Genomic DNA, 109355 nt, shown 5'->3' on the forward strand with positions numbered 1-109355 from the left:
ATCTGGATAAGGTGGTGAACCTCCTGCTCTCCCTCTCGGGACGCCTGGCCCGCGTGGAGAACGTCCTGAGCAGCCTGGGGGACAACGCCAACAGCGAGGAGCGGGTAGGTATGGGCACAGCCCCGGCCTGCTGGGGCCTGGGGCAGCAGCCACTGCCGCCACCACGGCATTACAGCGACCTCCAGGGGCTACCAGGAGGGCAGCACGGGGCTCTCGGTGCTCCCGTACCAGCAGTTGCTCAGGCATTGTCCCTGGGAGTCTTAATCCCCCTGTGTATAAATGGCTGGGATCCTGCAGCTCTTGTCTGGATGCAAAGCAGCTGTGTTGGGCACAGCCACATTTTAACATTTTTGGGGCGGCTTTGAAACCAGATTTTCCTGGTAGTTGTCGCTTTCAGGCGAGGTTTCCTGACTTTATTGCAGCACTTTATGCCTCCCATTGGCAAGGATGTTCAGAGTCCAGTACAGTGGGGGTCACGGTCACTCCGTGATGAGGAATTCATCCTCCTCTCCAAGGCTTTTAACTGTGCTCTGGGAGCTCTGCAGCCATCTGCAGAGGTGGTTTTGGGAGGCAGGAAGGGCTCAGGGGGTGTGGTGCTGCTGGTACTGAAGGGCTCTCTCTCTGCAGAGTTCCCTGAACGAGAAGCGGAAGCTGCTGGCTGGCCAGCACGAAGACGCCCGGGAGCTCAAGGAAAACCTCGACCGTCGGGAACGGCTGGTCTTGGACATCCTGGGCAACTACCTCTCGGAGGAGCAGCTCCAGGACTACCAGCACTTTGTCAAGATGAAGTCTGCGCTCCTCATAGAGCAGCGGGAGCTCGACGACAAAATCAAACTGGGCCAGGAGCAGCTCAAGTGCCTGATGGAAAGTCTCCCCACAGACTTCACACCCAGGGATGCAGCAGCAGCAGCTGCCCTGGCTGCAGCACTTGCTACCTCCTCCAGGGCCAGTGGTAAAACACCTCCAGCAGCCTCTTCCTCGCTCTAACCTGGCCCAGGTGGAGCTGGGGTGCAGCCCTGCCCGAGTCCCTTTAGTCCCTTACTTGGCAGGTGGTCCTCTTCAAAGGCCATGGACGGAGACAGGTCTAAACCAAGATTTTAATGAAGGAAAAAAGAATAGCAATAATAGAGGTTTTATTTTCCTTTCCTTCCACCTCTACTTCCTGGAAACTTAAATCATTGTGGAGGGAAATCTCCTCCTGCCCGAGATGAGGAAGAATCTCACAGGAACTAAACACATGACCTTTAATAAAAAACATGACCTCCTCTCTTCCCTCCCTTTTCTGCCTACCTGACACCTCATTAAATAATGAAGGATCTAAGAATGAAGCCTTAAAAATAAAACCAACCCATTTTACTGAACATTGTTGATATTTATATTTTTTAAAGAACAAGACTGAATGTGTAAGTTTTTGTACATACTCTAATCAGTTACTTGATTCTACTTTGTTCTGTATGTAGAAAAGACATTTAATTTTGTATTTTGTGAAGACCTTAACAAAAAGAGGGAACCCCAAAGATAGTCATGCAGTAGCTTGAAACATCTCATCGTGGTTTTGTTGCTGTTGTTGTGGTTGTTTTTTAATATAATAAAGGGCTACCAGAAGCAGCTTCACCCTGTTTCAACGCATGCTAAAGATACCATTAAGTGGCCTTACAAAGGAGATTTTGGCCACAAAAATAACAATTTTTTCCTCTTCTTGATCCTGTGATCCTCTGAGTCTGGAGTTCAAACTTCTTTTATGGCAAGCTACGTGTCAGGAGTCCAAGCTAGCACTTGGCAAGGAAGCAAAGAATTCCCTGCAGGAACATGGGGGAAATTCTGTCTTTATTTTGAATACTCATAGCTGTGGCCTGTGTTTCTGTTGAAGCCTGAAAGATTTCCCTGAGGTGTGACAGGGATCTCTGCTGATGTGATTTATAGGCCCTGCTTTGAGCAGAGTTTCAGGGAAACAGCGGGGGGAGCTGTTTCAATCCAATCAACGCGTTTCATTTGCCCTAAAAAAAATCCTACACACTGCTGCAGTTTAATTTATTAGATTTAAAAGCACTTTAAATCCAGATTACTTTTTTTTTTTTTTTTCAGCCACCCTTCCATCTTATACTTAACAAAACAACTCACAAAGACATGGTAGATCTGGGAGGTGTTTGTGTGTTTTCCATTTAGCAAGTTCTTTCCTGAAAAATACAAGTCCTGCACTTTGTCCCCAGGTCAGGAAGAGGCTCCATCCAAACAGGATCTGCCTGTTTGCTCCAGGAACCCACATGGCTTCAGGGGGAGCACCTCCAGCAAGTTTGGGGTGGACAAGGCAAGTCCTGTGTGTGTTCCCACAGTACAGAGAAATATCAGCTAATGAGGCAAGTGATAGTCACTGATATTTTTATAACAGCTTATATTTTCAAGTGAGAAATGAGTTAAAGCCACAATTTTTGTTCTAAGTGCATAAAAACTCTTTGCACAGTTTTGTTCAAAAATCACCTTCCTAACTGCAAAGTTTACTGAGTTTTGTCGAAGTACACCTTGATATAAATTTAAAGGTACTTACACGTCAGGCAAGCCTGAAGATTTACTTCTCAGCCAAAAATATTTACTTCTTTTACTTCTGAAAAAAAGTGGAGTGTGTTTATTGCTCTTTATCCCACCTTGCTTTTCTGTTGTGGCTATGAAACTGGAGGATAAAGGAAACACAGAGTTTTCTGGACTGATTTTGTGGGACAGGAATACCAGGGATAAAATTTTACATTTACTGTCCAGTCCTGGTAAATTTACCGATACAAATCTGCATTTTGGGTCTGGCTACATGAGATTTTTAATACTGAACCTGTATTGAAGTGGCTGCAGTGAGGAAAGCCAGTACACTAGATACAGTGAGCACAATCTGCTGTGCTACTCCTTCCCCAAAATGCACGTCAGGGAAGGGGTTCTCAGCAGCCTGGCAATTTTTGCTAGAAATGAACTTTATAACAGAAACATCTGGTTTGGATATTGCTCTGGAATGCCCAACATCCCACCCTGCCCCAGGGGTGACAGCCTGGCCTGTTTGCCAGCCTGGGGGGCTCTGTTTGTAGGTAACAATGGGTGGGACTCCTTCCCAAGTCAGTCTGTGGTACCTGGGTCAAGCACCTTCTCCAGAGCTGTCTCCAGGTAAGTCATGGACTGCTCAAGGATTGTGTGACAGCCACCTTCAGCTGGCCACAGGCCCAGTGGGAAAGCAGGATCTCCCTTGGGTGACTTGAGGAAAACCCTAGTAAGGACAGAGCAGTTAGACTGCTACACATGGTGCCAGCTCCAAGTAAAATCTCCTTGTGCAAAACCAACACCGTTATGTTAGATTTGCACATTAGTTAGGAACAGCCTCTCTCCTGGGTCAGCATCGCTGAAATTATTATCTCCACTCAAAGCAGGCCAGCTCTTAGTGAGGCCTCCCGTGCTTTTAGCAACATGCATGTGATAGAAGCCAGGAAAATCTACTCATCCAACTTCAAATTGGCCTTTTTTTATCAGAGCCCTTGGGCGACTGGCGGTCACAAGGAATTCACATCAGATGCTTCCTTCAAGACTAAATCTAGTAAAGAGTGTTTACATACCAGGGTCTGTTGGTTGTAGGTTTACACACAAACTCTTTTGTGAAGGTTACCTATAAAACTGGTCCAACCCAGAGCACAACAGTTTATCCGTCATCTTTACAACTCAGCTGCTGTCCTGATTGTTTAGGCTGGTAATTAAGAAAGTAAAGCAGACTGGATAACACTCCATACCCACTCCACATAAATCCTGTCCTTTGCAGAACAGAAAACAGAGCTTTTCATCGAAGAGTCCCTGCTTTAAATCAGTGTGAGGCACACCTAGAGACCCCATCCCAAGCTTCTCTGTGCCTCATTCACTCACCCTGCAATGCAGTGTTTCCATAAGAGCTGCTTATCCCTTTACACCCCTCAGAGGGGACGTGTCCTGACTGTGGCACAGTGTTACGGCTTGGCTGTGTTCCCACAGGAGTGCTGCTCATGCCTTTGCACACCAACCAAGTGTCCTGCAGCTCTGCTGTGTGAGGGGGTTTTTCTATCCCTGTGTGACTGAACAATCAGCCCTTGTGTTGTGCAACTGGCTGTGTGTCTGTGGCCAGCCTTTGTGCAGCTTGGTGTGCATCGGTGCCAAAACCCATTGCAAAAATCTGCTTTCTTCTTGCCCATTTCAAGATGTTGGGGAGATGGAGCCAGCCAGGCTCAGCACCCTCAGACAAGCTTGAGAGGGGGGTCAGTGTGGCTCTGCCTGCTTTGAGATCAGGAAAAAGGGCTTGTTTTCTCCTCAACCATGTAGGGGACAGGGGACATGTGAGCCAGGCAGCTTTTTCCTCTGTGGTTTGCAGCCTGAGGCCATAGCCTTCTGCTGGGGCTGCACTGAGAAGCAGAGGCACTTCAAATGAGAAAATCCAGCCTTCCTTGTTAAATTCTTCCTTTTAGCACTAAATGAACTTAGAGAACTGAAATGCAAAAGAAAAAAAAAAGAAAAAAACCAAAAAAAAAAAAAAAAAAAAACCAAAAAACAAACCAAAAACGAGGACATAATTCAGCTGGGGAGGATGAGAGCTGGTGAAAGCTTGATGGAGTATGGGGGAAACCACTCATGAGGTGCTTGTGGTTTTACTGAGGTAAAATAAAACTTTGATTAAACAGCAACAACAAAAATAATAAAAAAAAAATACACACAAACCACCAGCTTAGAAAGGATGAAATTGGAATATGAGCAGCTGTGAGGGGAAGAAGTTTAGGGAGAGGAAGGGGGCCCTGAGCAGAAGCTGCTCATGGCTCTTCCCACCAAATTTTTCGGCAGGAAATCTTTTCCCTCAGGGACCCCGGCCGCCATCTTAGGGGGCTGCTGAGGGGAGGGCACCCTGTCCATGAGGGGCTCTGGACACCCAGGCCTCACCAACCTCACCTCCAAAAATCTCAAAAAACTTCCAAAAATGAGAGCAGGGCTCACTGCCTGTCCCTCCTGCTGTGTTTTTATTGCCAACACCTGTGTGGCCATCAGGGCTAATGAGGGACAGCTGGGCTGGGGCCAGCCTGACAGGAGTCCAGTCTGAGGGAGTGCCAGACAATGGACATCTCAGCCTGAAGCCTGCTGAGAAAAGGTGAGTAAAGCTCTATTCTTTATGTATATTTTTACTCTTCATGAGGCAGATTGGCAGCGTGCAGCTGCATTGGAGGTTTAAGGGGAAAAAAAATTGCTGTTTGTTGGAAAGCAGGAGCGTCAGGTGTTTGGTTTCTGAAGGGAGGGAACTTGTTGGCCTGTGGGGATTGCAGGGCACCCACACCATGGGGGTCTCAGCTCCTGCCCACAGCCTGGACAGGACAGTACAGGGTCTGTACCCATCTGACCCCAAGGATATTCCACCCCAGCACCATCCAGGCACATGCCCAGATCTCCATTGCATGCTGGGAAAGGGGAATGGTGTGGTTATGGTTGCCTGTGTGCTGCCCCAGAACAGTTGTGAGGTAACACAGCACAAGGTTTGGGGCTGACTTTGTGAAGTGAGTCCTGAAGTGCCCTTTGGTTTGTACATGTTGGAACTGGGGCTGAGGGAGTGGGAGGTGAGGGCACAAGGGAGGAGGAACAGGAGCCAGCTGGTGTTATGTCGGTTTCTCGGCTGTTTCAAAGACCTGGAAAGGCCCAGAGTGGCCTTGGGCAGCCCGCGCTTCAAAGGACGAGGAGAGACTTCTGATCTTGTTTCGGTCTCAGTGTTTATTAATTGTTTATCTAAAAGATTTTCTTTCAGCCCGACAGAGGTCTGCACAGCAAGTCAGCCATGGGCACACTCCCGCAGCCCCTGGGGCGGTCACTTATCTTTATACCCGAAGTTACGTGTACAATATTTATAATTTTTCCCCAATACCTTCTACTCTTATTAACCGGTGCACTTCTAGTAAAGACCAATCCCAAAGTGCCACCATCACCACAGAAGATGGAGGCCAAGAAGAAGAAGAAGAAGGACAGGACACACCCCAATTCCTCCATCTTACTTCTTTAGACCCCCCTGTACAGAAATCCTAAACCCTGTGTTCTACACCTTAATTAACTTATCCCTTCACCATTCACCCCAGTGAAATCCTCCCAGTCCTCATACAGGTGTCATCTCCTGTGTAGGATCAAAGTCCTGCCACCAGACACTTCTGGCAACATTCCAGGACTCCCGAGCCCCCCAAGGGTGGTCTCGGTCTCTCTGCACCTCAGTCCTGAGGTGCTGAGATCCCAAAGTGTTAGCCTCCTCATTTTGTACACGGGTTGTTGGTCCACTGCCTATGTTTATTGTTCAGAAGAAATTGTCAGGAGACATTTTGGTTGTCAATTCCACGGGAAGTGACCCTGCTGGCTTCTCGTGCCTCACCGAGGGCTGCCCCTCACCTTCCTAGCACCCAGCTCCTGGGTGCCCAGTGTCCTCAGCCTGTCTTTTGAGGCTGTGACAATCAGTGCCACACGCAGGCTCGTGCAGCCACAGTCACTTGGATGGCCTATTTCTGTCGAGTGAAGTTAATGTGAACTGCTCAGGGAGAGGTTATTTTCTGAGAAGACAAAGCTGCTGGTCTGTCTTAGCCCTCACTGCTCTTCTAAGCTGTGCATGAGATTTTAATTCCTGTCCAATCTATTGCTTCCAAACTCACATTCTTTTAGAACTGGTTATTTGTTCTCATCTTTCAAGGTGTGAGGTGAAAGCACCTCTCACTTAATCTGTGTTGATAAAATCATTTAGATTAGAAAAGACCCTTAAAGTCAAGTGCCGCTGTGAACCTAGCACCACTAAATCCACCACTCTGCCCCAAGTGCCACATCTCCACCTTTCCTAAGTACCTGCAGGCATGGTGACTCCACCACTTCCCCGGGCAGCCTGTTCCCCTGAAAAAAATTCTCACACCCAACTCAGTGTCCATGTTATAAGACAGCCTCACAGCTGTTTTGTAGAGGGTTTTGAGGTCCCATTTTCCCTGGCCATGATGCTGTAAGGAAATAAAATGGTGAGTGCCCACTGTGCAGGATTTAAACTCAGCAAAGAAAGAAAATCTGCACCTTTTGGCCATGTTGTGGTGCTTTCTGCTCCTCTCCAGAGCAAGCAGGGCTCAGGGTTCTCCCAGAAATCTTGACATGAGTTCCCTGTGCTTCAGGAGAGCACACTTGGCAGGGACAAATGTCACTTTCCCATTGACTGTGACCCTCTCCTCTGCAACAGGCCACAGAGTTCTGGCTTTCCCGATGGTTCTAGCAGGAGACAAAGCCTGGACAGGAGCCAGCCAGGGCACTCTGCATTTACTGGTGTCCCTTAAAGAGGCAGGATTACTTATAGCTCCTGGACATGGGAGCAAAGACTCAAAGCAGCAGGAAATGCTGGCAAAGGGATGTTTCCTTCCTCCCCTTTCTCCTGTTTTGTGGTCTCCTGAGTGGTAACTGCCGGTGCTCAAAAGCAGGATAAAGGGAATTAATTCTTGTGGGAAGTCCAGGAGGGGGGTGGCCCCAGGAAGGCGCTGTTTGTGCCCTGAGCACCGCAGTCAGGAACACTTGTGGCTAACCTAGCTGGCAATCAGGGCTGCCAGCTTAAGGAAAAAAAAAAGGGATTAGATTTATTCTTGTCAGTTCTGAGGCACACAGACCCCACCTGACCAGGAACAGAGACACTCAGCTCTAAGCTCTCCTGTGCCACTGCTACATCAGGGCTGTTGTACCTTCTCAGTGTCACACACCTGATTGGACTTACCTTCAGCCAGGTTATGTGACAGAGGGAGAAGCAAGGCAAAAAATGCTCTCTCTTCCCCAGCTCCCCACCCCAAATACCCTGCAAAACACAGAAATCCCCAGCCTTACCTGACAGGGCAAAGCACCAGCAGGACTAGTCTTCAGCCTTCCCTAACAAACACACCCAAGCCTCTAAACACGTAGCTTCCTGTGCCATAAATGATGCAGCAGATGCAGGGCAGGAATGAATCCCTCCATTATCTGCACCCTCTCCCCTGGGGGTGCCCAGCTCCAAGCAGCTGCTGCAGTGCAGGGGGGACAGTGCTGCTGGCATGAAGGCAGCCTGTCAGCCTGCCCACAAAGAGCCTGGGATGGCTCAAATGCTCCACAGAGGGCCGTGGCCCTGCCCCGGCTGGTTCAGCTGTTGGTGGAGCAGCTGTGCCTGGATTAGCCAGCAGGGATCACATTCCAGCACGGAGCAGCCTTTGGCTAAGGCAGCCTCACCTGCACAGGCTGTTGCTGACTGAGCCCCACTGGCAGCACAGTCACACAACCACCGAGCCAACCTGCCCAGGCTCCCCATTCCACACAGCGTGCAGCACTTCCTTACTTTCCATGGGTCCTCCAATGCCACAGCAGTCCCAGCTCCAGCCCTGGCTTGGGTCAGCAGGCTGTGGGGAAAGAGCAGCAGCAAACACATTCCAAGGCATTGCACGAGTACAGAGGTTCTAAGCAGAAGAGACTCTTTACCAAGCTTTTTTCCTTCTTTGTCTGCCTAACTGCAGTTAGTTGTGTTCAGTGCACTGAGGATTAAATGCCCCTGGTAACTCTGTTGGATACAGCCCTGTAGCAGGGAAATGTTCCAGACACTGACCCACAGGCTGCCACAGGGTTTGTCACCCATACTTGACGTGTTGCTCAGCCCCTGACTGTGCCTGATCGTCTGTCTCTGGCAGTGTCCACACCTCAAGTCATGAGCACCAGGGACAGCCTGGATTCCCTCAAGTCAGTCCTAAGCTTTCTGCCAGGCTTCACCTTTCATTCCACATCTTGTTCCCAGCCTGCCTACTGTTCACTGCTCCTCAGGTACACCAGTGCCAGCCTGCAATGCACACTACTGGGAAAGCAAAGCTCTTGGCAAGAGCACAAGCCATGCCCCGAGTTCCCTGTCAGTCCCCCATCCCCAGCAGGGAGCATCCCTTCGTGGTCAGGGATGGCACTGTGAACAGCCAACACTCACTTGTTCCTGGCTGGGACTCATCCTACACTGGAGGAACCAGAGAGGGACCACACAGTGGAGCCAGCAGGGTGAACGGAGCAACTCCTGCTAAGGCAGCTTCGCTCAGTCAGGCTTTGCCAGGCTCGTGTCTAGCTCAGTACCAGCTGCAAGGCTGCAGTGTAAGGAGGAAAATGGCTGGATACACATCCCCTCCCTGCCCACCCCCCTGCAGCACACACAGGAGCAAGCAGATTAGAGCAGGGAAGAGCAGAGGAAGCAGCCATTGCAAGTTTTGGTTTATTTCACTACACAGGGGGCAGAAAACAAAACAAACCAAGCTATAGCTGTTAGCTGAACTTAATGGCTTTGACTTTGAAGTCACCCTCCACAGCCAGGTATTCAATTTTCTCCATGCCCAGCCGATTTGGGAACTTGAACTCTGCCTCGGGCAGCTTCACCGTGGCCTCAGCTTCATCGAAGGAGATGCATATCTGTAGAGAGCCATGAGAGAGAAGGAAGGAAGGGAGGGAGGAAGGAAGGAAGGAATGAAGCTGACACATCACAGCTCCCAGGCCTTGCTCACTCCCACTGCCTCCCGTCTGGGCGCAGGAGAGGTGAGGTGCTGCTGCTGCCAAGGCCGTGCTCAGCAGCTCAGCCCCCTCCCTGCCAGCAGAGGCATAGAAGGGAGGGAGCTTCTGCAGCCGTGGGATGAGACAGACCCAGTCTGAGCTCAGTGCTGTTGCTGCTCTGAGGGGCACAGCTCAGCCCAGAGTGGGGCACTGAGCAGCTGGGCTTGACTTGGGCAGTGCAGCTCTAGACACTTCCTTGGCTCTTCCCCTGGGGCTCGTTCCCCTTTCCATGCTGCTCCTTCTGCCCCACACAGGCACAGGGCAGCATAAAAAGCTGTGCCATTGGCCACTCGGTGCCTGGGCCCAGTGCAGCCCCTGGGGCCTCACCTCAATCTTGTCACCATGCTGGAAGGGGAAGTCAGCCTTCCTGTCCTCCTCCCCCCACACGCCATCCTCCTTGGAATTGCACACGATGGTGTTGACATCCCCGTGGCAGTCAAAGCGAGGGTTGAAATGCAGCATGAGGGTGCTGCTGTCCTTCCCCACGTTCACAGCAAACCTGGGCAAACAGAGCTAGTGCAGAAGGTGCCAGTGCAGCAGCTCCAGCTGCCAGTGCTGGCAGGCTGAACACAGCAGGAGCTCTGGCTTCCCCTATCAATCCATTCACCACCTCACTCACCCTTTGGCATCAGACTGGATCTTCCCTTTGACCTTGATGCACTCACCAGGCTCAACATCCAGCTGAGTAACAACCAGTCCCTGCAGGGCCAAACCACAGGAGTTAGTCTACCCCAAGGCAAGGCTTCCAATCCTGCTTGGGCCAGCAGCTCTGGCACACCCAAAGATGAGTTTTGTGCTAGGGGAAGGGCTGAGTCAGGCCTCTGCCTGTCCCAGCAGCCACGGGGGTCTCCCGCTCCCCTAAGCAGCATAAGGTGACAAGGAGGTGGGGTGGGGTGGCCCTGGCTGGATGCCAGGTACCCACTAGAGCCGCTGTCACAACTGCACGGGGGGAGAAAATACAACAAAAAGCCCATGAGTTAAAACAGAGACAGGGAGGGAGAGGTCACTCACTGCTTACTGTCACAGGCAAAACAAAGTCAACTTGGGGAAAATAATTTAATTTATTACCGATGAAAATCAGAGCAGGATAATGAGAAGTAAAACAGGCTTTAAAATGCCTTGCTGCCACTCCTTGCCGGGCTCTACCTCTTCCCCATCAGTGGCACAGGGAGGCAGGGAAGGGGGACGGTGTTTGTGCCCCTGCTCGAGGAGAGGAGTTTTCCCTTGCTCGGTGTGGATCGCTCCCACAGTGCTCCCCTCCAGTGAGTCCTCCCCGTGAGCTACAGCTCTTCACCACTGCTCCGACGTGGGTCCCTTTCCACGGGGTCCCAGCCTTCCTCGGCCATGCCCCTGCTGCAGCACAGCGCGCTCCCTGGGCTGCAAGTGCATTTCTGCCTGCCTGTTGACATCCATGGGCTGCAGAGGGGCAGCTGCCCCCCCACGGCCTTCACCGCAGGCTGCAGGGTGTTATCACAGAGCCACTCCTGCCGTCCCTGATGGGCTCGGCCTTGGCCAGCGCCGTGTCTGTCCTGGAGCTCTGCCGACACGGGGGAGGCTCTGGCAGCTTCTCACAGCAGCCACCCCGGTAGCCCCCTCTGCTACCAAAGCCTGGTCACACAAGCCCCGTACTGAGCTACCTAACCGTGAGCAGGGGCAGGTAGGGGGGCAAAGTGCGAATCAGCCGGCTTGGGCGCTGCCCCCCAGCCCCCTGACGGCACCCTTGCCCTCATGCCTGCTCCCCGCTCTGCCCGCACACAGCCTGCCCAGCTCAGGGTTCCTCGAGTCCCTGCGCCCTTATCCCCGCGGCACGAACTCTGCTCCCGCCTCTGGAATGCGGCCGCTGCGCCCGGGGGGTCTTTCGAGGAAAGGAAAGCGGCGGGAGCAGGGGCGGCTTAGAGTACACTGCCAGCCTGCTTTCCTCTCCTGTTGCATTGAGTTAACCCACTCCTGCACCCAAAAGGCATTTTCCAGAAGAAAAATACTCAGATTAAGGGAAAAAAGTATAAAGAGTCGGGAAACAGTAGAGTTGCAAACGGACCCAAACCTTTAGAGTACTTGAGAATAAAAACATTCCTCAGCTTCCCCACTTAGATAACATGCTAGAGAAGAGAAGAAGTACGGCTGGTCAGCCCTAACTGTTCTTCCCAAAGCCATACATCAGCTTTACATTTCCTCCTCTCCGCCCATCTGTAGCACCACCTCAAACCCCACAGGCAGCCCAGGCGAAATCCCAGTCCTGCTTGGCACAGCAGCCCGGCTCGCAGGCGGCACTCACTTTCTCCATGCTGCGGACACCGGCCCCGGCAGGCAGAGCAGCCCGAGCCCCTCTCCCGGCACGGAGTGACGCAGCGCCCTGCTCCGGCAGCTGATCCCGCGGGCAGGACCATCACATGCTCGGGGGGGGACGAGCAGAGGGGGATTGATAATCGCAGCTGCTGGGCTGGGCCCCGAGCCTCGCAGACATTGACAGGGGGCGGCGGGAGACCTCTGTCGATACCGTTCTTTGCGGGCAGCCTGTGTGTGATACTAAGAACTAGTGATTGCTTGCTTCTGCGTGATCCGTGCTGTAAGCTCTCCTAGCTGCTGTGCAGGATCCCAGGAGCCGGATCCCGGTGCTAGGAGCCAGGTGGCTGCTTTTTGTTCGGCGATCCGTGTCTAAACTCAGGGCTGGGAGTCCCCGTGTTCCTACTGCCAAGGGGTTGCCTCTGTGGATACAGGTGGATGCGCTCTCCCAGCCCAGCCTGGTGGGAGACACCGGTACAAAGCCTCGCTGCTTGCAGTTAAATGAAAGCCGAGGGCTTGGTACAGCCCGTGTCAGCATTTCAGCAGCGCCTAAAAGGTTAAGGTTGGTGGTGTGGGGCTCTTAGGTAGATGTGAGAATTCAGGCTGCGCCTTTTGAAAAGTAGCACGATCTCGCTGGTTCCATTCCAGTTGCAGAAGGCTCCGGAGGGAAAAGAGAAATGCTTTGTTAGGGGAGGAAGAGGCCGGGCAGGGCTGTGTGCAGCCGGCAGGACCGGAGAGGAGGCTGATATCCCCGAGGGTGCCCAGCGCCTGCCATTGCCCGAGCACGACTGCCCCGAGGGGCTGTGCAGGGGCAGCGGCTGCAGTGCTTGGTGGGGCCGTGTCCCTGGATCGGATTGTACCTCTCCATGTGCTTTAGCAGGGTCCTCAGGACTCTGTGCCTCAGTTTCCCTGAGGCCTGAAGTGACGCTAATGACACGCAGCTTCCCGATGCTGCCTGTAAACCCCCAGCGAGAGCTGCTCTATAAGAACAGGGTGCTGCTTGCTGGCTTGAGCCATGACCACTCTTGGGAGGGCTGCACCAGGCACCTCACAACGCAGAGCAGGAGATTGTGGCTGGGTGGAGGTGGGAAACACTCTGCCCTGCAGAGTGGCTGCTGGAACTTCATTAGAGCTGGTACAGGAACAGCATCCTGCCCCAGATATCCCCCACACCCATTTCAGAACATTCCTGTGGCGTTTCAGCAAAGCTGAGCTGCCTTTTTACTAAAAAGTCACAAGCTCGGATTGCAGCCCTGTGAATGGGGTGCATAAAAGAGGACAGAATGCTGACTGAAAGTGCTGTGGTAAAAATCCTGCACATGCCCTCACCTCCAGCTAACTCCCTGGCACACACAAGAGCCATCCAGAAATCAGGAGTTAACTGTGGGAGCAGAGTTCACACAGGTAGCAAATGCCACTGAGAGCAAACCCCCTCCACAGAGAGTTTGGAGAAATCCCAACTAATTCCACCTTAAATTAGCCCCATTCTCCAGCAGTGTTAGCCAGGATCACGTGTTAGAGCCAGGCTTTAGGCCCTGCTCTCTGAACCTGAGTTACTGTTCCCCTGGTCGCTGGCACGGGGGAGGGATTGAGCAAATTCTGTTTGGTCAGTTGGGTTTGTGTATTTGTTTTCCTTTCAGCCCTGTGAAATCCCTGGAGACTTCTCCTTTCAGTGCTGGGCCCTCTGTCTCCCGAAATGCACATTTCATGTGAGTTGCTCTTCTGGCCTGGTTTCCTCCTCTGACCCTTCAGACAGTGAATTACCTTTCTAATAACACCTGGAGACTGCTCTGTTTGTTTTCCTTGAGTGCTCTGCCCTGGCAGCCTGGTTGGTTTAGCAGCAAAGCCTTTGTCTTTAAAGCACTCCCTGTTGTGAGCCCTGTGATATCAGCAGGGTGTGTGTTCTGGGGCTACAATGCTGAGTTGCCTCACTGTCCTGCATCTTTCTTGGGATTAAGTGGGAGAAAAACAGAGGACACAGTGGCCCTTCAGAGGGCAGGCTGCAAAGCAAGGCCACACTGGCCAATCCCACCCATCAGGGAGGATCCTGATGGGAGGCAAAGCACACCTTGCACCTCCCGCAGGGAGGGACTCGGGCCCCATGCACCCACAGCAGGCAGGCAGAGGATTGGGGTGTGTTTCCAAGGCCTGGGGGAGAAGGGGAGAGGCAGGGCCCTGTGCAAGCCCCTCTCATTGCCCTGGTCCAGCAGGGGATGTTCTGAGAAGAAACCCTGGGCAGAAGAGCCCGAGTGAGCCCCACCTGGCTTGTTACAAGGGCCTGCAGTCAGTACAGGCCCTGAGAGAGAGTAGCAGGGCACACGCAGTGCAAGTGTCCCCATTTCAAGCATCACAGCTCTCTGCCTGCTTTGGAAGAAGTGTTGCACCCATCTGGCAGCTCTGGCAGAAGCTGGGAGACAAGAGTCATCTGTCTCCTGCTCATCCAGAGGTGATGCACGGAGGAATTTTTGGCTCTGGAGAAAATGAAGGCTGGCCTCCCGATGCTTGGCTGCGCAGGCTTGCTTGTGGGTACAGTGTCCTGCCCAGCACCAGGTCTCCAGCCCAAACTCTTCATTCCCCTCTTGGTTTGCACAGGCTGAAGGCAGACACCTGGCCAGTCTGATTTCCTTGTAACTCCCTAGAAATGTCCCAGATTTGCTTCGGAAGCGAAGGGTGCAGCATGCTGAGTGTTCCCCTTTTTAATCTGATGTGAGATAATGTACACCCTAGCCATTGGCAAAGTCGTATCCCTGGCTAATCAGTGCTGTCATTAGCGATGGCTTTGCCCCGGTTTGGGAGGTCTGAGGGCACACCCTGCTGCTGGCTACCTCAGGGAGCAGGGTGTGACCCAGGGCCTGCTGGCTCCCCACCGCCCCTCCTGCTTTGTGGCGCACGGGCCCACACACGCTGCCGGCTGCTGGTGGGACACGTCCCGAGGGGCTCAGGGCTGCAGCTGAGAGGGAGCCCCCAGTTGTTGCCGAAAGAGTGAGCAGAAGCTTTCTCCTCCTTCGGGGAAGGCATCCAGCCCCGGAGCCAGTACAGGAGTTCTGTGCATGCACCGCCCTGGGGGGGCACCACTGCTTCAGGCACTGCCCCTCAATCACTGACGCTCACCAATGCAAGGATTGTGCTGCTAAAATAATGACAAGAGAAACCCCTCACCCTTTCCTAGAGTGAGAGAAAGCTTACCGTTTGCTTTAAGCTTCATTTTCTTTGGGGAAGATTTGTTCTTGTCTCTGTGAGTTCACTCTCAGTGCATCAGGCAAGGGCTGCATCTTTTTCTCACGCCGGCTTTAGGGAATATTTGTGTCAATACTGTCTGGATGGGATTCTGTTCTCAGCAATAGCCCCTGGTTACTCTTACAACGTAAATATTATTCTGTTACAGCATAACAGACATACACATTGCATTTCTATATACACTCCCAGGCTGTTTTCTCTCCCTTGGAATATCTGGGGACTTGAACTTAAGCAATCCTCTGCTCCTGCTGTTGAAGTGTCTGGTTCTCTGTTGCTACCACAGCCCATCAGTTTGTCTCATCTGAGAAGTTTCTGTCTTTTGGCTTGGGCAGTGATGACTCCCCTGAAGAGTTTAGTTGCACAGAGTTTCCCTGGCCCCTCTGCGGAGCTGGCTAAAACAATGCTCTCACTGCCACAGTATCTTCCAGCCCTGTGCTATCCTTGGGGGAAACTCTAGGGCTCGGCTGGATACCACAGAGGAGTGGAGCCAGACTCCCAGGAGGAGGCTTTAGCCTGCTCTCAGAAAAGAGAGTGACTCGAGGAGCCCCAGTGCAGTGTGGCAGGAGGGTGAGAGGCGCTCCAGAGCCTGCTGGCACTCAGGTTCCCCAGGCACTGCCTCAGAGGGAAGTTTGTGCCAGGAAGGCCCAGTCTGCCCTGGATACCAGCTGGGCTTGCGTGGCCACACCACAGCATTTTTATTCCTGAGGGCTTCCTGATTTCAGCTTTCCCTACATTCAAAAGGAGGTACCTCTATTCCAGGTTAATTATAAATTAAGTTAATTATAAAGAACTTCTCGCACTGTCACAAAGTGATGAAAGGAGTTTGCTGATTGTGTCACTGGAATTTAAAGTATGTCTCCTCATTTTATTTCCCTCATTAACATTGACCCAAGCTGATAATCTGTGTGTTTCTCTCATCTCTCAGTGGATTAGATTTAACTAGAGCAAATTGTTAACTACCCTGGAGAACTGGGCCTTTGTTTTGTTGGACTCACTTCACTTCAGCACCTCCCTCCTTCACCTTTTAAGTTTGAGGGTGGCAAATGCCTCGCCTCAAGAGTTTACTGCCTCCTCTGAAAGGAGCTGCTTGCATTTACTCCTCACTGGATCTCCCTGCTGTTATGAATAAGAAGCTTGACTAGGCCAATATTCAAGCAGCAATTTATTAATTAATATGGTAAAGTATGAGCAATACAGCGCTGCGTACAGTGGGGGAAGTTTTCCCTCCAACTGCACACCGACAATTGATAGTTACAGGTATTTATAGGGGTACTCATCAGTTTTTTTCAGCAGTTTCTATTTCCAATCTTTTACTCATCAGCAATTTTTATTCCAAATTATTACATGACAGTTCCATACACTGTTGTGATTTTAATTTCTCAGGATGTATCTCAAAGGAGTATCCCCAGGTGGTGACGGTCCAGTTTCCGAAAGAAGAAAGATGAATCCCATCTGGTGGGGTCCAGCTCCCCAGATGTGTGTCCACCTTTTAATTGCAGAGACTATAAATCTCATAACAGTGATGTCCAGCTTCCCTTTGGTTGAAACCATAAATCCTTGAGGTGATGTTCATCTTCCTTTCTCAAGCTGTTTTTCTCTGCTTCAATAAGGCGTGAGATAAGCATATTTCCTTTATATATATTCCAAAGCTATAGTTTCAAGGATACAAGTAATATTCTAAAATTATACTTCAAAAGGTTATCATTGCAGAGCTTTCTATGGATTAAATGCAAGCAAAAAGCAACATCTTTAACACCTTAATTCCAATGCTCCTAAATCAACTAGGGTTAATTGCAAACCAAAGATAGGTTAAAGGCCTTTTTCCATGCTTTATTCTCCTCAGTTATTATTAGAATTCACAGCTCTCCCATTGTCAGGGTCCACACATTTCGCATTCACAAATACACACATCGCCTGTTTGTACCTGACACGAAACACAGCTTTGCATCTCACACTGCTACTCTGAAATTAAGAATCCAGGTCCATCTTTCCCTCCTCCTTGGGGGTCACCATAGCTCTTAGTCAGGCAGCTGTTACAGTGGGAGCTCCATGCAGAACCCATGGATTAGTGACCCTTCAGGTGTTTTCCTCGAGGTCTCTCAACTCACACAGCACTAAGTACTCGTTTTCCTTAGCAGCACAGCTGTTTACTTTACATCTCTGACTGCACTGCAAACTTCTGCAACAGGGAGCAGACCCTGGAACACTTCTCACCAGGATGTCACAGCAGGATAGCAGCACTTCCCAAGCCTTAGATATTCCTGTGGTCTAGCCCCAGGCAATCTGGGTTTGATTGGCACCTCATGATCCTCACCTCCCCTGCAAGGGGACTTGTGTGGTAGCTGAAGATGGGGACCTATGGATTTTCCTATCCCTAACCTGCTGAATAACCTGTACAGCCTTGAAGGGTCCACATGGTGAGGGAAGGTAAAAGGGAGTGCAGCTGCATTGCCCTCCACAGAGTAACTCCAGCAGTAGAGCTGGTTAGCTGGGTCTGGACCCCGTGTGGGTGAAACAAGGTGTCAGTGAAAAAAGGATCATCACTGGAGCAAGCCTTCTCAGCCACTTTCATCTTGAGTGGAGGTGTCTGCACCAGGCTGGGGTTCTAGTCTTTGTTTTGTTCCCTCTTCATAAATCAGCTTTTATCACATCATGCCACATGTAAAGTTAAAGCTCCCAGGGTTTTGCCAAGTAACTGGGAATGCTCTTCTGAAGGATTTGCTGCATTCCAGTCCACAGGAGGACTGCATCTGTGTTGTCATAGTAGATACATCCAGGACACAGTAGACACCTCTGTTGGTCCTTTTATATTATCTCCTTAGCATTATAAGGCTTGATTTTCCTTATGTCACTCTCATTCTGCAAAACCTGTGAGGCCGAGATTTTCCTTGGACTGAAAGACTGTGAAGCAGTTTCTTGTTTTGGGACTCTAATTGTTGGAGGAAAACCCCTCACAGTGACTTTGGACAGGGTGGGACCAGTGTCCACAAAAGCATTTCAGCAACCTTAGGTTAGACTGGTTTAGCAGAGCTCTTTTCTAGCCTGACATAGCACATAGAGCATGCCAAGATGGCTTAGAAACTCAAGCCATCTGGAGTTCTTTTCCACAAAAACATGTGTGTGCCAGAATTGGTTTCATTTGAGCCACCCACAGTGAAAAGGGATTGTATTTAGGCTGGCTCAAGTTTCTTGAATTCAATTTTAGGCAAGAGAAAATGGTCAGCACGTATTTGGAAAATGCCTTGGAAAGAACACGCTGGTTAAAAATGTAAGTCTTTGAAGGAACATTAACATTGTCCATTCTGAGCCATGAGACACTGAAGAGCCATCAAAATGATGATAGGTGGGGAGAAGTTCCTTCCCCTTCCTGCCACCTTCTCCCCCAGTGATTTGTCAGCCAGATTTAGGGCTTACCCAAAATGAGTCATGAGGACTCCCTTAGTTCACAAAACAGCCCTGAGCTCTGGCTGCTGAGGTGCAACAAAGAGACACTCAGGTTTAAGACTGATGTGCTTTTATAAGGTACAGCAGCTGTAAAAAGTGTCAAGTGCAGGCAGCTCATTTGGTTGTCTCCCATAATTCATGAGGGGCCATTTCCCAGGCTGGCATCTCATCTGGTAAGTAAAGGGGAAGGACCCAGTTAGAAATATTCACACACAAGTTTGGAAATACATTTAGAAGTGGTAGATGAGTAGGTTCTGCTGGAAAGCAAGAGCGTCATTCCCAAGCACTGTGGGCTGATCAGAATCCCTGCTCCTAACCCCACTGAAGGCTGTGGTGATCCTGGCTGGATTAATGAAATGATTCTTGCTGTATTTATATTGTTCTTATCATATTTCTAGAGTCCCATACCTTCTGGGTGGTTTTCTCACACACAGCTCTTCACAGCACTGTTGCTCCTGCTTCTTCTTCTTCTTCCTGCTTTCCCTGACTGGCCAACCCACCCCCTTTTATCCCAGTTACCTTCATTGGCCACAGCTGCTGCCCAGTTAAGGACATCACAGCTGCAGCACATTTAGAACAACCAGGATTGGGGCAAGGCCACTTATACAATACATAGATTTTACTAGGACTCCTACTATAGATTCTGGCACAGTGTGGTGAAAAAAAGCAGTGGTTCAGAGCCCTGCAAGGAAAAGGAAGGGCAGGTGGGATTTGTCATCCTGACAGGAAGGATTGGGAGAATGTGAGTAATGGCAAAGCCCCAGCCGTGCCTCAGGCCCAGGGGACAGCACAAACCCAGCTGGCTGCCCCAATGCAGCCACCAGTGCAGCAGCCAGCAGGGGTGGCAGGCTCCACTGAGACTCTGCCCTCCCATGACAAGTGACAGTGTGCCCAGGGTGTGAGGAGCAGCCTGGCAGCTGGGCTACATGGAATCCCACAGTGCCTGGGGACAGGCAAGGGGCATGGCATGCCTGCCAAGTCTGCAAGGTACCAAAATCCGAGGGAAGCACCACTGCACCCGCCCTCCCCTTCAGCCACAGGCAGGAGCAGGACTGTCCAGATGCCATACCTGATTGCATGGACATCCAGATCCATGGCTGACTGCTGCTTGCCTCCAGCAGCTATAAAGTCACCCATCATGAAATCTACAGGCAGCCACTATGAGGAACAGCAACCTTGGGCTTCTTGTGAGGCAGCAATGAAAAACCATGGAGAGGGCAGAGTTGCAAGATCTTGGCTTAAATCATCTACTCAGTACTTATAAAGCAAACAGAGAAAGAATCCAAATCACATGCAAATACCTCCTGAGCTCAAGCATCTGCATTCCCCCTGAGTATGCCACTCAGCATATGACTAAACCAGTTCCAGTGCTTATGCAAAGAAAAATGTGCAGCTTCCCTTGACTGTGCCCATCTGTGCGTCTCCAACCTGCAGGCGAGACTGCCAGGCTTAGTGACCTCCTGGGGATGCTGTTTATTAAAGCCACTTGCCTGGAAGCCTCCCTGCCTTGGCAAGAGCATTTCATTCCTCCTTTTTCCCTCTAGAACACTCACACCTGCCCTGGTACATCCCTTGCCCTTGCCTGTGGACTGTAGTGACCAGCACTCAGATGGGGAGAACCCATAGCAGCCTTGTGGCTTAGAAACCTCCAGCAGAAAGTATGTTAGGACAAGAGTCAGGCTTTACATTCCTTGCCACTGGTGATACGACTCAAGCAGAGCTGGAAACTCAGGTTAAGTATTTGAACACAAGGAAGGAAAAGAACAAGATTATTTCTTATTGCATTGGGCTATTCTACACACTTTTTCTTATGCAAGAGTTAATCCCCTTGCAGTGTTTGCATTTTACACTCTTCAGTAATATTCAGCACGTGCCCAGCAGAGGTCTTCCTGCCTGCAGGGTGACTTGATGCCACTTGGCACAAGCACAGAGGCTGGTAAGGGACCCAGCCTGGCTCAGACACAGCAGGCAGTGTGACATTGGGTGTCAAACCAGGGTGACAGCACAGGCTCCCACCTTGGTTCCCCAGCCTGCCTGCGTGAACCAGGGGCACTGGCATGGCCGGGCAGGGAGGTGAAACTATCCACAGTGACAGGCAGGCTTTCCCTTGGGTGAACTCACAGGGATAGCAGAGCTGCAGGACTGGAAGCCAGCAGTGGTGCAGGGGAGGGACAGCTGCTGTCCCCAAGCTCGGCACAGTCCTGCAGGCTGCAAGTGAGCAGCAGCATCTGCTTCTCCCTTGGCCACTAGCAGGCTTGCAAACAGCCTGACTCTGAGGACAAACCCTGCCCTCATCCTTATCAGCTGCCTGTTTTGTTCTAGGGTCACTTTAGATACCATCACCAGGCGGTGTGAGAAGCACTGGGGAGATAAGGAGGGTGCAGTGTTTGTGGATGGAGGAGCACAGCTCTGCATCCCTGTAGCAACAACACTCCCCATTAAGGCCTGGCAAGTGTCTCTTGTCCTCTCTCCAAGTGAGACTCAAGCCCTTCCTATTTCCCTGACACATTGTCTGCTCTTTACCAGTGCCATGCACCTCCCATGTGGACTTTGGACAACCTGCAGTAACACCTGCCCTGTGCCTGGCTGTGCAAAGCTATTTGTTCCCTGTGGAATTACCATGGGGCTCCAGGTCTGTGACACACACCAATTCAAATTCTTCTGATTCCCACTTCCATTGAAATATCCTGGGCTTCATGAAAGTCTATAAAATACCTCTTCTGGTATCAAATTCTTCAGAACATTCCTTCACTCTCAAGCTGTGACTCAGAAAGGCCAAAAGAAAATATTTAAACCAAGATCTCTCTTTACAGAGGCCCCTCAGCAAGGGGGAAACTGCTGGGACACATCCTGAAGGATTGTGGTCCTTCCTTGCCACGGCAGCATTACAAATGCAAACTGAGGCTAGTCCACATGGACAGACATGCTTGTGGGGAGGACCTTGCCAATAGTTTTGATGGGCCTTTCCTTCACAACAGAAACTAGGACTTGTTAAGCAATTTATTTTAAATAGCTTGTGGCTTTTGAGCACATAGAGCATGGCTGCCTATGAAACATTATCACATAGCAACAAAGGCGGCCAAAATCTTTATCAGACCCATCTGCCATGAGCAGTTTTGTGCTTTCCTCCAGTACCATCAGAGCTAAAAAATCTTAAAAGCGGTGTAAAGATATATCTCACAAACAGGTTCTGGGTTACTTTTTATTTTATGACAGCCTGTACTGTAGGGAAGTCCAGATAAGTACGAGGAGCTTAAGTGCCTTTGCTGCAATGCTATCCAGATTTAAAATACCATGAGCCTTAGGCTTATTTAAACTATCCAAAAAGTAGTTTGCTCCACCAGATCAAATTCACAGCTCTAGGAGAAAGCCAACCTCCACAAGATCACCCATCTGTGTCTTTACAGACAAGTATTGCACTATGGGCTCAGTTAAGTATTTAACACAATAGTGCCTCTGTACCAAGCTTTTCTTGGTATCCTAAAGTATATTTATTTTAATTAATGGTAAAACACACTTTCTGTGCTTAAATAGACTCATGATAGGGATGAGGGGTATTAATTTAACTAAACTAAGAACTCTCCTTTTAGAGCTTTCCAGTGTGACTGAGTTTTCAAAGACAATATTTGTATTTCCCTGAAAAGCTAACAGTTCTCATTTGCTGGGGAAATTCAGGCTGTAGTATTAATTGGGAAGGGGTGGGAGGGGGTTTCTTATACTAAACCCCACTCTGCTAACCTGTTGTTATTATATTGCTCTTATCATATTTCTAGAGCCCCATACCTTCTGGGTGGTTTTCTCACAAGCAGCTCTTCACAACAGTGTTGCTCCTGCTTCTTCATCAGGGCTCCTCCAAGGCTCCCCTGACCAGCCAGCCCACCCCCTTTTATCCCAGTTACGTTCATTGGCCACAGCTGCTGCCCAATTAAGGACATCACAGCTGCAGCACATTTAGAACAACTAGGATTGGGGCAAGGCCACTTATACAATACATAGATTTTCCTAGGACTCCTACTGTACTAACCTACATCTGGTGCTACCTGTAGTAAATGTAATTATGGGAAATTTTAGCTTTAACAGCATTTAGTAGTATTTGTGATTGTTTCATTACTTGGTAGAAGTGTGCAAGATTTTCTTCTCACTGTGGAGTTGTATACAAACTATTTAATTCAAAACGACATTTGTCATAGTAAGAAAAAATGTTTTGTGTGATGGACTCTCCTTTTTTTTTTTTTTTTTAATTCTTCAAGTTCTGTTTGTCTGCTTCATAAAGTGCTGTGATATAAAGGGTCCTATGGCCATTGGTTTCGGTTTGCAGTGTTCTGTTCTCTTGCTCACCTGCCTTGCCCAGGAACACTTTTTTAATTGCACAAAAGCCTCTTGGGCGCTTTGAGCTGGGCTCCCGGCGTTGCTCCACCTTTGGTCCTTGTCCCCACCTTGAGGCGTGGATCCAGCTGAACATGGGCCGTGCCGTGCGCCCGCTCTCAGCCGTGGTGCTGTGGGTGTGAGGGGTGGTGAGGGCTTACCCCTGCCAGGTTTGACAGCCTGTGCTGGGCAAAGGCCGAGGCGGGGAAACACCCTCCCCCTCTGCAGGACGGGGGCTTTGCAGTACAAAGCAGCTGATCAGAGATAAGCGTGACAGAGGGGAGGGGTGGACTTTGCCAGCAGCAGCCGCCGAGTGGGAGGTGTGTTTAAATGCAGCGAGAGGAGAGGGCAGAGTCCTGCTGTGCGTTAATCCTGCGTTTCAGGGCGGTGCAAAGTCAGATGCCTGCACTGGGTGTGAGGCAAGGAGCCACGTCCAGCTGCAATGAGGAAACAGCAACGTGCACAGGTGTGGAAGGGGCCAGGCAGGCTGACAAGTAAGTAGCAAGGAGATGAGGAGAACTTGGAAATGCTCAGGCTGCATGTGTGTGTATCCAGTGGTGGATTACTCCTGGCTGGCTGGATCTGTGATGCACCAAGGCAGCAGTGGCTGAGGGAACCCTGCCTCCCACCATGGGCTGGACATGGGTTTCACCCTGTCCACTGCTTATTTCACTCGCAGAAAACTTGGGAGGATGAGGCTTTCTGGCAGTTAAAAGAGTGGTTATTCCCCCAAATAACTGTGTGGTGTAGGAGCTGTGCAGTATTAGCAGTATGAGCAGTCCTAACACCACTGAGCTGATAAACCAGAGTGAATGCACACTGAATCCAGAATGGAAAGGTTTGAGCTTCCTAACAGTTGCTCTGTAATTCAAAAAATTGGAGAATCCAGCTTATCTGTCTCATCTCAATAGGCAAGCAAACAGTGATCACAAAATCAGGTCACAACTTATTTAGTTCAGCAGTCTGACAGCACTGCCAGGGAGAGAAAAGGGCTCTGAAAAAGGTGACAGGTGAGGGCTGAAACAGTGTGGAAGAAAAAAAAGCACCACTTTGGTTTGCGTCACGGAGAAAGGTCAGGGAAAGGGTGTAAGATGAGAATCCCAAGGTAGCAGCATGGAAGATACAAAGAGGAAAACCTTGTTCTTTGGAAGCTGTCTTTGGAGAAAAAATATGCCCCCCCACCCCAGTTTTAGTCAGCTCACAAACTTCATTTATTTGGGGTTCCTTCTGAGAAGGTCCCTGTACAGGAAGGCTCTGATGTACCCTGGCATCTCTGATGTACCCTGTCCAACAGGGTTGCTTTTAGGAGCTCATAGCCAAGGCTTGTGGAAGGCCTTAGGGATCCCTTTCCCCAGGGAGCCTGCTGCATGATGTGAGTAGTGACAATGGCTCTAAATGTGGTGGCAAAGGCTTCATTGCTTCATCAGGCAGCAGACACTTTGTGTGTTGGTGTGACCTAGACTATAAACCCCAGCTGGATTGAAGAGGAAGGGGGAATACACAGGATTCCTCCTGCTCTGGGAGGTCCCAGAGGGCCCTCCACGTTCCCCTGCTGGTGGCTCAGAGGCCACTTCAGAGCTGAATTTCTTATGCGTTCAAGATGGTGTTTCATCTCAGAGAGGAATGATCATTGACAGGACACTGCTTTGGTTTACTGAACTCTTTCCCTGTAAAAGGAGAAAAACAGGCTGGGAAAAGGCCTCAACCTTCTGTGGCCCGAGAGTCAGGCAGAGTAGCTTCCCTTGTGCAGGAAAAAGTTCCTGCCTCAAATAAACCCCAAGCAAAGCAGAGACCTCAATTAGTGCTTGAGCAAGGACTCGAGGCATTCCCTGGCACGCGTGTTATGCAAGGGTCAGGTTCTGCTGCCCTCGTTGCTGTTCCTCCCCGAAACTGCAGGCACTCACACACATGCCTCAAATGCATGAGCGCTCCCACCTCCTGCTCTGCTGTGCCCCAAAGCCTCCCACTGAGGCTGAGACAGCAGGCCCAGTTTCACTGCTCCTGCACCCGGGGTCACCCAGCAGCAGCATCAGCCTGGCAGCACTGGATCCCTGGCTCGTGTATCTCAGCTCTCTTCCTGCCTCCACAGAGCATCTATAGGAGGGACAGATTAGGTGCAAGATGAACTTGTTGCAATTTTTGACACTTTAGAAGCTCGTTTATGCTAAAGCTGAGAGCAGAGTACATTATAGGACCCACACAATCCACTGAGATTCCTAAAGACAGTTTGATTTTTGTAAACTCTGAGGAATTACTCCACTGGACATCTCATGACTGCACTTGGCCCCCAGTCCCACCTGCCCCCACCACATAAACACCTGACAGGCAGTTTGGGGCTGGTGTCTCTGGGAAGATGCAGCTCTGGTTATGAAACTGCCTTTCCTGCCTTTCCTCTGGGACCCGTCCTACAGCCCAGCTCCTTTTCTGCCCAACACAAAATCCTCCTGGAATGCTTTCTGTGCCGGGGCGTGGGAACAGGGCCCTAGCCACAACACAGGTACCACTTCCTAATCCTGTGGTGTGAGGAGAGCAACTGGAGGTGCAGGAATGAGGGAGCAGCAGGGATACTGCTGGGCAGCCCCGGGCAGCTGTGCAGGGGAGCGGGGCTGTGGTGCTACCCTGCATTCCTTTCAGCATGGAATGGTGGGCAAGGTGGCCTGGGAAACGCCCTTCCCTACTCGCTGGAAGGCTGGATCTTGATCAGCTGCATTTTTAAAAGAGGGACTCATCCTTAATCTGCTGAGATTAAAAAGGGATGTCATTTTACTGCTCCCCAGAATTGAGGTGGTGTAAACAAATGTTTTGCAAACCCCGGGACCAACAACAATCTGTCACTGTCAGCAAAAGCAAGTGCTCTGCCTGGATTGGGGCCAGACTTGAGCCTCACCCCAAAGCCACGGTCCCACTAATGCTGGTGGTCGTGGCTGCACGCAGCAGCTGGTCCTGGCCCTGTGCGCTGCGCAGGACTTGCCTCCCGAGGGTTCTTCCTGCTTCCAGCACACTTACTGCATCCTTTTGCTGGTAGAAAAGCAAGAGATGGGAGGGAGGGCAGAGAGGCTCAGAAAACAGTTCATTGGAATAATTTAAGAGTACATTCTCCAGTGGGTTCAGTCTGTTTCACGGCTTTTGTTGTGCCTGCGTGGCTTTCTCTCTCAGGGTGGCCACCAAGGTCCCATCTCCACTGGCAGGGATGCCGGGAGCTGTCTCAGTCGCTGTCGCTGCCGGATTGGTTGGACACTGCCCCACGGCCGAGCTGCACCCTGAGGCAGGCAGGCAGCGCTGCCCTGCCGGCGGACGGCGAGACCTTGCTGACAGAGGACGCGCTGCGGGCCAGGGGCTGCGTGGGGAACATGATTGTGCCGCGGGGTGCCTCCAGGAGCTGCCAGATCTCCCCCGAGGTGGAGCTGCCCAGGTATTCCCAGGGCCGGCGCCCGCTGCCGTCCCGCACCTGCACCTGGCAGCCCAGCTGCAGCACCAGCACCTTGATGACAAGCTGGTGGCCGTGTATGGCAGCCAGGTGCAGCGGCGTGTACCCGCAGCCCGAGCGCGCGTCCACGTCCAGGGCCAGCCCGAGCTGCCGCGCCGCCGCTGCCAGCTCCTGCAGGCCCGGCCCGTCGCCGTGCTTGGCCAGCCAGTGAAGGACCGTGAAGCCCGATATGAAGTCCCTCTGCAGGGCCAGCTCAGGCTCTTCCAGAAAGAGCCCCCGCACCTGAGCCCAGCAGCCTGCTGACATTGCCACCAGCCAGGCGTGCTCCCGCTGTCCCAGCGGCACCAGGGGCCCCCGGCTTGCGGCGTTCCTAGGGGAGCTCTTGGCGAGCACGGAGCGAGGCTGCCGCCCACAGTCATCGTGCGCTGAGGAGGGGGTGCCCTGCGCCTCCGACAAAGCGAGCTGGCGCCTGATGCTCTGGAAAACAGGCAGCGGTGATGGGAGCTGGCTGTCTGCGGCTTGGGACACTGCGGGGCCCTGTGCTGGCAACAAGGACTGGGATGGGGGTGACCTGGCAAGGGGTGGCTGCAGGGGGCGGCATGAGGAAGGGAAAGTGGCGGACTGTGGCAGGGATTGGGGTGGGGGGGGCCTGGTGGGGGGCAGAATCCCAGGACCTGACGGCAGTGTCAGGCTTTGACACGGGCGCAGTCTCAGGACTTGAAGTTGGGTTGGTCCCTTGGGGGTCAGCCCCCTGGATCCCCTCGGCAGGTCTGGGGACGGCCTGGTGGGGAGCTGCTGCAGGGACCTGGACTGCGATGGGGGCAGCCTGGTGGAAGCGAGCGCCTCGGGGCCCGACAAAAGCAATAGCGATGAGGAGGGGCTGGCAGGGAGCGCCTGCAGGGAGCGGGACAGGGGCAGCACCTCCGGGGCGGACAGCAGCGGCAAGGATCGGGAAGGGGGCAGGTCCCGCGGGGACAGCGCCCCGGAGCCCGATGGCAGCAGCGGGGACGGGATGGGTCCGGCGGGGGTTCGCCTCTCCGGGCTTGCTGAGGGCCGTGGAGCCTTCAGCAAGGGCATCCCGGTCGCGGGCTGCGGCAAAGATCGGGGCTGAGGCAACCTGTAGGGAGGCGGCATCCCCGGGCCCGGTGGCGGCGGTGGCGTCCGGGCCCGGGACGCTGTGGCAGAGGGCAGCCCGGTCGCGGCAGGCAGCGGCGGCGATCGGGACCGGGGCGGCACCGCGGGGGACAGCGCCCCAGGACCCGACGGCTGCGCAGGGGGCCGGGGGCGCGCTGTGCCGCCGGGGCGAAGCGCCCAGGGGCCCGAGGACAGCGGCTGGGTCCGGTACGGGGGCGGCTGCGGAGGGGGCGGCGGGGAGCGGGAGCGGGGCGGCCGGGGGGTGGGCGGTGTCCCGGGGCCCGGCGCGGGGACGGCGGCGGCAGCAGCGCGGCGCGCCCGGCGGCACTCGCAGCACGGCCCGCCGCGGCCCCGGGCGGAGCAGCCCCCCGCCCCGCCGGGCCGCCCCTGCTCCGCCGCCTCCCCGCGGGGGCCGCGCCGCCCGTCGGGGTTGCGTCGGGGCGGCGGCGGCTCGTTCTTTTCCTCCTCCTGCTCCCGCTGTTCCTCCGGCGGCGGCAGCTCCTCATCGAGGAGGTCGCGGTACCTGCGGCGGAGGACGATGTCCTTGGAGGCGCCGGGGGCGGCGGCGGGGTGGACGGTGGCCAGGGAGTTGACGAGGCTCTTGAAGTACTCGCGGCGCTCCCGCCGCTGCTGCTCCGTCAGCGCCGGGTCGCGGAGGAACCGCTGGAAGTGGCGGAGCAGCGCCGTGTTGGGGGCTCGCCCCCCGGCCGCCCAGAGGAAGTCCAGCACAGCCTCCTGGCTCAGCTCCCGCGCCATGCTCCGGGCCGGCCGGCTTTCGGTGCTCGGTGCTGTGCCTCGGTGCTCGGCGCTGCACCCAGGTGCGGCGGGGAAACCCGCCTCCCGCCGCGCCGGGCCTCTCCGCCTCCTCCTCCTCCTCCGTGGCCGGGCCGCCACCCCACGGTCGCCTTTGCCCCGGGTGGCGGCCCGTGGTGGTGCGAGCTGGGGTGACAGCGCTGAGGAGAGGTGACACCGAAGGAGAGAAGCAGGCTAGGGGGGCGGGAGGAGCTGAGAAGTGCGAGGGTCCTTTGCTGGCGGGCAGCGAGACCAAAGAGCTGCTTATCAGTCATTGTGTCAGTGAACGGACAGGAGATGATAGGCACAAATTGAAATGCAGGAAATTCCATTTGTGTGTGAGGGAAAACTATTTTGCAGCGAGGGTGGTCAGCTGTGGGAAGAGGTTGGCTGGAGAGGGTCGGTCTCCATCCTCAGGGACGTTCAGTGCTCCATGAAACACCCCAACACCAGAGGTGCATCCCATCCTGAGCTGCCCTGTGGCGCCAGACTTAGGAAAATTGACAGTAAAGACTCACAAGTGTGCTGTGGTTTGGGGTAGCTGTTATTACAACATGTACAACAACCCATGCACAACAACCACACACAAACACCACGAGTGTCTGCAGTCACATCGTATCTCACCACATCTCATCTCTGTATTTGCTGCGTGGCTGAGAGAGGTTGGACACACGATGTGCTGTTGTGGGGATCTCACTTTGTTCTGTACTGCCCATGCTGATACCACAAGTGTGTACATAACAGCTGAGAGGGATGGTAAGGTCAGTGCCCCCATGGGCAGTGTGCCCTGTGCACACCGAACAAATGACAGCCCCTGTCCCAAGCAGTTTGGGGACTGAATAGTGGGCAAAAGTGTGGGAGAGAAGGTGTGCTGGATTTTCTGTCTCGCAGTCAGAGAATGGAGGGACTGAGCTCAGTGTGGGCTCTGTGGCTTTAAAGAGGTCTGGATCAGGCCCTAAGTCACACTTCAGAAGCCATCTCTGCTGCAGGCTCCCAGCTATCCATAAATATTTTTAGCTGCCTCTCATGTAAGCAGCTGGCATATCCTGCAGCCTGCTGCAAACCCAGAAGTGTGTGCAGCCCTCACAAACCACGGACAGAGATTGCAATAGATGCTGCGTACATGTAGGCGCACAGTTTGTGGTCATTGGGAGTGGGCCTGTGGCCGAGCATCGTCCCCAATGGGCTACAGCTGTGAGCAGCAGGTGAGCATTGCTGAAGGAGCAGCCATGGAGTGCCCAGGGGCACTGACCAATCACCGCGGGGTGCAGAGGGCACACAGGTGCCATGCACGAACCGTGAGGGTATAAAAGGCTGGGCAAAAGAACAAGACTGGTGCTTGAAGTCTTTGGCTGTGGTGTGGTGTTACTGGGTATAGGTTGAGCCTTCTGAAATAGTATGATGATACTCTGTATATTGTGGCTTTGCAAACTGTATGCCTAACATCTTTGGGAACGTTGAAACAATTCCTGTGTGGTCTCTGGAATGAAGGGCTGGCAATTCCCTTCAGAAACATTGAAACAGTTTCCATGGGGTTTCTGGAATGAAAAGGCATTGATTTGTTAGCAATGGGTATGAAATTTTGAGGAGCAAGGTACCGAACACTAACAGTTGCAAAGAGCTGCACTAGCTGAGCTCGGGGAAGGTGGCAAAATGTTTCTTTGTGCTGATGTTTTTCTCTCCCTGCTCTTTCAGCATGGATGGCCGTACCCAGGAAGGTGTCTGTGCGTGAGTATCATGGAGGAAATGCGGCCACAGCTTTCCCAGCTCCAGGCCAAGGAAGGACACGGTGAGTCACATCAAGGTTTTGTGAGCACTGGAGATTTTCATGTTGGTTGAGTTATGCTGATGTGGGAGTATTATGCATCTCTAATCCGGACGAGGGGAAGCTTTGGGTGCCTCACCCACAGGTACCACGAGGGCAGCCCTTCAGATAGGATCGCCAGGTTTCCACTAGAGGCTGCACTGGTCCGGGTGCCTTTCCCGGTGCAGGCTGGCTCAGCACCTCCTCACTGGAGCTGTGAGTGCAGGAGGAATTTGCTACAAGAGCAATAATGAGTCTAATGCTGAAGCCTCCCTCGGATCTTGGCATTAACGCCTGACATGTTAGAGTGATGAAAGCACTGCACCAGCTATGTTTGCCAAATGCTCTTGATAGACACCTTTGCATGTCTGTTGGTGCAGCAGCTTTGCTGGTGGGGGCTGCACCTGTACCCGGCTGAGGGCACTGCCGAGGTGCAGATCCTCAGCTGCTGGGGGGAGGAGGGTCTGGTAGTGCACTTCCATTGGTTCTGGTTCAGGCTGGGGGTGCAGGAGCTGGTGTGGGTGACAACTCTCCAAGATCAGCTCCTGAGTTCTTCAAAACACAATCATAAAAGCTGCAGGGAGGAGATACCTGGACACTGTAGCCTCTTCAAACAGCCATGTGTTACTATATAGCCATACAGAAACCGCTTTTTTTGGAGGGAAAGGTACGAGCCTGACGTTGAAGGGACTACAAATGGTAAGTGCACTGCAAAGGTCTATTTGGTTATCACTACCTTGGGTCATTTACTTGTGCTTTCAGTTTTTATTTTGCTGGCTTTTTTCTTTTGATTCTGTGGATGTTCTTATATGGGGGTAGCTCTGGTGTGTCCATAATTCAGTGTGTCCTTCAAGTGTGCAGCAAATAGGGTCTCTTGTCTTCTGTAGCCCTTTGGGGATTTATGTCTCACAAAGCAGTGCAGGGCCTTTTCTTCATCCCTACCTTGGCCATAGATTTGCAAGCAGGCATGTTTAGCTTAGCCCTAAGAGTCGCCACTTTTTAGGTAAAGGGATATCATGCTCAACACCAGGATAAATGTTTGTCAGCTGGAGTGGCAAGGAGCCAGCTATGCTTCTTTTCAGCCCTAGAAGTCATTTAGGGGAGTGGGAGTGTGGGCACACAGTTTGTGGTGGTTGGGAGTGGGGCTGCCGAGCCTCATCCCCAGTGGGCTCTAGCTGTGAGCAGCAGGTGAACATTGCTGAAGGAACAGCCATGGAGTGTCCAGGGGCGCTGGCCAATCACCAGAGGGAGCAGAGGGCACACAGGTGTGATGCATGACCCATGGGGGTGTGAAAGGTTAGGCTAAAGAACAAGAAGGGCAGATGCTTGAAACCTTCTCAAGTGGTGTGGTGACACTCTGTATTGTGGCTGTCTCACCTGTGACATGCTGTGACATGGGAGAGCAAGTGGCCACCGTGGCTGCTGTTTGGTATACCAAGTTTGTTTAGAAACTATGTTTGTGTATTTGACAGAAGTGCTCAGAGAAACAAGAGGAATGAGGTAGCATGTTTTGTCCTCTGTGTTGTTATACAAGGCAGTTAAGGGCTCCAGTGTGCCTCCTTGTTAGAAATACCTCTCTGCTGAATCCCTGCGCTCCTTCTTGCTGAGCGCTTGCTTGGCTGTCTCTTTGCAAAGGTCTCTGGAGCAGATGTGTCAGTATGTTCATCTGTGGCACTGCCAGGGTGGGCGAGAGAGACCCTTCGGGGTTAAGGGGACGGGTACCGCGGCTGGGCGTGGGCAGGAGAGAGATTAGCGGGGGGTTACCGCTGGGCACTGACTGCCGCCCCCCGGGACTCCCGCCGCCTTTCGGGGCTCCCCGAGTGGCGGAGCGGCGCCGGCCGCCTGCCCGCGCTGCCCGGCGGCCCCGGGGGAGGGCCGGGGGGGTCCCGCCTCGCCGCCCGGCCCCTTTGCATTGCGCATGGGCCCTCCCCGCCGGGTGGCCATGTTGCAGTGCTAGCAGGCAGCGCAGAGGCGGCGGGCGGCAGCGCAGCGCAGACACCGCACCGCGATGGCCGTGGCCGTGGGCAGACCGGCGGTGCGCGGGGCCGGGGGGCGGCGCGGGGCCGAGGCCGGATCGCCCGGGCGCGGATCGCCGGAGCGCGGCGGCGGGATCTGCCGGGGGTTGCAGGGGCGCAGCGCTGGGGATGCCGTGCCGGGGGCTGTAGGGGAGCGGTGCTCGCGGGGGGCTGCGGGGGTGCGGTGCCGGGGGGCACGGTGGGCTCGCCGCCTGTGCCCCTGTCCGGGGCCGGGGGGAGCCCGCGCAAAACTTTTTTTGGCCCCGTTTTGGGGCCACGGCTCGTGATTGCGGCGGGGCCGTGGCGGCGGCGGCGGCGGGCAGCTGCTCCCGGAGCCCCGCGGGCACGGGGGAACGGCGGGGATGGTCCTGGGCTGCGTCCGCCGCCGCTGAGGTGTTGGCGCCTTCCCCCGGGTGTTTCTGCCCCGCCGCTGCCCGCGGATGGGAAAGCGGAGAGCGGGAAGGGCTGTGCCCCGTGCGGGTGGGCGGCCGGCGGGCGGGACGGGCCCGCGCTCCCCGGGAGGCTGCGGCGGGCGCGGCGCGGCGGTCCCGGCATGGAAGGGTTCTGGGGCACGCGTGTCCTGCGTTTTCCAGCGTGACCGTTTTTCTGGGGGTGTGGTGGCCGAGAGGGTTTTTAAGTTCGTTTTGAGAAAGACAAAAGATTTCCCCCTGACGGGGAGAAAGTGAAAAAGCCCCCAAACCCACAACAACGAAGTATGCCGAGAAAGAAAAGGAAATCTCTCTGGCGTCCAGCTTGCAGAAACGTGAATGAAACTCCACCGTGACCAGACTGAATGCGCTTTTGTGCATTGTCGGCCAGGGGAGGGAGAGACTTGACCGACTTCCCGGTAACTTTTTCAGTGCTTGGGAGTAACATAGAAGTTGCCCATGAGTGGAGGACTTGCATGTGACTCCCTCTCAAAATAAGAAAATGGTCTGCGTTCAAGATGTGACCAGGATGAGACAAGTTTCTTTTAGGGTTTATTAAGTGCTTGTGGGTCTGCGGGGCTGTATGGTTCCTCTGATGTGGAAAAGCGAATGTATGGAGATGGGGTTAATGGTGTTACTGGAGGTGGGGAAGTTATGCTATTAAGCAAAATGAGAGCTGGTGCTTCTTAACAGAATACCTATAAATTATACCAGCCATTTGTAAGGCTTCTTCTGAAATGTTTCCTTGATCTTAAGGTCTAAAGCATGCTTGGAAATTGAAGTTTGGCTTTCAGTGTAAGAATATGCATTGAAGGTGTGCCTTCAGATGATTTTTTAGGGCAAGCTGAAGGGTATTGCCAAGCAGAGCCTTTTGGCTTTGTGTGGAGCAGTAGCTTTGCAGCATGAAGAGGCTCAGGAACGTGGCTTATTGCAAGATATGATTGCTGTTTGTTCTTGTGAATATGTTTGGTGCTTTTTTTAAAAATTATGTTAAACTGGTGCTGCTGCTGAGCCTCTTGGGTTATTTTGGTGATTCCAAGCCCATGGCCATCCCAGAACCGAATCCACAGAGGGTTTTGCACCAGTTAAACCAAATTCTTGTCTGTGGGCTGCTGAGTCCAGCCCCGTGGGACTGACTGGGGGATGAAGCATCCGTCAGCATGAGAGAAGCATGTGGGAGAGGGAGGGCGGAGGATACTCAGCTTCCTCGGAAGCAGCTGCGGGGCAGGCCCTACATCCTGCCGAGTCCGTGCTTTTTGGACAAGGGAGTTGTTTTATCTTGGGCTGATAAGAGAAGAAAGGATGGTGGCCTGACACTCAGGAGGTGTTGGGCATGTTCTCTCTTATGTACCTCCTTATCTAATCCTCCATGCTCCCACTTTGCATGCTGCTGTTGTGCTGCTGGGAGTTGGAAGGAAGAGTTAATTATACGTTAGAGCAAGGCAAGACTGGTGAAGGTTTGCCTTTCCAACTTTGTTACAAAACATGATTAAGTGGAGCTGCGAGTGGCATGCATCTTGTTGGAGGGAGAATTAAAGGAAGGGGGGGGAAAGAAAAAGGAAAGGAATGAAACCAAAAGCAAGTCACTTGGAGTTAAAATGATGATAACATTCCTGAGTCACAACCTTTTACGTCCTGGCAGGATATGACATTATGTTAATTGTAAAAGTATGCATAGAAAAATAACTTGAGCAAACTGCTCTGAAGTGTCTGTGTTTAATTGTAGCCGAGCAGGGCGTGTTTTGGTCGGATGGGAGGCTTTCCCTTTAAGGCCCTGATCCCACAGATGTGATGGCACATGTGTAATGTGCTGCCTGTAATTTCATTTGACTTAATGGAGACTGATCCTGGCATGCAAATGTAGAGGCATGCATAAGCAAAGTTTTGGCAGGATGGGTGCTGGGAGCTGCTGTGGGAGCTCTCAGCTGATGAAATCCATATCTGTGCTTAAACATGAACCAGGCTTAGAGGATGCTGTGGTCATCTGGGCTCAGTGTGAGATAAGCCACTTCCAGTCTGGAAGCTGTTGAGATGTGCTGGCTAGGGGACACTTTTCTTCCTCTTGGATTAATTCCCAGTGTCTTGACCAGTGTTGGATGGTTTGTTGGTAGATCTGAGTATGGAAGAGGGCCCTGGCCTACCTACCCTTCCCTTTGTGTTTATCCTAAATGAGTACAGAACCAGAGCTTGGTTGCGTTACAGGAGTGAGACTCATGTTCGTTTATTAATGTACCCCCTCTTTCTAAGCCTAACAAAAACTGAAGGGAAAATGAGGCTGGAGTGCAGATTTTGCATGGGAACCGTAGAAAATGTTATCTGAGAGATTAAAACAGCACAATGTATTCTTACTCTTCAATCTGTTTTAAAAATACTTGATAATGAGAGACTGCTGGTTTCCATGGAGGGGAGGAAGGCGAGGGAGATGCGAAGGTAGTGCGGGGCTGAAGCCTCTGCGCTTTGTCTTTTAGCAGCAGATTTGCTGACACTCACTGAGCTCAGCAAGAGCTGGGGGCAGCACCTTTGGAGAGCCACATCTGTGTGTGCTGCTGAGTGCCACAGGGCCAGCGCTGGCCTGGGACAAGAGATGGGCAGCAGGGAAGGGAGTACCCCATGCTTCTGCCTTGTGGGGCTGCGGACTGCTCTCACTGAATACGGTGATGCTGTGGGTGTGGGAGGCACTGCTTGGATTGCTGAGGTGGCCAGGGCACAGGGTTTGCCTTCCTGGCCTGCTGCTGCTGAGTGGGAGTGTTGGGCCTGGCCTGGCTCAGCTGTCTGCACCAAGGAAGCCCTGGGTGTTGCACACAGGACTGTATTTTAGTTTGTGACCTTTTTGTTTCCTTTATTCACCTCGCTGTCTGTTTGCAGTAGGAAATTCTTTCAGACAATTCTTGCTGCTCCTGTTGATGCTAACAGTGGTGGGAACCTGCCTCCTCCTTGCTTTTATTTCAGCACAGCCTTGGTCACGGGCCAGGTTGTGTGTGTGCCCACCACACACTCAGGACCTCTAGCTTTTGCAGTGTGAATGAGCTGAGCTGGAGTCAGATACTTGAGATACTTGCAAAGTCCTTGCTTTGTGTAGGTGAGATGATGGGGAAGCAATTTTAGTGCCTGAGTAAGGCCCCTAAAATAATGATGAGGATTGACTAAGCATGAATCTGAGGAATAAAATATTTACGCACAGCTGAGGCATGTTTTATGTATCCCCTTCCCACCCCTGCAGCAGCCCTGTGGCAATTTGAGGTAATTCTGGGAGCACGGGTGTGACGCTGCTCAGTGCTTGCTTGGCAGGAGAGATGCCAAGGGCACAGGGTCTTCTCTTGGCTTGGCAGATGCTGCAGCTTCATCCAGCCTTGCCCTTGGTGTGATTTGGCTCTGGGCTTCAGTCCTGTGAGCTGCAGGGGCTCTTTCAGGGAAAGATTCTGTAGCAGCTTCAGCGTAGAGCAGTTGGATGTGACCAGGTGATGTAAAAATAAAAAAGAAAAGCCTCTCAATAGTACTCTAAGCCTTTTTTAGGTACACTGTGTAGCTGCCTTCACTTCCAGCTCTGTGAGCAGCTCTCCAGCCCGCTGGAGGAAGCGATGCGGAATAATGGTTCAGACAAACACCACGGCACAGGGACAGTTCAGTGCTGCTGCTGGAGCAGAGACACAGAACCCACTTTGGGCTCTCTCTTAACTCACAGCAGCCTCAATGGAAATTTACCCCAAATGTTGTTCTTGTTCCACAGAGTCCTTGTTTGTGTTCTATGCAGTGGGAGTAAGAGATGCCCCTTCTTGGCTACTTCCTCCAATCTGGATGCATTTCCCCATCCTCTGCACCCTGGTGCCTGGTTTAGACACCTGTGGGCCAGAACTTTGTTGCCAGAACTATTGTTGTCCACAGCTTGGGCAGGTGTGATGAACGGGAGTGTAGGCAAGGTCCAGCTGGCCGTGCACAAGGTGCTGAAGGAAGAGTCACAAGAAGGAAGAACAGCTCCCTGTGGTTTTCCTTTAGCAGGTCCCAGCCTTTCTAGAAACTTTCTCCATCTCTGAAGTGCTCTGCTCATCCCATCTAAGTGGTACTCTGCTGGCACAAGCTGTAGTCCAAAGGCCAATACTGCCTTTGCCTGCTAGTACAGTTATTTTGCTGAGCTCTGTGATTTATGAGTTTTGAGCTATTTTTGGAACTCGTTACTTAAAGACACAGGCTGTGCCTGTGTTTTTGGTGACACAGGGTTAGGATCTGGATTTGCAATTAGAGCTCTTGAAGTGTCTGCAAATAGGAAGAAGCTGCATCTTTTCTTGCAGGCTTAAGGTTTTGTTTTCTGTAGTAGCATCCCACATAAGGTGCTGTCAAAAAGCAGACTGCTGCTGTTTTGGGGAGTTGGTGCTTTCTTCCTTCTGAGCTTACAGCTTCTTTAGGTATTTCTATTGTCTAATTGGATTTTCTATTTCTGGGTTTATTTTCAGATGGGATCTAGCTGCTGTAAATATGTTATTGAAGTACTGTAATTATGGGTTATTTCTTTACCAGATCTGCTCATGAATACTTGGCAGAAGCTAATAGAAAAACACTTTGGTTTTAAAACACTTTGGTTTTAAAACACTTTGGTTTTGCCACGGTTGCTGCCCCCGCTTTGCCGGCGGCTCCTGAGAGCTGATTCCTGTGCACAGCAGTAGTTCTAATAGAAATTGTTCCTGGAAATCTGCATGCCTCTCATGACTTTCATTCAGGAATTACATTAACCTCTCTCACGTGATGGGTGTGGAAGTGAGGCACTGTTTTGACTCCTTGGCGGGATGTTTTTAAATGTCTTTCTGGGCTGTTCAGGGCTGTCAGTGGATCTGAAGGTAGTTCCCTGGGTGGCTTTGCTGGGTGCAAAGTCAATTACAGTGTCCTGTAAGCAAAAGGCTCAACAGAACTTATTTACCAGATGTGTTGAATGCACCAAGTGTGCAGAGTGCTTTGTGTAAGCACGTGAACTTGGCTTGAATTAAGATTCTGGCAGTCTGGTGGTGGCAGCTCTGTTTTTGTCTGTAGAGAAAGTGAAAGGCTCAAGCTGGGGAGATGGTTTGTTTGGTGACCCTGTGAGCTTGTGGCTCCGCAGGGCAGCACGAAGAGGGTTTCACAGGGAGTACGGTAGTGTGACCTGCAGTAGAGGTGGAATTGCAGGGCTGCTTTTGGCCTTCCAGACAGGGGTTTCTGCTGTAGGCACAGACAAGCCTTTGCCTTTGGATGCACTCAAATCATCTCCCTTCAGTCCCTGTGCAAACCCTTCTCCTCTGATCTGAGTCAGTCGCGAGCTTTTGGCAGCTTTCAGGTGAATGAACAATGCCAGGCTGATGGTCCTGGCTTAATTTTTCTAGGACAAAATTTGGCAGGCAACAGACTAACTTGGAAATGAGAAACTTGCCTCCTGGAAAGGTGAAGGTACCAGGTTATGGCTGACACTCATTCCTGGCATCTCCCTGCAGGAACATGGATTTCCCCATATCGCCTGGATGTGTCTAGGAAATGTACAGGGTTGCCAGTAAAGAGATTGTGCATACATGTAGTTGGATTTTCCTTTTCTTGCTTCATCTGTGATTAAAGATTTTTTTTTCTCTGTTGTCTCCTTTAGTTTTAGTTAGTATGATGACATTTCTTAACACAGCCACAGCATGGCTGATGTTATTTTAATCTTTGTTGTTGTTTTGTTCCTAGTTTGAAGTGTCAAGGCTGGTATTGTCAGGAAGTGTGGAAATAAATAATTGGGAGCAGTACTAATTTATTCTGAGGTTTGCAGAGAAAAGATGAGGTTGTCATACTGTGAGCAGGTATTGCTCCCTGTAAGTGCTGGGAGTGATTATAAGGCTTAACGCTGCCATCTGGGACTGAACATATGCACAGTCCTCAAATCTTCATGTCAAGGCCCCAAGAGGAGCAGGGATTTTGTGATCTCGTCTGGTGACACATCGTACCACTTCATCACCACATCCATTGGCTGCTGCTTTTTCCTCCTTCAGATCTGCCTCATGTCTGGGTTGGCCTATGGCAGGCCTCGTTATACCTTTGCATTTTTGGGCAGAGCTCTGAGCCCTGAAGTTTTTTGCCTGAGTGTAAGCACAAGGGTATGGACTCTGGGAGGGGGGGGGAAGTAATCTTTCAAATCTTGATTCAGCAGTTCAGCTAAAGCATCCCATAATTCTGGCCAGGTAACTCAACTCCCTGCCACTGTGATTATCTTAGCAGAAGAAACAACCAGTCAACCATTATGCCTTTGTTAACCTATAGAATCAGAAGATCAAGATTTTTAATTACATTTGAAAAGGGTTTTGTTGTTTTCCTGTATCTTGTATGTAATTTCCAAGCCAAGAGAAATCCCTAGTGCTTTTAAATGAATGCTTTTCTGCCACAAGCTGTCTTTTATCACAGGAAGTGCCAGCCTAGTCTCATTCTGTTTCATCTGCCTCATTAATATTAAATACATGGCACTTTAATATGGCAGCCGGAGCAAAAGCAGGGAATTTCAGCTAATATCTGACAGTGGCAAGCTGAGATTAAAAGATATCAGAGTCGCTGATATATAAAGGAACTGGCATTTTTCAGGAGCACTTGACCTAATTTATATCAGTTCTTTTCTCCCCCTGCTCCCTTAAATCTTTGCATCTTTAAGTGAGCCCTTAGATGCTCCTGCCTTTCTTGCAGGTCTGGTTCAGTCTTCTGGGAGAGGAGGGGGTTTGGTGCTTGTAGCACAAGTCCCTGGTGTCGAGTGGAGGCAGAAAGTGGCACCAGATCGGAGAGATGTCCGTGTTGGGGAGAGCCTTCATGGAAGAAGTGTGGACTTGGACTGTGGGGCAGCTCTTCAGCAAAGCTATAGTAGACTCTCCTGATGGTCTGACTTAGAAAGCACCTGGCTGAAAGTAAGAGAATAAACAACTTTTCAGAGCACTGCCTCCCCTTCTGGGACGCACAGTTGATGGTCACTGAACAATTGGAACGATTCACGTGCGTTGTTGATATGTGATTGACTAGGGCTGTCAGGGGACCTTGGGTTGTGTGTTTCCAGGTAGCTGAATATTCATTCAGCTGGAAAGCACTCCTGCTATTCAGCATTTGCAGTTGAGCAGTTATTAATTATTAGAGCAGTAATTAGCAGAGCCATTTAGGATTAGGGTTTGTGTGGCTGACAATGCTGCAAGTGTTTCGGCCTCTGATTTGGTGTGTGGTCTTGGGCAAAAGCCTTTGTCTTGGTGTGCCTTTGTTTTGTGCATGTGTAAAGCAGGAGATAATTCCCTTCCTTGGTTAGTGAGGTGCCAAGGTGTGATCAGAGAATTAATAGCACACCGTAGTCACCTCTGCAGACCTCGCCCTGTTGCACCAAATCGAGTGAACTCTCGTGGCACAGAGGCATTACCAGATTAATGCTTTTAATTAAAACTGCCTTCAAGAAAATAGCTATTCAAATAGGGTAATATGCAAGTTGTGTTTTCAAGGAGATGTAACAATAAGGAGGAAGGGTTTAAAGGTGAGCAGTGTGAGTAACTCTGACCCTGTTTCTCTGGGTTTGCCTGAGTGCAATTGAGGGCAATTTTCACGTAGTGCATTCCTTAGTGATACTTAATTTCTCTGGTGTAGGCCAGAACCATTTAAACAAAAAGCCAGAGGTGTTTTGTTGCTTAAACAAAACATTATTTGAAATTGTGGGTTGCTATGTGACTCCTATCTGTTACTGAACACACTACCTTTCCTCTAAGTTTGGCTTTGCCAGGCATGGAGCTCGGGAAAGCTTTATTTTTCTTCCAATGGGATATGCTTTACAGCATTTTGATATAACCTGAGAAAAGCAGGATTTTCATAGCCTAACCAAGTAACCTGATGATTTCTTCCAGTGGGTTGAGCCAGAAAGCCAGAAGTATAAATGCAGGCTAGCTGTGATACAGTTTATGTGCTGTCCTGGTTTCAGTTTGAAGGGAGCTATAAAGTTCACACGGGCTAGAAAATGTTTCTGGCATGAAGTAGGTGGTTGGTCCCTGTGTAAAATCCACACGAAGGAGTCCCAGGGGAAGGGTGTGTGGATGTTGTCAGTATCCACACTTGGTAAATGTATCTTTTTCTGAGCTGCGTGTGCTGAAACATCTTGGCAATTGGAAGATGCTCAGGGCTGGAGCCTCGTATTCCCGATTTGGTGCTGTGCCTTGCAGAGGAGAGTGGCCCAGCGTGTAGGGTTCAGTGGTGCTGGGTGGAAGGAAGGGGGATGGAAATGGCTGGATGTGTGCCATCCTCCTGGGTACTGTGTGAGTAGGAAGGTAGTGCAAGCCTGCTCTCGAGGTTTATGCTCTAGTTGGCACCCTCAGGGGCTACCGAGTGACCTCAGAAAATGTGAATTAAGACATCAAGCACCTGAGGAAGGGCTGTTCCAGCCTGCACTGACTCTCCTGGGGTCAGCATGTGCTGCTGGCCAAGTGCTGATGTGTGACATGGGAGCCCTGATGCTGCGTGTACAGACTCAGCTCCTTCTCCTGGACAGCTGTGGGAGGAAGAGCCAGGCATTAGCCTTCCTCTTTGAAGGCTTCCCGAGTTCCTCAGCAGGTAGTTATCTGTCAGACCCCATCTGCTCTGGGGTATGAGCAACCCAGGCAGGGCTGCTTGTGGCTTCGTGCATCACCTCCTGCTTTGAGCAACGTGGAGGTGGAGGCTGCAATCTTAATAAAGGATGTGCAGCAGCAGATCCCTCGCTTTGGTATCTCATTAACTCGCTGGAGCCAAGGGCAGAAACGTGCACTGCACATGGGAATTGTGCCCCAGTTTTGGCTTAGGCGGGTCTGCAGCACTTGGAGTTACAGAGCATGTCAGAGCAAGGAGCTCCTTCATGTGAACTAATCTTCCCTAGACCTCTGCTGGAAGTGCTTGCTTGGAGCAGCCGTCATTTGCCTTGGGGTGTGTTTGTCTTCCTGAATCCTTAGGTTTGGCTCCATGAATGTGCAGCAGGATTTACCTGCTCTGTCAGGTCTTTAGAGCTGGGCTGCTGCAGGAGCTGAGGCCGGCACAGCGGAGCCTGCTCATCTGTCACAGCCCTTCTCAGCTGCTGTGTGCTGGCACAGGGCTTGGCCAGGCCCAACAGCCAAGGGCTTTGCTGGTGGAGGGATACCTCACTGCCTGTCCTGGTGCTTCCAGGGAAAGAGAGGAGTTGAGGAGGAAAAAGGGATGAGAAATCTGAGTACTGCGAGCACAAAAAGCGACAGCGTAAAGTAACTCTGGGAGGTGCGAGCTAATGGCAAATCCTCTTGCTTATTGCTGTTATTCAGAGAAACAGCCTTGCAAAATGTTCTTTTCCAGAAGCTGTCCTTGAGCTATGAATTTTGACCAAGAGCAGTGCAATATGTATCATCTGCACTCATAAGGTTGCAAGAGCTTGGGTTATGTTTAGCTTGGCTGTTCTGGAGAAATCCGAGCAACTGGACTTTCTAGAAGCATAGTACTCCAGGGAATTTTGTCTGTTGGCTTTTGGGGTGTAAGGGAGAAGAACACTGCAAGTGTGGGCTTCATTTAACACTGCTCTGTTACAAGCAGTGGCATGGGTTGCTAAAGCACAAGCCTTGACAGGAGGGCAGAAATTAAAATTAAGTCTGAACCCGACTGCTTCTGCTTTCCCTTTGCAGTGCAAACATGACTGGGGTGGACAGTCGAAGCAGAATGTGGAGGCCAGCATTAATTAATCTGTGGGGGTGGGTGCTGGCTCCAGTTGAACCTTCTAGCAGCTCCCACAGCTAATGGACGTTGCAGCAGCTTGCATACGGAATAATTTATGAATTTGGAAGGACACGATTCCAGAGAATGTGGGTGAGTGCCAGTGGTTTGCAAACCTCTGCCAACAGTCTTGTGAGCGGCGGGCTGCTGTGGGAAAAATAACATTGGATTAGTGCAGGGTGATGTTTGGAAGTGTCCCACTTAGCTCCTAAAGCCTGGCCCCTGTGCAGAGCTGGGCTCTCAGCAGGATGCTCCAAAGTACCAGAAATGCATTAAGTCTGAGTCTGCTGCATGTACCAAATGACAAGTGGGGAGCAGCACAGGGAGATGGTTTTGGCTGCAGGCTTTTCCCAAGCAGCCTTAGCAGCATCTTTGTTGGGAGGACAATTTCCTCATTCCAGGTAATTGGGCTGTCTGGGCAGGTGCAAGGTTACTTGATCTTGCAGCTCCAGGGCAGCTGGGTCCCACTCCAGACCTGTCCCCTGGCTTGGGAGCTGGTGTTGGGTGCCTTCCCTTGGCACCAGGCTCCAGAGGCGGATGTGAGCCCAGCAGCACTGCAGGCCTCTTTCCAGCTTTGCAGGCTCCTGCTTTTAATTAAACTGTCGCGACACTGGGACGGCCTGAGGATGACTGAGGTACCCAAAGCCAAAGATCCGGCTCACAAAGGTGTTTGGGAGCCTTGGAATGCGGATGGGAAGCCTTGGACAGTGCACAGGGCAGGATCCGTGCCTGCCTCCCACCAGTTGTGGTTTATTTGCTCTCTGCTCATCCATCCATTGTGTGGCAGGGCTGAAAACGTCTCTGAGTTCTGGCTTTAATATCAGAGTGTATCCTCACAGCTGAGGGGAGCCTTAAAAGATAGCTATGCCTTGGCAAACCTTCACTCTGCACAAGTTGATGTGCACCACTTACCTGTGAGGATCTTGGTGGATTTTAAATAATTCCAGATGGCTCCAAGGAGATTTGCTGTGCTTGATCTGTGTTATATAGAATTCCTTTGTGTTTTATGCCTCTAGACCCAGTCCCACAATAGAGCAGTGCTTGCCTCTGAGCAGCTGCCTGCCTGCTGGATAACTTGGTCCCCTTGTGGAGCTTACTCCTTTGCCAGCCACAAAACCATCTTCTCTCACACATCCTAGCCAAGTTCTCCTTCTGCTGTGTGTGTAAAGGACTGCTTGCTGCCTCTCTTGTTACAAATGCCCATTGTTCCAGTGGATAGGTTGAAATGCAGCATAATCCTCAAATGTTCTGCAGATTTGACACATACCAGGAGCTCTCTGAGCATACAGCTCTGCCAGACACTGTGTTGGGATGAAGAACTTGGGAAGGAGTAGCAGCTAGGGCAAGTCTGCCTCTGGGACTGATGTGGGGGGAATGCACCAAACACAGAGTTGATAGTAGGTTTTGGATCAAGTCCTTGGAATTGTGTGTAAGTCCAAAGAGGATTTTATTGTTAGAAATTTGTTTAATTAGCATCTGGAACGTAGCCACTAACGTAGGTTTGTGTGTGGAAAGATGGTGAGTACTTTCCTTTAGGAATTGTTGTTTTCTACGTGTAGATGTTCAAACAATAGTTAGGGTTAATAAAACTTAGCAACAGCCAAAAGGAAAATATTTTTCTCTTTATTTCCTTGTGCTGTACATTAGACACTGTTCTCATTGTTGGGGTTTTTTGTTGGTTGTTTTTTTTTTTTTTTGGTTTGGGCTATGTGTGTCCCTTTTCCTAGGGCAGAAAGGAAAATTGTTCACCAACAAAAGCTAAGCTTATGGAAACTACCAGTTGGCTGAAGGTTCAGGGGCTGGAAGCATCTGAACCTGCTGACATGAGGGGACTTGGGGGTGTCACTGGAGCCCCCAAAGCCCTTGCAGTGAGGGAGGAAGGAGGAGAAGGGTGGCTGTACAGGCTTGTGCTTTAGTAACAGCCATAGGTGAAGGGGCATGTGGGGAGGTTTTTCCATATGCAGCAGCTTATGCCAGTTTTGCATCTGTCTTTATTTGCATTATTAGGATTACACTAATAAATCTGCTCTAAACCTGTTTGAAATGCCTGATGCTGTGACACTGCTGTTTGCCAGCACTGTGCACGCTGCCCTTGCCAGCATCCAGCCCTGGGGTGGAAGCTGTGCTCACACAGCTCAGGAGGCTGCTGCATCCACCCAGCTGTGGCCTCGCTGCCTTTACAATAAAATCCCGCCTGCACCAATGACATTTTTTATTTTCTTCCCCAGGAATTGCTGTCCCAGTTATAGATGTGTTTGGAAAAGAGGACCCTGCAAAAGAACCTTGTCACATAAGCCTGGTGTTGGGTGGTATTGCTTGTGATTGAGGGGAAGATTCTTCCCCACTCTGTGGAGTTCCCAGGCTCATCTGCTGTGGAAAAATCCTTTTCTTGTAGTGTGATGGTGCTGCCTGAGCTGCCTTTGGAGGCTGCCATGGACTTTGGATTTCCTTGCTGGTGTTTGCAGGGGAGGCTGGGGATGTGTTCTGGAAGGGACATCAATGGTCAGCTGCTGGAAGGAGTTGGGCTGTGCTGCGTCACACAGAGACCTTGGTGGCCTGTGCTGGGGACTTGTTCTGCCACGTCCTTCACACTGGGTTACTTTGTCACCAGCAGCTGGAATGGAAGGAAAGCTTTAGCTCTTGGGGGTGGGCAGGAGCAAGATAAACTCCAGAACATAGGCGTGGGGCAGCGTGGGACTCCTGATACTTCCGGGACTTGATTTAAATCTCTGGAATGAAAGGTTTATCTCTGCTCCAGCTCAAAAACTGGAGCTGTCAAGCTAATCTTTGGATTCCTTGTGAGTAGAGAGTTAATCCTTTCTTCTGGTGCTGTGAATGTTTGCTTAGCTATGCATTTATGGAGTTCAGACACTTTGGAGTGTATGTTGGGCAATTGCTGGTGTCCTGTCCGGGGACTCTGTATGGCTTGGAGCATCACCAGGATTGTAGTGGCCATGACACCTCTTTGTGGTCCTGCCCCTTAGCAAGTGATGGATATGGAGAGGGCTGTGGGAACATTCCTGGCTGTGGGCGGCATGTGGGAAATCTGTTTTGTCCTGCAGTGTCTATCGACTCCAGAAATGTGAAGCTTCTGTAGCAGTTATCAGTGCAGCAAAACACAAGGAGGATAAAAAACCTGATGTAGGGTGACCTTCTGGTCCCATCTCCTAACAATCCCAGTGTTGTGGCTGTGCTGCAGGCCTAGATCAGATGGCCTTTTCTCCGGAGAAGCTCTAGCCAAGGAGGTTTTTTGGAAAGACAAAACATGGTCTTTCAAGGTAACCACAAAAATTTGGAGTTAGTGCGGTGGAGGGAAGGAAGTAATTCAGTTGAAATATAGAATTGCTCCTATTCATAAAAATTTTAGTGTTGGCTTTCCCTGTTTAGGGCAGGAAAACCAGGACTTGCTGAAGGCAAGTGGGGAACTTTATTGCTTTGAGGTAGTTGAGAGCTCCAAGTCTATGGACTAGTATTCTAAAACTGTGGGCCAAATAGAGTAAACCTTCACCTTTTCCTCCACATGCAGATTCAATCTAACTCAATTCCCCTTTCCTTCTTGCTGAAGATGAAAAACTGTGTGCTAAGGCAAACAGTATTTGTGATTTTCAATATTTATTGATTGCTGACCTTTTCTTATTCATGTTGAAGGATTTCTGTGGCGCCTTGGAAGAGCTCTGTGTGCCATGAGGGACTCAGTGTGTTCTGTTTCCCTTTTCAAAGCAGATGTGGGGGCTGTGACTCAACACTCAGCATATTAGGCTGTGCCATGAATTCACTCAAAGCTGGTTCTTTTGCTTTGTTGTTTTCTGGTTACTTGGTCAGTATCACACTCGAGTGAGGATGATAACACTGGGCTTGGCTAAACACAAGATGTTTTCTCTGGTCTTTTACTTAACAACCTTAGTGCAATATATGCACATACGTGTTGCATGTGAATTTAAGAAGAGGTGGTCTGAGCTAACTCTTTTCAATCCAGTTGGTGCTGGATTGACACTTCCTTGGTAATGCTGGACCAGTAAAGCTTCCCTGGGGAACTCCTGTGTGTATTTAGCACTATTTTGGGCTCTGCAAGCCTTGGTAGGGATTTGTCAAGGAACTGGGTGATGATTAGTTTGATGTTAGGACTGGTTTATACTTGCTGCTGTGGTACCTGGGCATGGGATAAGCCTTGTGTGTATGTACATCGGTGTTAGCTCAGGATTTAAGTGTGGGGACAGCTACTGTGATAGATCCTGAGCTCTTTAGTCCAGGATGAAGAGAAGTGGTAAATAAATGGTCTGAAGCTGTGTGCATTGATAGGCACAGCTCCGGTGCCCTGCCTGGGAGCTGTGTCCATGTGCCAGGCAGCCACAGTGTCCCCCACCTGCCCCTGAGCAGGCCAGCAGGGCACAGTGTTAACATGGATCCTGCTCCTGAGTCCCAGGGATCATTCATTATCCCGAGCATGAGCTGGGGCACCTTCCAGTCCTGCAGCTTGTTGAATGGGAGCTGACAAAACGTGGCCTTGATATGTGGCTGCAGCTTTTCAGGAAGGAGCATGTGGGGTTAAGGAACTGTGAGGCAGCTCTGCTGGGCTGTGCCTTTGCCACCTCGAGGAAAGCTGCTGCTTTTTGTGTCCCAGGGGCCCTTAATGTGAGTCAGGTATTGGAACAGTGCTGCCTTGTTACACTTTGTAAGCAAGCCCTTTGGGCTGCTTTCCTTTCTCAAAATCCTTCCTCTGCTCTGGTTGTGCTCACAACCCTAACTGGACTGGAGTTGGTGGAAGGTTGGAGGAAAATCTGGCAATGGGGTCGCATGCTCTGTTGCCAGGTTTGTCTTAATTCTGCCTTTTTGTGCCTGGGGACAGTGTCCCAGAGAGCTCCCTCCTCTCTGTGGGTGTAACTGGAATCTTGCTGAGTTCATGTGTCACCCTTCCCTCTGTGGCAGGTTCCATGTTGGTCTGTGCCTCCAGCTTTGAGCAAAGTATAGATCCAATGACTTAATGGCCCGTGGTGCAGCTGTTTCAAGGCTATTTTAAGAGCATGACAGTGAAATACAGAATGAAATGACTGTTGGATTTTCTCTCTTTCCTGCCTGGCTGGACTGTGTCCGTGGTGGTGTGGCACTGTGCAGCCAGAAGGGCTGGAAAAGGGCAAAGAAATGGGAGAGAGCAGTGTTTCTAATGGCCATACAGCAATGTGCCTTCCTGCTGTCTCCCAGCTGGCTTCTGTCCTTCTGATGGGAGTTGTTTTTAACTCTTAAGGTGGCAAGTTCTCAAGTCTAGCAAAAACTGGGCCTTTTCTGGTCCTGGCTGGTGTCAGCTGGCCTGGAGTCACAGCCTGACTCGTGTGTTGTGTCACTGTGCAGCGTTTCAGGGCTCACGGGAAGGAGCCTGCAGCTCCCTGTGCTGTGCCTGCCTGAGGGAGCGGTGGGAATGCTCCAGGGGGAGCTTTGCCCTTCCCTGTGTGTGGCACTGCAGCAGCCCGAGGGCAGGGGCACCGCCATTGAAGCGGGAGGAGAGCAGTGGGTCGGCACGGGGGCTGGCAGGAGCAGCCGCTCCCTTTTGATTCCCTCGGCCCTGCACAGGCAGGCAGAGAGGGAATGTTGCACGTCGTGCTCCTGTCAGGAGAGAGATTGGCCAGAGAAGCACAGAGCATCTGGTTCTCATTGGGCTCTGCCTTTGGATGGTCTTCATTCTTGTTTGTCACATTATGTCTTTTTTTTTTTTTCTTTCCCCTTCCTTCCTCTCTCCTTTTTTCTTTTTTTTTTCCCTTCAGCGAGTTTACAAGCCTTGCTGGAATGCACATATGGTCCTTATCATCCCCAAAGTCCAGCTTTTTTTTTTCTTTTGCTGGTTAGCAGTTTGTGACATCAGGGGCTGTTAGAAGCATTAGTCACTTTGCCTCCAAATAGAAAGGTCCGTGGTTTTTGGAAACCTATGGAGGAAAATGTCTTTTATGTCAGTCCTTGGCATACATGGAATTGTGAGTGCTCTGAGCTTGTGCTGACCTTTAGCCAAACATTTTGCCTGAAGACAAATGCTCGTTCCCACTCTCTGCTGCCCCTCCTGAGTGGTCAGATTTTGCTGACTTCCCGCTTTCCAGAAGAATGCAACTGTATCCTTTTCCCTCCGTGCTCCTGCCGAGTTCCAGCCGCTTGCCAATGTAAGCAGCTCCGCTCTCTTCCCCGCCGGCGTGCCCGGAGGCGCGGGGCTGGCTGGGCCGCGGGAAGCGTGTCCTTGCCGTGTGACAGGGGTGGCTCTGGCAGCTGTGAGCGCTGCAAACCAGGACATTTGGTGCTGCGCGTTCGGGAGGTGGGCGCTGTGCTTCCCACCCCTTGTGGCATCCGTGCTGGGCGAGCTCGGAGCTGCTCGGGCTGGGGCACGCTGGCTCTGTGTGTGTGGGCTGCACCTAAGCAGGGACCGCCTTGTGGTGCCTGCTCGTTGTCCCCTCTGCCATCCTGCCCCTCGTTCAGGGGGCCAGCCCTACACAGAGCGTTGCTCCCGTGTGTTACTGCCTGTGGAAGTGTGTCCAGCATCATCCGAGCCTCTGGGGGCATTTGCTCAGGGGAACTCCTTACTTGGTCTCAGTGGCAGCCTCCTCTGGCCGGAGGTTCTGCAGTTCCATGAGATTTTATCTGTAGAGCATTATTTTCTGCAAGGGGGGCAGCATGAGTCCCACACCTGCTCTTCCCCATCTGCTGCTGCCCAGTGCTCTGTTGGTCAAGTTGCTTCCAGCCTTCCTTCCACAAAATGACCTTTTCTGCCACCCCGATTCTTGGGGATTAAAGGCAAAATCAGGGAGAGCCTTTTTGTATTCCCTGTGACCTCCCAGTTTAATGAGCAAGGGAGCCAAGTGTGGCATAGCTCTGCTGACAGCATTCCCTGTTCCTGGGAGCAGAGACCTGGCTCCTTGCTCTTGTGGTTGATGTTGCTGGAGGGCTGGGCCAGGGGCCTGGTGGGGAGCTGTGTGTCCCTGGGCAGCTGCAGCTGGTGCCAGCTTTTATCCAGGAAGATCAAGATGCTTTCCTGCAGTCCATCCCTCAGGGACAATAGCTGCAGCAGTGAGTCACTGGTGGCTTGGTGGCAGGCAGGGAGGCACAGATCTTCATGGCTTAACTGACACATTAATGTACAGAATGAGAGCATGCCTTCCACAGGGGTCTGCTCTCCCCGTTGAGAGAAAAGGGGGGGAAAAAAGAAAGCAAGGGGGGAGAAAAACAACCAAGGACCTCCCAGACTTGAGTAACTTGTGCAGACATTTGCCTGAGCCTGCAGCCAGCCAGCCAGCAGCAGCATGGGGCCAGGAACTCCCCCTCCTCTGCTGGTGACACTGATGGTTATCTTACCCTGAAACAACAGCCAAGAAGTCCTTCCTCTCTTTCTGAACTGATTAACTGATTGATTGCTATCAGCCCTTTTCTTCTGGCATCCCTGCACGCCTAGGAGGGGAAGGGAGTTGTTCTTGCTTCCCATGTTCTCCCCGTGCTATTCATAAATCCATTTGTCCAGCAGTTAACGGTTTGGCCATCCCTTAACTCTGTGTAAGGAAGGGGAGTGGAGTTATGGGTGCTGTTGGGAGGAACAGGGAGCTTGGCTCTGGCTTAGGCACTGGGAATACTTGGTACCCTCCTGGCAGGGAGATGAGCTCTTGGATTTAACTCTGGGAGGGGGATAGATATTTCTCCTTCTGACTGCTCCTTGCTTCTGTGCTCCTGCTCTTGCCTGAGCTGCTTTTTTATCTGAGCAGACTAAACTATCCCTGAGGTCCCTGGCTTTGGATGCAGCATCTAAGATGATTTGACCTAGTAATGAGTCAAAAATGTTGCTGGTCTGAGCTGCTGACAACAATAAAAGCTTTTAGAATTTCTTAAAGGTGCCTCCTAAGTCGTGTGGCCTCAAATAACTAAACACTTGCTTCATATTTGGTGTTGAGCTCAATATTTTGCATACCAGCCTTGTTCCCCTCTTGAATTTGAGGCTGGTTTTTGTTTTCTTTAACTCTTGGGAGGCCGTGTGAAGCTGACCCCCAGCCGCCAGCAGCAGTGGGCCGGGAGGGGCCCAAGGGGAATGTTTTGCCAGCAGCCTTAAAGCAAAAGGGGCTCAGCCAGGAGCTTGCTTGGACTGGGGAATAGCCACCATCATGGTTGAGTCCTGAGCAAGGGGAGCAGCCTGGGACAATAAATGTCCTTGTGGAACTCTCCCCTTGGCCTTTTGGGAGTGGGGCTTTTTTCCTGCCTGGGAGAGGAGCAACTTTGCTTTGTTTCCAATCCACTGCCAGACACTTTTGGAAGCGTAAGGACTCAGCTCTGCTTTGTGCTGCTTCTGGAGGAGTGACATGGGGCCCACCTTTACCTCCAACTCCCTGTCCACACACAGATGTGCTGTTCCTGACTCCAGGGAAGAGGAAAAAGTTCATTCCTGCTGGCCCTGCCAAGCTGTGGTGGCTTGGGAGGAATGAGCTGACTCGCCTTGCACGTGCCTTATCAGCTGAATTGTTTTATAGGGCTTCACTGATTCCTGTCCAGCCAAACCCACCGTTTGCCACAGGCCATCCATTACAGCATTGCCTGACCTGTGAAGCCATTGCCACCAGGAGTTATGTGTTAAGAAAAAGATATCTAAAAGAGCCTTGAGAGGGTTCTGAGACTGCAAACCCATTCTTGTCTTTTGCAGGGCTTTTTTACCCCTTAAAATGAAGAGCAGTGGGATGTGAGTGCCTGACAATCAATCTTTTTATATAAAGTAATGGTAGGTAGTATTTGCTGTGCCTCTGGGGGCCTGTCTCTGCTCAACTTACCCCTTCCCTTCCCCTGCTGCAGTTAAAAGCAGCAGCTGTGATAACAGCAGCTCGAAGATAGTTGTTGATCCAAGAAATATCGACTGTGGGATGCCTTGTAGGGCTTTCTGCAAAGAGCAGTCAAGTGATCAGCATCTTTTCCCAAGAAACAAGCATTTATTTGTTCATGTCATTCCCTGGTTTTTGTAGGGGTTAGCACATAGCTCTGGCTGTTCAGAATCCCATCCTGCTCATGGATGGTATGGGAAGAGGGAGGGAAACAGTGCCCTGTAAGGCAGGATTCAGTACAGGAGACGTGACTGCCTTGAGGAAGAGTTTAAAAACACAGGCTGCTTTTGGGATGTCTTAAGCTCTCCAACGTGTGAGAACATCCAGACACCCAAGTCTAGCAGCACATCTGGTGCAAGCTGGCTGGTCTCTGCAGGAGTCTGTGGAGCTGCAGTTTCACCCATGCTCATCTTGTCCATGGATCCTGAAGCGGGGAGCAAGGGAGCAGAACACCTGTGGGTTTGATTATGACCCATGGAGCAAATTACCAGCTTTGTATGAGGACCTGGAAGCTGCAGAAGTTTAAGTAGTGTAATAAAATTATCACTGGGTGAAAGGGTGGATTTTGGCATTTTTTGGAATGGGAGTTTTTGGTGACAAGATGGAGGCACTTGGGTGTGTCCAGCCTTTCTTCTTCTCCTTCTCTACCTCCATCTTCTGCCGTGATGTTGGCACTTTGGGGTTGGTTTAGAATAGCAGTTCGCTGTCTAACATAGGTGATAGCTATTGGAAAGTGATTGTAAACGTGTTACATGGAGTTCATAGTCTAAAGAGACAGCACTGCCCTGAGGGCGGTCAGAGTGCTGCTGGCTGTCCTGCTGAGCGGGCCTCAGCTAAACAGGAGAAAACTTTTATAGATAAGATATAATAAACAACTCTGAGACCAAAAACTGAAGAACTGCAGTTCATTCTTTGGATGTGTGGGACGAAACAGAGACTTTGCTCATGTCTCGGGGCTGCAATAACCGGCAAACTCCCAAGAGGTGCACACAGGGCTCTGGGGGGGAGCCAGAGCCCTGTCAGCCTTTGACTGCTCTTCAGCCCGAGGTGCCCAGTTCCCAGAGGGGTGACTGAGCTGGGATCAAACCCAGCCCACTGACTGTGCTCAGGAGCTTGTCATGGCAGTTCACAGCTGGAGAGGCAGGGCCCTCTGACTGAGCATCCCCTTGTTGTTACAACACTTCTGCTCTGCCAGACCGAAAGCTTGAATCACTTGCCTGCTCTGCTGCTGATACCCTGAGCAATCAGGCTTGTTGCTCTCCAGCAGAGGCTTCCTTTCCTTGTGGATGAAGCTATATCCCCTTGAAGGGGTGAAAGCAGGAGCAGAGGCCTGGCTGCAGTGGGAAGTGGTTGTGCAGCGCGTGCACCTCTTTTCTCTGGGGAGACGCAGCCTGCAGCTCCCCCAAAAATGTGTCAGGTTTCCAAGGGCATCTGCCTGCCGTACAACTGGTTCTGTTTGTGTGTGGAGGAGATATCTAGAAATGTAGTTTCTTTGGCTCTCCTGCCTCCTCCAGAATGTGTATCTGTGGGCCTTGTGCAGCACTGCAGCTATTTTCTGTGTCTGCTTTGCTCAGGGAGATGTGCTGCATCCTGGGAACACTGAGGGAGGTGAATGCTGGGGTTTGTGTTACATCTCTGCCTGTGCCTCAGGCCTCAGATCTTTTCACCAGTGTTTTTGATGTTTTGAGCAGATATCAGGCTACTCCTGTCTCCTGTTGTGCAGCACAGCCTGTGAAAAATACTTGGCATTGCAAAGTGCGGAGTTAGTTTTTGTTTATTCCATTGTTGATGTTTGATGAAAAAAAAAAAAGCAAGGGGAGGGGAATAAACCGGAGAAGGTCTGCAGCAAAAATAACTGACACAGATGCAAGAGATGAGTCTAACTCCTGTTCCTGCTGAGCAACTGATGATGAGGCAGTACTTGCTTTCCCAAAATATGTCAGGGAAAGAGATACTGGTGCTGTGCTGAGGGATGTTCAACACCCACCAATTGTGTGAAGCCTGTGAGTCATGGGCACTTTTTGCTTTTGGGATCTGCTCTGCACTCCCTTCACTTGATCATAAACCCAAGCCCACCAATTTTTTTAGAAATACTAATGTTACAAATATTTACTTTAACCCATTCATGTAATACATCAATCCCAAGACCTTTTCCAGGGAAATCCCTGCTGGGGGTGAATGAGGTGATGCTCTTTCTGGGTGGTTATCCTTTACCCAGCCTGAGAGAAGGAGATAGCATCTCTTACTCACCTTAAGCTTCTGTGGTGTGGTGCTGGTGAGTAGCTCCCAGCTTACAGAGGGATGGAGGTGAGCAGGCTGGTAAATTGGCATTTAGCTATGGACAGGCCTGGTTTGGATGCTGAGGGAAGGCTCAGGTGTCTTGCACAGGTGCCAGGCTCTGTGTGCTAGCATGGCAGAAAGGATCCCTTTACCCAGACTCCTGGCACAGACTGAGGCATTTTCACTTGGACATGTCACTTTACTCAGGGAGTTTTGGTATTTCTTTAGGTTTGAGTTTATTTTCATGACACTCAACCCAAATGTAACTAATTTCTCCCTGCAGTTGGTGCCTGGTCCATTGTGTTCTGAGGAGGGAAGTGGAGCTGCTCAGCAATTTTGCAGAGAGTGGGAAGTCCTCCTCTGCTTTTGATTCTTAACAACCAAAGTGTTGTCTATGTCTGGTCCAAAACCCACTTTGTGGAAAGAAGCTGGAGCTTGCCAGCATCTTTAAACCAGCAGTCTGAGGCTGCCCACAACTGTAATTCATTGTGGCCTTTGGGAGTGACTCCATTGGAAAGGCTTGGGTTTGGAGAAAGGTTCCAAGTTAAGGACAACTAACTTTAGGAGAAAAATGTTGTGAAATAACAGCAGAACTGCTCCAGGTCTACCGAGTTGGTGGGGTTTTTTTTGCTTGCTTGTTTTAATGGGGACCTTGGCATAACCGTGACTTGCCAGGGAAGGAGGGAACTGGGCTGGGTTGCTTTTCCAAGCCTCTCTGTGGATTGCCATACAGCTGCTGTGGGAAGGACCCAAACACAAACTGGGGGTTGTGTCAAACCTCCCTTCTGCAAGCTTTGTGCTGCTCCCTTGCCCTCCACAGACCAGCTTTGGGGTGTTGGATGTTGTCAGCTCAAGCCCCGAGGAGGAGAGCGGGTCATAAGGGGTGACTGGCGCCTCTGGGCTGCCTGGCCTGGCTTCTTTTCCTGATGAGGAGGTGCACAGGCAGCACCAGGGGCTCTGTAGGTCACGCAGGAAACACTGGGAACGGTGTCCTGCTTCCTCACCTCGTGTCAGATCAGGTTATTTGTAAACCAAGGCATGGCAGCATGCTCATTTTATTCCTGTCCTGTCAAAGCCTGGAAAAGCTGGAAAGAGTTTTAGCTGGCTCTGGTGGCACAGTTGCTATCTGAGCTGTGTCCTGCTGTGGCCATGCAGAAGGGTTGCATGGAAAGGCCAAGAATGTTGGCATTTCCTTTGTAGTCCTGGGAGGACAGAGCACGTGTGAGAGCTGCTCCTTGCCTTTGGCACACTGAGCCAAGCAAAGCCCCACCTTGGCTCTCAGCTCGCCTACGCAGGTCTCTGTCAGGAATAGCTTTTGGAGCTGCAAGCAGGGCCATATCACAACCTGTGTCACTTCTCAGTGTGCTTCTTGAGGGAGCCAGCCTCACTGGGAAGTTTGGGGAGTTTCCCATGCTGCTGGGGAAGTTCTGAAGTGGAAGGTCGGCTGGTTTCTGCTGTGTAGCTGTGCAGTGGACACAAAGGAGGCAGCCTCAGCCGCTTCACCAGCTGAACAGGAACTGGTCAGCTCACAGCTCTGTGTTCCACTCTCTTTTCCAGGTGTTTGCCAAAATAATCTTAGGGTAAAGAATCATGGTTTATTGGTGAAAAGCACGGAGGACCAGTGTGGTGGTGTTTGTTTTGGGGATGTTTTAGTTCCTGAGCCCCACAGCAGAGATAGATAGAAGGAAAAGGAGAGTGTGTTTGGGAGGGACACCCAAGACACAGATCCTGTGTCCCAAAAGCCTCTGTGTCCTTAATGCAGTTCTGACAGGACCTGTTCCCTGCCAGGGGTGTTGCAACCCTGCTGAATGCTTTTCTGCTTTTCTCCTGGCTCTTACAGAACGATGACCTCAGGAACCTGTCCCTGTCCGGCCACGTGGGCTTCGACAGCCTCCCAGACCAGCTGGTCAACAAGTCAACATCACAGGGCTTCTGCTTCAACATCCTGTGTGTGGGTAGGTCACCTGCTGGGCCCTCAGGGGCCACAGCCCCACACTCACACCTTTTCCCCCTGCCCAGGGCAGGGCTGAGCCCCTGCAGGCTGTGCTTGTCTTCCCAGAGCTGCTCCATGGTGAAATGGAGTGTTCCTCTTTGCCCTTTCTCTGCCCTGTCCCGAGTCAGAGCATGGCAAGTGCTAGCTGTTAAACTCTATCCCTCTGATCATCCAGTGGTTCTGCTTTCCCCAAAGGCTGCCTGTAAGGAAACTGAACTTGGGAACTAAATGTGTTTTTAAAAGGATACTCACTTAAATCTGCTTTTCTCTGGATTGGGTGTGGAGGCTGTTTCTCACCAAATTGCATTCCTTCCCTTCCAGGGTTTGCCTGTATCCTTACATTCTTAGTTTCTCCACTTGGAAACGATGCCATTTTTAGTCTCCAAATGATGTACTGGAGAACAAAGCTTGTCACCTGTCCTCTGCTGTATTTAATGTGGAAGTTGGTTTAATAGCCTGAGTTACTTTTTCCAAATTGTTCAGAGGGTGAAATACAAGGAAGCAGCATCTTCTCTTGGCTGTGGGGAGGTAGCTGCTGTCTTGGTACGCTGTGGCTGCTCCACAGCTGGAAATCCATTGCTCAGCCCCAGGGAGCTGTGAGCCAAGCCAGCTTTGGCTTGTCAGTGAACCCAGAATCTGGTTCTGTAAAGAGACAAAACTGCTGGGTTTTTCTCTTAGCTTGGCAGTGCAGGCTGCAAACATCATCTTTCCATTCATTGTTCATTCAAGCCTCCAAGAGGGGAGTATTGTCCCTTCTAATTAGTTACATTAATTAGCTGGAAAAACCCCACAACCCTCTGACTGTGATTTTTCTACAGCAAATTGAGAATTTCTATGAGCTGCCTAAAAAGAAATCTAGCAAACTTGACTCCTCTCTGTAGTTCTCTGTGTATGAAAGGCAGAGATAAGAGAGTAGTTGCACTTGTGCGCACTCGAGCTCCCAGCCCTCACGTGACTCTCATAGCAGCATGAAACCATTTCAATCCAGCAGGGAACTGCCTGATTAGCAGGCAGCTCTTTGATCAAAATGGCATAAATTAATTGCCTTTCTCTCTTGAAGTAAATATGCCTTTCTTAGCGTGACTTAATATGTCTCCATTAGCAATTTGATCCACCCCTTTTTTTCCTTGTGAAATGTGACCATCCACCGATTTTCACCCCATATTAACGTTCCACACAAACTGCTGCAGTTGGCCAAGGAACAGAAATCTCAGCCTTGAAAAAAAATTACTGTTTAAAATTGTGATTTGAGAGAGGACACAATTAAATTCAGTGTTGTAATGTGAGACTTCTAATTGGGATGTGAAATGCTGCAGAGCCTATCTGGCATAGAACACAGCAGTTCACATCCGGAGCTCCCTGAAATTCGCAGCTTCAGCCACAGGCAGTCTGTACCGTCAGTTTAGGACTTGGCTCTCTGTGTGAGTTGCCTCAGCCCACCCCTGCTCACAGCATGGGTAGCAATAGCTGCTTGAGAGTGTAATTGCTAAACAAACAGTTTTGACTGAAAAATGGGATTTAGGCTAATGCTTTCATCCACGTTGCTAATTGCACTGGGGATTAGTGAAACTGTAATAGTTTTAAAAGTTGGTATTTAACCAGTATGCCTTTTTCTTAAGAACTCTGGATATATTTCTCTGTCTCAGATTTTTAATGTCTTAAATTGCACTATGGGTATTGGATGATCTTCTTGAGACAACAAAACTGCCCGAAAAAGGCTGAAACAAAATGAGGGAATCAGGTGTGGAGTTGAGAGAATTGGCAACTTGCTACCATTAAGAAAGTTCCTGGGTCAGTCCTGGGGCAGTGGTCAGGATGGGGAGTGTCTCTGAAGACATCTCTTCCCGCAGGGATTATCTTGCTTAGCAATGTGCATGTAGCCTAATTCCGCTGCTGCCCAAGTGGAATAGCTCCTTAACCTGGGGAACGTGCCAGAGAAAGAGGCAAGGGAGGCCCTGTCCTGACACTTGTGTCACTTCTGTGTGCTCAGGTGAAACTGGCATTGGCAAGTCGACGCTGATGGACACGCTGTTCAACACCAAGTTCGAGAGTGAGCCCGCCACGCACAACGAGCCCGGCGTCAGGTTGAAAGCGCGCAGTTACGAGCTCCAGGAGAGCAACGTGCGCCTCAAGCTGACCATCGTGGACACCGTGGGCTTTGGCGATCAGATCAACAAGGATGACAGGTAATCTGAGCTCTGCTGGGACACAAATCCCCCTGCTGGTGCCCTCTGAGGTGGGCAGCAGGTTCTGGGGGTGTTTCCCATTCCCAGCTGCTGCTCCTGCCTAACCCTGTGGAGAGAAGGGTGGGCAGCAGGGCTTAGGGGGAGCTTTTGTTCTCTTGCTGTGTCCTGGCATATACAGCTGTGGTGGGTGTGATTCGCTCTGTCCTCCAGTTTGAGGCTTCCCAGTCCTCCTTTGCGCTGCTTTTTTTGCGGGGTTTTCTTTCACATTTCTCCCAATGTGAGGCCTTACTGCTTTCTTTGCACACGTCTCTGAGGTTTTTGGTGTCTCAGAGACAGAATTTCCATAAGCCAGGAAACCAGAGAGGCAGTCATTTTACAAACCCACCTAGTGATGTCCATGAAGCTGCCCTTCCCTTGGTGGAGGGGGAACACATGGAACAATTTTCTTTCCAGAAGCACAAACAGTTAATTTGAATAAGGACATGTTACGCTGCATGGACTGCCTTTTCTCCAACAAAATGGACCCACCAATGTCCATGAATGATGCAGTTGTCTTCTGAGCTTTGCTCATAGGCTTTAGTTCCTGACAAGTCCCTCTTACCTTGTGACTCTCCGTTCCCTCTTTTAAGATGATGAGATTTTGGACAAGCTAGGGGGTAGGTCATGTATTCATGTTTAAGTTTTTTTGTTAGATGATTTTCAGTGAGATTGGCAGAGCAGCAGCTCAGACTTGAATTGGACTGCCAAAGGCATTGTTCTTCACGTTAGCAGTCTTGTGTGGTTTCCATGCACCTGAAATTGAGGGCTGTCATATCTGTTGTGCTTTGCCTGTGCACCAAGTGGAAACACACCCTTGTGAAGGAGGGACTGTAGGTTGGTGGGGAGTATCCTAAAGCAGTGCTTGTCCTGTGCCATACAGAGCTCCTGAGTGTACATCAGTGTCCTGTGTGGTCCCAGCTCTAATTCCCTGCTTTTCTCTGTGCCTTCTCTCCCCAGCTACAAGCCCATAGTGGAATACATCGATGCCCAGTTCGAAGCCTACCTGCAGGAAGAGCTGAAGATCAAGCGCTCCCTCTTCAACTACCACGACACGCGGATCCACGCCTGCCTCTACTTCATCGCTCCCACCGGGCACTCGCTCAAGTCCCTGGACCTGGTCACCATGAAGAAGCTCGACAGTAAGGTACTGGCTGCCTGGGTCACCACGGCCCTGTGGTGCTTTCATTATCTTGCCATCTGCTCAGGAAAATCATGTCTGGTTTAGCAGTGGAGAACTGCAGGCATAAAGTGTGAGAGGTGTACCTGGGGCAAGCTGCTGCAATGGGTCATTATTCTGCTTCACATGCTGCACAGATTTATTGAGAGTTTGGACTCCTACTCTTTTCCATCTCTACCTTGGGTGGGGAGCTTGGCCATGTGATCCCCAGCTCATCTTTAAAGTCAATAAAGACAGTTGAGGTTGTCTTTCTAGTCAGTTAAAAACAAATGGAGGTGCTGTGTCTGCTTGCTCTGACCTCATCCAGCTAGACAAAAACGGTGATGTGATCTGCTATGGCAAACATAGTGCTGTTCTAGCTGTAAAGTCATAGACAAGAATCTGAATAAATATGTTAGTTGGCATCTGCTCTTCCAGGTGCCCTCATGGGCTTGGTTTAAATCATGGTTCAAATGAGATTGCCCCTCTTCTAGGAAAAATAACTGAGGTACAAATGTAGAGCCTGAGTAGCTAAACTGAGCTTCTCTGTGCTCCTTTCCATCATGATTAAGCAATTTAAATCAGTCCACTGTTCACCTCATTGGATCCTGATTCTGCAGGACATCAATGATGGCAGTGGTTCTTTGTTTCCTAGAGAGGCCAATCGATTGGGTTTTATATGGTGAGAGAGAAAGTTCCTTGCCTTCTTCAACTGAAAATAAGGTTATGGAGATTTATCCCAAGTGAGCTAATTGACATTCCTGGTCTATCTTTTTGGCCAAGGGGGATTTAGTAGCTCCAAACAGAATTAAGTGATGTAATAGAAGAGGATTTTTAAGTACTGTAGTTAAGATCCCTCCATATAGGTCGATATTGCTGTTATCCTCTGTACAATTTTTGTCTGCTGTTGCAGGGAAAAGCAAACCTGCAAGATCAAAAGCAGAAACTGTCCCTCTGAAGGGAGGAGACAGGGAGAGAAGGCAGGATCTTTATCCTTGCCAACAGCCTGCCTAGGGAAGAGAGGCAGTAACTCATCTTTCATCTCAGAGATGTGCTGGGAGGAGTGATCCCTGGTCCTGCAGTGCAGCAGTGTCCAGGGGCACATGAGGGCACACAGGTGGGGGAAGTGTGCCTGTATTACTGCCAGCCCCTGTCCTGTGTGTCCCAGGGCTGGATAGGCACCATCTGCTTCCACCTCCTGTGACAGCAGCTCTGCTGCCCCTCCGGTGTCCCTGGTGACATTCCCCTAGTGGGGGTCTGTGACAGGCTGTTGTCTGAGCGTGGCTCCAGCTGAAATCCAGCCAGCTGCAGTACCAGGGGATGTGCAGAGATGGTAATTTCCTTTCTCTTTTTTTTTTGGAGCAGCTCATAATAATCTATGACAACATTTCCTGTCCAGCCAATTCAGATGAGGAGGGGAGTATGACAGGACAGGAAATAGCATGCTGCCAAGTTGCATTTGACTTCTTTCTTAGGCCATCACTGCTGCCTGGAAATCCTGCCTGAGGTGGTGCTGCTGGCAGCCGCAGCCCCAGGGAAGTTCATCTGCTGGGGATGCTGGCTGGTGGCACTTCAGGGCTGTCACTGGGTGTTCTGCTCTGTCCTCTCCCAGAGACACAACCTGTGCTGTCCTGTCTTGCAGGTGAACATCATCCCCATCATTGCCAAGGCCGACACCATCGCAAAGAACGAGTTGCACAAGTTCAAGAGCAAAATCATGAGCGAGCTGGTCAGCAACGGCGTCCAGATCTACCAGTTCCCCACCGATGAGGAGACAGTGGCTGAGATCAATGCCACCATGAGTGTATGTTATCTGCTGGGCTGCCTGCCCTTGCCTTGCCTGGTCCTGTCCTTGATGGCCCTGCTGGATCTTGCTTGGCTTCAAAATTGCAATTTAAGCACAGACATCAGCCTGGCCAGAAGGCTTTTGGGGGCTGGCAGTACCTAGTCTGATATGTTTCCTTGTGTGACAAACGCTTCTCCCCCGTTGCAGTTCTCACATCCTTCCCCTGTTGCAGTATTCCCGTCTCTGGAAAGGAAGAGGATGGGAGGCAGGGCCTCAGTGTGGTCAGGGCAGAGAGCTGAGGTTTGGCTTTCCTGTCCCAAACGACCACTGGCTGCTTCATGGGGGTGATTCATTCGCTGCCGCCTTTGTTTCGGTTTCCGCTGATGTTCCAGCTCTCCACAGCCCATCAGTGACTCTGGCTGTTACCTCCTCCCCTGCCTCTAGACACCGGGTGGGAGGGCACTAAGGGCTAGACTGGACCTAACATTTTAGTGGGGGTTACCACGGGAAGCCACTCTTTGCCAAGGGCCTGACTCAGGGTACAAAGGGAAGAATCTGAGCTCAGCGTTGCTGGCAGTGAGGTGTTGATTGGCCCCAAGAGGATGTGCCAGTCTTAAAACAAGTGCACTCAGATTAAGCTATTTCTTTGCTATTTGAAGGCTGCTGTGAGTTTTGCTGCTCAAGGGTTTGTAGATGGGCAATTATCTCATCCAGCTGAAGGTTAGACCCTCTCCAAAGCTCTCTATTGCCTCTCTTGTTGTTTTGAGCAGGGAGAAGCTGGCACAGAGAAGGCATGTGGCTCTACCAGCGTGCGTTGGTGCGGAGCTCTGTCTTCCTGAGGTGCAGCCTGGCTGCTGTTAAACCCCTTTGCCAGATAATCCCATCTCCTCTGCCCTGACATCTTCCCTTCCCACCCAGGCTGTGACCACAGCTTAGCTGACACAGCTCCCGCTCCCAGAGCTTGCACCCAGTCCCTTTGGCTGCTGTTAAGGCAGGGAGAGTTTTCCACTGGGCCGGGCTGGGCTGGCAGCTGAGGCGAGCTCCCTCCTGGCAGCAGCCACACTTCTGGGAGTAGATCCCAGATTGCCGCCACCACACCCACAGAGAGACCTGGACGGAACAGAGCTCCATGACTCAGATGTGTCAGCCAGGGCTGGGTCAGCTCCGCTCTTCCCCTTGCTCACAGCTTTGCCCTGTGTAAGAGGAAGCATTAGCAGTTCTTTGTAGCAGCAAAATCCCCCTGAATTTTGCCTTCCTTGAGAAGATCTAGTGTATTTTCTTTTTTATTGTTTCACGATTCTTTTTTCTCGGTGTTCAAATTCAGTTCCAGTTTGTAAGACTTGTTCTGTGCTTAAGACAGCAGTGCTTTGTAATTAAATGGAAAACAATGTACGTATCTCGTGTTTTTACAACCTCAGAATTTTGGGCTTTAAGTCTGATCAGGTTTCTCATCCAGATTGTCCTGTTGCTCTTCCTGGAACCAGACAAATTGCAAAGGCGTTTAAACAACTTAAATTTAGCAGAGCTGCCCCAGTAAACAGCTTTCTTGAGAAACAATCTCTGGCAAGGCAGCAAAGGAAATCCCCGGCCTCATTGTCCCTTTCCTTTTGTAGGTCCACCTTCCTTTTGCCGTGGTTGGCAGCACTGAGGAAGTGAAGATTGGCAACAAGATGGCGAAAGCCAGGCAGTACCCCTGGGGTGTTGTGCAGGGTATGTTACCAAGGGCACGAGCCAGGCCTTCTCACCCCGTCCCCTTCTGATCCAAGAATAACCAGTTCTGTTACTTCCATCTCTGGATGGCCCTTACCAAAATCTGAGAGAGCACAGCTTAGATCTGAGCATGGGCATCCGGACATGAAGCCAAAAGCTCCTTCCTGCAGGAGGGCAGAGTTTGGCCAGGACACTGTTTGCAGCCCAGGCTTTACTGAAGCTGCCAAAAATCCAGAGCTGATCCTTGCTTTCCAGCTAGCACTGAGAAGTACAGAATTGAGATGGTGATGGTCTCCTTGTGGCTTCAGTTGTGTATCCCATTGGAGAATGGCCCAGGAAGCTGCAGGGGAGCATTCACACTGCAGTTCTGTAAAACTCTCTGGTTTCTCAGTAATACCAGCTGCCCCTGAAGCAGCTTCAGAGACTTCCACTGTGTTTACCAGAGGATGGTACTGGGAAAAACGGTTAGGAAAGAAGCTGATGTATTTGGGAGGTCTTGGACTTGACCTGTGTCCTTCTGGGTTCTTGCTGTTCCCAGAAGACTAGGACCAGATAGCTGGAGATTGAGTTTAGACTTGGCCTCTGCAAGCCCCTATAAGTGCTAGGATTGTGAGTGGGTTTGGGTGGGAAGTGAAATCCTGTGAGCAAACAGATCATCACTTTGCTGGTGCCAAAATGGGTGGGGAGGTGGGAGCCCTGTGACAGATGGGCAATGCACAGATGGTGCAAATCCAGTGCAGGCCTTGAGCTCAGGCCCATGCTGGCGTGGGATGGCTTCAGCCCCAGTTCAGCAGGGCCTTTTGGTGCGGGCTGACTCGGAGCTGTGCTCTGAGGTTTGCTGCTGGGGCCCAGATCCAGGGAAGGGGGGAGCCCAGCTCCCGGGTTTCATGTTCTCCCTGTGGATATTGTGTCATTTTTGCAGTGGAAAATGAAAACCACTGTGACTTTGTGAAGCTGCGGGAGATGCTGATCCGGGTGAACATGGAGGACTTGCGGGAGCAGACACACACCCGGCACTACGAGCTGTACAGGCGCTGCAAGCTGGAAGAGATGGGCTTCAAGGACACAGATCCAGACAGCAAACCTTTCAGGTAGGGATGTGCAACACAGGCACTGCTGTGCTCTGCAGTCTGCTTGCTCTGCTGCTGCTCAGCAGAAATTCTGGTGAGGAAAAGTGCAGCCATGTCTGTGCGACAGCAAGGTGGCCCATGCTCTGGGGACATCCTGAGGTAAATGATCTTTTGACCCTCCTGGAGCTCCTCACAGCTGGCCCAAGGTGAGCTGTGAAGAGGGTGCCACGGTCTCATGCCTGAGGTTTGGCTGATTACTGAACACATAGTTCATTCTGTCAGACAGCTTTATTGGTCTGCAGCCCAAGCCATTTGCCAGGGACAGCAGCTGTGTGGGAATTTGGGAGGGAGTGTTTGTTTTCTCCCTTCATTTCCTGTTTCCCATTCCTCCTCAGCTTTTCCCCAGTAATTGCACCCCCTGCCTCACAGTGTTCCATGTCCTCTCTGCCTCCTGGGGAAGGTAGTCAGAATTCCAGTGTACCGGTGGGGGCTTGCCCCTGTAACACACGTGTGTGTCAGGAGTTGGCATTGGTTTGGGGTCTTGTTTCTGACTTACTGAGTTGATGCAGCTGCACTTCTTCTGCAGCAGAAACCTGGCTGGAATCAGTCAAGCCCAGTTCTGTTACTAAGCCCAAGTGTGAAGCTTTATTGGATTTCCTTTCTGGAGAGCAATGGCTTAAGATGGGCTCAGCCCTTCCTTTGGAGGAATCTGAGGAATTTCCATTGCTTCCTGTACACGAGGCCTCTTTTGACCAAGCTATAAGTAGAAAGGAAATGAAAATGCACAGAATTTCTCCATCTGGTACGTGCTAGTTCAGAGCAGCTCACTCTGGGTGCCTTTTCCCTCCAATAAACAAACAAAACCTATGATCCCAAGCTGTTTGGCCAAGGCTGATGTATATCTGAAATGAGGGAGACATTCTCCCTGAGCTCAGGGATCAAAAGGATACTTTTCCCTGCATCTTGGCCCCAGGAGCCGCAGGAACTGCTGCCCTTCAGCCAGCTTGCATCAGCCAGGAGCAGGGAGCCTTTGGCAAATCTCAGGGGGAGCAGGGCAGGAGGTCCCAGCAAAGCCTTGGTGCTGTGTAGGAGCTTCTGTGAGGTGTGGAAAAGGGGCACTGCTGCTGTCTGAGACCCCCACATTGCCTGGTCAGGCTGCAAGAGGTCGGGAGGGAGCCCCAGGATCCCAACAGGCATCAGCCCCATGAAATGAGGTCTCTTTGCACAGAGACCATTCTGCTGTCCTCTGTCTGTTGTGGGCTGAATTCTTTGCTGCTCTGGTTGAGCTTTTCAAAATACTCCTTTTTCAAATAATATTATTTGCCAGGGCATCCTTCAGTGTGTGGGGGCGTGTTGGGAAATCAAGTTACTCTTGTAGTTTAGGTTCATATGGTTGTGTACTTAAAAGCCAATTCCCTTGTCATCTTTGCCTGTGAGAAGCAGCAGGGATCCCAGTTGGTTTGGACTGTTATTCCTTAGGGCTGTAATTGTTTTTTTCACATGCAGCCTGGGAGTTGCCAGGCCTGTTTCTCTGAGAACTTGGCTCCTCTGGAAGTCAGAGTCACTGCAGCAGAGAATGAAGCTTTGAGCCTGGGACAATTTAACAGGAAGTCCCTGCCCCTCTCACTCTTGCCAGGCTTTTCCTGCTTGCCCATCACCCAGCATGGTGTTTCTGGAAGTGAGCTTTGGAAGGAGTGGTTTGCAGTCCACGATCCCACGAGCTGCGTGCAGAGCTTTCTGTTTCACTCTCTGAGGCTCTGCTGCTTCCTAGGACACCGTGGCACTAATTGCAGATTCAGTTCGTGCTCACTGAGCAGCAAAGGCTCACCTGCCCTCGGGCTTTGCCACATCCTTCACAAGGAATTGAAGTTTCAGTGTCCGCAGTCAGAGCATTAAATCCAGCACTGAATTTTAGCGAGGTTTTGTTTTGAGTCTCTTGAAGACTGTATGCTGTGAGAGATCTGGTTCTGCATGTAGCTAAAACTCCAAAGATAGCTCTTGCCCTGCTCTCCCACGAAAGGATTTTTGTAGTTTTTAGAATCAGTATTTTTGCTTCCATGTGTAGGAAGCTGGTGTGGTCATGTGGAATGGTGTGATTTCTCTGGGGCGGCCAGTGCTGTGCCAGAACAGCTCTGGGCATCCTGTCTGGAGGGTATTTTAGGAGGTAACTGAAGTGCCTATTAATTAGCAGAGTTAAATACAAGGCTTGAGATAATCTGACAAGTTGTGTTCCCCAGCTCAATATTGCATCCCCTAAAAAACTCCAACCAATAAAAAAGCCATCAAACCCCCCGACACTGCTAGGAAAAGTAAAAGCTTAACTTTGTTGGAATTAGGATGTTCCACTGGCCCAAGAGTTAATGTGTTCCTTAGGCACATGGATGCAACGTGTCTCTGTGACTTCAGTGGAGTTTTCATTTCAAAAATGATTTTTCAGAAAAGCCTCTTGGGGGAAATAGTTATCATTCCCACACTATCATTATGGCTGGGCTATCCAAATCCATTTAAGGAATAAAACAAAAGAGGAATTTGGCATCCAGAGTTCCTAAGAGGCTTTAAAAACCTCAGAGGTACATGGACAATGTATTTCATGTCCCAAATCTTCACTGCCTATCTCAGTGCTGGGGAGATGAAGGAATGCCAAGGAGTGGAGAGGGAATGAAGGAATCCAGTCATGTGGTTATTTGGAGTAGGAAGGCTGCTGATGGTTTGCAAAGGCCAAAGGAGAAAGGGAGGTCTCCCAGGATGGTGTTATCTAAATCAAGCTCCTGATGTGACTCTATCAGCAATGAGTAGTGAAAATGAATTCTGCTCTGTGTCAGTGTCGTGCCTAATGAGCTACAACAGGGGCAGATTTCTCCCGGGTCTGCTACACAGACCTTGCATTTGGAACGCAGACTTGGCACAAACACAGGGAGAAGGGAGGCGGTGTGGCTCCGAGGGATCACCGGCCCCGTGGGCATCGGGGATTGCTGCAGGCACTTGTGTGGAGGCTGCTTCTCTTCCAGGACAGCCGCCCTGCCTGCTGAGTGATGCGCGGGACGCTGTGCAGGGAGCTCGGCTCCTCCTTTCCATTCGCCTCCCACTGCTGCCACCTAGCAAGCTGCGATGGCTTTCACGGGGCTGATGCTGCCTCTGCTGGAGCCTCTGCCGTGGTCTGCAACACGACAGCCTAAGTGCTGAGGTCCCCGAGGGCTGGAAGCTCCTGGCTGTGCTTGAAACACTGTTCTGACTGGGGTTTGTGTGCTTTTAACAGTCTCCAAGAGACTTATGAAGCAAAGAGGAATGAATTCCTGGGCGAACTCCAGAAGAAGGAGGACGAAATGAGGCAGATGTTTGTCATGCGAGTGAAGGAGAAGGAAGCAGAGTTGAAGGAAGCAGAGAAGGATGTGAGTATATTGTAACTGTGAGGGCAGGGCTGTTAGAGAACATGTCCTGCTGGGGCAGGAAGCTGCTCCTCAGGCCTTGTGCTGCTGCAGAGGTGCAGACAGTGCCCACAGTGCCCTCGGTGCCTGAGTTCCCTTGTTCTGCACTAACCTGATAGAGTACCAAGGTACCGAGCACTGAGGGATGCAATATGGAGGTGCTGCTGCTATGGGAATCCCTGCTCTCTCGAGTGCCAGTGAGTGTTACCTGCAGGGCTTTTCTCACAAGTCAGGCAGACTGGGGACAGGCTGATGGCCTGCAGGCAGTGCAGGGAGGCCTCAGTGCCAGCAGGAACACCTGGGGCATCATAAATCAGGGTGGAACATTCCTTCCTCTCTTCCCAGCCAATTCTCACTGTCTCTGTCCCGGCAGCTTCACGAAAAGTTTGACCATCTAAAGAGGACTCACCAAGAAGAGAAGAAAAAGGTGGAAGACAAAAAGAAGGAACTTGAGGAAGAGCTGAACAACTTTCAAAAGAAGAAGGCAGCAGCTCAGCTATTACAGTCACAGGCTCAGCAGGCAGGTTCTCAACAAACCAAGAAAGACAAGGACAAGAAAAAGTAAGCGGTTGTCACCCACACCCTTTGTAGGGTTTGTTATAAATTTTGGGAGGTTGTTTTTTTCTTTCTTGCTGCATGTCTGTATTTGCTTTTCCCCATTACCAGACTGGAAACAGGCCTTTTCTCAGCCTGATCAAATAAAATATTTTTTTTTCTAAAGGGTGGGCCGGGGACATGATCTTAATTTTTCTCTAGAAGAGTACCTTCAAATTTTATCTTCAAGTCTGACTGGTGTGGGAGAGCAATTGGATGGTGGAGTTTTGATTTGTGATCTGTTCAGCATCTTCTGGAAATATGGGATGTTCTGGACTCAGATTTATCTGCCTGAGCCAGAAATATTAAGGGAGTTGCTACCCGTCCTTTCTTTCACTGGTAGTCTCCAGTTCCCATTCCTTAAGGTTGTAGTTGTAAGTAGAAGTAAATTAGAAACCAAAACCACCATGTTATTTTTACATGGGGAATGCTAGTGCCAAAAGTGATGACTTGGAAGCTTGCTTTAAAGACAAGAAGCTTTGGTTTTGTATTTTTTTAGAAAAACAAACTACTACGGTACTGTAATTGTGGTTAAATGGCGTTTGTGGTTGTATCAAGTTGACATAATAAGCTAAGTAACCTTTACCTTTTAGTCAAGATCATGGCACTGTTTTTTACTATTTTATATTTGTGTCCTAGGAGTGTGATCCTTTGCCCTCCCCTGGCTTTTTCCATTCCTAGTAAGAGGGTGCTCATGCAAGTCTTTAGTGAGTCACCTGTGCTAAGGGTGCTTAGTTGGTACTGCCATTGGGAAGGCTGGGGATGCAGCAGATCTCATTGGAAAACACTTGGTTAACCCACACACAAAAACGACAGTTCCACGCTGCTTTCACTGCCCAGGAGAGAATGGGGTGTTCCTTAGAGTAACAGGGGTGGTGTCACCCCTGGCAGAGCCAAGTGCCAGCAGGGCTGTGCCTCAGACCCTTGTGTCTCCCGTGCCAGCCTGGGAGCTGCAGCTGGCCTGAGTTGTGTGGCAGCAGCTGTGCAGCAGATGCACTGGGGTTTCACAGCTTGCACCCTCGCTGCATGGCCCTGTCTCTGGTTCTGTGCCCGGGCAGGTGGGCAGGGCCTGGGGCCTCTTCCTCGGCTGCTGTCAATTGATGTAGCTCCTATGGAGCCGTGCTGCTCGCTGCTGCCCGAGGACCTGGCCCTGGGCCCTGCCAGGATCCGTGGAGTGCTGCATGCTGCACACTCTGCTCGGGGAGAAATCCTTACAGACCAGACCCGGGGGTGTCGGGCTGAGCACTGGAACAGGCCAGTGGCGGCAGCTAAGGCCCAGGCATGCTGAAACCCCCTGCTGCAGATAGATAGCTGGGACACTCATCTTCTCTCACCCGAGATCTCAGACATGGTGATGTATTCTCTAAAGAAAATAGAAAGTTTTGAAGACCCTTTTCCTTATCTCTCAGAGTTAGCCTAGTATTTTTAAGAACTGTGCAGTCAGATTTTTTCGTCTCTCAGCTGTAGGACCAGTGCAGTACAGAATGGCCTGGGGAGTTCTGTCCCTTTGGGTGGTCATTGTGAGCTCCTGTTTGGTTCCAGCCTCATGGGTGAGACAGGGCTGTTCCCTGGGACCGTGACAAACACAGGTTCTGCTTTGCTGCTGCATTCACAGAAATCCAGCCTCGAGGAACATGCCCGTGTTTTAGTGTGTCCTTTGTGTCGCTCCACGCCAGGTGCTGTACCTGCTGCAGGTGTTCTCTAGTGTCAGAGTTACTAACAGAGGCTTTCAAGGGAAATGCTGATGCTCCTGCCTTGTAGCTTGCCTTGGTTTTCTGGAGGCTTTCAGTTTCTCCTTGCACTCTAATGTGGAGCTGCAGTTTGTGTAGTTAAGCCTTCCAACCTCTCTCTCTGCTGCCATGGCCTGTGGTGCTTCTTTGCAGTTGCCAGAGGAAAGCCTTGCCATGCCTGACCCTTACAGCCTCCCCACAAAGTAATTAATGGGAGTGCTTGATTTTTCTCAAGGTGGGATTGGATTTCTCTGATTTAGGCAAGAGAGACTTCCCACTGTGGTGTGCATGCTGGAGGGAAGGCTCAGGGTAAAATCTGCTGCTGGCCTGACTCCATGAGGGAGAGCTCAGCCTTCTTGATTTCCAGACTATTCCTCCAAAAATTCTCTAGCTTGTACTCTTTTTATCTAAAAAGTTTGGGGCTGTGGTCTGACAGCAGCAGTGTTTGGGGACAGTACACCTGTGTCCCTCAGGCACCGAAGGGGTGGCTGCAGAGCAGACTCTGGCACTTGCCTGGACGTGGGGCTGAGCCCCTGCTGTAGGGGACTGTGCTTCCAACCTGACCAGTCTGAGAGAGCTCCTGGCAGCAGAGCCAGTGGGAGAGGCAAGCAGCCTTCTGGTGCTGGCCTGCTGCAGGCTGGATGGCCACATGCCTCAACATGTGCCGTTGTTGCTGCTCATCCGCAGCCCCCCAGGAGCCAGGACCATCTGCTTGGCTTCTGTCTCCAGTTATTAAAAGCTGCCTCTGAAAGCCAAGTGTAAAACCTTTTTTTCTTTTCCCCAGTTCCTTTCCACTTAAGTTTCCAGTCCAATGTGCCTGGTCTGGCCATCAGGGACCGTGCTAGTCCCAAAGCAGTCCCAGAGCTACAGCACCCCTGTCAGGGCCTGGCCCAACACCCTGTAAAAAGAGGGGTTTGGTGGTGCCTGAAGGATCTGAGCTGACTGTGAAAGCCCAAGTGCTTGGAGACATCCTGGTGTCCAGGTGTGAGATACCTGAGCTATCCTGCTAGGATGTCCATGGCGAGTACCCCAAGCTGGCCCCCTGCACCCGTGTCCCAGCTGGGAACAAGTGAGCCCCAAAGCCACCAAGCTCTGTGGTGACAGGCGGTCACCTGGGCCAGCTTACAGGGTTGGTTGGTCAGTACTTCTGTGTCTGCAGTTTTTCTTTTTACTTTTGCTTGTCATAGGCCAGAGTAGAGCCCAGCCTTGAGGTTGAATTTCTTTGTAATTCCATAATCCATCTGCATGCCCACCCACCGGAGCGGGTTGCTGGTGTTGGCTCTCCTGGCTTTCTTTATTTTTTTTGCATTTTGAGTTCAATCAGTGCTAACTTTTTTGTTTTTTGTTCTGTTTTTTTAACTTGCAGTGCAAGCTTCACATAAAGCCTGTCGAGCCAAGGATGTTCCTGCATTCACCTGCTTTTGCAGTAATGTGTCTCTGCCATCTGTTTTCTTTTTATATTTTTTTTCCATTTTTTAACATGAATAACTATTAACTCATCTAATAACATAGTGGGAACAAGAAGGAAGAGGGATTGGGTGCAGGACTGTGCAAGTGGAAGTTCAGGGGTGGGTGGAGGGACAAGGTAACCATGATGACACCGTGCATTTTTCTCACCAAAACCATCAGCAGTAAATTACTTTTGGCCCCCAGTCTGAACCAAGAGTCAGAGTTGGCTGTCAGCAGCTCAGGTGTTGACTGGCTCAGGTGCCCTCAGTGCTGCTGGCTGTGCTGTGAGATCCCCAGGGAGTGAGTGGTTCAGGAATGTCCCAGCCCGCCCAGGCCGTGGCTGGAGCTGGAGTTTAGCCTGACCCACGTTCCTCGAGGGGCTGATGTGTTGAGCAGCCCCAGTCCCACGGGGCAGAGGGAGGGGGGTGTGTGCAGATAACCCAGTGTAACTGACCCTGCATGCTGTGACATTTGCATGATAATTTGTGTAGTTCCTGTTCCTGCTGTCCTCCCTGGCCTGGTTTCCAGCCTTGGGGAGCGACCATTCCCAGCACTGCTCCCCCTGCACCATTGCCTCAAACCTTTGGAGCCTCCCTTAAAATCCTGCCTGCTTTCCCAGGGGCAGGATCTTAACAAGGCTTAGCAGCCCTCATGGAGTCAAATGCCTGGGCAGGGGGAAGATAGAGCCTTCAGCATCCTCTTGGAACTTCCAGGTGTATGTGGGATCCACAGTTCCAGGTCAAGGGAGAGAAGGTGCCTGGACACAGTCTCTGTGCTGCCCCCCAGCCCTCCTGCAGCAGGAATAATGTTGCATTCAGGCGTTCCTAGGACATGCCAAGAGCTGTAGGATAAGCCAGGCCCTGCTCTCTGGCCAGCACACAGTGGAAATGGGGCTATTTCAAGTGTTTTTTCCATGCCATTGCTTGCAGACAGTGTCATTCCCTTCCTTCCCAAGGAGTGGCAAGCCGTGCTTACCCTGTGACTCCTGGATTTCTTCCTCTGCCAGTGCACAGCCAGCACACCCTAGCTAGGCAGTCTCTTTAAAGCCTTCTTTAAACCCTTCTTACACAAAACTCTTCCTACCTGAGTCTCCCACTGCAGCTGTTTGCCTGCTTCTGGATGGAATTTCTCTGGGGAGAAAAGAAAAGGCAGACTTCTCACTTCTTTTAATCACTTTTTCCTCAGGTGTTGGATTGGGAAGTGCTTGGAGGTTAGCTTATGGGTTGTCCTGCTTTTTAACCCTCACTGCTTAAACATGGCTTTAGGAAGAGAATATCTATGAACCATGTCTTGGTAGACAGCAAAAATTGATAAATAAGCTGGAAATAAAGCAGTTAACCTTTTTATCCTTTTAAAAATATGTCTAATTTTTTTTTTTTTAGATTTTTTTTAAAGTAGTTTTTAAAATTATTATTCTTTTGTTGTTGTTGTTTGGGTTTGGTTTTTTTCCCCTCCTGGAGTTGCCAGCTATGCACTTTTCATCGGGTTAAATAGGTTTGCTGCAGGGTTAATTGGAAAAATGAAATTCTGGTTCTTGTGGCTTCTGGCAAACCCAGCTTTAAAATCTTGAGTTATGAAGGAAGAAGTTTGAGTTGTTTGCATGAGTTTTTTACAGTCACATCACATGCCCATCACCGAGTGCTCGTGGCAATATGCTTTGCTTCAGCTGCCTCTATGCATGTCATCTTTTTAATTACCAGTGTTTTGTGCCAAGTAGAAAACTTAATTTTAACATTTATTTCTCCTGCTTCATTTAACAGCCCTTCAAGGGATGTTTAGCAGGGGAAATCAGCTGAGCTGAGCTTTTCCTTTTTGACAGAAAGCTGTGGCCAAGTGCATTAGTGTCTTTTTTGTTGAGTTTTTCTCCAGCAGAAAACCAGCTGTGTTGGAGAAACTGGGAATAAACCACAAACTTGAAGATGTCAAAGGTACTGTTTTGGTTTTTTTGCCAAAGGAGATGGAAACTACTTTTTTCCCCATCTTGAACCCCTCTGGGCCATGTTTAGCTTGTTCCTGCTGCTCTTGTTGCTTTTCCTTTCCCTGTGCCTTTTTTCCCAGTAGCCCCTGATGTGCATGGAGTGAATGATAGACTCAGGTCTGGCTGGATGTGCTTTCACCTCTGCATGTAAGTACAGCAGGAAGAGACTGACCCTTCCTGCCTCGCTCCTGATGGGAGAGCAGCTGTGCTTTTCTGGGAGATGCTCCAAGTCACTCACTTGCAAGTGGGGTGGTTAACGCCCTTCTAAAACTGCACGTTCCTCACAAGGTGGATTTCAGTCCTTAGGCTAATACAGAGGAGCAGGACAGCCCACTGAAACGTGCTTTTTCTGGGATGGGGATGTTCCCAAGGCATGAAGCAGACCCCCAGAATGGAAAAGCAAAGACAGTCCAGGTCTCTGTGAGGGGCTGTGGCTGCTCTGCAGAGAGGGGGCACACGTGGGTCTGGCAAGCAGTGGGAGAGGAGGAGATGGATTAAGGGTTTGTCCCCAAGAACCTTCTGGGGATGACATTGTTCCTTGCAGGGGGGGCAGTGAGTAGGAAGGTGCCCTTGGAGCTCACGGTTGTGAAATGCATCATGTTGAGATGCATCTCCTGTGGCGCTGCGGGAGCCACAGGGGAAAGCAGGCGCTGGCACCCACGCCAGGCTCCTCTCCAGCTGGAGAGCTGCCACTCCTGTCACCCCTCCATGTGCTCCTGACAGCTTGAAATCCCAGCAGGGAGCTGCGTGTCTCCCTGGAAGGACATCTGTGTTAAACAGGGCCCATGGTTCTGCAGGCAGCTCTCCTCTGCTTCTCCCAACCCCTCCCAGTGCAGATGGAAATGTCTTTTTGTGTGTGACCACCTCAGCTGTGTCTGTGTGACTCCAGTCCCCTTCTGTGTCCCTTCTCCCCGGGCCTGGGCTGCATGTGCAGGGTGTGAGATCTGCGGTGCTCTCACCAGCGTGTGCCAGCACAGAGCTCTACAAATATGAAGGGTTTTTTAATTAATGGGAAACAAAGCTGTGAACAGCAGTAGAAATCTTGTATTTTTAATATCCTGATTGCCTTAAACCATAGATGTAGGACTTTATTACCTTGCTATTGGAAAATAACCCATGTTTGTAACTAAACGATTGTGTAACCTACATACAGTGTTAATGCAAATGATATGTATGCATCTGTTAGATATTGTCACTTTATTTGATGTTAAAATATTTCAGTTTTTGAATTACAGATGGAATAATAACCTTCTAGCATAAGCTCAGTTATTTCTTGTATATGCTTCAGGCTGCAGATCCACATAGTGCCAACACTTGAAGTGGGGAGAGGAAATATATTTTTACCCAAAGCTTTGGTCTTTGCGTGGCCTCTGTGACATTTGCTGTTGCTGTTCTGTGGCGGGGTGACAGGAGGGTCACCTGTCAGCCTCTGCCTCCCCAGCAGGTTATTCTGTGCCTCTGAGGTTCCTCTGTAGGTTCGTGCTGCTGTTTGTCAGTCGCTTCTTGTGGTGGTCATGAGCCTGGTCCCCACCCCAGCTGGCGTCCCGGGGAGCTCGGGCCAGGGTTGATGTGTGTGACACCTGTCCAGTACATTCCCTCCCCCGTGACTGATATTAAAAATGTTGTTCCTCCTTTGTTCCACCCTCACTTTTTCATTTCAATTCTGAACCTCTGTTTCTTTTCTCTTCTGTTTTTCTCTTTTTTTCTGTAGCTTCTTCTTTATGTAACCGTCACCTTGCCAAAGCCCCCGCACCCTCTCTCCCAGTGGACCGTAGGGCACTGGAAGAGCTGCGGATCCGGGCACCCCTGCCAGGAGAAGAGCCACCTCATTCCTCCATCACGTCTGCCCTCCTCTCCTTCCCCCTTTGTTCCCACCCGTGCGTCTGAGGGTGTGCTGTGCTGTGTGTCTGTGCGGGATGTGCCCGCTGCGGCGCGCCTCCGACAGCGTCCAGGCTTGCAGCAGTGCCGGAGGGAACGGCCGCCGGAGGGAGCTCGGCCGCACTGTGCCTCCTTGCTCTGGGTTAGTTGGATTTTTTTGCCTCCCTCCCCGCTTTCCTCTGCCATAACGTGCACACGCTGCTGGTGACACACACAGTGACAGACTGGGGGGTGAGTGTGCATGGCTGGAGGATTTCATTTCTGCCTCAAGCCTGGCTGCTTTGGATACCACAACTTCATCTCAAGGGCGTCCTGTGCTCCTCTGGCATGGCTGGAAATCTCTCCATAGACCTGTGATGTTCTCAGTGTGTCACTGTGTGACGGTGGATGTCCCATCCTGTGGCACTGATGGAGCCTGTCCTGGACAGTCAAGGCCTTATTTTCTGGCTGTGCCTCGCTATGGGCAGAGCGGGATTCTGGTTCTGTACAGCCGAGCTGCACTGGCTCGCACGCAGATCCAGGGCTTCATTTTGTTTTCATGAAGCCTAATTAGTGATTATTTTTTTAACAGTCCTGAATGTGGGCAAGTTGTTAAAATTTCTATCTTGTTTACTTTGGAAGTGAACTCAACTGAAAAGTTTGACAAATGCCAAAGGATTGCTTGAAGGTGAAAACAAAACCTGTAAATGTGTGTAGTGACCTCCAGCTGGTTTGAGATGGAGGGAAGGAGGCAGCCTGAGCCTCTTGGGATGTTGGTTTGTGTAGAGTGATGCACTTTGATTTTGAACCGAATACTAGTGATTTATTCTTTGCATCTGTGAACCTTAATCAAGGACTTCCCTTCCTTTAGCCTGCCAAGGTAAAGCTGCCCTGAGTTGGTCTAGGTTTGGCCTCTGGCACTCAGTGTGTGACATGCCAGCTGCTGAGGGGCTCTGCTGAAATCTCCTGGGGTTTTTTTCACAAGAACAGTGTTTTGCAGCACTCTTCAGTGACAAGGGTCAGCTCCCTGCTTGCCCTGGAAACCTCTGCAACCAAAGAAGTGACTTTGCAGATGCACTCAGAAAGGTTATTGAGTGTTGGCCCTGTGTGTGCTGTACCCTGGTACGTAGCTGGACTTGCTGGCTGTTGCCCAGCCTGAAGGGCTGTCAATATTTGCACAAGTGTAGCTTGGGACAGGACTTGCAGTGATACCAAAACCAGAGCCTGCCCTGCTCTCGAGGCAGGTGGTACCCAGTGCCTCCCACCAGATAGCCAGGTTAGAAACCTGTTTAATTCAGCTTTAACTGAGTACAAAGCCAGGTTGAGGCCATTGCTGGATTAAACCTTGGCTGTGTCTGTCCCTGCCTTGCTCTGCAGAACTCTGTGGGTGTTTGTTTTAACTGGGAAGCCCCACTTGCAGGATGGGATCCCTGTGTGCCCTGGGCCCCCATCCCTACCAAAAAGTCATGGCCCGGGGTTCTCTGCACACAAAGCTGGTCACTGTTGACTGAGAACATGCCTTGCCCATTGAATGCCTAGTGTAGGCTGGCTTTTCTTCCAGTGGTGGCACCTGTGCCAGTGTGCAGTGCCAGTGACCAGCGCTGGGGGCCCAAGGCCGTGGCTGTGGGCTGTGCAGCCATGGCAGCCTGCAGCTTGCCCAGGTACCCTGCTCACTACTTGCCCGGCAGCCACCCCAAGTGCTGGCTGCCTCCTGCAGGCTCCTGAGACCTCTTCCAGGGAGGGAATCCTCTCCTTATGCTGTCCTCACACCTCTTTGTTGTTCCTTCTAAACTCCAGATGGAATATTTTAAAAGCCTAATCTAAGGAGAAGCATCTGGGCGCTGCCTGGATGCCAGTACTCACACGGACTGCCTTTATTTTGCAGCTCTGTAGAGTTGTGCTATGCTGGTGCCTTGAGTCCTGCTGGCAGCTCTGGAGCTCGTGTCTGCGGGAGGACATAGCGGAGTTAGAGAAGGGCACTAAAGGGAATTAGGATGGAGCAGCAGCGTGCCAGGTGAGGCGGCTCCCTTTGGAGAGCGGATGGCAGAGGTGAGGGACGATCCAGCCGTGCTGCGAGCTGGAGGTGGCAGCACATGGCCTCTAGAGGTCCCCTGCAGCCCAAATTTATTTGTGACTGTTCCAAAGCTCGATGGCGGTGCGTGCCGAGCTGCCGCTCACCAAATCCTCACAAACTGAACTCAACTCGAAGGGAATGGGCTCAAAACATGGAGTAGCTTTCTTACCGAGCAGGTACTAAACTTCCGGGCTTTTTTTGCACCAGGTTGTTGAGGTGGACGGTGTCAGCAGAAGGTTTTGGGGTTGGTTGAGGGTTTTTGAAGGGTAGATTCAGGGAGAACATGTGCAGAAGGAAATCAGTGCCACTCCGTTGGTGGTGGATACAGGGCGGAGGGAAGGGAGCGGAAGGCACAGACGCTGCCAGCGGTGTCTGTGGAACGAGGGGCGGAGCTGCCAGAGGCTGTGGGGGCTTTCCCACACCCAGGGCTGGGACAAGGGCTGGGACGTGACCTTCAGCTGCTTCCTGCATGGCTGCAGCTCCTGGGGAAGAGGTGTCAGCGAGGGGCGGGGGCGGCTCGGGGAGGTTATTTGTCGCCAGGTGTCCCCCAGCAGAGCTGGGAAAGCCACTTCATCCACTCCCTCAACTTCGCAACTCTCTGAAGCTGAAAAGTTTTGCTTGTGGTTAACCCTTGTGGGCTGCTGCAGAGGATCCATGCTTTCATGTCTGGAGGGCAAATCCTTCAGAAATGCTGGGGGCAGCAGCACCGTGTGTCAGGGCGAGCTGGGATGGCAGCTGCAGGCTTGGGAACACGCAGCAGCGCTCTGGCGGGGAGTGGCTGCTGTGCCGGGGGAGCTGCCTGGGCTTGGGGCACTGAGCAAGTGCTTGGGTTTGGGAATGCAGTGGCTTTATCCCACTGCTCCTGTGGGAGATGCTGGGCTCCTGGCCTGCCCTGCTCCGCTGCTCCTGTGGTGCAGACCCCGTGTTGGCATCTTGGGCTGCTCCATGTGAGTTTTGTGGGAAGGTCATGAATGTGAGGAGTGAAGGGCATGAGGGAATGTTTCCTGTGGGAAACAAGGAGCCCTGGCAGTGCTCCAGTGCAGGCCTGTGCTCCAGCAGTGGGAGCAGCATAGCAGCCAGCCTGCTGTTTAAGGTGGTGGGGCTGGAGGGGGCAGCTGCTGCACCTGCTCCAGGGAAGAGCAAAAACAACGAGATGCTGTCAGGTGCCACAGCCAGGGAGGCACCAAGCATCCAGGGCCCATGCCAGGACAGCAGGACACTGCAGAGATGGCTCATCTGGACCAGGGTCAGGGTTTGTGCACAGCACCAAGGAAATAAAACGTGTCTGTCTCTGCAGCCCACTGGGGCTGGGGCATGCTGTGTTTGGGACTGGGGAGAGGGAAAGCTGCCTCAGCAGCCAGGGACACTTGAGTCCTGCTTCCCTGGGCTGGCCAAGTCAGCACTGTGGCTTGGCCGGTGTCAGGCAGCACAAGGAGGCCAGGAATGGTTTGGGGCAGTTTTGGGAGAGCCACAGTGATGCTGTTAATTGGGTGTGTTTTGGAAGGCAGAGCTCTGCCCTCAAGGCTGGCACGAGCTGGGGCACTGCATGACCTGCTCCTGTCCTGTGGCTTTGGGAGTGGGAAACAGTGATAAGGACACATTTACCTTCCCAGAGTGACACACAGCCATGGCTGCCGCACACCTGGGACAGCAAACTGCCCCAGAGGCACCCCAATATCTCGAGGCCCAGCTCCCCTCCTTGCTGTTCCAGCCAGGTCCCTGCCAGCTGGCACGGGCTTCCTGCTCCCACCCTCATGCCAGCTCCTCTCCCTGGGCTGGAAAGAGCGTGGCAAGGGGAGATGCCAGTGTCATTTAACTGGGAAAGATGTGTAACATGCCATGAGCTGGAAGCAGGGAGCCCAGAACTGGGCTGCATTGTGCTTTACTTGGGGATGTGCTTGTGACACCTTGAGCCTGCTCAGCAGCCTGGCTTTGGAAAACTGAGCCGTGGGATGAGAAGGTCAGGGACTGAAAATTCTGTAAGGATGGCAGGAAGGGCTGGAAGGGAAGGAAGACACACACCCTGCTGAGAAACGTGGGCTTGAGGGGGAATTTTTGAGCCGTGGCAGGAAGAAGCCAGACCCAAGGGAAGGTATCACGGTGGACTGCTGCAGTAAGGTGGCACCTTGGAAGGCAGGGAGCAGGAGGGGCTCCAGGACAGGGACATGGAGCAGCGTCCCAGCCAGGCACTCAGCCTGGAGTGAGGAGCACCAGAGGCAGGGCCAAAGCCGGAACTGCGGGAGAGGCAGCGAGTTCACGCTGGGTGCCTCCCCTGGCTGCCCAGCACCTCTCCTGTCACCTTTCCAGGGGTCTGGCACAGAGCAGCTCCCTGGCAAGCCAGGTCTTGGGTGAAAAGCACAACACCAGAGTGGGAATCCAGGACAACTTTCTTTATTGCTACCAGAAGGCTTTCATCAGTACAATGGCTCTGGTTACAATACCTTCCTCAGGGCTGTGGAGAGAGCTTACAGTCGGGACAGGGTGTTCTGAGAACAGGGTGTCACACGGAGGAGACGCGTTACAGGGCAGACTCTTGGTTAGAAGTTACATGAACACAAAACTCAAGGGTTGGGGTGTTTTGTTTTGGTTCTGTGCCTGATGATGACACATTCCAAACCTCAGGTGTCCACAGCTGCCCCGGCACCTCACCCAGCAGTGCTGGGGAATGTGCAGGGAGAACCGGGCTCTGCACAATTCAAGGGTTACATCTGATGGAGAGAACCAAGCCTTGGTGAGAATCCACACTCAGTGCTACACAGCAAGAAAAAAATGGTTTCATTCTAGTGATGCATAAGCCAGTAACTGCTTTCTGTGTTGGGACAGACGAAATGGTGTAACAGGGAGAAGTCCCTGTGCAAGACACAGAGCACCTTCACACTCCTGCGGGAATTACTGAAGTGTGGACCAGCTTGCAAGCATTGGTTTGGGTTTTTTCCCTGCCTAATCTTTTGTTTAAATCCAGTTTTTCAATATTATCACGTTTCAACACCCAGCTATTAATGAAAGAGGTTTTCTGTTTAGAAGGGCAAAAGAAAGCTGTGGTGGAGGTGGGGCAGGACAGAATGTCATGCACGAGACTGGCTGAGAACTAAAAGAGGAGCAGGCAGAAAGGGAGCAAGGAGCGGGTGGGAATGGGATCAGAGAGGCATTAGTTGGTTGGGAAACCCGGAACAGCTCCGCAGGGCTGATGTGTGAGCTCTCGGATGTGGAGAATGGGTTACAACACACAGGAGCAGAAAAACAGTGGAACCGACAACACTAGAAAGGAACAGGTTTTTGCTACTTTTTTTGTTTGGTTTTTGGGTCTTTTTTTAGATTTTTATACTTTTTTGTGTTTTTAAGTGCTTAAATAGTGGAACTATAATTAGCCGCACAAGAAATAAAATTCAAAAAAAGGGTCGGGATTTTTTTTTTCGTGGTTTTCTTTTGGCTCCCTTCAGTTCAGCCTGACAAGGTACGGCCCCTTCTCACCCCGCTGAGGCCACGGGCTGCCAGGTCCCGTGGTGGCACCGGCAGCTACATGACAGACACCGGCTGCAGAGGGGGACAGGGGGACACGCTGCCCTCCTGCCGCGAGACGTCGGCGCCGCAAACGGAGCCCGTGTTCTCCAGGGCCACCGCCTCCGGAGCCAGCTCTTCGTTGTACAGGCGCTTGATGCCGTCGTAGAAGTCGTCCACTTCCATCTCTTCCACCTTGCGCTTGGCGGAGCCTGCCTTGCAGCCGCCGGCGGGGGCGGGCGGGCGCGGGCAGAGCGCGGCTGTAGCTGAGACGGGCGCTTCTGGCCGGCCGTTGTCCTGGGACAAACCCGGCCCTGGGACAGAGGAGGGCTGGCGGTGGAACGCTCCTCTGTTACAGGTCACCAGGGTCTGCTGGAGGGGACTGTAGACATATACAGAGTTGGGCAGCAGAGAAGGCTGCAGAGTGGAAAGGTGATGTGCCACCAGCTCCCGGCAGTGGATCAGCTGCGAGCTGTCCATCTGGGAAGACAAGCAAAGGTACCGCGGCTGTGGGATCACTGGCGGGGTGAGGAGAGGACATGGGCTCCCAGCGCCCTGGCCACCTGTGTGCCTCACTTGCCAGCTACCACGGTGACTTCCCAAGATACACCCCCTGCTCCTTCCTGCACCTTGTGGGACTCGTGGCGGGGAGCAGGCACAACTTTGAGATATTGAAGGATTTCACTGCCTCTTGTTAGCAGCTGAGTGTGCTTCCAGAGTACCTGCAAGGTTCCCTGTATGCTGTGAATGAATGGAAGAGCCACTAACAAGTGGAATTGTTCCCTGATGTGTTTTCTCCTGGTGCAGTAATGGCCCGTGTGTATCACGGCACATGGCTCCTGCCCCTGTCACACAGTGGAGGCGGTCAGGACTGAGACCTGGCAGCACTGTCCCTCCAGCTGTCCCTCCAGGCTGAGGCCCAGCCATCCCCACAGGAGCGGAACAGCAGGCAGCCATCGGCAGCAAGGAACCACAGAGCCCCAGCTGGCCAGGAGCACCGAGCAGGATGTGCCCCCGCCCCTCCCCACTCCGTGCGCGCTCCCTCCTCACCTGTGCCTTCTGGAGCAGCTCGATGATGAGAGCCAGCCAGTCAGGGAGCAGCTTCTCCAGCTCCAGGCTGACGATGGCCAGCGCCAGCATGGAGCCCTTGAACTGCAGCAGCTGGAAACAGGCCATGCAGTGCAGCAGCTGCTTGGTCAGCGCCGCCACGTGCTGCGAGGGGCTGGGCGTGGGCAGCAGGGCCAGGAGCTGCGGCCTGCTGGACACCGCCACGGCGTGGAACTGCGGGACACAAGCACAGGGGGCAGCTGGCAGCGCTGGCCAGGCCGTGGCACACCTGGGAACAGTCTGCACACACAGGGATGCTCCAGCCTGACCCTGGAGCCAACTTCTGCCCCACGGGGAAAAACCCAACGTGCCAACCCACCAAAGCTTGGCACGGCCTTTCTGGTGGGACCTGCCTGGGCACCAGGCTCTAGGGCTCTGCAAAAGGCCTTCCCATACACCCTTCTCTCTCCAGTGCACATGTGGCATTCGGGGGTCTTAGACAAACTCTTCACGGAAGGAGTGAGGATAAAATTCCACAGAGAACCTCAGGACCTCCCTTGATCTCCTCTCATGTGTGGATCTGGCTCTTGGCCGTGCAGATCTGCAGCAGGCATGGATCTACACTCACAGCCCGCCCTTGGGGCTGTCTCCATGGCTGTACTCCTTGTTTCCCTGCTGCCTGGTGTTTAGCTTTGAGGAAAACCAGTGGCAGTGAAGAGTTAGGGGCACAATTTCCAGGAGCTGTGAATCTGTGGCTGAACACACCCCAGACCAAGACCCAAGGCTGAGACACAGGCTAACGTTTTGGATATTGCACTTCAAGAGTGACAAGTGTCCTCTGGAATTCCCTGGCAAGGCGTTTTCTTTCAGAAACTACAGGTACAGAGGAATTCCAAATATACCCCAAGGTCTTTGTTCCCCTACAGGTACAATTTTTGTCTAGGTGCTTCTTGACACATTACCTGCGCTGACAGACACCAGGAAGAACACTAATAGCCCTTTACTTACAATATGAAGGAAATCCAGTGGCGTTGCCATGTGAAGATCCCAGTTCAGTTTATCCAGGATGATCTTCTCCATTCTGCGAATCTCAGCTGGAGAACAACCACAAAAGCTATCCCGAGCCAACACCTTCAGTACTGGAATCCTCTGCAAAAGCCAAGGCAGAAAAAAAAAACGAGAGAACCAGTCATTAGAGAAATCACACCAAATGCTTGTTCCTGTCCTGGCAAGTGGCAGCCACCAGGAGCAAGCAAAGGCAGGGATGGGAGGGCACAGTCCAACAATGCCACAGTAGGAAGAACAGTTACCTCATCTTCCTCAATGGTCTTTGCAGCGAGGAAGAAGCAGCTGATTGCAATACAGTTCAGGTACTTGGGACGGGCCTGTGGGACAGGAGAGCAGAGAGGGCTCTGTGTCAGTGTGATGCAGCAATGATGTCCTGATCCTTCTGCTGGGGCATCCCAAGCCCCAGGTCTCCTTCTGGATGTGCGGGCTGACCTCTGGCTGCACCCTGGCACTAGCAATCTGGGCCAAGCACAAATCCCTGCTCTGTGACGTCAGGCAGGGCACGGATCTGCCAGCCCTGTGACCCACGTGGGCAGCACTGGACTGGAAAGAGCTCGGGTTTAGGCATGCAGCACAGCAGGCGAAGAGAAAATCCTGAGGGGAGCTTGTCCCCTCACAGAAAAGCCACTTCACCTGCTGCAGCAGAGCTCTGCTCCGAGTGCTGCTGTGGGTCACACACGAATGGGAAGGGAAATGGGAATTGGAAAACACTACCTTTGCCTGGGAAAGTATAACTCGGGAAAACTTTTTAAAAAACCCTTGTGAAATTACCACTTGTAATTTCACACTACAGTTCCCAAAACTGTGGCCCAGGGATTAGTGAGGGAGAGCTGGTCCTTTCCACAAGATGTTATTTAGACAAGGTAAGAGGAATTTGGAGGGGAAAGGGGGATTTTTTGTGAGCTTTGTACATGTGACCACCTCGACAAGGAGCTTTGCTCCCACTGGCATTGTAACAGCCACTGGCCATGGCCACATCCCGCAGAGTGGCTGGGGCTGGAAAGGCAGAGGCTGTTGCTAAACCCTGGCACGGCTGCGGAGCCATGAGCAGCTCCTGGCAGCTGAGCTCTCCTGCCTGTGGTCAGAGATGCTCAAGGCAAAGGGAAATGAAAATCCTGCACTCGCACCCTGCACTTGTGCATGCAGGTGTCCAAGGGAATGAACTCCCTAAGAGCAGAACTGGGACTGGGTCCTGCCAGGGGTGCTATGCAGTGAGATACAGCAACACTGCTGGCTCTGGGGAACAGCCAGTCCCTGCAATCCCCAAGTCTGTTCCCGGGGAAGGGACTGGTGTTCATAATAAAATCCCACAGAGAGAGGCCCCTGGTCAAACACCAGGAGTTCAGCTGCATCAGAGGAATGAGCTTTGTGGGAGAGGAAAACTGGGGAGGGAGCACAAAGCCCCAGAGCTCACCCAGGCCAAGCCCCTTTCCCCCTTCCCACTCACTGCCCAAAGCACACGGTGGGCTCTGGACTCACAGTCCCACGCTTTCTGTACAGACTCCTTGGCTGCTCCAACTTGCTGGAAGAAAACCTGCACTTGAGGCCATTGGCTCCTGAGGGATCTAAATATTAGCCACCTCAGCATTTCAGTAAATCAGCTTCTTTAGATTCTTAAAAATAGTAACTTCCATGGCTTGCATGAAAACACAATCAATATTTATTAGTATTTAAGGGCTGAGTTAATGACTGATGTCACTTGTGTTCTACCAAAGTCTCTCACATGGGAAAGCAAGGGCACAGGCTTGGAATGCATCCTCCAGCTACCATTTCCTGGGGGATATTGCTTACCCAGCAGGGTGGTGCTGTGGGCTGAGACACGTGCAGATGAGACCACGGACTGCTGAGCATGGAATGTAACTCAGCAAACGTGGTAAGAAAGAAACTTCCAGAGCCTGACTTCACAGCTGCAGGCCAGGGCTTCCAGCTCGGAGCACACTGTGTTTGGTCACTTGGCAGGTGCAAAGCACAGCCTGGCTAAGGGGGCAGAGGGGCAGCAGGGCCCACTTGCAGGGATCCCAAATGTTTTTCCCCCTTTTAAAAGCAGTTTCTATGGAGGAACAGCCTGAAACCCAAAGGGGCTCATCCATTCCAGCTGGGTTCAGCACAGCAGGAGGGCACAGCTGTCATATGGACAGCCTGCACCTCTGTCTGCTTCCCTTTTTCCTTCCCACCTTTTGGACATCAGTCCAAGATGGAGTCCATCAGGCTGTAGAGCAGCTTGGTAGGGAACTACTGCTCCGAAAGCCACTGTCTGTATTTCAACCTTCTTCACCCATTTTCTTTTCCCCCCCAGTTCCCTGCACCACCATCCTTGGCAGGCTCAAACCTCTCCTCAGTTTTTTTCCCAGCTGATTTCCTCCTAGCAGGTGCCCCAGCATTTTGGGGTGGTACAAAGGGGAGGAATGCAGCCATGGAAGTGAGCAGGGCCTGTCCCTGATGCTTGTGGCACTGCCTTTGCCTTCCTGAGGCAGCCCAGGCACTGTGGGGCAGGGAGAAGGGGGAAGGAAGCGCTTCCATCCGACCACACCGCTCGGACCGCGCACACCAAGCACGCGCCGTGTCTGTTCCTGCCCGTGCAGCTGCAGATATTTACCTTTACTGCTGCTAAAAACCTGTCCAAGAGGCTGATGGCCAGGGCGAGCGTTTCTGGGTAAAGGTGGAACTGGTACTTGAGCTTGGCCAGCCACTGGATGACCTCATCCCTCTGCCTTGGAGAAATGGCTACATCCTGGGGGAGAGAAAGGATCAAAGGTTTTACCTCTGCAGGAGTGACTCGGCACAGAACAAAGCCTCCTTTGCAAAGGGGGAGCCTGGAGCCAGTCCCAGTCACCACTCTGTCCCTGCAGTTACTTATCCCATCCCAAAAACCTGCCCTGGAAAAGACAACTTTCCTTACAGCAATTTCAAACCTCACTCCAGTGTCACTGTCCTCTCTTCTGGGGAAAAGAGGATGGGTGACTTGTAGTTTGTCAAGCACTGGCAGCCTCAGCTTCAGAGTAATTCCCAAAAATTTATTATTTATTTAGTGTTTTTTAACCTGCTCAGAACTATGTGGGTGCACAGCAATTCCCAACTGGAACAAAGCCCCCCTTGCCAACAGCAGAGTGGAGGGACTCTGGGGTTTTGTGGGGAAAGGTTTCTTATTTTCTTCAAATCATGGGGTTTTTTTTAGCTCAGTACTTGTTACAATAAAGAAAACTGCAAACAGCTGACACAAGGCTCTCAGGGAACTGGGAAGGGGGAGGCAGCAGCTACAGCCTCACCTGCAGTTTGGGTTTGGTGTTTGGTTTGGGTGTTTGGCCCACGTCTCCCCATCGATCTGTTTGGACAGCAGCTAAATTTCAACCACACGCACAGCTCAGTCACTGACACCAAATCCTTCCCTTGTGACCCAGTTCAGAAGTATCTCCAGCTTTCCTAGAGCCTTTCCCATCACCTAAGGAACTGTCTGGGCTCGCTCCAGTGGGAATTATTGGGGATGAGCAGCCCAGATGTGTCCAGAAGCACAAAAAGCTGGGATGTAACTGCCCCCAGTAATGCCATGAGGGCAAAGCAGCAGGAATTTGGGAAAAACCACCCCAACACTGATACCAAATAAAGACTTCAGGCTACATCTGCCACTGGAACACCTATGTGTACCTTGCACTGACCGTGAGAGCGCCCCATGTCACTGCCTGCTGCTGCTCCACATGGGCCCCTGCTCTCAGCTCTGCTCAGCCACAGCCTGGCCCTTGAGGAAGAAGTACCTGCTCTTTTCTTCAAGGAACACTGGTTCTTCCTGAAATCACTGATGCAGTTCCAGGGTGAAATGTGAGCCCCCTGCGGGCAGGAGGGCCCAGGAGCACAGTGAACACACCACACACCAGGAGAGTTACTGAACGCTCTGCTGCAGGTGCTCCTGAGAGTGGAGGGGACCTGGGCTGTACCTGGGGGGAGGAAAGGGGAATGCTCGAGGAGGGGGCGGAAACGGCACCTGTGGTGTTCCTGCTGGGGAGGGAGGGAGGGCTCTGCCTCAGCAGCCTGGGGGATTTCAACACCACCACCCCCCCGGTCCTTCCATCCCCGGTAAATCCCGTTGCTGCTCGATCCCACCTGAACAGGCAGCAGCTTCCACAGCTCTCAGTGGCCTCTGTCCTGGCTGGGTGCTGTTTCCCTGTGCCTGCCAAGGCTGAAGGTGGGGTCTTCTCCTAAAAACAGCATAGCTGGGAAGAGTAAAGACTCTCCCTCTGTGCTGCCTCTCCTCCCCAGCCCTCCAAGACCTGGCCTTGGATCCTGCTGCCCTTTGTGGGCAGCCCAAAGGCACCATTTCACTGAGGGAGCACACAGTGCCTGCAGGGCCCGGCCTTCTGTGTGAAGGGAAGAGCGTGTGACCCAAACCCAGAGCGTAGCTGGGATGGAAATCAAACCAAGCACAGCCCCACAGTGCCTGGGGGAGCAAGGAGAACTGCAAAGCATCCTCAGCTCAGTGGGTGCCCAGCACAAGGCTGGCTTCAAAATTCACCTGGCTCCCTAAGAACCATCTGGGGAAGCAAAGGAAAGGAGGGAAAGGAGTGGAGTCTCCAGCTCTTTCTGGAACCCTGCAAGAGGAATGTCTACTCCAGACCCTATGTGCAGATAAAGGAGCAGGAGGATGGGAGCAGAATTCCCTCCCAGGTGAGTTTAAGCACCAGGAGAGGTTGCTACAGCCTGGTTCAGGGGACAGGCAGCAGGAGTGAGAACTGGTGCTCCTGCCCCCACAAACCCTGCTGCTGCTCCATGCAGGGCGAGGAGCTTCCCACACAAACACCAGGCTCTATCCCTGTCTCTCAGAGGTGTCCCTGTCACACCCTCAGAACACAAATAACAAAATGCAGCACAGGAAAATTAATTAAGCAGCGAGGTCACTGATCCTTAGTTAATTGAAACTAAAAGCAAAACTGAGACACTCTGGGGGCTGAAAGTGAGGAAGTCCCTTTGGGTGGAAAGCGAAGGTTCCTCCTTGGGGCTGAAGTACTTTCTGTGTGTCATCCCTGCTCCAGACAGGAGAACCAGGGGCCAAAACATAGTTGCTCCTGGAGAGCAAGCACAGAGCAAATCATCGCTAGGGATGCTGATCTCTCCCATACCTTGAGACTTATGGAATATGTAGGCTAAAATAAATATTATCTGTGAACTCCAACATGACTCTGTTTTACTGCTGCCTAATTGAGAGAAAACACCTCAGCTGATAATCTTCTCCTTCATGTCTCCTGTCCCAGACAGGTGTTCTGCTCTTTCACCATTTCTGTTGCTGCCTGGTCCCTGTGGGTCCCTGGGGGCTCCTGGGCAGTGAGCAGGTGACCTTTATTAGGATTGGAAATAAACTGAGCTCTTTGAATTCCTCAGGAGGTACAGAGAACAAACGGGGAGACAGAGTGAGCCAAAACAGGAAAGAAAGGAGGCATGACACAAGTGACACTCTCTTTCTAAAGAAACATAAATTCAGAAATCTTCACTGATGCCCCTCTCAGTCACAAAGTTACTCTGTAACAGGTGAAAATCAACCTTTGACCACTCTTTACAGCTCCATTTCTCAAGCCTTAATCCCAAGAACACTCCTGAATGTCACCTGCATCTCACATAACACATGGAGGGGGGGAAGGCAAGGGGAACCAGAAGGGAAAACATCCAAATCCATTCAGAAGCAGGAGGAGGTTCCAGACTCAGCCCACTGTTTTTTTAAGCTGAAAAGACCTTTGTGAGATGTGGCTTTGGTATGCTGCACATACCCAGAACACTGGTCTGCATTTAAAGGAGGGAGTAGGAATTTTTAGACAAGTACAAACAAAACAGAGGGATCAGGTACATAAAATCACCAGGAACCAAGTCCCCAACAGATTCTGCACCCCATCCTAAAATAGAAAGTCTTCCTGCTTCTTCAGCTGTGGGTTTCTTTCTTCCTGTCAAAGACCTCACTGTGACATATTTAGAAACTGAGTTTGTTCTGGCTTTAAACACCAGAACCAAAAATGTCTTCTAAAGAGTCAAAACAGAAAGTTTACTCCCCAAAAAAACCTCCCTAGAGTCTCCAGTCAGATCACTGGATGTCTGCAGTGGATTCAACGTTTTGCCACTGGCAAAGCAGGTGAGTCCATTAAAGTTCCGTGCAGCTGCTGAACCCTTAGAGCAGGCAATGGAAAGTTCCACACTCTGGCTCGGGCTGCCAGATCTGATCCACAGAAGGATGCAGATTTCCCCATTGCCACGGGAAATGAACAACACTGTCGTGCAAGGGAGGTTTTAGGCTGCTGCAGCTGCTTTCAGAAGAAGGCAGTGGATGGTAGGGAATGTGACCTTCTCCCAGATATACAGAAAACAGGACAATTCACATTGCACATCCGTGCCTGCACCATGGCCAAAGTGAAGGCTGGGGGAACACAGGACAGTTGGACAAGCTGGGTGTCCTGAAGCACAGGAACAGAGGGCAATGTGTGCTTACAGACAGGAGTGATCTCAGCTGCTCCGTGGCCTCCCAAGTCCGGGTTTCCCCCCAGCAGGCAGCTGTGTTTATGCTCTCCTCTCCCTCTGACCTTCCTACACCTCACACTCACACACGCAGCTTCCACTCCCAGTTAGTGATCCCATACTGCTAGAAAACATTTAGTGGCACAGCACTGATAATGTCACTGTCTGACCTGGCATGCAGGAAAACAGAAAGCAAAAGGTTACATCAAGACAAGAGTTTTGGGAGTGGAAATTCTAGGAGCAAGGACAAGCACAGAGGAGGAATTGCTGGGAAGTCCGCCTGAGGCAGGTGGTGGTTTCTGAGCCACCAGAACCAACTTGACCAAGGCAGAAAGGCAGGTGCCTCATCCCCGTGAAATCCTCACCCATCAATCTGGTTTGGTTACACTCGAGTCCCTACCCGATCTTGTTATCCTGTAATCTTATCTCCCTGCAGTATAATCACCCCAGGAGTACAGCCAGCAGGGAATGACAGGCTGGTTTACCATAAGCCAGAGTCTGTACATGCCTCAAGACAGCCACAGCTACAACACACTCCACACCTCTGACAGCCAGATCACTTGTTTGGAAACCGAAACGGGGATTAACCAAACGAATACTGAGGCCCTTCAAATGTATGTTCTCCCGCCCAACAGCAGCAGCAGCTCCTTAGCCAGACAGAGAAAACAAACACGACAGGGATTAGCTCTGATGGCAGCTGACTTACCTGTGTGAACGTCTCGTGGGGTGCAGCAACAGCAAGCCTGGATCCTGGCCCTCAGTGTGATTACTTCAGCCCAACCCGGCAACAAAGGGCCAGAAATTCTGTCACCACATCCTCACATTCCACATTTTGTTTCAGACAGAACTTTGTGGTGTGCACAGGTGTTTGTGAGTGCTCAGGTGAGACAGAGCCACCTCCCAAAGGAGCACAAACCCACTTTGGGCTGGGTGAGGCCATGAGCAGCCTGGTCCAACCTCCCTGCAGGCCAAGAGGGAGCCTGGACTATGAGCCCCCGTGGGCTCTTCCAGCCTGAATTTTCCTCCAGTCCTGTGAGAACACTGCTCACTGCAACAGGCCAGTGCCTGGCTCTGCTCCCTTGACATGAGCTTGCACCCTGCTCTATAAATAGCCCTGCTGGACTCCGTGGGGCTCTTCCTGGAGCACGCATCAGATCAATGCTGCCATTAGTGAATTACTCCAAGAAAATGAAGCTGCTTTTAGGAACTGTTGCAGAGTTGGTGCCCAGCAAACAGAGGTGCTAATAATCCACACAGTTTGCAAAATGAATTTAATCAGGACAATGTGTGTGTGCCTAACAGACACCTAATGCCATGTGCTGTGCAGTGCTCTGCACCCCTGGGCCAGGTGTGTCCATCCAGTAAAGAGGGAATCCCTTCCTTCAGAGGCTGATTCCCCAGGTGTCAGGAAATCTGACTGCTCCCGAACACCTCCAGTCCCACACCACCCCTCCATGGACAGTGTCCTGCCTCTGCCGGCATGCATGATGTGAAGGACAGACATTACCTGATTGGGCTGAATTTTCGGCACATGTGCTTTCCACATTTGAGCTTCCCTAGAGATTGCCATCTCCAGAAGGAGAGACAACCTCTGGCTCTCCAGGGGTCCTGAAAACTTCATGGTGACCCTTGGATCCACCTGCCACCCAGCTGGATACAGCTACCTGCAAAACCAAAGACAGCTTGGTGAAACACTGGGCTGTGCCTGTCCAGGCAAAAGGCAGTGAGAGGGGAATAAAGCTGCAGGAAATGGAACTGTTGCCCTGGCCCTGGCACAGCCTCACTCACAGGAACATCCTGTCAAAAAACTTGTCCATTACACATGGAAACCAAAGCAGAGACAAGGCTTTTGTCCTTTATTTCTTTAAAGACAACAGATTGCACCGCCTGCTCTCAGATGGAGAAGATGATCTGATGGAAAAGGTTATGTAGGTAGTAGCTTTGAGACTGCCTACCAGCACCATGGCTGCAGATTTTTGACAGTGTTAACTCACTTAGGCAAAACAGGGAAATGGTAAATGAAGGGTAAATCCATGGGAAAGTTATTGAAACTTCTGATTCTTTGCAGGAGACCTTGTGCAACCCCCCCAAGGTGGATACTGGCCAAACACTAACCAGGCATTTTCATGTGAATACAACAGTCCAGGCTGTACTTACAGGAAATAAGCAAGGTGCTGACTCTGAAAAAAATAAACAGAATCCACAGGGAAAACAATCCCTTATTATAAATAACAACAAAAGCAGCTCCGAGCAAATGAAAATTCAAGGTGCTTTCCCAGAGCTAAAGGAAACCTTGAAGATCAAGACTGACAGAGAACAACTGCTATTCTTTACTCACACAAACTGCACCAGGTATAAACCACACTGTAGTCCCACTTAAGAGCCCAGAAGGTATCAAGTGGCAAATTAACGTCAGGGCCCTCTGTCCTGAACAGGGACCCTTCCACATTAGATTTTTATATAACAAACCCTGCTCCATTAACAAGGGACAGCCTGTACTGGCTTGGAGATGTCCAGGTGTCACTGAATAGGCAGAACACCTTGGAACCAGGAGAGCTGAAAAGGACCCCTAAAGCTCTGTGGCGTGTCTCTTCTCACCAGCCCCCAAACGGCCACTGTGGACTGAAAAATCCCTATCAAAAGTTCCTCTCCTGCCCAGAGGGAGACTCTGCCTGGGGAAGTGAAACTCCAGAACCCCCAACCACAGCTTCTTTACATGCATTTACTCGATTTTGCATGAGTTTTTTAAACCTGGGGCTGATCCTGAGGACACTCAGTGTAAATGGGGCTGAAGGGGAAACAGGGACACAGAGTCACAGCCTCCCCTCCAGCTCCTGCCCTTGGAGGCTTCATTAGCATCTCTTGAGCCTCCCATCAGAGCTACAGCTTTCCCTGTGGCCAGTTCCCAAAGGCTGGATCCCTCAGCACCCAATGGCCAAGCTGTGCCAGGCACTGCACCAGCTGGGCCGTGGCAAGGGTGGGAGCAGACCCACGGCAGAGGCTGAGGCTGGGAGCAGTGCTGAGAGCCGGGGGACCGGGAGCAGCTCGCTCCACACTCATCAGGAAAAAAGCAGGAGCTTTATTTAGCCCGGCCATGGCTCCTCCTATGAAATATTGATGGTCCTTCCTTGGTTTTGCAGGAAGGAGAGAGTAATTAGCCAACCCCCAAATCACTGGAGACAACACAGGGAAAAATTTCAGGCTGTTTTCTTCTGTTGTGACTGATAAACATTCCCAGCGTGTTTACAACACAAATGGGTTTCACAGCCTCTGGAAGCAGACAAGAGCTCTTAGTTACCCTGATCCCTCTGAGGTGGCTGAGGTGGCTGTCCCTGTCCCAGCAGAGAGCTCGGTGTCCCTGGAGCCAGGACACACCCAGGGCCTTGCAAGGGGCACCTTTAGTGAGTGCTACTGCCAACTGCTCTCCGGTTGCCAAGGGCAAAAGAGAGGGGAAAATAACCTTTCCTTTGTGAACTAGGGCCCTCATTCAATTGAGGCTGAGGCACAATAACCTTTATAAGGGAAAAAAGAGGAATGACGTGCTTGAAAGTTTCCCTTGGAGCAAGAGGGTGCAGTTTTCCAGCAGAGAGCACAGCCGGGAGGCTGGCCAAGCACCCCGGGGCTGAATCCAGTTTGCATCTCCATTTACATAGCTCTCCATCAGATAAATGCTGCCTTTGGAAAAAAACGCCAGCAGGACTGTGTGCAGCCTTCCCAAAACACAAGGGAGCTCAGGCAGAGCAGGCTCTGAGAGCATGAGGAACAGCAGGGCTGGCGCAGCTTCCCAAAATCCAGCACAGGGAGCTCCATGGGCTCTGCTCTCTGCCCAGCTCAGGACCCGATCAGCCCAGAAAAGCAGCAGCAGCTGAACTGGAGAAGCCTTGGGTGGGGCAGGGCCAGCAGGAGGCCTGAGCCTGCCCCCACACCGAACATTTTCTCCAGGCAGAAACTTCCCGCGTTTTCCTGCAACCCAGCCCGAGTCACCCACGGCTGCAGAACGGCCCAAGCCGGGACAGTCACCATGACCTAACTCACCCCGGCCTCCTGCTGCTTTCCCTGATTGACAATTAACCTTTAGCTCCAGGATGCTGCATTTTTGGGCTTGGGGCTTTTTCCCTTGTGGTTACTTTGGGAGTTTTTCAACCACTGCTCAAACAGTTCCTAAAGTTCCTGATCTTCACTGGAAGGTCATCTGGCTGAGCTGAAACCTCTTAAAGTTTAACAGTTGGGGAGCTAATAAAGGAGAAGTGAGCCCAGTGAAGGGACTGGCTTTGACGCCTCCTGTGAGGAGCTGCAAGTCAGATCTTGCTCCGAAATTAGAGAGTCAAAACCTTGGTGTGAGGTTTTCACTTGTGAGAGGCATCAAAAAGCACCTCCTTATCCACAGTAAACATCGAGCTGGTCCATAAAATAAAATCTCTCATCTCCTAAAGGTCTCACTTTGGTCCAAGTTTATGGCTACCTTGACTCAAAGAAATGCTTTTCAGCTTCCCGGGGGAGATTTTAGGCTGCCAAGTGCCGCAGGCTACAGTTTCCAAAAGCAGTTTCTGCAGGAATAGGGGCAGACAAGTCCCTGACCAAATAACACTTCATGGTTTGGGGGGTGCATTTGTGTGGGATGCAAAAGAGAGGAGGTTTTTTATTTTTAGGCTTTGTACTCACTCACAGTGCCTATAAAAAGTGCCTCCTGCACACAAAAGATGCTGCTCCAGGAACACACCATCCACTAGAAGAACAAGCTCCTAACACAGCTCCTGATTTTCAGCCCCCAGTTGCAATTTAACTGTCCTCATACAACTGAATTACAAACAGGACCACTGAAATAATTCAGTAACAAAATCCTCCTTGGTTCTGATTGTGGCTTGTTGTCTGTTTGCTGCAGGGGAGTTTGTTTGTTTGCCTTTTTTGCACAGCTCATTTTGTAAACAATGAACAAGACTTCTAGGGCTAGACAGGCCAAACCCCACTATGTCTGCTGTGCACATCAACCCAGGTGGGTGCTCTGAACAAGGGGAGTCATTCCCGTAGAGCTGGAGCACCACACAAATTTCTGCAGACCTCGTATTTTCAGGGACCAGCAGCCAAATCTGCTTCTGCTTCAGCAAGCAGCAATAAAACCTCACAGATGACCTGCACACAGATTTTTCTGGGCAGTGAGGGGAAGGCAAAGCAGAAGGAAGAGAGGAGGAGACTGAATTCCTCAGAGCTCCAGCCAGCCATCTGTGATTTCAAAGGATCCAAGCCTACTGCTAGCAGAAATGTCTGACTGCAAGTTGTGATTAGAAATTTCAAAGCTGTGGCCGGGGGCTGGGATGGATGTTAATTTTAGTACCTGGGGCTTTCTCTCAGCTTAACTCTTTCCTCGTGCCCTGGCAGTGAGGCAGTCTGGGACTCCGTGCTGGCCAGAGGGAAATGCCAAAGCACAGCCTGAGGTGACAGCAATAAATGAGCAGATGACCAGCGTGGGTTCAAATCAACTGGTTTGGGACGTACAAAACAAATGGCCAACGAAAACAGCTCGACAGTGTTGTGAGACAACAACAATTATGGAGGCTGAATGGCTGGGAAAAGTAGGTTTGGGAATAGAATTCCAAACGTTAACACCTAAGTGAGCAAGTCAGTTTGAAGGAACAAAGTGCCTTCTGGTCACATAGCAGAAGCAGTCAGAATTCTCCCCACCGAGGGCATGCAGGGGCTCTCACACCTTTAACCAGCAGCTCCTGTGAGCCCTGCCCCAGCCCAAAGTGGGAGAGAGGCAATTTTCTGGAGGCTGGCACAGGAACAGGGCCCTTGCCAGTCGCCTGTGTGACTCAGCCCGAGCTGCCTCCCACAACCTGGTACACAGGCAAGGCTCTGAGGTATTTTGGCAGCATCGCTCAGGCGGGCTCTGTACATCACACGCTCGCCACTGCTTTTCCTCCAACCAGATTTTCCCTGAGAGTGCAAATAAAGCTGACCTCGTTTTAGTGCCGCTTTTCCAAACAGATGAATTTTTATAAACATTTTAAAGGAACCTGCCAGCTCAAATCATGGGTCGAACAGGGAATGCAGAGCAGTGTTTTGATGGGAGGGAGGGGAAGAGGTTTTACGTCTTGTTTTGAAACAGAAATCCCAGGGTCCATTTAGCAGCTAAGAAGGAGGAGCCCTCTGGAAAAGTGCTGCTCCATAAATGGGACCACTTCTAAGAGATCTCTGCTACACTTCACTCCCCTAGCCTTGTGACTGACACCAGGTGTTTACAGGAAACTTAAAATGATATTTTCCAAAGTAGGAACTTTTAAAAAACAAGGCAGAAGATGAACTCCTGACTCAACTTTCAGACAATGGCACCATTCTTCCCTCCTGAGAGATGGGTGTGCTGCTAGACCCATGTCCACCCCACTCCCTGTGCTAATGGCTCTGGCAGGAAGGGCCAGAGGAGGATGAGGAGGAGGAGGTTTGCATTTCCTTTTTTGTCTGGCTACTGCCAAGATGAGCCCATTCAAGAAGCCTTTGCCCAGAAAGGTCTTTGGTCAGTAACAGCTTAAATATTCCATGCCACAGCTTTCAAGTGGTGTAAACAGGCTGCTTTAATCCCAGCTCTTTTCCCTGCTGTGGCAGCAACAGACCAAGCAAACTCAGGATAAAAGGGAAACTCAGGATTCAGCCCCAGGAGAACAGTTCCAGCTGCAGAACGTATGTGTTGATACAAAAAAGGAGATGAAACTCTACATATTTCCATGAGTTCAGCTCCAAGATTTTGGTTTATTTGAACCTAAAAATGAACAGAGATGTAAATTCCTCACAAGGTTTACAGAAATCAGCCACGGGATAGATTTCAGAAGGAATGGGCCCTGCTATTGTTTGGCAGCAGAGTTTGTCCCAAGGCTTAGGAACAGGTCAGGAATGGGATCCTTTATTGTGTGAACTGGGGTGTCACGTCAAGGACAGTCAGCCCTCGCCTGGGACAGTCACAGGGGTCACATGGCAAAAAGATGGTGCCATCCTCTTGTTCAGAACTGAAGCACCAGACAGAGTAAAGCAAAGAGTAAGGAGTGTTTGCTGAAATGACCCCCATTAATTTCATGCTTTTTCCACTGTAAATGACAGATAAATCCGAGACAGCAATGGCTGAGCCTTGTACAAATTCCCTGTGCACCCCTGGCAAAGGAATGAGCAGCTCACACAGGCAACTGACCACGGTTTGCTTGGCAGCCTCTGGGTTCTGCTCAGGGACTCTCTGGATCTTTTGGGGACAAGCTTCAGGACTACTGGGCAACACCTGAGACCCTCTGAGGAACCTGAGGGCGCTGCTGGTGCTGAGCAACTGAACCGGGGGGCTGAAGGAACCCCAGCAGCTCCCCAGGAGCATCACCAGCTGCCCAGCGTTAGGGAGAGCCCAGCAGCACCTGGGCTGAGTCTGAGTAAGAGAGCTGAGGCAGCAGCAGCTGTGCCTTTTACCAGAGCTGCTGTGGAGGGTGACTCTGGCAGCCCTGCTCCAGGATAACCAGTCTCAGGCATGGTGGTGGCACCTCAAGTGGCCATTTTCCCCCAGGGACTTGGTCCTGCAGAAGGTCTGGCTGCCTTGGAAGAGCCATGGTGCCGGCTGAAGGAGTTTTGGGAGGAAGTGGGCAGGCTGCACAACAGCAGAGTTTCATGGGATACAGATGGGCTTTTCTCTGGGACTGGCAGCTGGCAGAGCCTCAAGCCCATCTGCATCAGAGAAGCAGGCAGTGCCTGCCCCCACCATGGAGGTAAGTGAAGTGTCTGGGGACAAGGGGAAGGTGGCAGTGGGGCACTGCTGGCACTGAAAGGAAACTTTCTGCCCCACCTCAAGGTTTGTCACTACAAAATAGGTTCAAAGTGCGTGCGGTGAGATGACAGGAAGGCATCAAAAAATAACAACAAATGCTGCCTAAGTGGGGTCCCCTTCAGCATTTGCATGTAAGCATGGCCAAGTCTAAGAGTTTCCATTCTGGAGAAGTCCCCCACACCCTTTCTGGCAGGGAGAAAGCACTGAGGTGTGGGGAGCTAACAAGGAGAGCTGTGTGCAGCTGAAAGGACACAGGCTGGGATCACAGAGCTGGGCTGGGATGGCTCCCGTGACCTGTGAGTGCTGCAGAGGAGGGACACAGCTCCATGGCAAAGAGGAGATGCTGGTGCCCTGGTCCCTGTGGGGACTCCCCATGACTGTGAGCTGTGCAGGCAGAGCACAGGGATACACCCTGGATACAGGGGTTCCACAGGAGCCCCACCCTCCTACAAAGAGGGGCTTGTTGGGATTGGGAGGGTCAGAGGCTGTCTTGGCTGCAGAGACCGTGGCAGAGTGGAGGCAGCTGGGGATGAGGGCACACAAAGCCAAAGCCCAGCTGAATTGTGTTTGGCAAGCTGTGGGGGAGACTCAAGGGGCCTGAGTACTTGGGTAGGAAGAGGAAGGCCAAGGAAAGTCTGGGCAGGCTGCTGGCTGGAAGCAGGGTCAGGATAAGCAGACAGTGAGGTGGATTGCAAAGTGGCTGCACAATTGTGTCCAGAGGGTGGCAATCAGTGACCTCTGCTTACTGTGAGGGTGATAGGGCTTTGGCTGGGCAGCTCAGGGAGGCTGTGGAGTTTCCATCCTTGGAGGCATTGAAAGAGTGCTTGGAAATGGTGCAGAACAACTGGTTTTAGGAGGCCCTGCTCAAGCTGGAGTATCAGATAAATTGACCTTGAGAGGTACTTCGCAGCCTCAAGCACTTGGGGATCCCAAGGGCTAAAGGCTCAAAGCAGCCCAGAGCAGCTTGTCTGTTCTTCAGGCAGCAGGAAGGCTTTAAAATTAAAAAAAAAGGGGCAAACCAAACCTGGCATTATGTAATGTCTCACTGGTAGCCTCCTCAAAGCAACACATGCAGGGCATGATTCACTTCTCCCACCACCAGTGTAACTTGGTATAAATCAACAGTGACTTGAAGGAAGTCACTCCAAGGAAAACCAGGCTCACAAAGTAGGAGGGAGAGCAGTAATTTCATAAAACAGGGCCAGAGGCTTTCAAGCCCATAAAAACTAACTCTCTAGAGGCAAGGGCCAACAGGCATTGGGAATTGAAAGCATCATGCAGCACCTTTTGAGTAATATAATCCCCTGAAACCAAATAAACACAATGCCTCTGTGGGCAAAAGCACAGAGGCAGGATTCAGCAGTACCTCTGTCTGTCTGTCTGTCAGCAGCAGTCAGTCATTACCATCAATGAGCAGTGATAAAACCAAACAAGTTTATACCCAGTTCAACAGCCACATCCAAAAAATGTCTCACTACCATGGCTTGATTCCTCTTGACAACAACAAAAGAGAATTTTGTCTGAAAACCTAAGTGCTCACCAAGGCCAATATTTTGCTTTGTAGATTCTGACTGGCTTCAGGATAAATTAGTGATTACAGCGAATATCAGGATACAGTGTGAGGCAGTAAAAAGAGATAATTAGGAGGAAATGAGGAATTATCTGCTGTTGAAACAATAGATCAATTATGAGGTACAGCACAGTAGCTGCAGAGCAGCATTCTTGTGCTCTGAGGGTACTGCCTCCTCTTTCTCATCAACCAAGGAGAACCCACAGTTATAAAGCTTAATTATCCTCCAGGAGCTCGAGCTCGCTGACTAATTAGCCTCTTGTTGAGACAATGCAGGAAAGGATACAGTTCCAATTGTCCGCTAAAATGGCACGGCACAGTCCTGGCTCTTCCCTGCCTCTTCATCCCTCCTGTCCTATCAGAGCCCTGATATAACCACAGTCCTGACCAACCCAAAAGCAGCCCTGAGCCTGAAATGAACTAAAGCCAGACAGGGGAGCTCTGAGGGGGGGGACAGACGAAGGGGAAGGAAGCAGAGTGTCCGAGGCAGCGTGTACAGCAGCTGGAGTTGTGCGAATCCCGCTCTGCTCCTGGCACTGCGTGCACGGACACCCGCACAGGGCTCCCACAAACGGGGACTCAGCTGCATGGCTGCAGTTAGGAGCACGTCAACACCAAGATTTACAGTCAGAATTATTTAAAAACCTGAAGGTTTTAGGAGCCAGGTTCTTGTCTAACAGACCACTGTAGTCAAGTCACCCCAGCCAAGAAACAGGGTCTTGCTGTGTGCAGTGAAAAAGCACCAAAAAGGGCCAAGAGCCTCTGGCAGATGGGTTCATCCAGCAGCTCCCAGCACCCTGGCAAAGGTGTTTGGTGTCTGGGCTGCTGAGCAATATGGAATATCTGCAGCAACATGTTATTGATGAGTGAGCTTTTAGAGGAGTTTATGGTACAGCAAGTGCAAATACCCACTGTGCTTAATGAATGTGCCTTGGTAATACTGGCAGTCAGCAAACACACGGGAAGGGAAAATGTCACACCACATCTGCCCGGTACAGACACTGGGGACACCTGAGATTTCCTTCCATTCAACGGCTTCACTGTGCTCCTCTGGCTTTGGAGAATAGTTTCTGTGAGAATGCAGTGCAATAATAGCTATTCTCCCCTTAACATCCACCTCCTGGATGGCCAGCTGGCTTTCCTGCTGCTTCCCTGAGCGTGCTGCTGAAAAGGCTCTAGTCAGGAGCTCCTCAAGCCCCACAAAGTGATGGCAGCAGGGGAAAAAAGGCAAATACAGGCAGGTTCCTGGGCAAGTCAGCACTGCAGGGGAGGAATTCTGATCCCACAGCTGTGTTACACTCCATCTGGAGATGCAGGTCTTCTTCACTCACAGTCTGGTCCAGGCTCAGGCAGTCGAGTCCTAAGGTTATCATGTGGCACTCAAAATACGATGTTCAGTTTTCCTGAGGCCAGTGGTCCAGCCTGACCTTTTTAAAATTCCTCAGTGTGGCATAAACTGCAGATGTTTTTATCTAGCCTTCCCATCACTCAGTGCAAATGGATAATTTACACTGCTTTGCTGCTGAACTTTATTTGCTAAATATAAAAAGTGCCTTGTAAAATCACAGTGATTAGAACTGTGCATACAAATGTTGCCCAAAATTCAGTTCAGCATCGGGTCAGCACTAATTAGTGCTTTAACCACGGCATGGCTGCAGGTGTGCACGGGAAAGGCTCCCAGCAGGCCCTGAGGGAAGCACCCCAGGGATGCTGCTGGAGGTCTCCCTTCAGTCCCTGCACCAGAGAGGCTGAGGCAGGTGAGCACAGAAAGGCTGAGAATGGAAAATCAAAGGGGCTGTAATTACAGGGGAGATGCTCAAAGCTTTACAAAGCTGTAATCACTTGGACAAAAAGCTTCTCCCAGGGCAGTGACAGGAGCAAAGACAGAAGCACTGAGCGGTGTCCTGCTTGGACTGAGCCCTGATTAAACTGATAAATGTAGGTAGGTATTACTGGAACCACCTGAAAACAGGACAACAACTCATTCACTCACAGACAATGACTGCACCAGGGGTCACTGTAAGATGGGAGACAGGTCTGGAAGCAGGGAAGCACAGCTCCCCAGAGCCAGGCAGAGCAGAGCAGTGCAGCTCCTGCCCCCAGCACGGGCTGCAGCCCTGTGACACCCCAAACACGGAGCAGCAGCACAGCCTGGCCCCGCTGGCACCCAGCAAGGAGGGCTTCGTGTGGATGGGCTCTCACCAGAGCCACTGTCCGTGTCTGTAACCAGGGTCCCTGAGCAAACCAAGTGCAGGGCTGGGGAATACACAACAGACACAGCAAAAGCAGCAGCTAGGATCAGTCCTGCCACATCAAAATGGGCCTAAGTTCTACGCAGGGGTGAAGGATAATTAAAACTGTGTGTGTGTGTATCTATATACACACAGCCCCCATGTGAAAGTTCAGTTCCTGCTGGGGAGAAGCCAAAAACTCAACTTCCCACATCCCACGCCAAGGTCTGTGTAGGCACTGATGAGAATGAGCCCTCCTCCTGCCCCACGAGCCAGCCAAACTACTTGAAAACCAAATCTGGATTGTGTGCAGGGATATAAAATCCAACCCTGGAGACAAGGAAAAGGGGCCACGATTTGGTTTTTGAGAGGCTGCCTCACCTTGCCTGACCTGGGCTCCTGGTGCCACTCCTGCAGCAAAAGGGGAGATGCTCCCCTTTCCCAATTGTGTCATGCATCTTGCTCAGTTTAAACATTTTATTTTAAAAAAACTCACCCTTCTGTCTTTAAAAAGGGCTGTGCCATGTACATGCTGGTGCAGCACACCACAGAAAGCAATGTCTAGGAGCAGACAAAGGCTGAGGCTGAAATAATTTTTAAATTCAGGCTTGAATCAGCCTGCCATGTAAGATCCTTTTTTTTAAGAGTGGTAAAATGAGGGATTGTTTCTTTTTCCCTGCTTCACAGGAGAGCAGGTTTTTTCTGTGTTCAATGGATAAGTTTTCACGGGAATTTTTTCTGTCACTCTGCTTTCTACCATAGGCACAAAAACGCACGGCGATCTCATTCCCTCCAGTTTCCCCCGCTCGAGATGGATTCAGAGCACACAGTGCTGCTCTTCCTTCAGGGAAACTTCGTCCATCGCAGCTGGGAAAGCTAAGAGGGAAGTGGGGAGAGAGTGCAGCCCATCTCTGCAAATGAACTACGCGGAGACAAGCCAACAAAACCCAGAACCAGGAGGCCTACAGGGAAGCAAGAGAGACAGACTCTTCTTCAGGTACTGTACTGATAAGACAAGGAGTAATGGGTGCAGATTGAAAGAGGGTTAATTTACGTTCGGTATTCTGAAGAAACTCTTTACTACGACGGTGGTGAGACACTGGAACAGGTTGCCCAAGGGAGGCTGTGACTGTCCGAACCCTGAAAGAGTTCCAAACCAGATTGGACAGGGCTTGGAAGAATCTGATCACCTGGAGGGGTCCTGCCCACGGCAGAGGGACTGCGAATACGTCATCTTTAAGGTGCGTTCCGACACCTTACCAATCTCTGATTGCAAATGCCGTGCGTCGCGCTGAGACCCGAGTCACACCTGGGGCAGAGATGCGCTGCTGAGACCCTGGAGGGGACGGGACAGGGACCCGCCGGGCACCGCACCCGCGCGGGCACACAAAGCACCGCTGGCAGGATGCTTGGAGCGCTTTACTTTGCGCCTGTATAATCAGAGCGTTTGCAACTACGGCGTCGCCCAGCACACCCCTCACACCCCCGATCCTCCCAGTCCCCTTCCCGGCTCTCACCTCCCCTGCGCGGCGGCGGGGTGCCCGGCGGGGCCCGGCCATCAGCACCCCATGGCGGGGCGGCGGCGCCGGGGCTCCTCGGCGGCGCTTCAGCACCGTGCGGGGCCCATGCCCGGGGCGGCGGCGGCCGGCGGGCTCCTCATGTCGCCATGACGGGAGCGGGCAGGGTGAGGGGGAAACTAAGGGGGCGGGGGGGGTGGGGGGAGTTAGGCCGCCACCGCCGCGCGGGAGGGAGGGAGGGGGGGTTAAATTAAAATAAAATAAAATAAAAACGAAAAGGGAGGGGAGGGGAGCGAGAGGCAGCCCGCAGCCAGCCGCTTCCCGGGGGGTTCGGGGAGGGGAAGGGGAGGGGGAGAAAGAAGCGCCGGTGAGGCGGCGCGAGCGCCTCTCAGTGCGTAACCGCCGCGCCTCAGCGCCGCCGGCCGCGGACAAAGCCCCGCGTCAGAGATGCGGGAGGCCGGCGGTGGCTCGAGGCGGCTCCTCCTTCCCCGTTCTCCCCTCCCGGTTCACCCCTCCCGGTTCTCCCTCCGGCCCGGTGGCTCTTAGGGGGGAGCGGGAGGGCGGGGGGAGGACGGGACAACGGGGACTCTTTTCCCTGGCGGAAGCATCGCGCGGTAGTGTCTGGTCATGCGGCAGTTTCTGCGGCGCGTGCGCGGCTCCGTGAGGGCGCTGGGGGGGGACTCCGGGCATGGCCGGGGACCGTCGGTAAAGTGGCGTTTAAAGCAGCGGCGAAGCGACGGCAAAAGGTGTTTGTTTATAAGTTAATTGCAAGCAAGCCCCGAGCTGTGCCGATCCTAGGCGAAAGTGTCATGGTCTCGCCTGTTCCTTGCGCATCCCCGGTCTCCCAGCCTGTGTGTGCTGGAACAGAGCTGCCTGTGTTATCCCTGGTGATCTCTTGTTTACTGAGCTGCAAAATATAAATAGGGATTTGCCTTGGGCTTCATTTACTTCCTTAGGCCTTCCCCGGCACAGAGGCCTGCAGCACTGTCCCTTTCCTTGTCGTTTCCAACCTGTCCGGCATTCCCACTGACAGCACAAGATGCCCGAAGTGTGGAAGCTGAGCCGTTGTCTCACAGCTCCGTTTATTCCCTGAGACCTGGAAGCTTTTGAGTGTTTAAATCTTTAAATCCTTTTGTAACCTAAGCTTTTTTTTTTTTTTTTTTTTTTTTTTTTTTTTTTTTTTTATAATGGGTTTGGGGCTGTGTTACAATACTGTACAGCAAAGACCAGGAAAAGAATAAATACTTGGCATGCAAATCCTGGCACGGTGATGAGTGTCAGAATCTTGCCGCACCACCAGCAGTTGAAATGAGGAGATAAAAGCAAGAAGTTCAGAGCAAAGGCAAATTGTTTTCTTTAAACTCCTTCCAGTATCTGTAGTTATTGGCTGTTCAGACAGCGCACAAAGGAGGATTTCCTCCGGAGATAATAAGCACAGTGACATATATCATCGAGGGAGAACATAGATTTTTTTTTTTCTATTCATTTTCCAGCAAATTAACTCTGAAGCAGTTCGCTAAAAAATCATCCATCTCGAGCTTTTTTTAACCCCTTCCCTAGTAACATATAAGACTGAAATTAGAGTCTATTTTTGCTGTAGCAGCTCCTCTATGCTCAGGGTAAACTGTTCTTCAAATCCAAGCCTGCCATGCGCCGCTCCCTTCCATTTTTATTAATTTTTATCTTGAAACAGACTATGACTTTTAGAAGGTGTAGAGAAGGGCAAGTCCTGCTGGAGTTTTATCTTGCTTTCACAATCCCATTCTAGGTCTTCTGGGTCTTTTTGCCTAAGAGTCAGTGTTTCAGAAGTCTGTAAAGCTGTGGCAGCTTTCCCAAATCCCAGTGGTAGTTTGTGGCCGTGACCACAACCAAGGGATTTAGCAGGATGGAGCATGAACTCCATGTGTTTGCAGGGAGAGATGGAAAGAGGCAATAGGGCTTTGTGCTGACAACAAAGGCAAGGGTTAGATGGGATTTTAGAAGGAATCCTGTGAGGGTGCTGAGGCCCTGGCACAGGTTACCCGGAGAAGCTGTCGCTGCCCCTGGATCCCTGGCAGTGTGCAAGGCCAGGCTGGACAGGGCTTGGAGCAGCCTGGGACAGTGGAAGGTGTCCCTGCCCATAGCAGGGGGTAGGACTGGAATGATCTGTAAGGTCTCTGCCAGCCAGGGATGCAAAGGTGAATGGTGATTTTCATACCCACCCAACCTAGGTGCACTCAAAGTTCAGCTCGGGGAGTTCAAATCACACAGCAGCCTCAGAGCAAGGGGAAACTCACCTTGGTGCCAGGCAGCTTGTGAGGCTACATTAAAATAGTTTAAGCTCCAAGAAATGAAGGAGCCATTTGAATATCCCAAGGGGCTGGAAGCATGCAGACTTACAAAAATAACTTGTAAAAAAAATAAAAATAACAGCTGAACTGTTTGGGTTCAGCTGGTCAAGTTCCCTCTGTGACAGAGCACGTCCAATGATCCTTGCAGTTACCACTGTGGCTGTGCTCTGACTCCAGCCATTACGTAACTTATCTATATTTATTGCCAACCTGTGATCCTTCAAGTAGCAAGCAGGCTTTGATCAGCCCAGAGGAGACAGTTTTGATGTTGGTTGAAGAAACAAAGCCTTAAAAAAAAAAAAAAAAAAAAAAAAAAGGGAAACAGACTCTGAGGGTTTCTCGATTTTCCAGAAAGAAAGTTAAACTCTGTTTTCTTTGTGAGAGGGACAGCTTGCAAATGTGGAATGCTGGGGAAAGCAGCAGAAGGAAACGAGGAGAACCCTAAAAACATGGTTTGTGGTGAAATTACCTGACAAGGCTTTGCTCAGCTTCCAGGGAGTAAGTGCTTGTCAAGGAAAAATTTTCAGCACAAAGGAATTCTCCCAGGGGAATGAAATGGGGTTTGAGCACTGAACTGTCTCATCTCTGTGAAAACTGAACTATACAAAATCACTAGTAGTTTTTGAAAAACCTTCACCTTTTTCTTTGGGCAATGAATCAATCAATGGAATGCTGATTTTCCAAGTGAGCAGTGTCAAAATCAGTATACACAAATTATTAGGCTCTTCCACCTCATGAGTACATCAGCTGTTCTTGTTCCAGGCAATAATTAGCTGCACTTTGGGGGAAAAAAAAAATTAAACCCCCCCCCCCCCAAAACTGGTATTGCTGAAGAATGTGGCAAAGGAAAAAAGGGAACTAGATGCAGGCTCCTTCATTTCTTGGAGCTCAAGCTTAGCTTTCCAGCACAGCTGTTAAGGAAGGCTGTTGGCCTTGGAAAGCACCATCAGTGGAAGGACAGGAGTATCAGCTCCAGTGGAACATCTCCACAAAGGCCCCTCAGGACTTTGTGTAGCTGTTCCCACCCTGTTCTTCCTCCCAGCAGGAATTTCAATTATTTACTAGGAAAACAAACCCTTCTCTTTGAGCTGCACAAGATTCTCTTCCTATCTGTTCCCAGCATGGAGCTCCTCAAAACACCAGGACACAGTTCTGCTTTCATCCAGAACAGTCAAATACGTGCTCACATTTAGCAAATTAAGCACCTCTTTCACCTCACTCAGTGATTAATTCGGAGAGGGGAGCTGCAGACACTAAATTAACCTTTTTACCTGATTTAGTTTTACTAAATAAACAGCCCCATAATGTAATTTTCTCAACCAGAGCTGCTATTTTCTGCCGTTTGCTTTGCTATTTGGAACGTGTTCTGTTCCAGCTCTATTTCATTGAACTTGGTGACAGCAATATCTTCAGACTGTCCCCTTCACCCTGGGGATGCCACCAGTAAATCCATAATTCTTCCGAGAAAATAGATTATTAACTGGAAACACATCTCAGAACGTGCAAGAATACCAGCAGTGACACAAATGTGCCTCCTCCTTTCAGCATTCCCAGTTTTACCTTTTTAGTTTTTGCAGAGTGGTGTCATTGAATACAGCTTTTATTCCATTTCCCCCTTCCAAAACATAAAAATTCCTTGATTTTCTCCGTTTTTAAAAGGCAGTTCATGTTGATTACCTGGCTGTGGCTATGCTTTCTTGTCCAGATCAATATTTCTCACTGGATGTTTTGTGTCCTGGCGAGTTGATAACCTGACAAAAAGATCAGAGTTGCTGTGATGGGTGTGGATGTGCCTTTCCCAATGGGCCATTTGCACTTCTGTGTGTGGATGAGGATCACGTTTGCTGTTGGTGCCTCTGAGAAAGTGTGTCTGGGTGATTTCTTCTGGCAGGGAGCAGCAGCGTGTGAGTGAGACGTGCCTGGATGCAGGATCCTGCCACAGAGCTATGCTGGCAATGTTCCTGCAGCTGTTCCTTGGGAAACATCTGTGGGGCTGGCCTGGAGCTTGGTGCATCTCCCTTCACCCCTCTCAGAGCAGTTGGGCTTTGGAAAGCAAGGGGGAAATGGGATATTCCTTACTGGCACAGAGTCCTCAAGATTTGCAGAATTCCAGTGCCTGTTATTTCAGTAGGAACAACTGATCCACCTGACTGAAACTTTTCACATTTACAGCTGGGAAAACCCTTCCATCTGTGATATCTGTGTTTGTGTTGGCTGATAAAGAGCATTATGTACTGGCTGATGCCATCTCATAATTAGTGATTGTCCCTGTGCAAAGTATAGAAGACATTGTCCCAAGATCTCAATTTTAGCACAGGACATACAAGAATTTAACACAGCCTGGGAAAGGAGAGAAAGGAGGATTTTGTGAGATAATTAAGGGCTTCTCATCTTTTCTGGAAAATGGAAGGTTAAATCATAAAATAAGTGTTAAATCATAAAATAAATTTACAATACCTGGTCCTTAGAGCTGAATGCTTCCTAGCAAATCATTTTACTCAGCAGTTGCCTAGTTCTACAGGCAGGAAGGTGACTGCCTTTATTTTTTTCCTTGGTTTTACTTTTAATGACTAATTTAAATTCCATTTATGCAGAATCGCTGTGATTTTGAAAACGCCTCCTGAAATTATGCAGAACCACCTTTCTAAAAAAAAACAAAACAAAAAAAACACAACAAAACTTTCCAAAGCCTTAAGTGCAACTCTGCCTAGAATTATCCTGTCAATTAAATAAAAGAACCCACTTAAAGACTTGGAATTTCCTTTAGCACTGCATGCAATTTGGTTTTTAGCTGTGCTTTACAAGTTTTATGCCAGCTACTGGGAATAAGAACATTTTCCAAGAAAGAAACTGTTTCCCAGTAGATTTTTGGACTACTCTCTTTTAGGAAACTCATCCTGGGAGTCTTGTCCCAGGACTGCGGTGCAGCTGTGCTGGTATAGGGGCTCTTATTTAAATAAGGCAGTTATTTTCAGTAAACAAAGTATGTGCTATTAGTACATGGTAGATTTATTTAAATTATAACAGAGATTCTGTCTGAAACTTACTAAGTTACCACAGATTTGTGTTTGGGTCTTGTCAGCTCAAAATACTTTGTGCTCTGAGTTTTCTGAGCAAACAGGCTGGGTCTCTCTTTTCTGCCCCCTCCCTTCCTTTTTCCAGCGGCTGCTTGGAACTTGGGGTGTGGTCTCTGGGAGAGGCACTGTCAACTGGTCCTCTCTGCGTTTGTCCAGTGAATCTCTTCCCTAACACCAAGCTCCATGTAATCTCTTACTGGGATGCCTTGCTCTCCTTTGGTCTCACAGGCAGCAAGCAATAAATCTGAATAAATTCATTTCTTTGTGAATGCTGAACTCGATTTCCAGGAGCACCAGGTGAGAGGCGTGGAATTACACTCCTGTGGGCACACAGGGGCTGGACCCGAGGGAACACTGCTCCCATGGCTACTGGAGGATCAAATGGCACTTTCCCTCAGGGGCTGCTGTCTGGGGAACAAGGTTTAAACTCTGACAGATTTATGGATCATTTCATCTCCTAGACTCGTTCCTTCCAAAGGGCCTGGTGAGGGGAAGCCCATGCCAAGGTTTTGATAGCTTTTATCCCCTAGGCACTGATCCCATTGCTCATGGAGCAACAGCACCTGTGAATTGTTTCTCAGTGTGTGTACAGGTGGAGCCTTGATGGGTGTTTTCTGATATGTGTGTTTTGTATAAAAACACCACTCTGAGACTCCTGCCTTGCAGGTGTGAGCAGTGCTGCTGTCCTCCATACCGGCATAATGGGGTGTGGAGCACCATAAGGGACACTGGGATTCATTAGAGGCTGTTAATCGGGGCAGCTCTTTGCATAAGTGGCTCAAGGGAGCTGTTGTTCAAGTGACCCCTGCTTTTCCTCCGTGGGTGTCCAGAGTGGGCAGACAATGGCTGTGTCTGGAGCGTTAATTACTCTGTGTCCCTTAATCACCACGGTTTGTAATCCTATTGCAGTGTGGAAATCCACATGCCACAGGGCCCAATCAACACCTCTGTGTCATCCCCTGCCACTCAACACAGCTCCCAGCCACCCAGAACCATTCCTGGGGAGTGCTTTGGGCGTGCCTGGACAAGTTTTGCCCGGCCATTTTGGCAGATAGTTTAGCCAGGCTGGCCACAACAATCCCTGTTCAATAGGATGTACATCTTTGGGTTCCCAAAGAATGTCAGGAAGGAACTGCTGCTCTGTAAAGCGTGTTACAGAAGAGGTAAATTGTGTTTCCTCAGAATGCTGGAAACGTTTCTTGTTCTCCCCCCACATTCTCACTCCCCTGAATCCCAAATAAATGCCACATTGAAAGAAAATTATTCCTTGCATAAGGGGGAAAATAGAAAAGAACAACAGATTTTGTTTGCTGACCTCAGCATGACTCCTCCTTTGCCTACAACACTCCATTGTTCTGCCAGGTCCAGGCAGCACAGGGAGCAGATTCATTTTCCCTGGTTTTAATCCCAAAGGTGCAGTCCATCACTTATATTAAGGATCCTTGGGGTTTGGTTGTTTTGGTTTTTGGTTGGGGTTTTTTTTTCCTTGATCCTACTGAGCTGTTTTCAACAAGTGAGTTAATACTGAGGAACAAAGATGGGGCAGGAATCCCTCTCTCCTAATCTGGGAAATGAGCCATGGTCTGGTAAGAGATTCCCCCCTTAGGCTACATGAGATATGAGGGATACTTTTTCAGAGTGTTCTATGAGGTTTAAATTAGTAAAAGGGAAGGGAATGTATGTGTTCAAGCAGGTATCTGGACTGGTACTTTTGGAGCTGTCATGCTCTGTGCTTACACAACGAAGCCTTTTGTCCTTTCAGGTAAACTGGAACATGTGGTGCTTTCCTACAGCAGCTGGAGAAGCAAGAACATCCCTACTCCATCTCTGTGACAGCAAGATGCACTTTGGAATGTGGGGAAGAAAAGAAAGGGAGCAACTGCTAAGGGGATTTTAATACCAGAGACTGGAGCTGAGACACTCATCCCATAAGCATTACCTGAATGATGTCACTGCATGCAGCTGGCTGGAAGTCGGTTCCATTAGCAGCAATTGTTCAGTCTGGAGCAGGTCCATGTCTCAAACAGCTTTTATCCTCCCCAGAAATCAGTCTGTGTAATGGGAGGGATGGTCAGGTACATCTGCTGGTAGCTACAGGAACTCCATCCCACGTCAGGAACATCCTGAGGAAAAGTCGAGCATGTTTACAGCGATCATCATGTTTACAGTCGCTGGCATCAAAATAAACTTGAGGGAAGTGTTGGCCGTCATCACTGGCACTGCAGACAGGGACTGTGCCTCGAAATAGAGCTTGGCAGAGCCCAGCACTGCTGATGGCTCGGTGGAGAAGGCGGATTTACTTTTCCAGCCTGTGACATTTCATAAACATTTTCTATTTGTTGGAGCTGTGGAACCTCACGAGGTCAAACCCAGCACTAAT

General features: G+C 51.0%; 5 protein-coding genes across 15 annotated transcripts in view; 2 read left to right on the top strand and 3 right to left on the bottom strand.

The window, feature by feature from the left end:
* Positions 1-1608, top strand: part of SHROOM3 (shroom family member 3) — a 110422-nt gene extending 108814 nt beyond the window's left edge. For all 5 annotated transcript variants that reach the window (XM_063157124.1, XM_063157125.1, XM_063157126.1 and 2 more), the window contains 2 exons: positions 1-104; positions 628-1608. The exon at positions 1-104 is cut by the window's left edge and continues 169 nt beyond it. In XM_063157124.1, coding sequence (XP_063013194.1) covers positions 1-104; positions 628-987 — 464 coding nt within the window. In that variant the 3' untranslated portion in view covers positions 988-1608. The remainder of the gene's footprint in view (positions 105-627) is intronic.
* Positions 1609-9224: 7616 nt separating this feature from the next.
* LOC134418612 (16 kDa beta-galactoside-binding lectin) lies at positions 9225-11982 on the bottom strand. Its single transcript, XM_063157129.1, has 4 exons — positions 11846-11982; positions 10190-10269; positions 9898-10069; positions 9225-9432 (listed from the first exon to the last, which is right to left on the bottom strand). Exons 1-4 carry the CDS (start codon positions 11852-11854, stop codon positions 9289-9291), a joined length of 405 nt encoding a protein of 134 aa, XP_063013199.1. The 5' UTR covers positions 11855-11982; the 3' UTR covers positions 9225-9288.
* Positions 11983-25035: 13053 nt separating this feature from the next.
* On the bottom strand, positions 25036-28216 carry SOWAHB (sosondowah ankyrin repeat domain family member B). Its single transcript, XM_063158093.1, has one exon. The coding sequence runs from the start codon at positions 28214-28216 to the stop codon at positions 26105-26107; it is 2112 nt and encodes a 703-aa protein (XP_063014163.1). The 3' UTR covers positions 25036-26104.
* Positions 28217-29962: 1746 nt separating this feature from the next.
* Positions 29963-75128, top strand: SEPTIN11 (septin 11). 5 transcript variants are annotated; one of them, XM_063157135.1, is made up of 10 exons: positions 29963-30041; positions 55153-55267; positions 57296-57491; positions 58488-58674; positions 60329-60490; positions 62086-62182; positions 63105-63273; positions 66509-66641; positions 67051-67238; positions 70368-73777. In XM_063157135.1, the coding sequence occupies exons 3-10, from the start codon at positions 57325-57327 to the stop codon at positions 70381-70383; spliced, it is 1119 nt and encodes a 372-aa protein (XP_063013205.1). In that variant the 5' UTR covers positions 29963-30041; positions 55153-55267; positions 57296-57324; the 3' UTR covers positions 70384-73777. The 5 variants fall into 5 exon arrangements, with proteins under 5 accessions (XP_063013205.1, XP_063013202.1, XP_063013201.1 ...); XM_063157132.1 differs by lacking the exon at positions 29963-30041 and adding an exon at positions 31993-32091; XM_063157131.1 differs by lacking the exons at positions 29963-30041; positions 70368-73777 and adding exons at positions 32850-32918; positions 74140-75128.
* A 3606-nt stretch (positions 75129-78734) lies between these two features.
* Positions 78735-101671, bottom strand: CCNI (cyclin I). Of its 3 annotated transcripts, none has more exons than XM_063157136.1 (7): positions 101569-101671; positions 89966-90122; positions 84569-84703; positions 82215-82289; positions 81913-82053; positions 80908-81204; positions 78735-80337 (listed from the first exon to the last, which is right to left on the bottom strand). In XM_063157136.1, exons 2-7 carry the CDS (start codon positions 90077-90079, stop codon positions 79876-79878), a joined length of 1224 nt encoding a protein of 407 aa, XP_063013206.1. In that variant the 5' UTR covers positions 90080-90122; positions 101569-101671; the 3' UTR covers positions 78735-79875. The 3 variants fall into 3 exon arrangements, with proteins under 3 accessions (XP_063013206.1, XP_063013207.1, XP_063013208.1); XM_063157137.1 differs by having other exon boundaries at positions 80908-81138; positions 101569-101670; XM_063157138.1 differs by lacking the exon at positions 80908-81204.
* Between the last annotated feature and the right edge of the window lie 7684 nt (positions 101672-109355).

The sequence above is a fragment of the Melospiza melodia genome, chromosome 5 (genome assembly GCF_035770615.1).
Source record: "Melospiza melodia melodia isolate bMelMel2 chromosome 5, bMelMel2.pri, whole genome shotgun sequence".
Classification (NCBI taxonomy): Eukaryota; Metazoa; Chordata; class Aves; order Passeriformes; family Passerellidae; genus Melospiza; species Melospiza melodia.

Excerpts from the sequence above, each read along its gene's own strand:
- SOWAHB (XM_063158093.1), bottom strand. The coding sequence starts at position 28,216 with ATGGCGCGGGAGCTGAGCCAGGAGGCTGTGCTGGACTTCCTCTGGGCG.
- CCNI (XM_063157136.1), bottom strand. The coding sequence starts at position 90,079 with ATGAAGTTTTCAGGACCCCTGGAGAGCCAGAGGTTGTCTCTCCTTCTG. Across the intron at positions 82,054-82,214 it reads AGACCATTGAGGAAGATGAG|AGGATTCCAGTACTGAAGGT; the intron begins GTAACTGTTCTT and ends TGGCTTTTGCAG. Across the intron at positions 80,338-80,907 it reads AGCTGCTCCAGAAGGCACAG|ATGGACAGCTCGCAGCTGAT; the intron begins GTGAGGAGGGAG and ends TTGTCTTCCCAG.
- LOC134418612 (XM_063157129.1), bottom strand. Across the intron at positions 10,070-10,189 it reads ATCCAGTCTGATGCCAAAGG|GTTTGCTGTGAACGTGGGGA; the intron begins GTGAGTGAGGTG and ends CTGTTTGCCCAG. Across the intron at positions 9,433-9,897 it reads AGCATGGTGACAAGATTGAG|ATATGCATCTCCTTCGATGA; the intron begins GTGAGGCCCCAG and ends GGCTCTCTACAG.
- SEPTIN11 (XM_063157131.1), top strand. The coding sequence starts at position 32,865 with ATGCGCTTTTGTGCATTGTCGGCCAGGGGAGGGAGAGACTTGACCGAC. Across the intron at positions 58,675-60,328 it reads TGAAGAAGCTCGACAGTAAG|GTGAACATCATCCCCATCAT; the intron begins GTACTGGCTGCC and ends CCTGTCTTGCAG. Across the intron at positions 60,491-62,085 it reads AGATCAATGCCACCATGAGT|GTCCACCTTCCTTTTGCCGT; the intron begins GTATGTTATCTG and ends TTCCTTTTGTAG.